This window comes from Balaenoptera physalus, assembly GCF_965194825.1.
Source record: "Balaenoptera physalus genome assembly, chromosome: 9".
In the NCBI taxonomy this organism is placed as follows: Eukaryota; Metazoa; Chordata; class Mammalia; order Artiodactyla; family Balaenopteridae; genus Balaenoptera; species Balaenoptera physalus.
Genome location: NC_138888.1, coordinates 35,135,465 through 35,279,643, shown reverse-complemented (window position 1 = coordinate 35,279,643; position 144,179 = coordinate 35,135,465). Strand labels below are relative to the sequence as shown.

At 37.8% G+C, this 144,179-nt stretch overlaps 3 protein-coding genes across 8 annotated transcripts in view; 1 reads left to right on the top strand and 2 right to left on the bottom strand.

Annotated features, from left to right (window-relative positions):
* Nucleotides 1-35,614: 35,614 nt before the first annotated feature.
* On the bottom strand, nt 35,615-71,159 carry KIAA0408. 5 transcript variants are annotated; one of them, XM_082474651.1, is made up of 6 exons: nt 71,033-71,159; nt 51,865-52,119; nt 41,660-42,022; nt 41,492-41,571; nt 38,352-39,684; nt 35,615-36,204 (listed from the first exon to the last, which is right to left on the bottom strand). In XM_082474651.1, exons 2-6 carry the CDS (start codon nt 51,997-51,999, stop codon nt 36,031-36,033), a joined length of 2,085 nt encoding a protein of 694 aa, XP_082330777.1. In that variant the 5' UTR covers nt 52,000-52,119; nt 71,033-71,159; the 3' UTR covers nt 35,615-36,030. The 5 variants fall into 5 exon arrangements, with proteins under 5 accessions (XP_082330777.1, XP_082330774.1, XP_082330775.1 ...); XM_082474648.1 differs by lacking the exon at nt 71,033-71,159 and adding an exon at nt 69,295-69,420; XM_082474649.1 differs by lacking the exon at nt 71,033-71,159 and adding an exon at nt 54,485-57,364.
* MTCL3 (MTCL family member 3) lies at nt 69,470-123,357 on the bottom strand. 2 transcript variants are annotated; one of them, XM_082474549.1, is made up of 7 exons: nt 112,368-123,357; nt 109,246-110,453; nt 108,550-108,774; nt 106,588-106,746; nt 77,459-77,530; nt 71,033-72,208; nt 69,470-69,600 (listed from the first exon to the last, which is right to left on the bottom strand). In XM_082474549.1, exons 2-7 carry the CDS (start codon nt 110,356-110,358, stop codon nt 69,490-69,492), a joined length of 2,856 nt encoding a protein of 951 aa, XP_082330675.1. In that variant the 5' UTR covers nt 110,359-110,453; nt 112,368-123,357; the 3' UTR covers nt 69,470-69,489. The 2 variants fall into 2 exon arrangements, with proteins under 2 accessions (XP_082330675.1, XP_082330676.1); XM_082474550.1 differs by having other exon boundaries at nt 71,042-72,208.
* A 16,145-nt stretch (nt 123,358-139,502) lies between these two features.
* Nucleotides 139,503-144,179, top strand: part of LOC309666826 (protein LEG1 homolog) — a 22,567-nt gene continuing 17,890 nt past the window's right edge. Inside the window, exon 1 of the mRNA XM_082474886.1 lies at nt 139,503-144,179. This exon is cut by the window's right edge and continues 877 nt beyond it. The gene's annotated coding sequence lies outside the window, so the exon portion shown is untranslated.

Below are 144,179 nucleotides of genomic sequence, written 5' to 3'. Positions count from 1 at the left end.
CATCCTAATTTATTTAATATTTCCATTACATAAAAATGTCCTAATAACACTTCCCTTAGAATTTAATTCAGCATATCAGACAGATTTTGATATTCTATTCTCTACTAGAACTAATAAAATAAATGAACTCAAAGTATCTTTTGTGAGAAGAGGACAGAGACAAGCCAGAAATTGTGTCTGGATGAGAACACACAGTTTATAAGGCCGAGAAATCTCTGGGCACTTTAACGTGACTGAATAAGATCAGATGGCACTAACTATAGTGTGGGGTAGAGAGTATCACGCATTTTTGCAATGCTGTAGCTATTTCCATGACTAAGAATACAATGTCTTGGAGTCATCGTGCACTTGGCAGGACAAGTGTGCACTGCATTGCAGTGGCTGCCTGATGTAAGCTAAGTGAAAACTTCATAGCAATAGGGTATGTATAAACAATGCAACCGGCTCAGACAACCCATTCACCACCCTGTCTCCCAAAGCTCATAATTTTCTGAGTGGTTCAGCTCTGACAAAGCCTGAGGCCACATCTGTGTAATGTCAAGAATGATCTGTGTAGATTTGTAACATTCCATCAAATTATAAGCTATTTTGCCTGTATAACATCAAGCTGAGAGGCATTCATTCATTTTCCCATTCATTTATCACACAAAGATTGCTTTTCTTATTTGGATGCTTGATATCATTTAAATATGATCCAGGACTTATTCAGGAATTAAAAACATTCTTCTCTTATACAGCTAAAATGACCAACATGATATTACTGCCCGGCTATAAATAACGGGCATATCAATTATCCTGTTGCCTCCCTCAGGCCAGGTGGATGATAAACTCCTACCCCTTCTCTCCAGTGGAAGCATGTGTTTTGGTATTTACAGTTTATGGTTTATAAAAGACCTAATACACAATGTTCTTCTATTTTTACATCTACAAAAACAGAGCCTAGGAGACCCAGGAGCTATTTAGGATTTTTAGCTCTGCTCGCCACGTGGACTCAAGGACATCTGAGAGGCTAGTCTTCTGTAGGTAAAGCTCAGCACCCTGTTGGTGACGCGGCTGCCTACCTAGGCCAGGTGGCTCACTAGGAGGGTGGCTTCTCTCAGCTCAACCACTGCAAAAGTCTCCTTGAGTTATTATGTCACTCTCAACCTCAAAGCCTTCATCCATGGGATGGACTAGTGATTTTCAGCTGGCAACCTACCAGATAACCTGTGTTTCTAGTATAACCTGATATTATCATTAGAATCACACAATTTTAGACCTAGAAGGAAGCTTCTGGACTATTAGAGTTCCTTTCCCTTATTTGGATAGGAGGAAGCTGAGGCCAGGCCAGGTGTTGGTGAGTTACAAGGCTATCCCATGAACCAAGGTGAAGTCGTAGGGTTTTATACAGAACAAGGCCATGTAGTTCTTAGGTACATGACTCAGAGTAGTAGACAAAGAATGATAAAGACAGAGAGATGACTTGCACCATAAAAATGCATGAAGACTAAGAATCGTCACAGGCCGAAAGACAGCTCACAGCGATTTGCTGTGCAAGAGGGGTGTCATCTTTGAGCGGAAGGCCTTTCCTGCTCCTGCCCGGACATGATTGGCAGATTTCACCTTGTCGTGAACCAAGACTCTCAGGCCTTTTTTCTGCCATTGCTTTGAGTCATTTCCAAGTTTGATCTAAGGACTCTTCTTTTGGACCCCAGAGAACTTCCATTCAAAAAACTGCAATATACATATGACCAGACACATATGTATATTGATATTCTGTAAATTTCAAATGGCTGAACATTCCTAGCTCTTTATTTCCTAAAAAGTCTTACCTCTTCCCTGCTTCCCCCAGAGATGTTAGCTTTTTAATTTCATGCTGTTGTTATTCATCCATTTGTTTTTTATTTATTCTTACATTCATTCATTCATTCCACATTTATTGAATACTTGCTTTTTATGATGCACATTCCACATCCTGAATGAGATATAAAGATGTATAAGAGATGTTCCTTATTCTGAAGGATTTCATAGTCTCTGGTGTCAGACAGGCCTGTAAACAGATAAATTAAAATACCAGAATACCACAAAAATGATAGAATTGCTACTGGAGCACAGGGGAGGGTGTTGCTTAGTATGCTTGGGGACATTTGAGACAGAACACGAAGGATGAGAAAAGTTGGCCAGACAGAAAGAACAATACTTCCTTGCAAGTAACAGCATGTACAAAAGCACAAAGTTCTAACAGGAACTTGTGATGTTTGGGAAATGATGAACAGTTTCATGTGGGCAGAATAAAGAGATACATCTGCTGTAACCAAGAGGTTTGACTGGATGGATGTTGGAAAAAGAAGCTCCAAGTTTTCTAGCTCAGGAAATAGAATAAATACTGCATATAGTAGAAATGCATTAAACAAGTCTAAGAATATAGCATAGAGTTCAGTTTCGGACATCTGAGACTGTATAAAACCCTGAGGTCACTTGTAGAACAATTATTATTCTGCCTTTCCAGTAGTTAAAAAAAGTTTTCACTAGTATAGATGGTCTTGCTTTGTTCTCAATAATCAGGAAATAAAACAATAGGTAAATATAGTGACAGCTACTAGCTTAAAAAAAAAAAAGACTTTATTTCCTGCTATTGATAATAATACTGGAAAACTGGACCATATTTCTACGGCACTTATTTAATTAACCCAGGGGGCTTAAATAGAAGTGTGGTCCAGCATTCTGGTATTATCCATTTTTTAATTAATTGAAACAGTAACACAAATAACTTGCAATGCTAGTTACTAAAATAATTGAAATTAGAATGGATACAGATGGATAGGGCCAGAACAAAGTTGTAACGCACATACTGAAAATGAATTAGACCCTCTTGCACTGTTGGTGGGAATGTAAATTGATACAGCCACTATGGAGAACAGTATGGAGGTTCCTTAAAAAACTAAAAATAGAACTACCATATGGCCCAGCAATCCCACTGCTGGGCATATACCCTGAGAAAACCATAATTCAAAGAGTCATGTACCACAATGTTCATTGCAGCACTATTTAGAATAGCCAGGACATGGAAGCAACCTAAGTGTCCATCGACAGATGAATGGATAAAGAAGATGTGGCACATTATAAAATGGAATATTAGCCATAAAAAGAAATGGAATCGAGTTATTTGTAGTGAGGTGGATGGATCTAGAGTCTGTCATACAGAATGAAGTAAGTCATAAAGAGAAAAACAAATACCGTATGCTAACACATATATATGTAATCTAAAAAAAAAAAAATGGTTCTGAAGAATCTAGGATCAGGACAGAAATAAAGACAGAGGTAGAGAATGGACTTGAGGACACGGGGAGGGGGAAGGGTAAGCTGGGACGAAGTGAGAGAGTAGCATTGACATATATACACTACCAATGTAAAATAGATAGCTAATGGGAAGCAGCTGCATGGCACAGGGAGCTCAGCTCGGTGCTGTGTGACCACCTAGAGGGGTGGGATAGGGAGGGTGGGAGGGAGATGCAAGAGGGAGGGGATATGGGGATATATGTATACATAAAGCTGATTCACTTTGTTATACAGCAGAAACTAACACACCATTGTAAAGCAATTATACTCCAATAAAGATGTTAAAAAAAATAAATTAGGGCTTCCCTGGTGGCACAGTGGTTGAGAATCTGCCTGCCAATGCAGGGGACACAGGTTCGAGCCCTGGTCTGGGAAGATCCCACATGCCGCAGAGCAACTGGGCCCATGAGCCACAACTACTGAGCCTGCGCGTCTGGAGCCTGTGCTCCGCAACAAGAGAGGCCACGATAGTGAGAGGTCCGCGCACCGCGATGAAGAGTGGCCCCCACTTGCCACAACTAGAGAAAGCCCTCGCACAGAAACGAAGACCCAACACAGCCAAAAATAAATAAACAAATAAATAAAATTATTTTAAAAAATAAATAAATAAATAAATAAATAAATAAATAAATTAGATCATGATGGGGGAGATAAATCCATCATATATATTAAAAAGTTAACTGATTTACATCACCAATTTGGTTTTCTGCTAATTTGGTGTAAATATGTTTGTTTTATGTATGTATCTACATGAAGTAATCTATTATAAAGTACTATGAACTATTGGAATAGAATAATATAACACATTTCTTATATGTTTTCTTTTTTTCCAAACTTTTTATTTTAAAATAGTTTCAAATTATAGGAAAGTTACAAGAAAAATTTGAATAACTTATACTACCACAATATCGCACTCAGTAAGTTTAGCATTGATACAATAGCTTTAACAAATCAACAATTTATATTACCATTTGGACAATTTTCTCATAATGTTTATGTAGTCTTTTTTTTCAGTATAAGACTAGTCTAGGCTCACACATTGCAGGAAGTTGTCACGTTTCTGTATTCTATCATCTGAAATAGTTCACCAGCCTATGAGGTTGATATTTTGGAGACTATGGTCAAGTTATTTCATAGAATATTCCTGAATATTTATTTGTCTGATTTTTTTTCATAGTTAGATACAGGTAGTGCCTTCCTGACCAGAATGCTACAAAAGTGATGTTGTGTTCTTTTTAGGGTGTCATATCTGGAGTCACATGATATCCACCAACCCCTTCCTGGTGATGTTAATTTTGATCACTGGTCAGTATGTTGCCTGGTTTCTCCACTGTATCCTTACTAACTTCCTCCTTGAAACTGATAAACAGTCTATGGGGTTGAAACAATTCTGCTATTCAACAAACTCATCGAACTTATCCCTAGCCCCTGCCTTCATATCCATCTATTATTCTATATTCTTCATATTCTATCTATTATTCTTGCCCAAATCAATATTTACTATAATGGAGGCAAAATAATTTCACAACTCCAGTGCTCGTTCCACGTGTATTAGTTGTCATTCTACTCTAAGGAAGGGCTTTTCCTCTCCTCTATTTATCTACCTCTAATGTGGACTCATGGATTCCTATTTTATTTGATGATATTACCATCTTTATGTATTTGAATAATTAAAATGTCTCAGATTGCCAAAGTGGAGACACTTCAGGGTGTTTTCTGTATTACTTATTTGTGCCCGCATTGTGGGTTTTCTTTGTTTTTTTTTTGTTTTGTTTTGTTTCCTTTCTCATGAGTACTTCCTTAATTTCTGGCACAACAATGGCTTCCAGGCTCATCTTGTACCTTCCTTGCCCCAACTCTGGAATCAGTCATCTTATTTTATCAGCTTTATGGAGCCATTTAAAACATTTTACTTTTTAACATTCAAAACATAAACCAAAGATTTACTCTGGCATTCTGGATCTATTCCTCATTATTGCTTGCTAGGAAAAATATTAAAAATGTTCTCTTTTTAATAAATGTACAGCTCATTTTTAAATATAATCACACTTCTGTGGATTAAAAATATCAACACTAAGAAATCTCTGATAGAACTTGTAAATCAGAGAATATCATGCTGGATTAGAATATTTTCCTTGGCCTCTAGGGCATGTTAACAAGGACTGAGGTGCTAACCACACAATTAAGTATTGCTCAAATGATGGGAGCAACTGTGGAATCTATGTTTGTCTGCCCGACATCTGTTGCTTGTTTGCTCGGTACATCTATAAGTTCTGGTGATGCAGCGCTTTGCATTCTGCCAAAATTGTCAGCAGTAAAAATTTGCTTTCATGACTAATTTTTAAACAATTTGAAGCACCACCTGTTATTTTTCTTAGTATGATCTTTTTATCACATGATCCAACAATGACTTTCTGCTTCTCAAAATGAAATACTGTATATTCATTGATCAAAAATATCTCAGTTAAGTAACATTAGAATACAAAGATGGGGTACGTTTGGGAATAGAGTAATAGACCCTGATTCTAAGACAAGTTATTGCACAATGAAATGAAATTGCAATCTGACCCATTTCATTTCTTTAGTGCATTATGCAAGTTATAGAAATCATACTGTAGTACTTTAAGTAATGTAACTTATATAATGTGGGATGCACATCTGAATAAAACCTTACAGCAGACAAAGGAAGAATTTTGAAATTGGTGTTCTTGGGCTTTTCTGTGAGTACTATTTTTCCTTCTAGAAGCTTTTTTATATTTCTGGACCTATGTGAGAGACAGCAAAGACAAAGAATTATCCTATCATTTTTTGTTGTTGTTTTTAGTATTTTAGCCAATATTTCTAAAGGGAAGAATATGGTATGGTATGATATTGTATGATACGAGAAATATTTGATAACCTCTGAAGACTTTTTCTAAGATTTTGATGTGGCATCAGCAACTTTGGGGATAGAAGACCCAAAGCTTCTGTTTCATCAGTTGAATTAAAAGTTGAGCAAGGCTTGACTGACTGCATATACAGTGGTTTTCAGCGTTGCCTTCCTGAAGATTACTCCCAACATGTGAGACACTTGTTCTGTGATAGCAGAGGGTATGCCAGCATGCAGTTGTCAGAAAGCATGAGACTGGGAGCCAAATGGGTCTCTATTTGAGTGGTGACCACTTCAAAGTTGTGTGGATTTACAAAGGACACTTATACTGACAGATTTCACTCTACAAATCTATTAAGTGGGTGATGATAATAACCATTTCATAGGAATATGTGAAGTTTAGGCGAGATAAACTAATAAAAGTGTTTTGAATATTTTGAATTGTTCCTTCTTCTTCTTCATGTTAACATTATCGGCTTGTCTTCATCTTCTCTGGATTGTCAATAAATAACTTTGGAAACAATGCACTTGGACAAATACTAAACATATGAAAACCATAATAAAACACCTCTACTGAGAATTTTTATTACATCAAGCACTATCAAAATACTTTTATAAATACTCATTTATTCTTAACAATCCTATAAATTATAACTTACTCCCATTTTGCAAATGAGAAAAGTGAAGAATGGAAATGTAAATAATGTGCCATAGGTCTTTAAGTGACAAAGGTGGTGTTTGAACTTAGATCTGCTGGACTTCTGTCTTCAATTTCTGTATTCAATATTAACTTTGTTATGTGTCTTGCTAATTTTCATTCACAATCAGAAGAAAGACGAGATGTTATAAGAGGAAAGAAATTTCCATGGGCTATAACGAACTGGGAGTGGGACTGGGAGTGCTCATCTGTGAAATTCATTGAAAACAACCAAGAATATCAGCAGAGAACATCACTATTAAAAGTGAAAGGCAAAGGAGAGCCAGAAAGAGAAAATTTGCTTTCTGTTTTTTCAGATGGTAGACTTCATCCAAGAAAGAACTGTGAGAAGAAGCTCTGGAAAATGTTGTTTTTTAAAGATCAACGAGGAAGAGAAGCTTCTTTTTTTTTTTAATTTTGTAAATTAAAACAAAAGAGACACATCAACCAACAACAAAACCTAGAATCAAACAGGTACGAGTTACTCTGAGAACAAAAGAATCAGAGTACCTGAAATCTAAGGTATGGCTCCTACTAAGGGAATGAATCAAAAACGGAGATTAAGAGGTTAATTCAGAATTGGCTTACTTTCACATACTATCTTGTCTTAAAGAACACTTATCGGATCAGACGAGGAAGAGAGACAACATACATGGTCATGGTTGAATTTGCTCGACTTGCTTTTTTCATTTTTATTTCTTATGCTTATAATGTTAATTTACCGATTATATATGTTGGATTTCGCTTCATGGCACACCACACCAAAACTTAACTCCATGAAGCAACAAACATTTATTTGGCTCATGAAATTTTGTTTGGGCTCCACTGGTCTGAGTCTGCAGGTCTTACTCATGTGTCTGCAGTCAGCCCAGGTTGGCTGGCGGTTGGTCTGGGAGGCCTCAGCTGGCATGGCTTGTGTCTTCTCTATGCAGTCTGTCATCCTTGTCTTGACTAGCCATGTGTGCTTGTTCATATGGTCAAGCTCCAATGTGCAACTGCTTGTCAAGCTTCTGCTGCTCGTGTCTCCCTTGCTAATGTCCAAATCAAAGGTGAAAAGATTCCACCTTTTTTTTTTTTTTAAACTTTAGTCTTTTTTTTTTAATGTATTTTTTTTAAACACATTGTTTACTTTGTTTATTCATTTATTTATTTTTGGCTGTGTTGGGTCTTCGTCTCTGTGCGAGGGCTTTCTCTAGTTGTGGCAAGCGGGGGCCACTCTTCATCGCGGTGCGCGGGCCTCTCACCATCGCGGCCTCTCTTGTTGCGGAGCACAGGCTCCAGACGCACAGGCTCAGTAATTGTGGCTCACGGGCCTAGCTGCTCCGTGGCATGTGGGATCTTCCCAGACCAGGGCTCGAACCCGTGTGCCCTGCATTGGCAGGCAGACTCAACCACTGCGCCACCAGGGAAGCCCAAGATTCCACCTATTAATGGGAGGACCTGTAAAGTCAAATTGTAAGGACATGGGTTCAGGGAAAGAAAGAGTTTGTGACCATTTTTAGAATTCATCACATTGGTCTACATTTTAATATGAATCATATAAAATTATAAATAAATTATTAATTATAAGTAATTATTCTTTTACATAAATATAGATAATAGTTCCATACTGTTCTAAGTTTTCAGGAACTGAAGCCTCTTTGTACCTATACCTTGTTGTCTATTATAGCATTTAATTAAAGGAAGAGACACTGCATCATGGTAAAGTGAACACAGTTGTTCTGCACTTTCTGTGGGGGATTGGTTCCAGGACCTACCACCCTCCTTCTGCACCCCACCCCCGGTCCACAGATACCAAAATTTGAGGATGCTCAAGTCCCCTATATAAAATGACATAGTATTTGCATATATCTCAGGTACATTCTCCTGTACACGTTAAATCATCTCTAGATTACTTATAATACAATGTAAGTGCTATTTAAACAGTTGCCAGCATGTGGGCAATTTCAAGTTTTGCTTTTGGAAATTATCCGGAATTTTTTTTCTGAATATTTTTGATCTGTGTTTGGTTGAATCAGAGGATGTGGAACCTGTGGATATGGAGGGTCAACTGTGTGTTGGACATCTGTTATTTATTGCAGATGTTCCCTTGTCAGCTGTTCTGGTGCCTGTTAATAGCACCTCACTTTTCCTTTTGGAAGTTGTCCCTCCCTCATCCCAGATTCAAAGGGGTAGAGGGCAAGCAATGCATGGATTCCAAACTGTGCTAATTGTCATCTCCTAAAAATCTCAATCTGAAGTGAAGTCACACAAACACAGAAGGCAGGGCCCTAAAAAGACCATCTGAGAGTTTCCATGGCTGAGATCCCCAGAGCTACCCTGGTTCCTATATTTCTTGGAATCTGATTGTTCAGCATTTCCTTTAAATCTGTGAGTTTGTACCTTTAAAAATGTTCTGCTTTGCATAAATATATATTTAATACATATGTATAATTTACTATATTATATATAAACTATATGTGAAGCAGGACATTTATGAAGATATCAACATATATATCTTAAACAAATATGTATATTTGCTGCATTTTGACAGAATTTTTTTTTTTCAGGCAAAGTAGGCTTAATAATAAATTAATATAACAATTCCAAAATGACTATTACAAATCCTGAATCCCAAAACCTTACTGAGGGCAGTACCTTCTTTCATTTAACAAATATTTACTGAGCACCACCTATGGCGAGGTCCTATTTGATGTGATAGGGATAGATCAGTGAAGACAACAGATAGTAGTAACACCTGTCCTCCTGAAGCTAATGTTCTGACAGGGAATGACAAGGCTGCAATGGCTCTAAGAATTCACAAAATTGTAAATCACTGAGCCCTGAAGTGCTCAAAGAAGGCTTCATGGAAGTAAAGGTGAGCTGTGCATTCAATGGTGTGGGATTTAGATAACCAGAAAGAAAAACCCAATAGTAATGTATTCTTGGAATTTAATATGCATTTTATGGGTCAAAGTAGTAGTGTTTTAGTTGGTGCTGGTAACAAAAAATCTGAAATCTACATTTAAAAACAATGCAAATAAGGCCAATCGATTTAAATCCTTCAGTGGCTTTCCATTGCTCCCGCAGGATAAGATCACAGGATAAGAGCAGGCTCCTCCAAGATCTGGTCCCAGCATATCTATGAAGTTCCTTCTTCACCCTTTCTTCTCCTTGGTCAATAAACTCTAGCCACACTGACCTACTTTCAATTTTCATAGCTTTCAAGTTTCATGCCAGACTTTATGATCACTTTGCCTAAAAGGCCCTTTCCCCATCAGTTTGTTTAACTAACTCCTACTTATCTTCCACTTCTCAATTAACTGACGTTTTCTCAGGGAAGGCTTTTCTAACGCCATAGTTTAGGTCCCCTGTTAAATACTCTCAACATCCTGTATCTTTCCTTCAGAGCATTTCATAGAATATAATTAATTAATGATCTGTGTAATTACTGGCTTAATATGTTTCCTCCCTCTTGACTGTAAACATTTTTGAGGACATTCGATATTTGTTAAATAAATTAAGGAATAACATGAAGGTATTGTACCTATTGAGACCCTTTCCTGATCCATTGACTGTTTACTGCAGGTACTACTCATGTCTGGGAACAGATGACCCTAGATTTCCTCACAGTTGGATTTGCTAACAATGAACTTTCCAGCAGAGAGTATAACCTCTATTGTCTCCCTTGTCAAGAACAGGTTAGAGACTGAAAGAGAGATTGTTTTTAGGGCACCAGGAGAAAGAGCCAACCTTTGAGAGGAGGAGGGAGTGATGGTGTGATGTAGAGAAAGGTAACACTGTTCTTGCAGAATGATTCCTATTTTTCTTTTTTTTTTTTTTTAAAGAAATAGTTGTATGTTTACTAACTTTTATTTATTTATTTATTTATTTATTTATTTATTTATATTTTTGGCTGTGTTGTGTCTTCGTTTCTGTGCGAGGGCTTTCTCTAGTTGCGGAGAGCAGGGGCCACTCTTCATTGCGGTGCGCGGGCCTCTCACTATCGCGGCCTCTCTTGTTGCGGAGCACAGGCTCCAGACGCGCAGGCTCAGTAGTTGTGGCTCACGGGCCCAGTTGCTCCGCGGCATGTGGGATCTTCCCAGACCAGGGCTCGAACCCGTGTCCCCTGCACTGGCAGGCAGATTCTCAACCACTGCACCACCAGAGAAGCCCCTATTTTCCTTTTCTTTCAGTTAAAAATAAGATAAACTGTTGAAAACAAGGAGGGAATATGAAATAGAGGGTTTTGGGAAAATGTAGGACTGAAATACCCATAAGGCAGTAGGAGAGAGATGGCTTGGGAAAAATAAAAGAGTGGCAGACACTGAGGCCCTGATAAGCTTGACGGTTGCCCCTTGTGGCGTACTCTCTCAGAGGTGTAGGATTTCCTCTAGCTTGCTCAGTAGATGAGAGAAAAAAACCAACAGGTTGATATAAATCGGAGATTTTCCTACGTGAATGTCATGGCTAGGTGCAAGAACCTTCCCATGCTCCTAATATGTGTTATTTAAATCATAGAAGAAAGTCTAAAATTTAGAAAGCAGAGGAATGAGGGAAGAACACACCTCATCACATGAACACACATACCAGTAGCACTTTAGTATAATTATTTGCGCCCTTCGAATACATGGTTTTATTATTTATATAATGAAAATCAATGAATCTATAAAAAGGTATATTTTTTTCACATGTAAGATAACCTTTACAATAATAAAACTATGTCTCAGGCATGTGGAAAATTTAGATTTACAATACTTTAGTGAAAATGATTGGTAGTGCCCCTGATCCCTTGCCTCCTTTTGATAATATGCAGAATGGCCTGTCTTCTTAATCTCATTCCTCTCTTGCAGCCAGTTTGATAATTATCAAGTATGTTTGGCCCAGATATGATCTTGTAAGTAAATGCTTTTAGCACAGTTTTCAAAATTGCTCTGTTGGACTGGGAGAAAAAGCAGAGTAAATATTCTCCATGTTCAAAGCTTACAACGTGCTCATTCAAATATCACCTCTTTGAGAAATGTTTAATTAGAAGAATTATTTTTAAATTATACCGTAAAAAAATAGGAGTCAAAAAATTAGAAAGTTTCCTGTTTTCGTTTTTCACTGTGATCTAACCAGAAGAAAAAGACCAGTGAATATTTGTCGAATAAATAATGAAAAAAGGTAAATATCAACATATATCTACGTATCTGCCGTCCAGAAAGAAGAGTCACAAACAGGCTACCTTTGGTGGTTACAGGCAGTAAAACATACATTTAAAAACATACAAAATTTCAGGGAGGAAGTTTGCCATGCCTTTCTCTAAGTTAACATCCATCTGAGCTCTGATATCAATATTAATGTTTTTGTTACATTTAACCCCAGTTTGGATGAGATTCTTCTGTCCTTCCTGATCTAATCCTTTTCCTCTCACTTGTCTTTCTACCTACCTAAAGCCAGCTACACATCAAATTTAACAGCTCAGGAAGGGGAGACCTGTACCCTACTTGTTTCTTTGTCCGTACTGTTTCTTTGTCTCGCACCAGGACAAACAATGTTCTCTTATAACAGTTGGTTAGTCACTGATTGTGAGTGTGAGGAGAGCCTCCTTAGGCAGCCATAGACCCCCTCTGTGACAGCACTCATCACTGAGCTTTCTTATTCCTAAATTCTTCCTACATTCCCTCTATTCTCTTCAATCTGTCCCCTTCAATGAAATAAATATTTATTGACTAAATAAATTCATGTGATGTTTTTATTTTGTAATCTATAAGGACTTTCACATATATCATCTAGTTGGCATATAACACACTATGTGAGGCAAATAAGGAAATGGGCTGAGGAAGTTTAAGAGACGGGGGTCAAAGTTTAATAGTTAGTCACCCAGGCTCCTCATTTTAAGTTTTTGCTCTTTCAACTTCATTTTGTAGCCTCATTTTGGATCAGGAGAAGTGGGAGTTAGGGAAGCTTTTCAGGCAGAGCAAATAACATGAGCAAAGGAGCAGAAAATGGCTGTTTGGTTTGGCTAACGCTCACTGTCTGTGTTCAGAAAAAATAGAAGATGGGAGGAAGAGCAGGGCTGCGGTGATGAGGTCTTGGATGTCAGGTCTGGGGTTTTGCATTTTACTCTGAGGATTGAGTGCTCTATATATATTTTCCGAGAAAGTAATTGAAGTAAAGAAACCTTATTTTTATCAGTAAAAATGCTGTTTATTTGCTCTTGAGATTAAGCTGATTTTCATCTTAGTAGGAACAGGAGGAGAGAGAGAAGTCGTTCACTTTGCACTTGCCAATGATAAGCTCCCCAGGCCCACGCCTTCCTTCATTCCCTGTGTGGGAGGAAGCACATAATCCTGGCCAGCTGGCTCCTCTGTGTGCGCTGGGCAGGAGCGTGACAGTATTAGACAGGGTGGAGGCATCAGCTCCAACTTTACCACCATTTTTCTGCCAAATGCCCAAACGAAGGAGCCACATCTTTGTACAAAGGACAAGGCATTTCTTTTTTCGATTGATAGATACTACTTCTATGGACTCCTTGTTTTCAAGGCAAAGGAGAATTGTTTGTTTAGATTTTTCTTTTAAATTCTCAACACAGCATCAGAGCCATGCCTTTAAAACATGTGTAAGATCATGTCGTTCCTTTGCTTAAAGCCCTGCCAGGGCTTTCTATTTTGCTTGGAGTGGAAGTGTAAGCCTTTAAAACATCTCAGCCGGCCTTACACAACCTGGCTTCCCATGACCCTTCCAGTCTCTTCTATTTTTCTCTCTCTTGCTCCCTCTTCTCCAGCCACACTGGCCTCTTTACTGGGTCTCTCACTCACCAGACACTCCACTGCCTCAGGACATTTGGTCTTGTTATTCCTTCTACCTAGAACACATTTCCCCCAGATACCTACAGAGTTCACTCCCTCACGTTCTTATGAGCCTGGCTCAAATATCCTCTTCCCAATGAGCCCTCATTAATCACTCTGTTTAAATTGAATCCCCATTCCAGCACATTCTGTCTTCTTTCCAGTTCATTTTCCAACATCCTACTTCCCACCTGGCGTCCAAAATCTTTTCTCTGTATGTTTTTTCTTGGTTTTTCTTCCTTCACTAAACTGTAAGCACCAAGGGACGGGATTTTATCAGCTTGTATTCACCCAGACCCACAACAATGCCTAATACGTAAAGGTGCTTGATAAATATTTGTTGAACGAAATAAATGAGATCTTTTATTCTCTGAATATCGTGCATAGCATTTCTTTGGGTCTTTTGGCTCATTAAAATGACCGCTAATCCTCTTATGGATTTCTATGAATCTAGAGGAATTTCTTCATCCCCCTGTGTATTTTGGGTTACAGTGTTAGAAGCTTCATTTTTGTTTTATATTCAGGACTGGCAATGTCATCAGGGTTTTAATCAGATGGAACAAAGATGACCTATTTTGTGTAGGTCATAGAATGGGGCTTGGCAAATCCTGGGAACTTGAAAATAAATCTCCATCTGCTGAGTGGGACAGAGGCACCATATGTGGTCAGAAATATTATTACTCAATCTGTCTAGTCTGTCAGAAATATTATTACTCAATCTGTCTAGTCTGTCATTTCCACATGTATGCATTTAATTTGTGCTATTACAGTATTGTTTTATGCTTACTGACTGCTAACTTTGGAAATGCTTCAAAGCATGTATGTTTTTCTCTATAACCATGTTTTAATACTTGAGGGCAAAGGCCCAGGTTACTATGATGTCTAAAATGGTGGTGTGTACAGAGGCTCAATAAAATATACGTTAACTCATATTTGTGGTTCAGTGATGACTGTCTTTTAATTCTGAGAGTCAAATAATGCCATAAAAATTATAATCATATTCCACAGGTATCAATTATACCAAGCTCTTCAAGATATACATAAGAACAAATAAATCTTGCATGATTTTAAAATATCAAGATATGTGGAATCAGAGAATAGACGAAAAGGAATAAGTGAAAGAATAACTTTCCATTATGTTGCTTCAACGTTTATCTCCAGTTATTTAAACATTGAGAACGTTTTCAGAATGCTAATTAATCTTATCCATCCTGGTGTGTCTTGTTTCCATATAGTGTTATAAAATTAACTGGCATAGTATTCATAAGAACAATTTTAGTGAATCCTTCAGACTCATAGATTCTCCCTATGCTTCACTGACAAAGAGTTTTAGAAGAGGGACAAAGTTGTGTTTGAGAAAGAACCAGTGCTATACACCTTTATTCTATTGCAAGATGGAAGCTAGTCAGCTCTGACCTGGAAGAGAAAGACAAAGAAGCAATGTCCCCTAACCCCAGACTGGAATCTATTGGCTGTCTTAAAGCCTCACCCAGTAGACTCCAAACCCATGTCACTGTTGTGCCATTCACTTCCTCTCTGCCTTGCCTCTTCCCAGTTTCCTGGAATCTCAAAGATTGAGAAACAACACTGCCTCAGAATATGTTCAAAGTCCCTGAAAACAAAGTCTATTTATTAAGATAACAATGACCTAAGTTTCTTAACCAGAAAAATGGTCCTCAGAATTTTGGGGCATTTCTACAAAGAAACAGTTGACATGAATGGATATCCTTTAGCTACTATCAAATACAATAGGAGCATCTGGGAAGGGATTTTGACAGTTGATACCTATAACATTTTTGCCAAGTTTAGTGGTCTGAAAATATATTCTGGCATAGTATGGCAGTCCTGAGTTCCTAGAAGTAATTTCTTAAAAATATAATGAACGTTTTTGACTCATATACTTTATTGAAGCCTACTGTCATTTTCTTCAAAGATAAAATGTCACTCGCTTGTTTCAAAATTTTCATTAGTACCCATTGGTTTCCGTAATAAAGTATAAACATTTTAGCCTTATCATTCCAGTCTCTCCTGAAGCCTCCCCTCCAGGCAACCTGGTCCACTCACTGTTCTCCAAATTCCAATGGAGGCCTCAGGAATTCCTATTTGTCATGCCTTTGTCAACAAAGTTGTCTTTCACTTAACATGACCTATGTGCCTAGGTCCAGTCAAATCCAGCATCTGTCATAAACGCTCCCCTCCAATTTTGATTTTCTAGACATTTAATTGCCTACAATACTCAGAATCATGAATTTGATGTCAGACTTTATCTCTTACTAGCAGTGAAATCTTGGGCAAGTTCCTGTCTCCCTAAATCCCAATTTCTTCATCCATTGTATGGTGGTAATAATACCAAATTCAGAGTTTTAGTGAAGGCCAAACTTTGTACACTTTAATAAATTATAGAAATATTGAGTATATCATAATTATTGTTTAATACCATGTATTGTTTTAGTTACAATTTTATGTATTGTATTTTATTGTATTTTTTCTCCATCTGCATCCCGAATTCTTGAGAATGCTGTATAGTTCTTATACCTTGTCTCCTCAATACGCCTGGCCAAGTACTTTTCTATTCTATACAAACAAAGATATTTGTCAACTAATGGGGTGGATTTGATACAGTGATAAAATGCTTCCAGAGTATCTCACGTTAAATATCTTATTAGTTGGTTAGCAATATGTGAAGATAGCGCTTAATTCTTTGTTGTTGTTAATTACAGGGGACGTGGGGTAATTTAAAACAGAATTGTGACAAAGAGGAGCTAAGTTCTGTATATTAATAAAAAAATTATATACCCCTCCATTTTATCTCTCTGCCTGAAAACCGATGCTGAACTTGATCAAATGTAACCTATTACTCACTGTTTTAGCTTTAAAAGCTAGAACACTGACTTGAATCTCTGACTACAGAATGACTTGTAATTCAACCTATTGGGCGCTGCCTGTGTATCAAAACACAGTGGCTTTAATTAGATCTTTCAAACAGCTGACAAAAGTGGATGGGGTAGGGAGAGAGAAAAGATGCTTTGTTTTAGGGACCTATTTTTTTTTAATCCATTGATCAAAGGACCTCAGTGGCTGCTTCAGAGACTCAAGTCAGTGGAGTCTCCAGGGTTTACTTTAGTCGGTCTCTAGGGTAAACAGGACAGCCTGCAGCAGAGCAAGAAAAATATGTACTGCAGCCAAATAGATTATTTCAAAGTCACCTTTCAGTTATTAATTTGAAGTTGAGCAATCTGTTTTTTCTATATGAGGATACAATTATCACAAGTGTTCATTAAGGCTTCAAAGCATGGTCAAAGGCAACGTGAGATTCATCCAGTATTCCTTCTCCTCTTATCTTTGGTAGCTGCTATTGACTTGTCAGTGATGGCTCACTGTCAAGTGATGGCTTCCAATGAGGGCAAAACGTGTGGGCTCTCCCTAAAAAGAGGGAAAAAAATAAATTATTTTTTTCATGATTCCCAATAGTTCTAAATGCTTTAGAGGATTTAATTGGATTAAGGAGAAGGAATTGTTCAAGTCACTTTAAAAATCAAAGGAACTGTGCAGTTGCTTGAAGAATGAGGGAGAGAAAAACTATTGGATAAAACATACTGTGTTATTTAGAAAAGTAACTTTTAGCAACTCAGCAACATCTATCAAAAGCTTTAAAAGGTTCATTCTTATTTACTTAGAAATCTTATTCCTGATAATCTTTCTTTTTAAAAAATATTTATTTACTTATTTATTTATTTAGGCTGTGCTGGGTGTTAGTTGTGGCACACAGGATCTTCGCTGCAGCATGTGGGATCTTTTAGTTGCAGCATGCAGACTTAGTTGGGGCATGCAGACTCTTAGTTGCAGCATGCATGCTGGATCTAGTTCCCTGACCAGGGATCGAACCCGGGCCCCCTGCATTGGGAGTGCAGAGTCTTACCCACTGGACCACCAGGGAAGTTCCTCTGATAATCTTTCAAAAGAAAATAATGTTAAATATGCAGGAATAAAAGCTTTATCCACCAAAATATTAACTGTTGTATAAAATGAACCATAATGCAACAATTAAAATATTACCATTAAAAGCGATATTTGTAATAACATAGGGTAATGTTAAGAGAAAAAAGTCAGACACAAAATTTTGTCTATATTGTACAATTAAAGCTATAGAAACAAAGTGACATATAAAATATTATAAAAGAAAATATACCAGAACGCTAAAGAGATTATATCTACGTATAGATAGTATCAAGATACCTCCTTAACTTTTCTTATAATATTTAAGGGAAAATACAATTTAAAAATAAGAGGCTTATTTCTTTTTGTTGAAAATAAGGGAAGAAATCTTCCTCTCTTCCTTTATTCTCAGAGCATTTACTTTAGAAAACTTGTAACTGTAATTTCTCCTCTTTTTGAAATATACGTAAATCCTTTTGGAGACTAGATAGTCCTTTGTCAGCTTTATGAACCAGGAACATTTTCTCTCAAAGATCTGGGGACCGTCTCTTTGAAATGTAAACATCAAACTTTCTGCCCTGTGAGGACACAGTGAACACAATGAACCTGGAAGTCTATGAACCAGGAAGGGTCCTCACGAGACACCAAACCTGTCCAATCTGTCGGCCGCCTTGATTTTGGACTTCCTAGCCTCCAGAGCTATGAGAAGTAAATGTTTAAGTCTTCCTGCCCCCTCCACCGCCCCCATCACACACAACAGGAAATGTAAACACTGAGGAAGACGGCATACCTATCTCCCAGTCTCTGTGGATGGGCAGGAGCCTAACTTCAGTGGGCACCTGGCTCCAAGTTGCAAAACTACCTTCTGTCATAAGAACGTGAGAAGTTTGCTTTCCCTCTGGATAGGTCAATTAGCTAACACAGATGGCCACCCCAATTACCAGGTGAATTTAGGATGAACTCTATATGCCAGACGGTGCTGCCCGGTCCTCCCTTTGAGGATTAGTTATTATTACCTTGAAAATAGATGTTCTAGAGTCTGTCATACAGAGTGAAGTAAGTCAGAAAGAGAAAAACAAATACCGTATGCTAACACATACATATGGAATCTAAAAAAAAAAATTGGTTCTGAAGAACCTAGGGGCAGGACAGGAATAAAGACGCAGACGTAGAGAATGGACTTAAGGACACGGGGAGGGGGAAGGGGAAGCTGGGACGAAGTGAGAGAGTGGCATGGACATGTATACACTACCAAATGTAATATCAATAGCTAGTGGGAAGCAGCCGCATAGCACAGGGAGATCAGTTCGGTGCTTTGTGACGACCTAGAGGGGTGGGATACGGAGGGTGGGAGGCAGACTCAAGAGGGAAGAGATACGGGGATATATGTATAGCTGATTCACTTTGTTATAAAGCAGAAACTAACACACCATTGTAAAGCAATTATACTCCAATAAAGATGTTAAAAAAAAGAAAAAGAAAATAGGTGTGCAATGGACTGTATCAGCTTGGCTATATAAGAGGGTAAGACTCCTTTCTGTCTTCGCAATCTCTTAGCCGGTTACCTGTGATGTGCATTATAGTCTGGTTTAACACCTCAAAAATAAAAGTGCTGTCTTTCTCTATTACTTTTTTTGGGTTGGGAAAACATAGTGTTTTTAATTATATTTCTCTAAAAATTTCAAATTTTATATAATAAGCATTATTATGAATACAATGGAAAAAATAGTTTATTTTGTAATTAGCTTCTATTTTGTAATTGATTTCTTAATCTTTTTATTAACAGTTTATAACTACTTTATTAGTTTCTCCTACTCTAAGCTATAAACTCCTTTTAGCTCCAGACTGACTTTTCCAAGTCAAAAGAATTCTTTTGATTGTTCCATGTTCTTCTGAGCTGCATGTTGTAGGGTTTTAAGCTTGAGAAATACATATCTTGCAGCAACTAGGAGCTCCACCGGTCTCCCATGGAGATCAACTTAAAACCTCCTCTGCTTTTCAAAGCAACCAGTTTATTGTTAGTCTGGTTAGCCCTTCCCTTGGTCTCTGCTTTCTGGTTTAAAAATATTTCTTTTTTCTTTCTTTCCTCTATTGAGAATCAGAAAACAACAAGAAATGTTTTAGCATGTGTGTCCCAAATATTGTGTTCTATCTACCTATCTATCTATCTATCTATCTATCTGTCTACCTATCTATCTATCTACCTACCATCATCATCCATCATCTATTTATCTATCTTTGTGTTAACAATCGGTTCAGAGTAGAATAAACCAATATGGTGATTATGAACCGATTGTTGTTTACCTGAAGTTCAAATTTAATTGGGCATTCTGTATTTATAATTGTCAAGTATAGCAACCCCACATGTATGGTCATCATAAATATGCTTATTGGAACAGTTTTCCTCAGGATGGTAATTTCTTAACCCAGGTCAGGGTCATTAGCTCAGTATTTTATAGTCTATTATTTAAAATAAGTTAATAGATTAAACACAATTAAGCTAACAGATAATGTTATATAATTTAAATGAATAGAAAGTGATTTATTTATAAGATAAAAAGATTTTTTCTTATTCTTTAGAGGAAAATTAAGTTAACTTTCTAATTAGGACACTAGAAGATCAAAGTCATTTGAAAGACTAAATAAAATAAATCATATTTTGTTTATATCTTTTAAAATTTGTTTTCTCTTTACACATATCTGTTTCTATAAAATTTTGAGTAGAAAATACAAAGGTATTTGCTATATATAAGTGAAATCCCATTACATTTTTCCATTCTACAGTATAACAACATTTTTTCCTACAGTCAAAAGATTAAGTGCCTATTTGCTACTAAGTCCTCTAAACTTCTCTAAATTCTTCTTTCTCTTTCCCTGGCTGCTACCGTTCACAAATATAAGGAGAGACACCTTGAGATGGCTGGTGTCAGTAGCTCATTTCCTCCCCCTTTTGGTAGCTAGCTAGACTCTGGTCTGAGTCAGCCTGATGAAAGAACAAGCTGACAGCAGTGCCTGAGCTCTGGGGCTCCCCCTTTCCAACAAGGCTGTTTTTAATGTCCCATGACATTATTAAAAGAAGCTCCCCTTGTTACACTTTCAAAGTCAAGTGGCCATTTCCTACTCCTCTTTCTCTATTAGTATGTAGAATAGTAGTATCTGGTGATGTCTTTCTCCTAGAGCCCTTTCTATGATGAGGGAGTACTGCTCTCCCCTCCTCAGCTTGCCTCTGTGAGCTATGCCGGGCATGCAGGTCAGTGGGATGGAGTGTGCCTTGCTGTTGTTGAGTGTGCCTGACTGTATGTTTCCCCAGGACAACCACTTTACTTTTATACCTCTGGCTGCTAATGTTGTGTGTGTCTGTGCCCCCATTGCATGACATGCACTGCCTGAATTTGGGGGCAGTAACAGTCATGTGATTTAGAACCAGATCTGTCTTTTCATTTAAATAATTATGGAAGTTTTGTTTAATAAGCCATGAACATTTTAGAGTGTAAATTACAGAGTTGGAGAAGAGATACCAAGTGAATGAATATATTTTCAGGTTTTGTAAATTAAATTAGGATGACCTGGGTAAGAGGTGCTTGCTTAGGGCACACAGGTGAAATGCAGTTTAAAGGATGATCCTCACTGATTTATTAATCTTCTCTTTTTTTGAATGGATTGAATACTTTTACGGTATTCAATACCATAAAAGAAGAGCAGACTTATTCCTTGCTCTTCTCCTTCACACAAACAAGTTAATATCCTGAGTACAATTTGGGAAAAAAAACCCCACAAACTTCTTTGTCCTCTTACTAGCAGTTTGAAATTTCTATGTAGTACTCTGTGCCAATTTAAGCCTATAAACCCTCTTTGTCACTTTTACTGAGATCTATAAGTAAATGATCCTGCTACATATTGGTGCTAATTTCATTTTGCTGTAAAATATTGGGGTAAAAAATAAAGTTTCCCAACAGGTGCCATGTTGTCGTCGTAATGGTAGTGGAGGTGAGGTGATTTCAGACTCGACAGTCCAAATGGAAGCTGCACTTTTCTATATGAAATGGTCCTTATTTAACATCCTAGAATCAGCCCTGTCAGAGCTTCCAACAGCGCAGCATAAAGTGTGTGCTCCAGGCCAGGAACATTAGCTGCTCCTAATCTCTAGGTATTACATCTTCTTCTTTCTTGCTCCTCTAGTTCCCAACATCAGTTTGTTCTTCCAGAAATGCCAGTACCTTTGTTATCAATTTCCTGTTCTTTTGTGTTTAGATTCCTACCATTGTTTCAGTTTTCCTGACTGGCCCCTGACTGATAAAGTACTGATACGAAGCCACTAGAAATCCTACACTACAAACAGGACACCAGAATGAAGAGGCACCTTAAGAATTATGCTCTTTTTATAGCAAGGTATATGGTTTTACAAAAGAATGATAAAGTACCTTCATGCTTTGGAAATGTAAATAGAAGTGGTTTTAATATTATAAACTCAACACAGCTTACTGGAATGTATATTTACTTTGAGATTTGTGTTTAAAAAGACAATATTTTCTTCACGCTTAAAAGTTTTGGGCAGAAAATTTTATTAGTGAATTCTACCAAACACTTGAAGAAAAATTAATACCAATCCTTCACAGACTCTCCAAAAAATAAAAGGAGGAGGAACACTTCACATCCCATTCTATGAGGCCAGTATGACCAATATTACCCTCATACCAAAACAATGTATAAAGATATCACAAAAACTCTTCAGACCGATATCCACTATGCATATAGATGCAAAAACCCTCATTGACAAAATACTGGCAAACTGAAGCCAGTGACATATAAAAGGGATTATACACCATGACCAAGTAGGACTTATTACAGGACTTCAAATTTGGTTTAGCATATCAACTCAATCAATGTAGTCCACCATATCAATTGAATAAAAGACAAAAATCACATGATTATTTCAACATATGCAGAAAAAACATTCAGCAAAAGCCAACCCCCTTTCATGATTAAAAAAAAAAACAAAAAACACTCACCTAACAACAACAAAAATACCCCACTCAACTAAGAGATAAAAGGAAATTTTTTCAAACTGATAATGAAGAACTGTGAAAAGCCTATAGCTATCATCATACTTAATAATGGAAGACTGATGCTTTCCCCCTAAGATTAGAATAAGACAAGGCTGTCCACTCTTGCTGCTTCTATTTAACATTGTTCTGGATATTCTATCCTGGTCAATTGGTGAAGAAAAAGAAATGAAAGACTTCCTGATTAGAATGGAGGAAGTATAACTATGTCTATTTGCAGACGCTATGATCTTGTATGTAGAAAATCCTAAGGAAACACCCCACCATACACACACAAATATTAGCACTAACAAATGAATTCAGCAAGATTGCCAGACACGGGATCAATATATAAAAGTAAATTGTATTTCTATACACTATTAATGAGCAATCTGAAAATAAAAAGAAACAATTCCATGTACAATAGCATCAGAAAGAATAAAATGATTAAAACTGATTTTAACAAAAAAAGTGCAAAACTCATACACTGGAAACTACAAAACATTATGGAAAGAAATTAAAGAAGATAGAAATAAATGAAAAGATATCACATGTTTGTGGATCAGAAGACATAATAAAGATAGCAATAGTCTCCATATTGATCTACAGATTGAATATAGTCCCTACCCAAAACCCGGCTGCATTCTTCTTTTGCAGAAAGTGATAAGCTGATCCTAAAATTTATATGGGAATGTAAGGAGCCCAGAAACTTACTCTAAAGCTACAGTAATCAAGACAATGTTGTACTTGCATCAAGATAGACATACAGATTAGTGGAATAAAACTGAGAGTCCAGAAATAAACCATTTATTTTTATCAGTTATGCTGGGGAAATTGGGTATCCACATCCAAAAGAATATAGTTAGAGCCTTGCTTCATGTCATATACAAAAATTGACTAAAAATGGATCATAAAACTAAAAGTAAGCTAAAAAGCAACATACTTATAGAAATATAGAAATGAATCTTTATAACCTTGCATTAGGCAATGGTTTTTTAGATATTACACCAAACGTGCAAGTGACAAAAGAAAAAATAGATAAATTGGACTTCATCAAAATTAAGAACTTTTGTGCTTCAAAGGACACCATTAAGAAAATTTTTAAAAAAAACAGAATAATAGAAAATATTTGCAAATCATGTATCTGATAAGGAACTTGTGTCCAGAATATGTAAAAAATTCCTAAAAGTCAACAAGACAACAAAGTTAAACATTGGGAAAGAATTTGAATAGATAGTTCTCCAATGAAGACAAACACATAGCCAATAAGCACACATAAAGATGCTTAACATCATTCATCATTAGGGAGATGCAAATCAAACACACCATTGAAGTGGAGATACCACTTCACATTCAGCAGGACAGCTAAAATAAAAAATCCTGACAATATAAAGTGTTACCAAGGGTGCGAAGATACTGGAACCCTTGTACATTGCTAATGAGGTTGTAAAATGGAGAAGCCACTTTGGAAAAATATTTGGTAGCTCCTCAAAATGTTAAACGTAGACTTACCATGTGAGTCAGAAATTCCATACGTAGCTATCTGGTCAAGAGAAATGAAGCATATATTCTCACAAAAACCTGTACCTGAATGTTTTGAGCAGCATTATTTATAATAGCCCACAAACTGAAACAACCCAAAAAGTTTATCAACTAATGAATGGGAAAAAATGTGTTCTAACCATACAGTGGAATATTACTGGGAAACAAAAGAAGAGAAGTACTTACACATGTTACAATTTGAAGGAACCTTGAGCAAATTATGCTAGGTAAAAGAAACCAGTTATAAAAAGCCATATATCATATGATTCCATTTATATGAAATTTCCAGAAAGCCAAATCCATAAAGAAAGTAGATTAGTAGTTGCCATGGGCTTGTGTGGGGCGGGGGAGGGTAAAGGGGAGTGTAGGGGGTGAAATGGAGAGTAACTATTATTAGTGCAGGATTTCTTTTTGGGGTGATGAAAATGTTCTACAATCAGATGGTGGTGATGGTTGTATAATTCTGATAATAAACTAAAACCCACTGTATTATGCACATTAAAATGATGAACTTTATGGTTTATGAATTACATCTCAATAAAGCTTTTACAAAAAGAAATTGCTTGGGGAAGACTTCTTGTTCTAGCCAATGTGAAGTAGCCCAATTCTTCCCAGGTCGTTTTTCTTTAAACACACTGGACATAACACAATAAACAAACATCAGAAGTCTCTGAAAGCTGGGATAAAGATGGAAGAGGGACCAGTTACCCCAGGATGTGAGGCACGGTGCGGGATTCAGTTCCTTGGTTTTTCTTTTGGCCTTTCATATAACTCAGACAGGGCACCGGGGAAGCCTGCAACCTGGACCAACAGGCACAGGCAAAACGAACTCTAAGCAAAGCCTATTTGTTCTGGTCAAAGGACCAGGAAAAAGGCAGCCTAACAGAACATAAAAGCTTCTTGACAATACCCACTGTACTCCAGCAAAATACCACTACAATACAATATGCTGTCCACCTCACTGACCGCACACCCTCCGTGGTTTTGGCAAAGATAAGTGGGGAGCCAAATCTACCTCTTACTCAGTCGAGGAAGGTGGCGATGCTCTGGTATTTCTTCCTGGGTAGTAGTGGTAGTGGAGTCCAGCTGGAAGCGGAGCCTCCACCCCACCACGGCATCAATGAAGTAGAATGAGGAGGTGCAAGCTGCGCTAGTCTTTAGTCTGCATACCTGTTGCCTCCAGGGCCAAGTGGAGAGCCAAGTCTCCATCCTTGTCTGGCATCAAGGTGGACAGGTGGTATGAAGTGGGCTGGATGGCACTCTGGTTTCCTCCACTCTGGTGGAGGAAAATGCAAACAAAAACCACAGGGACATGCAAACAAAAACCACAATGAGATATTACTGCCTATTAGAACATTTAAAATAAAAAATTATAATAATAACAAATATTGGGGAGGGTGAAGAGGAACTGGATTTCTAATACATTGTTTTTGGGAATGTAAAACGGTACATCCACTCTGGAAAATGGTTTTCCGGATTTTACAAAACTAAAAATACACTTATCGTACTACCCAGCAATTGTACTCTTTTTGGGCATTTACCCCAGTGAAATGAAAACTTATTTCACACAAAAACTTGTGAATGTTTAGAGCAGTTTATATAGTAAAATACTGAAAACTACTCAATGTCTTTAAGTGGATGCATGGTTGAACGAACTCTGGTACATCCATGCAATGGAATACTACTCAGCAATAAAAAGTAGTGAACTAATGATATACGCAACAAACCAAATGGACCCCCAAGGACATTACGTTTAGTGAAAGAAGTTAATTTCACAACATTTCATTGTATATGATTCCATTCGTATAGCATCTTTGAATTGATAAAACTAGAGAGATGGAGAACAGGTTAGTGGCTGCCAGGGCACAAGGATGGGTGTAGTGCAGGAAGGAGGGAGACACAAACACGCAGAGGCAGCAAAGGATGTTCTTTTGTGATGACAGAACAAGCAATTATTTTGATTGTGGTGGTAATTATACAAATTTGTACATGAAAACAAGTGCATAAAACTACACACTTACACACACACACACAAATGAATGCAGGTTTTAAAACGGTAATATCCTGATGTCAATTTCCTGGTTTTGATTTTATACTAGAGCTTTATAAGACGTCATCATCAGGGGAGGCTGGGTAAAAAAGGATGCATGGGATATTCTTTGTTCTATTTTCTCAACTTCCTATGAGTCTATTATTACTTCAAAATAAAAAGTGTAAAAAACTGTGTTTAGTACATGCCAATTCAATGAAAAGTAGATAATCTGATTTTCTTTATTGGTGAATATTTTGCTGCTTTTATGTAAGCCTAGAAAGCATAGCCTGCTTAGGCACGATTGTTGATTGGAAAATTTGGTACTCCCGTGCTGAGGGAATAAAGGGCTGACAACATTACCATCCCAAGAAATTAATCTGAACATGCTACTAGGGGAAGAACAGAGTGTGCTAAGGCTGCTCACGGCACTGGCTGCTAGAGCGGAAAAGCTGAAAAGCGAGATTTCGTCACGCGTCTTCAGAGACTTGCACAGCCAGTCTTTAGAGAAATTAATTAGTTACTGCAAGAGTCAGTGTTTTCAAACTTTAGATTACATGCCATGTAAAGTCATTGATTCCAAAATGGAGTTTAAGAATTTCTAACAATTACTGTCATTGTGTATTTTGTTTACAAGTGCTTGATTCCTTCTAAGTTCTACTTCCTGCCAATAGCAAATATATAGACTAAAAAAATCTGTACTGTGTGTGTTATCATTTTTTCACTTATACATTTAAAGTGTAGTAATTTAAAAATTGTATTTCCTACAGGAAATACACTTTGTGATTTAATACAGGAAGTCTGGATCACAAGCTGAATACTGAGTAAAATAAAACAGATGATTTAAAATTTTTAGTACATCCAGAAATCACCAAAGGTCAGAGAGATGAGTTTTTCCAGTGAAAATGATGGTGAAAAGGTCATAGACCATTCTCTTTACTGCTGAACTAGTACTAGGTAGCTGCCATCTAAAAATAGTAGGATGTACTTAGAGGCATATTTGAAATATGAGCTATAATATCGTGGACCTGCCAAAGGTCTAGTCCTTTATATCTTTCAGTGGATAAAACCCTGAGAATAAATGCATAAACCATCACTGTTCTTGTGGTTAATATTAAAATGAACTGTTCAAACAACCAGAAAATGTCGCACCAACAGAGAAAAAAAATATTAGGTAGGAATGCCCTGTTTGGGGCTTAAAAAGAAACTGACAAGGTGAAAAAGATACAATTATTAAATGATGTTCAATAGTTCTAACACACCAGAAGTATATCCTGGAATGACTGATTGAGACATGAACGTTAACTTTGCTCGTTATTTTAACTGAAAAGCATGGACACTGATAATTTGGCAATTTAATTAATCCTTGCCCATTAATTTTGTATGGATGATTTAGAGTAAAATAACAGTAAAAATAAATTTTAAACTATATATGAGATTTATTTTTAATGAATGAAAATACACATTGGTGAGTGTATGCAGAGAAACGAATCTATGATGTTGACATTGATGGGGAAGGTCACTTTTTATATCCTGCATGAATCAGCAGCCCTGAAGCAGTGCATCAAAAATACCTCCTTTCAAAGAGTTTGTTTTTTGCTTTTCTTTGTGTATTAGTGGGTTGGAAATAAATGCTGAATTTTGTTGAAAATTAGCAAAAATAATAATTTAGATGCTTATCTTTTAGATACATTTATAAGGAAATGGGAAATGAGTCTGAAAACTTGCTCTTTTACATGTATATGTGCTGGTTTAGACAGAGAAAAATGCTGATCAGATTTTCAATTTAGTAGAATTACTCTTTTTTAAATGGAGAATTAAAAACTTGTAAAAATGGCTAAAATATGGGTTAAAATGATGAATCACTGCTTTGGCTAATGATAAACAGCAGTCCTCAGAGTTGGCTTATTTAGCAAAAACTTGTTAAGATTAAATTCTTTGTGAAAGTGAAATTGTGAAAGCTTTCACTGGGCGTGATAAGACAGCAGCAGAATTAAAGCGTGAGAGTTGTAAAGAGTTGACCTTATCGACAATGAAATGTTGGAAATTTTAATTCAGTGACCTGTGATAAAAGTTAGTCCATATACTGTTATTTTTTTTCCTTCACAAAGGCCCTTCAACTGTTTTTCTCCTAAGACAATAAAAGAGACAGCCTTACAATATTTCATATAACATGTCAACTTTTCAGCTAAAAGATACTTAACAAAATTTCTACCAGCAGTCAATTCAAACACAGAGGAATACTATCTCTTTGGTAGTGATCTTGTATCTTGCCTCAGTGATTATACTTATAAAGTTTACAAAAGAGTGAAAAAAATGATCTCAATTTGTATGCACATTTTAAGTGCTAAAAATATGGTGACACTATGACAAGAAGAGAAATGACTATACAATGTAAATTCAGGTGGCTCAATTTTAGGAAATAAATAAATTCAGTCCAGTGGTAATTAAATAAGGAAGCAGACAGGAAAACCTATTTTGAAGTTCCTGATAGGAGGTGATTAAAACATTTCATTCTGTTATTGTTAAACACCTAACAAAAATTTTTTGTTAATTTATTCAACAAACATTTTATTGAGCTTACTCTCTGCTGGCACCTTCCTAAGTGCTTGGCAAAGGCAGTGAACAAAGCAAACAAAATTCCTGTTTGTTTAAGGACTGTAAAAATTTTCAAGTTACAACCCCCCCAAATTAAAGAATTTTAGACAACATCAGAGACCTTTGGGTAGCGATTTCTTTTCTCTGCTCTTAGAGAAAAACTTCCTGGAAATAGTCAAAGAACACCAGTCTAGATGCTGTCTTACTTCTCTCAATATCTAGGTCGTTAATTTGAGAATCAGAAGGGTGCTTGAGTTAGTGTGGAAAAAGTGAACTGATGGCATTGGGTGACCTCGTGGCACAGATCAGTGTGTGGGAACCTCTTCCTCCCGAGACAGAACCGAATAATCCTGTGGTCAGAAACTTCATGTTCTCAGACCTTGGCCTTTTTTTTTAACTGGACAACAGTGGATCAACACTTGATACTCTTGGTCTCAGATACCTTTTCCTCTGCTCCATGAAATCTACCTCCTTTCCATTCAGACAGAGCTCAGAGAAGTTGATTAAGTTTCACCTTCTTTAGTTATAATAACATTGCATTTCTTTTTCTCTAAGACTGTATTCTATTCTCAGATGAAATCTGGGTGTTACCTATGCTGATCCACTTCATATATACAGTAATTTTCTAAGTTCTTCTAAAAATGGTGTTACTCTTTGATGATGTGCCTATTTTTATTTTTTATTGAAGAAAAATGTCACTTTCAATCTCTGGGGTATCTAGTTTTGCTCTTATGGTCTATTATGTGAAGATATAGATGACTTATTTTATTTATGAGATTATCTAGATAAAATTTTAAATTCTGGCAGCAGAGTCACAGGAAAATGACAATAAAAGGAAGATGAAAAGAAGAGAACATCAGTCCATACCTCATCGCCTTCACTTGTCTTTCAAAATCAGAACTCAAGTTGCACTGATCCTCCATTTATTTTAGTTTCTGGTGGTTACACTCTTAATTCCCTACAAATGGGTCCTTCACTTGCTATGCAAGTCTTCTTGGCTCCCAACTTCGGTAAAGATCTGGTACGCTGGTGAAAACCTCTCCGTTCCTATTTCCAATGGAAATTTCCCTCCCAACCTCTAGTTTTATCTCTTAAATTTCCTACATGCTGGTTCCCAGGACTAGGTTTCTTTTTTCTTTAAATTTATTTATTCATTTATTTATTTATTTATATTTGTATTTGGCTGTGTTGGGTCTTCGTTTCTGTGCGAGGGCTCTCTCCAGTTGCGGCAAGTGGGGGCCTCTCTTCATCGCGGTGCGCGGGCCTCTCACTGTCGTGGCCTCTCCCGTTGCGGAGCACAAGCTCCAGACGCACAAGCTCAGTAGTTGTGGCTCACTGGCTTGGTTGCTCCGCGGCATGTGGGATCTTCCCAGACCAGGGCTCGAACCCGCGTCCCCTGCATTGGCAGGCAGACTCTCAACCACTGCGCCACCAGGGAAGCCCTAGGTTTCTTGATCTAGTATCTTGCTCTTGCTCTTTGCCTTCTCTGGACACTTCATTCCTACCCTGGCCCTGGACTCAGTGTCAGGTCTCTGATGCTTTATGAGGAATCTCCATGAAGATGAACACCTGTCTGACTCCTGAGCACATCCACCATGGAGTCCTTGATATTGTACTTTTCCCAGGCCCTCAGTTTGCCTGGGAAAGCCTAGTGGTTGCTTTTGCTGTGTTGAAAATGTCATGAGTTCATTTAGCTTTGGCTCACTGGGCTACACCACCACCAGTATCCGTCATTATGAAATGGTGACAAGCCTGGTCTCAGCTCCTCTGTCCCTACCTGGGATTTCCCAGGAAGAAACTTTATTCTCAATGATTTACCTCCTGAATTTAAACATATAGAGATGGAATATTGTCCCCTTTTACTCCTTTATATAACTTCCTTTTAAAAATAAGTTTTTCTGGCTTTCATTGCAAATTAACTATTTCACTCTAGGTATCATTAACTCAGAGAATCCTTTACTGGGTTAATTTTAACACAAAATTTCTTGCAAAGACTGAAATAAAAAATTTTATAGTTCAAGTTGTATAATTTGGTGCTACTTTGAGGCTGAATAGCATTATGTGGAAAAAAAATATGCAGATCCCAAATAGCTGGATTAAATTTGTTCAGTGATTTTTATAAAATTACATGAGTAAATAATTTAACTGGAGAATAAAGCCTCAAAAAGAAATTGATGGGACACAACTAATTTTAGAGTGAAATTATAAATTGGAAATAACTGCATGCTCCAAGGGAAATGTGTGCATTTATTCTGGAGTACACATAAGTCACACAGAGTGAACATTTTCTGTGATTCTTTTGAAGATTGAAGAGGTCAGGATTCAATTGCTGCTATAGATGAGAATTGCTTTGGATACTTATTGGGATACTTATTGGTTTTTACCTTTAACATTTTGACTTACATACAAAAGTTATACAATATCAGAGCATAAGCATCAAAAGTTAAATTATTTTCATAAAGTGAGACTTCATGACCTCTTGAATAATATCTCTTGGAAGAACTGAAATCATACATATCATGAATGATGAATTTTGGTTAAGATCACTGGAATACAAAATTAAGAGAGATTCTCGGTCAACATTAAAATCCAAAAGGAGGGATTTCAGAGAGCTTCCAGATTGGTGACGCAGAATGCCTCCACGGGCCACAGAATAAAGGCGCAAACATAGAGAATAGGACACGGGGAGGGGGAAGGGTAAGCTGGGACAACGTGAGAGAGGGGCATGGAAATATATACACTACCAAATATAAAATAGATAGCTAGTGGGAAGCAGCCGCATAGCACAGGGAGATCAGCTCGGTGCTTTATGACCACCTAGACGGGTGGGATAGGGATGGTGGGAGGGAAACGCAAGAAGGAGGAGATATGGGTATATATGTATATGTATAGCTGATTCACTTTGTTATAAAGCCGAAACTAACAGACCCTTGTAAAGCAATTATACTCCGATAAAGATGTTAATAAAAAAATTAAGAGAAATTCTCAATGAAAGCAAAATAAACAATTCCATTGTCATGCATAAAACATAATTGAAAAGGAACTATTCACTCTTTGCCTTCCTCTTCTCTTCTTTGGGAAAAGAACCTGAACTAAGAGTCGAAGAGCCACCTATTTATTTCTAAACATTATCTTGGGAAATATTTATTCTCTTATCTTGGCTATTTAATTTTTCCTTCTGTAATGAGAAATCACAATGGCTGCCTTGAAGCTTGTTGTTAAGAAGTAAACAAGTCAAGGCATATGAATGTGTTTTGCAAACCATCAAGTCCCAGATGCACATGGGTGTACAAGGAGGCAAACCACTGGTGTTTGAATCTGGCTGGGTTCCTGGCCCTATAACCTTGGCAGCCATGCAGACCTCTCCAAGTTTTGAGTTTCTCTCCTCTAGATGAGATTGCTCTGGGTGGTTTCTAAGGTCCTTCCTATTCTAGATTCTTCTCTCATTTCTAGACTCCATCACAGCTTCATATAAGCAGAATTTTTTTTTTCAGAATTTGCCAGTCTTACCTGTTGGATTCATGAGATCATTGTAATATATGTCAGGTTTTAAGTCTTATGATTTTTTTCCTACTGAGACAAAGATTTAAAAATGTTGAGTAGACACTTGCCTTAAAACTCCTCCCCCAACTTTTTTTTCTTTGTTTTGATTTTTTTGCTTTATGAAGCTCATTTTTTGAAGGAGCATATTTTCTGAGCTATAGTAAAATGAGTAAGTTATGGTTCTAGATTCTGATAAAGGTACCTGTTATTTAAGAAGAAATGTGCAGAATTTGAAGTAAAATCGTACTATATTAGAAATTGTAATATGCCTAAAAATAATTTAACTAATTTCATCATGTAAAAGCAAATTTCAGAGGAGTACTCCTTTTTCAAACAAAACTTAATCGGACTCAATAAGTAGAAAAATGGGCACAAAATGGTGTCAGTACATGAGAAGCTAGATGTGTTGGCATACGGCCGGGTGTAGGGATCAGCCAGGCTTGGTCTTTAGACTCTACTATCTAGAGACGTTTTAGGAGAAGCTAGGTTGAACTGTGTACATATTTGAGTTTAGACTTTAAAAAACTCTCAGCTGGAGTTTCACCAGAAAAGGAGGAAAATAAAAATGTTCCTCACGTATACCGATGCCACAGCAAGTGTTTCCCCACCTATTTTACTTGATAGCTTCCAATGACTGAAGAGATTTCATTATCAAGTTGTTGTTTGTCAGCAAGTGTGCCTAAAAATAATTTTAAAAATCTTTGTAGGAAAGCAGATTCTCCTTTTTAGGTCCAGATGTTTTCTCAGGATGATATGGAGTCTGGCTAAATCCTCTATGTAGAGGTAAATCATGTTTTGTGCATGTTAATATCTCGTCATCTTCATTGTCTATGTAAAAATAAATGAAAGTTATGGATAATTTTTGATAAAATGAATTATGCAACATCATTTATATTTGGCTTCGGGCATAAGGGAATATGGAGAACTCGGGCAAGGGTTGTGCACGTGTGTGCACACACGCACACCCACAGAAACTCAAGCACTCTTCTCTGCCTCATTCTTATTCCTTTCTGAGATCAACCCATAATATCAATAACCCTCTATTGAAATAATATAAGATTTCCCCTCCCAAAGTCTGACAGGGAAAACTTCTAATCAAGTGCTTCTGAAATGTTTACAAATCCCTTGAATCCAGCAATGATGGCATAATAAAGGGTATGTTGTTGGGAAGAAAATGCCCATCCAAAGTAGAAAAACTACTGGTTAAAAATCACGATACATCAAACATGTATTTTCAAGGATAATTTCCATTTAACTCGTAGGTTTTTCCATAAAAATTGTAAAATATTTAAAAAGAGAAAACAGAACATTCAAATAATCTTTGTTTTAGTTTTTCCGTCTTTACAATCAAGGAGTTGGACTAGATGCTAAGTTTTTTTTTCAGCTCTAATATTCTATGATTTTTGTCAAAATAAGATGTTAAAACGTATCCCCCTGTTTCATTCAAATGGTTAGAACAAGTGGCATAAAATTGTGATGCCTGACAATATTATCCTTTTAATTTATAGATAACAAAGGCAAGTTCCAGAGAAGTAACATGATTACCCAATGGTGCCCATCCACTGGGGTATGAATCAATGTCACTGCTTCCAAATCTCCCTAATCAAATATTTTGCTTTGTTTCATTAAGGACTCAAGATTCCCTCCCCACCCTTGGAAATTCTGCTTTAGTAATTATGGGGTGAGGTCAGGAATCTAATTTAAAAAACAATCTTCAATATTCTGACTTGTAATTCAAGTTAGGAACCACAGATCCACATCAGACTACCTGGAATGCAGTGAAGGAGAGGAGCAGCTATGTCACACAGCCCTTGGGCAGGCTCTCCAGTGTTACACAGCAGAATCTTCCTACCAGGTCCATCATTTTATGCCATAGGCTACCACCTCCCCAGTGTTTTCTCCCTTCTAGATGAAAAGCATATTAAATGAGTGACATCATTTGATGTCTAGGTTACTTTTCTCTGATAGTCTTCCTATGGAAAAGGATATTCCTGAAAGAAACAAGAATTAAAAGACTGGATCTATAGCCTTTACTTATCATCTGCTCCAACCTCACATTCTAGAAGTTTAATTCTGCTCAACTCCTGGAAGCTCTCCTATTGGTAAGTATAAATCTGTCCATCACCATGCAACAGTCTTGAGCCTTTAAGGCAGTCTGGGATTTGAAAATTAATTACTTTACCTCAAATCATGGTATAATGAAGTGAATTTCTCTAAATTGTTAGAATGTATCACAAGGAGAAGGTTCTTTGAATACTTTTGTCATAAGAATTCCTTAACCTTTTTGCTAGTAAAAGAAAAGCTTAAATAGAATTACTATCTAATAACGTAGCTGGTTTTATATAGAGACAATGGAGAGCAAAGTTGCTTCTAAGATCTTTCACGTAGAATTCCAAGCACCTCAACACTCATATTTCTGTCAGTTCTCAATATAGATATAATATGCTCACTGTTCATGAACTGTGGCCCAAAAAAATTTTCTGCCCCTTATGCTGCCCATGGATGCCAAAGGTTAGTTTAAGGCTTTTTTAATGTAGTACACTATAAGAAATATAATTCAGCTCTCAATGAAATATCATTCCTGATTTTCTTTGTTAATAAAAAATTGAATTAGTCTCTTATCTACTAATTTTAGGGAAAAGGTTAGAAAAAGGAAAAAGTGAATAACTTACCTCTCAATATGTATGACTCCAAATAAAGTAGCTGAACAAAAATTTACTATAATTTTACCAAAGAGCAGAATTCAGCATAACTGAATTTCTTTTTATATCCTATTTAAGGTATTTTGTTACTGAAGTTGCCAAAATGAATTCATGGTTTAGTCACATCGTTTATAAAGCAGTCTTAGGATGCTGGCTCTGAGGATCAAGTATACAGGGAAAGCTGCAATAGACTGCTGAATGATATATCAAAGCTTTTGTGAACATTTTACATTTGCTTTAGAAGGCTAATCTGTTTAAACCTGTGACACTTTAATTTATTTAAAAGAGTAAACAAGGAGATCAATGGTATTAGTCTATCTTTATATGGGTTAAAGAACTATGAGTTGTCTGTAGAAATCTACTAACGTTAGATATATGTATAATTAGTTTTGTATGTAGTTGGGACCAAGGAAGTGGTTAGTTACTATAGGTACCTCAAGAGCCTTAAGTGGATACCTATTAAAAGGTATAAAAAATATAAATAATACTGTATATTTTTAAAAATTTTAAATAAACACAAAGAATATATAGGTATACATGTTATAATTTCAAAGTCAACACTAGCACGTAAGTTTTTCTTATCTAAATACATACTGATACTTCCTATATCAACACATGCACCTACAAAACACACGGCCATGCAAATAACCTTGCTTTCTGCCACTTGCAAGAAAGCTGGAATATACAATATAGTACATTGTTTCAACTTAAATCATTTGGCAAATTAATGAGGATGGCATTAAAAAATTCTGATCTAAAAAATCAAAATACAGGAAGATAATTGTTCCACAGATTAAAAACACTGAAGACTGATGGGAAGTTAAGATTTCAATTGTCCCAGTAATCTTGAAAGACACAGAAGAGACAGAATTGGTTGTAAACACTCAGAATACTCTGTTTGGCAATTGGGACTTTTGTAATCTAGCAATCCAGGCCAGAGACTCAGACCATCGATGCTTCTGATCGCAGAGAAATGGGAAAGTTGTGGACAGTTCTCTGCAAGGCAGGGGGTGCCGATGGAGATCTGGATGCCCACCTGGACGGGAGACGGCGATTTGCTGGTCTAGCAGGTCGGGAAAATCCTTTTCCATGTGAGGATTTCACTGCCATGGATTCCTTAAGACACAAATGAAGACATTCATCTCACTATTCAGGCACAAACAATGAGCTTAATATATTATGGATCCCAACTATAGGATTAATGTATTGAATTACCATGTTTATAAGCAAGAAAAAGCATTGAAAATTTAAGAAGCTATTCCTGGTCTTGAATGTTTTAATCAAAACAATTCACTTTTAATATGAATATGGCATTTGATAATCTTGTAGATCTCCACACTGACAAGTTTTAATACAACTGATTTCTTTTTAGAACTAAATATGAGTTAATGTTATGTTAGAACTCAAAAGTTCATGTTAGATAAAATTGATATGATAGAACTAAAGATTTTTCTTAGTGGAGTGTTAGGATATTTTAGTGTTTTTTTTTTTTTAAAGATAATAATTTAAAGAAGAATTAATTTATGTCCAGTTATTTTATGTCAAGTTATTGACACTTTTAGAGATCATAAGCAAAAGGCACACAAACCACCAAATGATTTGTCTGATGCTATCTTTTCTTTTCCACTAAGAACCACTGTTACTATCTCTACAAAGTTTCAAAATTGTCATTAAAATACTTTAAAATATAACTTCATTCTATTTGCTAAGAAAGAGTTGCGATCTATCTTGGGTATCTTCCGAAGACTGAAAACCTTTCCCTTCTCTTTCTTTCATTTCTTCCTACTTCTCTTTCTTTTTATTTTAATGGAAGAAAAGCATTCTAGGGCTCTTGCCATTAAGAAACAGTTAAAAAGCTTTCATGACACATTTTGTACCTTTGATTCTTATTGACCTTTTTAACAAAGCCTGTGCTCTTTCACCTGAGACAGGCAGTAAGGGCAGCCTTTATTTCTATGAGAGTAACCTGCATTTGCTTTTTCTCTCCTTGGAGTCTTATTTTTTTAAACCTGTTCCTGGGGGGGAGGGATGGGGAACTACTCTTAACGATCGACAGCAGAGGACCCTTCCCAAACCTCCAATCAGTACAAAAATGGGAGATATTTAGTAATATTTGTTCATGAGAATTTTGGCTGATTATTGTATATGTGCTTTCATTTCCCATCTGAAGCCACAGGACCTTACAGGTATTTATGGGCTCAACTAAAAAAAACAAAAACAGAAAAGCAGGATAATTATTTGTACTTTGGGCAAACAGGCAACGTTTCTGATAAACTACATGTAAACTGATACTTTTGTAGGGCTTGAAAGCCTCATAAAAATAATTTCTTACACCAGAAGGAGGCAACCTACCTTGTTTAAAACAATGGTGCATATACATTGCACTATGTAAAACCAGGATTTTCAAAGCATTGGCTAATTATAACAATATGTCACCTTGTAACTTTTTATAAATTATGCATAAAAGGTGCTGATGGATAGCTCTTCATTGTAAATACAAATCTCCTCAACCTCTTTTTATCCTCTAAGATTATACTCTTTTGCAAGCAAACTGGAATAAAGAAAGGGTAACAGTTTATTTAAATACCCAATTTTTGGGGGGGCGGGCAATTTCCACACAAAGAATTTATACAAATAATAATGATCTTAAATTTTTTTACATTATACTATCATTTCTATTTTCATATACTGCCTTTTAGTTCCACAATAAGAGAACTGCACAAGGCACTATTTTAAATGATTTTTTTTCACCCAAACTCATATTCATGTGACTAATCCCCTGAGGAAGAACATGAATCAAATTCTGGGAATGACTGAACCAACCATAGCTAATAACCGAAAAGTGCGAGTTATTTATAAATACTTCCCATATACTTTTAAAAATATAAACACTTTAAAAGGATAAGATTCTATACATGAACAGATGCACATTCAGAATATTTTTTCAAGAAAGAAACACACCAAACATTTGATCTTTTTGAGGTTCTTAAGAATTTAATTTATTACATTGTGTTGTGCCATTTCAGAATTTAAATAAAAGTTATAATGTGCTAAACCCAGACTTAAAAACTATGCTTTTAAAAGTTCATGTTGAGTTACAATTCTAAGGTTTATATTTATTCACAAATGAAGGGTCAAGGAACGAAGAAGATGTCAAAACATGTGCCTACATTCTATTTATATGAATGGGCAACTGACTGAACTCTGAGCCATTGCTAAATATGGATGCAGTTCTACCAAAATATGTTAAATTTCTTTCTCACCTCAGTTACCTCTTTCCGATCTGCTCCTTGCTTCACTTGCTGCGCTCCACACATAGCTGGCTTTTGCTGAAGCTCTTGTTCTATTTGGAACTTTTTAAAATGCTGACTTAATGTGGCTCCACCACTGACATCAGAATTACACTTGGTCCAATTAGCCTGGAAGCATTTAGAATTTTGCAATGCGGACCCCGCTGATGTCTCATAGGTTTTCAGCAGCTTTTCCACCACACCATAATTTGACCTGGGATCAGCTGACCTTGGTCGGCCAGACAAATTACTTGGTCTCCAGTCATGCTCGTGGAGCATATTCCGGTAACTGCTAGGGCTTAAGTGTTCCTGCATTTGTCCGAATAGGCCTGTTGTGGGTTTTTTGGTGGAATTATCATGCACATTTTCCCTGGGCACAGGCATGGGGGCACTGGTTTTCAGAATGTCGGAAACACTGTCACTTTCTGAGATGTTACCTGTGCAAGAAATTAAAGTATCACAGGGCTGAAGATCCTCAGATGGTTCTGAGTAGCTTTGACTTTGCTGTACTGCATGACAATTTCTATTTGTTCTAAATACGATTCTGTTAAATTCATCAGTCTTTGCTGCCAGCTTTTCATTCTTAGTAGTCCTTTCAAAGCCACAACTGAAACTTCTCAGTGGGCCACTGCTCTGAGTCAGCAAGGAGCTACAGACATTGCTTGTGTGAAGATCAGGATGAGATTTAGCAGGGTGATCTGGAATCACCTTTTCATATTTTGGCTTATTGGGAATAGAACAGGTTTTCTGAAACCATGGTGTAGAGGGGCTATTTTTTGCACCAATCCCAGTGTCACATGACCACATGGTAAGTCCAACATTTTCATTACATGAAGGCTTTTTATCTATTTTGGTTTCTGGTGCCAAAGAAGAAAATGTGATACCATCTTTCAAAGTCTTCCCTTCATTTAGACACAGTATAGGCATCTCGTCTTGCCTCCAGAGGAAATGAGGGTTGCAGTTCTTTTCGCCTTGACCTTCTTGGGCCACCCAGCCGTTGTGGTCTGAACTTTCCTTCAAACTTTCATGGGCTTGTGCAGAACATGAGCTGGGAAAATTTCGAGATGTACTTCTTGGAGGAGGAACTGGTGGGGTTTCACTTCTTTGCAGATCAGTTGTATCAATTCCACCTTTTTTCTTAGAATTGTTTTGGAAAACATCAGTACAGCTCAGATTCTTTCTATTTTTCTTTTTCTCTTTTTCTAAATTGGCTGAAGTAATGCACTGGTTGTTGTTGATCATGTGATCTCCATAAGGCATATTAATTACAACTGGTGTTTCCTGGAGAAAAGAATCTGACTTCATCCTAGACAATTATAAAACATGGTATATTAGTGATGACTTTATTTATGATAAGCTCGTAAAAGACACTGGGGCTAAAGCAACGGATTCTGTTATAGGAAAAGGAGTCACAACTTCCTTAAACATTATTTTTATATAAATCCCACAGTACAAAACTTCAAGTCCCTTTTACTGCAGGATGAAGGCCACCTCTCAGTGTTGTATTCAACTCCATATACATAGTCTGACCCAAACTATCTTTTTAACTGTGTCTCTCATTTTTTTCTATTCCCTAAAACTTCACCTACACTCAGACTCGACCGTGTGTAGTCTCTTGGGTGCCTGCTATTGGCATTCCCATTTCTATAGGTTTTCTCTTGCCATTTCCTTATATCCGCTTTGCCTACTGAATTCCGATTTATAACATCTTCTGAGCTCAAACTCCTCCCCTTGAATTTGAAATAACATTCTAAGTAGTGTGACAGAAATCTGAATCAAAGCGCAAACAGACATGAGCAATACCAAATGGAAGGTGTTATTTGGGCATGAAAGAAAAGTGATCATCTTTTGTTTTTTTTTATGAGTAAAGGACATATAAGCAAAAGAGAGCTGCAGTACAAATAGTGTGGCTATTCAAGGAACAGTGAGTACTTTGGTGTGGATGGAATATAAAAAAGTGGGAAGGATGACGGCAAATAAAAGAGAAATATTAGGTCAAACTGTAATGACTTTGAATTACATACTAAGGATTTTGAGCTTTTCTCGAAAGGCCATAAGTGGCATTGAGAACTTTATACCAGGTGTGGTTTGTAAAAAAAAATTGGCAAGTAAGAATTATTGAAATAGAAACCTAAATATAGCAAGAATGTGGGTTCACAAATTAACATTAATTAATCATATTGATACATATAATCATATTTATATCTCTTCAACTTTTATTACGAGATAGCTTACAATAAAGTGCAGAAAAATACCCATTAGCAGAGAGTAGTAGACAAAAGCTAAATGGAAAAGTGGAAGGCAAAATTATGTAAAAAACATGGCTGGGTAAGAAAATCTATTGTAAGTCAGTACAAAAATTCTCTCTGAGCTTCAAAAAAGCTAAAGAAAAATAAGGGTCCACATTCCTATAGCTTCTAAGAGAAGTATACTGCCCCACTAGGAGATAAATAGTGATCCTAGAACAATCCATCTTTACTTAACTTGTAGAGAATTCCAATTTATTTTTCAATTTGGCTAAAACTTACCCTTATGGTTATAAGGGTGCCTCTGAACTGAAAGAGCATGTTTTACAGCACTGTATAAATATGTATGTGTGTACATATTTACAATGTTATTCTGAAAATTATGAATGCTTCCATTATATATATAATAAATGTAGAAAAATAAATGGCTCAAAATGTTTCAGTAGAACATCATTATATAATTAAAACACCACATTGTTAAACTTGACATAGTTTAAAGATGTATTTAACTAGATTAACCCAGTATACTCTTCCACTGGCCAAATACTCAAAATAAAAAAGAACTCCATTGGAGTTTACTTGTTAATTTATTATTTATTATGGTTAGTATAACTTCACTAAACACCAAAAAAGTAAAGTACGCCTAAGAGTCAAACTACAAAGAGAACTAGAAGATTTGCTTTAAGAATTAGTGAACAGAGAAACATACAATTTAAGTTTTTATCTCCTAAGATAACGTATTTTAACAGCATTATTAATTCTCACTAACAAAGTGTTAGATGCTAAAGGAAGTTTGGATTCATTAACTAAAAACAACATTCTTTTTGATTTTCCAACATAAAAATCATCATAGATGTACCAGCCTACCTTCTGTGGTTAGAACGCTTTCGAATTTCCTCTTGAAAGCTGCATAATTCTTCACTAACTTTGGCAAGTTCTTCAAGAGCCTTTATACATATAAACAATAGTATGTTAGCCCTTTGAAATGTAAATATGTCTTTAGAAACAGTCCTAGGCCAATCCTGGCTTACTTACTGTGTTGAGGGCGCCAGAGCAGCTCTTGTTCTCTTCCTCAGAAGTCCTCAGAAGTCCAGGCGGGGTCTCACATTCCTTTTGGTTGTCTGTGGCCATAGAATCCATTAACCCTACTTTTGATTTTTTGATTGTTTTTTGTTCCTTACGCATTTGATTTCTTTCACTGAGTAAGCTCTGCTCTGTTTTACCTTTTTTTCCCAGACCATCCCTGTGATTCATCCCTGTAAATTCACATTGTCTTGAATTGGGACAATTTGGAGAAGATTCCATCATTTCGTCTTGAATGGCCTTTTCACGATCAAGATCAATGATCGCACGTTCACTCATGTTGATTTTCCTCCGAAGCTTTACTTCATGGCAGAGCTGTAAGGAAAACAAAGATAAAGATTTCCCCCTAATCCACTCTCTCAATATTTTTGATACTATGCATACTGTTCTGAGTTTTCTTTGCCATATTACTATATACTACCCCACAGTATTAACGCTTATGCTTCCAAATAACACTCTGAAGTCTGGATTAGCTGGAACAACTTTGAGGAGCCATAAAGACTACTTTTAGTAGGTCAAAGCATGGATGGTAATTTCTATTCTTCTGAGTAGAAATCAACCCATTCAAAAATGAAACAAACCTGTGTTTATATATAGATAACATGATGATACAGAAGCACTGTTAACAAAATTGGAATGACTCGAATCAATTACTGGCAATGCTCTCTAACTGCTTTCAGAGAGAAGCAAGAGTTTAACTAACATTAAGGTCATATTTTAAAAATATATGATCCTATATGCCAACATTTAACTGTCTAAATAGTTGACAATCTCATATAGTAACTCAGCTAATTATGTCCCTAAGTAGACATTTTGCAATCAAAATATGTTACTTTTGGAAGTTACATTGGTGAGGGATAGGTAATTCTGAGACTTTTTTTTTTTTTTTTTTACTTCCAAGGCTACATACATTCAAAAAATGTTTCCTGTCCTAATTAAAACAAATGTGACCCTGTCTTAGGTAATACAATAGAACTCTAAGGTGTTGATCATCTATTAGTCTATGCTAAAGTGGGCCCCAAATTACTTCTTGAGAGTTCAGTTTAACCTGCAGGCTATTACTGGCTTTCTCTTCAGGCTTGTGTTCTGGGAAAGCTTGTCAAATTCCAAAGACAGTCAGAGAACTATTAAAGCAAATGACTCTACATTTTACAGTCACAACCTATATCTGCACTACATCTATTATTCAAAGAATAACAGAGAACTTCTGCTCCCAGATCCTTGTCCCAGCTGTTGAGCCCCAGCCGTCCCCCGCCTCTGCAGGAGACCCTCCAGCACTAGCAGCCGAGTGGCTTACAGGGTCCCGGTGCTCTGGCCAGATGTCAGGCCTGAACCTCTGAGGTGGGAGAGCTGAGTTCAGGGCATTGGTCCACCAGAGACCTCCCAGCTCCACGAAATATCAAACAGTGAAAGCTCTCCCAGAGATCTCCATCTCAACACTAAGACCCAGCTCCACTCAACAACCAGCAAGCTACTGTGCTGGACACTCCATTCCAAACAACTAGCAAGACAGGAACACAACCCCACTCATTAGCAGAGAGGCTGCCTAAAATCATACTAAGTTCACAGACACCCCAAAACACACCACCAGATGTGGTTCTGCCCACCAGAAAGACAAGATCCAGCATCATCCACCAAAACACAGGCACCAGTCGCCTCCACCAGGAAGCCTACACAACCCACTGAACCAAACTTACCCACTGGGGGCAGACACAATACACAACGCGAACTACGAACCTGCAGCCTGTGAAAAGGAGACTCCAAACACAGTAAATTAAGCAAAATGAGAAGACAGAGAAATACACAGCAGATGAAGGAGCAAGGTAAAAACCCACCACAACAAACAAATGAAGAGGAAAGAGGCAGTCTACCTGAAAAAGAATTCAGAGTAATGATAGTAAAGACAATCCAAAATCTTGGAAATAGAATGGAGAAAATATAAGAAACGTTTAACAAGGGACTAGAAGAAATAAAGAGCAAACAAACAATGATGAACAACACAATAAATGAAATTAAAAATTCTCTATAAGGAACCAATAGCAGAATAACTGAGGCAGAAGAACGGATAAGTGACCTGGAAGGTAAAATAGTGGAGATAACTACCACAGAGCAGAATAAAGAAAAAAGAATGAAAAGAATTGAGGACAGTCTCAGAGACCTCTGAGACAACATTAAACGCACCAACATAAGAATTGTAGAGGCCCCAGAAGAAAAAGAGAAAAAGAAAGGGACTGAGAAAATATTTGAAGAGATTATTTCCTATATTCCTTCCCTAATATAGGAAAGGAAATAGTCAAGTCCAGGAAGGGAGGAGGGTCCCATACAGGGTAAATCCAAGGAGAAACATGCCAAGACACATATTAATCAAACTATCAAAAAAAATTAAATACAAAGAAAAAATATTAAAAGCAGCAAGGAAAAAACAACAAATAACACACAAGGGAATCCCCATAAGGTTAACAGCTCATCTTTCAGCAGAAACTCTGCAAGCCAGAAGGGAGTGGCAGGACATATTTAAAGTGATAAAAGGGAAAAACCTACAATCAAGATTACCCAGCAACGGGGCTTCCCTGGTGGCGCAGTGGTTGAGAATCTGCCTGCCAATGCAGGGGACACGGGTTCGAGCCCTGGTCTGGGAAGATCCCACATGCCACGGAGCAACTGGGCCCGTGAGCCACAATTACTGAGCCTGCGCGTCTGGAGCCTGTGCTCCGCAACAAGAGAGGCCGCGATGGTGAGAGGCCCGCGCACCGCGATGAAGAGTGGTCCCCACTTGCCACAACTAGAGAAAGCCCTCGCACAGAAACGAAGACTCAACACAGTCATAAATTAATAAATAAATAAATAAATAAATAAATAAAAGAACGTGAATTTCTTTAAAAAAAAAAAGATTACCCAGCAAGGATGTCATTCAGGTTCCACGGAGAAATTAAAACCTCTACAGACAAGCAAAAGCTAAGAGAATTCAGCACCACCAAACCAGCTTTACAACAAATGCTAAAGGAACTTCTTTAGGCAGGAAACACAAGAGAAGGAAAAGACCTACAATAACAAACCCAAAACAATTAAGAAAATGGTAATAGGAACATACATATCGATAACTACCTTAAATGTAAATGGATTAAATGCTCCCACGAAAACACATAGAATGGTAGAATGGATACAAAAACAAGACCCGTATATATGCTGTTTACAAGAGACTCACTTTAGACCTAGGGACACATACAGACTGAAAGTGAGGGGATGGAAAAAGATATTCCATGTAAATGGAAATCAAAAGATAGCTAGAGTGGCAATTCTCATATCAGACAAAATAGACTTTAAAATAAAGACTATTACAAGAGACAAAGAAGGACACTACATAATGATCAAAGGATCAATCCAAGAAGAAGATATAGCAATTGTAAATATTTATGCACCCAAAATAGGAGCACCTCAGTACATAAGGCAAATGTTAACAGCCATAAAAGGGGAAATCGACAGTAACACAATCATAGAAGGGGACTTTAACACCCCACTTTCACCAATGGACAGATCATCCAAAATGAAAATAAATAAGGAAACACAAGCTTTAAATGATACATTAAACAAGATGGACTTAATTGATATTTATAGGACATTCCATCCAAAAACAACAGAATACACTTTCTTCTTAAGTGCTCGAGGAACATTGTCCAGGATAGATCATATCTTGGGTCACAAATCAAGCCTTGGTAAATTTAAGAAAATTGAAATCATATCAAGTATCTTTTCTGACAACAACACTATGAGCCTAGATATCAATTACAGGAAAAAATTTGGAAAAAATACAAACACAGGGAGGCTAAACAATACACTACTAAATAACCAAGAGATCACTGAAGAAATCAAAGAGAAAATTTTAAAATACCTAGAAACAAATGACAATGAAAACACGATGAAGTTTGTAGCAATACAATCCTACCTCAAGAAACAAGAGAAATCTCAAATAAAAATCCTAACCTTACACCTAAAGCAATTAGAGAAAGAAGAACAAAAAAACTCCAAAGTTAGCAGAAGGAAAGAAATCATAAAGATCAGATCAGAAATAGATGAAAAAGAAATGAAGGAAATGATAGAAAAGATCAATAAAACTAAAAGCTGGTTCTTTGAGAAGACAAACAAAATTGATAAACCATTAGCCAGACTCATCAAGAAAAAAAGGGGAAGACTCAAATCAATAGAACTAGAAATGAAAAAGGAGAAGCAACCACTGACACTGCAGAAATACGAAGGATCATGAGAGATTACTACAAGCAACTATATGCCAATAAAATGGACAACCTGGAAGAAATGGACAAATTCTTAGAAAAGCACAACCTTCCGAGACTGAACCAGGAAGAAATAGAAAATATAAACAGACCAATCACAAGCACTGAAATTGAAACTGTGATTAAAAATCTTCCAACAAACAAAAGCCCAGGATCAGATGGCTTCACAGGTGAATTCTATCAAACATCTAGAGACGAGCTAGCACCTATCCTTCTCAAACTCTTCCAAAATATAGCAGAGGGAGGAACACTCCCAAACTCATTCTACGAGGCCACCATCACCCTGATACCAAAACCAGACAAAGATGTCACACAGAAAGAAAACTACAGGTCAATATCACTGATGAAATAGATGCAAAAATCCTCAACAAAATACTAGCAAACAGAATCCAACAGCACATTAAAAGGATCATACACCATGATCAAGTGGGGTTTATCCCAGGAATGCAAGGATTCTTCAATATACACAAATCAATCAATGTGATACATCATATTAACAAACTGAAGAATAAAAACCATATGATCATCTCAATAGATGTAGAAAAAGCTTTCGACAAAATTCATCACCCATTTATGATAAAAGCCCTGCAGAAAGTAGGCATAGAGGGAACTCACCTCAACATAATAAAGGCCATATATGACAAACCCACAGCCAACATTGTTCTCAATGGTAAAAAACTGAAACCATTTCCACTAAGATCAGGAACAAAACAAGGTTGCCCACTCTCACTACTATTATTCAACATAGTTTTGGAACTTTTAGCCACAGCAATCAGAGAAGAAAAAAAAAACAAAAGGAGTCCAAATCGGAAAAGAAGAGTAAAACTGTCACTGTTTGCAGATGACATGATACTATACATAGGGAGTCCTAAAGATGCTACCAGAAAACTACCAGAGCTAATCAATGAATTTGGTAGTGTAGCAGGATACAAAATTAATGCACAGAAATCTCTTGCATTCCTACACACTAATGATGAAAAATCTGAAAGAGAAATTAAGGAAACACTCTCATTTACCACTGCAACAAAAAGAATAAAATACCTAGAAATAAACCTACCTAAGGAGACAAAAGACTTGTATGCAGAAAACTATAAGACACTGATGAAAGAAATTAAAGATGATGCAAACAGATGGAGAGATATACCATGTACTTGGATTGGAACAATTAACATTGTGAAAATGACTATACTACCCAAAGCAATCTACAGATTCAATGCAATCAAACTACTCTCAAACTACCAATGGTATTTTTCATGGAACTAGAACAAAAAATTTCACAATTTGTATGGAAACACAAAAGACCCCGAATAGCCAAAGCAATCTTGAGAAAGAAAAATGGAGCTGGAGGAATCAGGCTCCCTGACTTCAGACTATATTACAAAGCTACAGTAATCAAGACAGTTTGGTACTGGCACAAAAACAGAAATATAAATCAATGGAACAGGATAGAAAGCCCAGAGGTAAACCCACACACATATGGTCACGTTATGTTTGATAAAGGAGGCAAGAATATACAATGGAGAAAAGACAGCCTCTTCAATAAGTGGTGCTGGGAAAACTGGACAGCTACATGTAAAAGGATGAAATTAGAACACTCCCTAACACTGTACACAAAAATAAACTCAAAATGGATTAAAGACCTAAATGTAAGGCCAGACACTATCAAACTCTTAGAGGAAAACATAGGCAGAACACTCTATGACATAAATCACAGCCAGATCCTTTTTGACCCACCTCCTAGAGAAATGGAAATAAAAACAAAAATAAACAAATGGGACCTAATGAAACTAAAATCTTTTGCACAGCAAAGGAAACCATAAAAGACACGAGAAGACAACCCTCAGAATGGTAGAAAATATTTGCAAACAAAGCAACTAGCAAAGGACTAATCTCCAAAATTTACAAGCAGCTCATGCAGCTCAATATCAAAAAAACAAACAACCCAATCCACAAACGGGCAGAAGACCTAAATAGACATTTCTCCAAAGAAGATACACAGATTGCCAACAAAGACATGAAAGGATGCTCAAAATCACTAATCATTAGAGAAATGCAAATCAAAACTACAATGAGGTTATCACCTCACACCAGTCAGAATGGCCATCATCAAAAAATCTACAAACAATAAATGCTGGAGAGGGTGTGGAGAAAAGGGAACCCTCTTGCACTGTTGGTGGGAATGTAAATTAATTCAGCCACTATGGAGAACAGTATGGAGTCTCCTTAAAAAACTAAAAATAGAAGTATCATACGACCCAGCAATCCCACTACTGTGCATATACCCTGAGAAAACCATAATTCAAAAAGAGTCATGCCCCACAATGTTCATTGCAGCTCTATTTACAATAGCCAGGACATGGAAGCAACCTAAGGGTCCATCAACAGATGAATGGATAAAGAATATGTGGCACATATATACAATGGAATATTACTCAGCCATAAAAAGAAATGAAATTGAGTCTTTTGTAGTGAGGTGTATGGACCAAGAGACTGTCATACAGAGTGAAGTAAGTCAGAAAGAGAAAAACAAATACCGTAGACTAACAGATATATATGGAATCTAAAAAAAAAAAAATTGTTCTGGAGAACCTAGGGGCAGGACCAGAATAAAGACACAGACGTAGAGAATGGACTTGAGGACACAGGGAGGGGGAAGGGTAAGCTGGGACAAAGTGATAGAGTGGCATGGACACATATACACTACCAAATGTAAAATAGATAGCTAGTGGGAAGCAGCCGCGTAGCATAGGGAGATCAGCTCGGTGCTTTGTGTCCACCTAGAGGGGTGGGATAGGGAGAGTGGGAGGGAGATACAAGAGGGAGGAGATATGGGGATATATGTATACGTATAGCTGATTCACTTTGTTATACAGGAGAAACTAACATACCACTGTGAAGCAATTATACTCCAGTAAAGATGTTAAAAAAAAAAAAAAAGAATAACAGATTTACTGCTGCCCAATATTTACCCAAATCTCAGATGAGTGAAGCACTATAACATAGTTAATGCCTGAAGGATATGCCATGCATTTATGCCCTAAATACTTGTAAATCTGTAGTTGGATGAAGTCAGGATAGCATCAAATTGCAGCCATGAATCAACTGTTTTGGCCCCTGTAAAATTATCTGTACTGAACAGTTGTGGCCATTATAATTTTGGCTGACTTTGAGGGACATTATAAGAAGCAACCCTCAAAACACCATGCTAAATCTAAGGATGCTATTGGTAGCACTGTCTTCTGTTAGAGGAGTCATGGGTGGAAACAAAATTGCTTTAGTTGCAAAATCAGGGACGAAAGTACTATTTCTGGGAAATAGGTTTGCTTTTGTTTTCTGAATACTGAGAAATATACATTTGATCATTTTTTGTTACTTACTAGTAAGATAGATTTGCTGCATGCATTTCACAAAGGATCCTTCCTCTTGTCTTCATCTCATCTTTCTCTTCTAGTTTTGGAATACTTTACCTTACATATAATTTTATTTGACATCTTAAATTCTCTGGGGGACTTAGGTGAAGTATGAATAAACAAATATCATTATATTATTGATGGAAAACCATTTATTTTGTAAAAGGAAATCTGTGTTACTTGGTACCCAGCTCTTTTCAATGGTTATCTGATCATTCAAACAAAGGAGACAATCAGGAAAGATGGCAATGTGATAAAAAAAAATGGCCAGGCATCTATTAACTCTATTAAGGGTATCTATCTGGATTAGTCCAGGTTTCAAAGATCCAAGTACGTACATCTTCGTTTTGTAATAGCAAATGCAATGATTGCGGATAGTCGCTGAACAAAGAATCATTAGCATCTTAATACTCAACACTGATCCTCTCACTAATGACATTTTTACTTGGAATCACAGAAGTTATATGCATGCAATAATAATAAATGTATTATTTTCTAATATATGGCTTAATAAGTTGTGTCTGATTTAATACACAGAGCTTAGTGATAAATATGAAAGAAATACAGTCTATTATGCTTGTGTCATGTTACATTTTTTCCAAGTGTTGATTTTTAATTTTAGTTAAAAATATTGTCTTGATTTTCTGTGACATGTGAGGACAATTTCCTCCTGTTTTCTACTCCCAGCTTTGTAGCCTCTAAGAAGGTACATTCTTACAGGTACAAAGCTGGGAGTGGGAAAAAATACATACATACATATAAAATACATGTGTATAAAATACATCCATTTTATATAAGGAACTTGAGAGCATCCATGAATTTTGGTATCCACGGGGGCTCCTGGAACCAATCTCCCACGTATACTGAGGGACAACTATATTAGTATGAAAAGGGGAGCATGAATGCCAGTATTCAGTATCATCTCTGGGTGGGTAGTTTGGGTAAGCACATTATCTAAACATATTCCCAGGTATGGTGTTGTATACTGCAGGCAGAATGACATAAATAGCACCACAGCCACTATCCAAGATAAAGAAAAAATATTCCAGTCAGTATTTTTATGGACTGTAAGTATTTTTATGGACTATCACCTCTGTTTAAAGTATTTTTAATGCCTGCTAATTGATAAGGCTAATATTTTCCATAGATGGAATCTACAGAGCTGTCAGAATAATTATTTGACAATAACAAATTTAACCAGACAGCAGAATATCTTAGCTACATGGCTTAAACAACTGGCTAGACTAATCCTGATTCCCTTAATTATTTTGCTTGGATGCTAGAATTATCTGAGATTGTTACTAACTGGACCTTTCAAACCTTTGGAAGCCAATGAGTTCAGGTTTCGAATTGGAGTGGTGGATTTTGATTTGACCTAGCCATCTCCCTGTTGATCCAATCTGAGCCTCTGGGTGGAGAAGTTAAGAGAGCAAGCAAAACGCATTTTCCAAACTATAGAAGGATGAGAAGTAAATTCTCCTTTCAATCTGTAATCGTATACTACATGCCTGCCTTCTCAGCTCTATTTTAGAATAGTCACATGGTTATTCTTTTTTATTTTTCCTTTTAGCATGCCAATTTGTATTTTATTCATAACCAATTATAGGGTTGTTAATAAGAAAAATATTTGCACTATAAACACATAAAGCACCAGCTTTGATTGTCTGTGAATAAAGGCCAAGGAGTCTGTTAAAATAACTGCCTTGGCAATGTGCACAAAACCATATAAGTCAACAGCAGGGAATGTTACAAGAAAGCAAGATAAGTATAAATAATTTTCAGTTGGAACAAGCTTGACTATACATCAATGCAGATACTTAAAGGAAATATTCTGGGCCAAACAGGGTGAAGGAATAAAATTATTATTTGTATCAGTCTCGGCATGTCATTTTTTATAAACTCTTTCCAAATAAATGTGCCAATAAATGGGCCACACCTTGCCAGGATAAATACCATGTCCACCTCCATTTTCTTTTTGATATATGACACTCTTTTTGATTATACTGAATTATCTAATACATAACTGCCTTTAGTAGACATTATTCATAAGTCATCTCAGAAAAGATCTGTATTTTAATGCCCAATTATAATTTTACTAAAATATGTTCCACTAATTATGTTTTTCTTCTGTTTTCATCCTGTGCCTGGAATTTGAAAACTCATGCAAAATACATACCTCACTTTCGATACCACGGCACTCTACTCAGAAAATAATAAATTGATACACTTTAGAAAGACATTTCAAGTTCTAATTTGCATGCAAAGCTATAAAATGAGCATAGTCTCTACGGTACCATTGGGTTAGGTTATGCTATTTTGGGTCTAGTAAATATCACTGAGACATGCATCTTTTAGGTGGAATTGGAAAGTAAAAATAGTTTCCAATACAAAACAAACCAACAGAATTTTCATTCTGAGTTTTAAGTTTCCAGTGCATTCAAAACAAATCAACTTGTACCTCTTCTATCTTCTTCTGCATGATCTTCCATTGACTTTCCCATTCCTTTCTTTCATTGTCAAACTGGTCCAGTAATTCCATCTTTTCCTTGCGCCAGTTAGTCTCTGTGTTCTCCCACTGCTTATGTAGGTCCATGGCAACCGTATGAGTGTTCGTGAAGGGGTGTTTCTGCCCGTCTCTGCCTTCTCTTAACTGTTTCTTGGAAGCTTGGAGTTGTTTTATTTGAAGCAGTCTCACTTGCCTTTAAAATAAAGCCTAATATAAACATAACAAGAGAGAGTTCCAAATCCATGTGCTTTCTGGAAACATTTTATCAGTTTGTCAAGAGCCATTGACATAAACAAACTTTAGGAAAATTGGACTCAAAAGAAGAGATGACAAAAATATCTGCCTAAGGAGAAACTAACACAAAGAAAAAAGTATCATCCAAACTTTTTTTCTTCCCCTTTCTGAGACCAGACAGTAACATTACAGTGGGCAGGATGGTTAAATGCATGTGTGAGATATAAGTATTCCTTTAACTAACCACCTAATCTAAACATAGAATTTTTCATGAATATCTAAGAGTGGAAGTATGAAATTCAACTGTGTGGTCACATCTACACAACTGTGGTAGATTCTGCTGCAATAGAATTACTCCTTCTGTTCTGATGCAACCAGATTATACATTTCTGTGACTTAAAGTCCTGAGACGGTATTGGGCTACAATCTCAATTTTACACTCAGAGTTCAAGCTTGTGGCAAACGTGATTACTGTATCAATAAGACCCCAATGTTGGTAGTAAGTCTGGGACTGATGTATCAGCAAGAAACCAAACTAAAGCATAAAAAAATATTGTCATTATTTTATTTCATCAAGTAAAATGTAAAAGCAGCAAAATTATCCTGAAAGCCGTATGTTAAAACTTATCCATGCTCTTTTTTCCTTCTAATAGACTATATATCAGAACCTATGTTCTGATACTGAATACAGAGAAATGAAAAAAAATGGTTTCATCAGTTTGCAGGGAAATTCTTGATCATATTAAGGAGTGACTGAAATAAGTAGATTTCTAGCATTTAGGGCATGTGTATTCAGGATCTGAAGATGAACTTTAAAATACCTGATTGGTAACTCTGTTATAAACCACCTAAAATTTCTGAGATTTAGTTTATTTATATTAAAATGGGGGATATCCACAGGGTTATTACGAAGATTAAATGACATATGGACTGCAAATTGGTTTGAGAAATATAAAATTTCCCCTATTTTTTGCTTTAAAAAAATCTTGTGCTGACTTCCACTGAGAATATTTTTATTACTAAAGTCAGATACATTTTTTAATGGGTAGAAAAGCACATTTAAAATGTTTGGATCTCCTTCTAAGATAATCACGCCTATAAGAAGTCTTAACTCTTCAGCTTTTAAAAAGCTAAAGAGTTGGCCAAAAAAAAGCTAATTTGGCCATGACCAAAATGCCTTAACTTACCAGGTGGCAGCTGATGCTAATTTTGAGCAAAGTTCTCGAGACTCAGTAGCTGCCTGGGTGCTAGCATTGTCTAATGAAGCCCACATAACCAGGAAGCAAGCCCCATTCTGCAGTCATAGAAGACGGCCGCATATTTTATATCCCAAATATAAGATAAACATTGAAGACATTCGATTTCTGTCAGACTGCTCTGAACATGCATATCCAAGTGGTAAACTGTTCCAAACATGTATTTTTGAGCTGCAATCTATTAATGAATTATAATAGACTAATAAGGATTTTAAAATGTCAGTGCTATATGCAGGGCTCCACCCTCAAAAACACCCTAATAATATTGGGATCTATATAGTTACTCTTCTCTCAAAAATTTTGCTACAGATACTTTGATCATTCTTACCTATTTCTTTGGCACTCACAAAACTATGACTAATTCAGCCAAGAAAAACAAGTAATTTCAGATTTAGCCATTAAAAACACTATCACGTCTCATTTTATCCACTCAGCCATGCCCTTTTTCTAATCTCACTTTCCATCCTCTCTGTCATCCTTCCTTCCTTTTGCTACCCTCCAATCCTGTGAGACAGTGACCACAAGTACCTGCCACAGCAAATGCAAGTTGCCCCAAAATAAATCTGTTGATGGAGACATAACAAAATGAAGATAGTAAAGAATGTACAGAATTTTGTGTTTTGGTGAATCTGTTATTGATCTTGATTACCTATTAATTTCTAGGTTCATCTAATAACTATTCACAGGAAATGCAGACAGTGCTAATTTTCAGAGACTGCAGACTGCTTTAAACTATATGTAATTAACTGTGAGCTGAAACTATCTTGCTGACTAGCAGGTATTTAACATTGAAACTTCTTAGGAAGAGTGAAGTGGTTTAAGACATCAAGAGGTAGTTGCAGATTTAACCAAGGGTGTTACAGAAAGAGAGCAGACTAATTTCAAGCTACCTGGAGAAGAGTTCCTATGATACTCCATGTTTCATTCCGTCTTTAAACACTGTAAATGTTCAGAAATCATCATGAAGTTTCTCCTACAATTATGTAGCAAATGGCTCCAATTTTTCTTTTTATTTCTAGCTCTTCTTGAACCGCTTCCAGGTCAGGGTGAAAGGGCACCAGACCCTTTTCTTTTTTACCTACCTGAAGAAGATCATCCAGGAAAACCCTCAATCAGGCTTGCTCCTGGTAACAGGACTATACATGAACCCAGGTAATGTTCCCGAAGCAGACAGAATCCTGCACTTAATTGCAAAGAGCCAAATTCATCACTTAATACGGAGAAGGGCCAATCTACAGAGCTTCCCCTTTCCAGGACCAGAGCACTATCTAGTGCCTTAAAATGTAATGGTTATGGATAAAAAACAAGCCTTGGAAAGAAAATTCCTGTAGGGCAATATCTGTGCCAATTTCTGTGGGAGGGTTTATTTCCCCTTCCTAGTATTTATGTCTTGTCATAAATGTCAAATGTAATACGGCTGACTATACTGCTTTCTCCTCTAAAAATAAAGTGGGGTCCATAGAGTTTTGGGAGAATTAAATGTGCATGAAAGAGAATGCTTAATCAAAGTGACTAACACTGTTTTGGATCATAATGGACGCTCAATAAATGCCTGTTTCTTGGTTTCTTCCTTCTGTCCTTGTCTCCCTCCCGTTTTGTGTTCCCCCTACCCGCCTTCCTTTTATTTATCTTCCTCTAGAATAAAACTGATTTTGATTTTGATTTAATTAGAAAATTCATAGAAGCAAGTGTAATTGTGTGAACTCATATTTTTAACAGTTTTCCTTTGCCCTCAGTATTTTTCAAGTATTTTAAGAATACAAGGCAGGTTAAATATTTAGGAAATTTTTTTATTGTTAGCAAAAATTTGAATAGACAAATCTTATATGAAACTTCTTTTGTTATAATTCTCCCTAAATGTTAAAAAAAATCCAACTAATAGAGCAATTTTGTAGGGACATAACGTTCTGTAATGAAAAGTTATGGGGTAAAATGGCTCAGCCGATTCAAAAACTCAATTTCAGTGCTTTCTGCTGAGGCAAATATAAAAGTTCTCTTTGTTCCTAGTTGTCACTTGTTTTCGCCCACAGATATTGGTATCTCTGTGGGAGATAAGGAAGAATTTCTGCGATCTGCACCCTTCACTCTCCATTTCATTTCACTCCCTCCAGAATTTCATTCAGAATAAAATTTGATTAGAGCAAATGTAGAAGGACAGAGGGAGCTGCACTACTTAGTCATGCACACGTTCTTCCCCCAACAACTCTAAGCAAGCATTACATAATCCATTTTAACCTACTTCCCCCTCCCCAAGGCCGGAAGCCAGAATTGTGGAAGGGTTGTGAGTGGGTTGCGTAAGTATGGTGATGGGAGGAAAATAGGTCTGCTAACCTTCCGGCCCTACTAGGAAGCAAAATTTAAGAGTAACACAGCAGTTTCACAAAAAATCATTTCTATTTCCCATGTTAGCCTCAAGTAGGTCATGGTAACACTTCTTCGTCTGAGAGGTGCTCCCTTCTTACTACACCTTGGTTGTTACCATTGCAACCTTCATCTCCCCTATTGAAAACTGGACTTTAGCCAAACAAATGAAACAGCGTTAGGGGAGTTGACTCGATTGCAACTTCTCTCTTCTGAGAGTTTTGTTCAGAGTGTTTGTTTCTTGCTCTCTGATTTCCTTTTGATAAACATACTGCTTTTCATATAATTGAAAAATTTTCATTTGTAGGAGGTTACCTATTCCAATAGGAATGCCACACACAGTAGGTACTGTCAATCTTACAATTTCTAGAACCATCATTTGCCTTGGAGATGCTTTGCTTCCTCTTAACTTTGAAGAATTAGGAATTCCCACGTCTATAACCATCAAAGTTATGCACCATTTGCCTCCAAGATTCTCTAGCCCTTTCTCTAGGCTATCATGAATCACTTGCATCATTTCAACTGATTATAAGACCTTATTCCTCCCCTACTGTTCACTGGTGAATGCATTTTTCCAAAGAAAACTATGACTTGATTTTGTTACAAAGCAAAAGGGAATTTTAAAAAATTGCTATTTCTTGCTATTTCAGCATCGTTCCTCATGTTCCAATAGGGTCAAAGGGATACTACCACGTGCAATTCTGAAGAAATCAATTTTGCCTTTTCATTTTATTATCTTCTCCTTGTTTTCTCTCCAGTTATATATTCAAACTAGAAAATATCCAACATACAGGAGCACTGATTTTACTTCTCTTAGCTCATAAAAGCTTTGAAAGACGCATTTGGCTTGGATAAACAAACACCTAAACTTAACCAGCTTAAACAGTAGAAGCTGTAGTGGTAAGGTTCCCTCCTAATTGCAGATTAACCCATTATGAATGGCATGCACTTCAACTCAAATCACAGAAACACTTATCATGCAGTGAGCAAACCATCATCTTGGATGAAATTTCACTGATTTATTTTTCACTGCAATTTTCAAATACCAGCAATTTCAATGGTTGTGAACTTTACTCTGCAAATGTTAAAAAGTCTTCATCCTAATGAAAATAGTGTTCTAAAAAATAAATTTAGTGAAATCTTATGGTAGGGAAAGTGGTGTTCAAAGTACTGAGAAGCAGTGTTTCAAAAACACAGTCTCAGAGAGCAGATGGTACCATCAGTCCGGAGTCAGGAAATCCACTCACAGCAGCTGGACCTTCTCTTCCCTGGGAGTCAGTAAAATCCGTTACGCACCCTGCCCCACTGTTTTTAAGCCAAGGCACAGACACTGAATCAGGCAGATGTTGAAATCACCCTCCACTTAAACAGTATCTACAGTTTCAAATATGTCAACAGCGGCCCCTCTATGTTTTACCACAATTAGTCACTTGCTTTCAAACTGCCAGAAAGAAACATACCTTTTTGCTCTGGGGAGAAATCCTATGGATGTCCGACCACTGGTCAATCTAGCAATGGGAGGACAGCCGGTTGTTTTAAAGAGAAAAGTCTCAGCACGGTGAATCTTGCTTCTTTGCACAAAATGGGAATGCAAAATAAGTCCAACCATTCAACAGAGAGATACTGACAAGTCCCTTTGAAACCTCCACCATTTCACAAATCAAAAAGCTGCTCCGCTCATGTCACAGCAGCAGCTGAGGCTAGTGTGACGTCAGTTTCTCGGAGGCGGCCTTCAAGCTATCTCTTCCAACCAGAGCTCTGTAACTTTAGAGCAGCTCCCACTCTGGGTAAACAACTCCAGGTCCAGGACATTTTTAACTTTTATAAGGGAGCCCAGTATTTCCAAACTTGCCAAAAGAGCTGGTGTTAATATCACACAATGACAATGGCCAATTTTACATTCCATTTATTTGGAAAAGTTAACTCCTTTTTTACAGCCAAGAATCATCTCTTTGCCTACCTCTCTCCCCTTTTCAAAATGTACTTTTCGGTGCCTTTGGAAGTTGGTGTCTGGATGTGGCAGAACAATATGTGCAGAAATTTTATGTATATAATCTCAAAAGATTTGTGAAAAGGTATCAAACTTCTGTCTTGAAATAAAGTAGAAATGGCATATATGAAGACCAGCCTTCTAGTTCTTTGTGATCCTATGGCAGCTTGCTGCTTATATCTATAGTGATGGTGATGTCTTTCTGCTAGAGGAAATCAGAGCCCATGGGAAAGGATGATACTTATTGTGGTAAGGAAAAAACCAATGAGATACCCATGTACTTGTTTTCAATGAAGGTGTGCTGCAGCCTAATTCAGCAAATAAGCTACATAAAAGTTTAAATAATAAGGGCTTATCCTCAAGTCTCAAGTCTGTGTGGTCATTAAAGCATTACATAATCCCTCTCACATTATTTTTGCCTGCTTCCAGATTCCAGATAAATATTTCATGGGGAGTTAAAAAGTTTACTAAGAATAACCTACTCATAGTAGGACTTTAGTACATGTAGGACAATTGAATGAAATCGTACTCTGTGTTTTGAAAGCCTGGCATCAAAATCTCAAAAGCCAAAAAAAAAAAAAAAAAGCAACCCACCCCCTCTGCCCCCAAATCTCAAAAGCAATAACAACAACAATAATAGTTAGAGTAATAATAGTGATGACTCATGGAGAGACTGCTCTCTGCAAGGCTCTGTGCTAAGTACTTCTAACATCTAATGTATCTTTATCTTCGCTCACTCTCACAGAAAATGTGTCTGTAGATATTAACCCAAGTTTACTGATAAAACCAAGGTTCAAAGAGGCAGAGTATCTTGCCATAATTCACAGGAACTTGACCACGCAGAGAAGTAGGTCTTGGAACCGGTTTCTCTAACTGAAGACCTTGGAATTTTGTCACAGAGATATTGGTTTCAAATTACTGCCACTACTTATCTGTGTGAACTTCGAGTTTGTTACTTCTGTAAGCGGATAATTATATTTACTTTGTAAGGATGTTGTACGAGTATGAGGGGGTACTTACAGTGCCAGGCACTTAAGAAATGTTAGTTCATTCTGCCTTTGCCCTTATCAGGACACTCCGGACCTCTCTTCCACTCCAGACCTCTTAATTTCCACGTGTCATTGGTAAATCAAATTGAGACTGTTTCCTACACCCTATCAGAACTTCAGATAATCTGTAGCTAATTGCAGTAGGAATTATGTTGTGCTATCCTCTATATTATCCCTCAATAGCACCTGTTTCAATGCCCTTTTTCATGGATGTCCCAGTAATTATTTATTGCAGGTGCTTCATCTGCTTCTTGTCATGGTAAACTTGACCTTAAATTATATCAAACATAGAATAAAAAACTAGGGACGAAAAACTCTGACAGAATTTCACCCAAGTCTACCATTAATTGTAGTACTTACCAACCCTTTCTGTTGAATAATTTTTTATGTATATTAGCTTAAATTTCCATGCTATATTTCATACCCCAGAGAAATAAAGCAATGCAATTAGATGACAGCATACAAAGGCAATAAATACTCAGCTCAGGTATTTCTGAACCTTTCCACTAAAAACTTCTAAGAAAGCTTTGTTTTAAGAAAAGTTCCTGCTGTTATGTACATAAAACGAATGGATTTTGAAAACAGATGCTGGTATACCCAGCCCTATAGTGATATTCAGACATCTTGAAGCGCCTGACATTTTCAAGCAGGTGTCAAATGGCTGAAAACCTTATGGAAAAAAATGCAATTTGTTGCACAATCCAGGTCACTTTTAATCCATTTAAATATTTAAACTTTCAAATATGAAAGTGACTCAAATTATTGCTCTATATATTAGAGAGAATTTGGACGAATCATTCATATCTGATGTCATACTAATCCTATTTCAGTGTATAACAAATATGTAAAGAAATGCATGTAACAATTCTTAATGTAAAGTAAATGTAGAAACATGAGCTGCTATCAAGAAACAAAAAAAGAAAATCTTGGAAAGGGTTTGAAAAGATCTATATAAATGATGCTATCAAGCCACAAACTAAAACATTTTGCAAAGGGGGAAAGAGCAATGAGTGCATAAATGTCACTAGCAGGTGTTTCCAGACTTACAGAATTTTAGAGCCAGAAAGAACCCCTGAAATCATCTAGCCAAGCTTCTCATTTTACAGCTGAGGAAAGAGGCCCTGATGTTAAGCCATTTGCTCAAGGTCACAAAGGCACTAACTAGCAATGCCAGGAATAGAATCCAGGTCTTCTAATTCCTGAAGGAGTGCCTTAAAGTTTAAAATTCCAAGGGGCTCAAGGAAGGGAATAGAACCCAGGGATAAGAGTTTGGGGCGTGAGACATTTATTTCTGGCTTTATCAAATCTTAAATTCAGTTCTCTTCTAAGTCCCAAATGAGGGAGCTAATACTTCATCTTCCAAGTATAACATAGGAGTCATATAACAAGAGTATTTATCTTCATGGCTATTTATTTAAAGAGGTTTGTATCCTTCAATAATGTAAATCCTCAGTCAGAATACGAAGACAAAAGAATTTTAACTTAGTGATGGAAGAAAATCTAGGGATAAATGCACCAACTTTGCCTTTACTATACCACTGCACATTTAATTTCCAGTTTTCTGTCTGAAGGATGATCTTGAAGCACCACGAAGCAGTTACTTATTTAATCTCTTTATACTGGGTGGCTTCTGATTTCTTGCTTGTATAGTTTTTCAGCCCCTTCTTCTTTTACTCTTTAAACATATTTACCAGTTAAAGGGGTATCGTATTTCTATTTTCATTATAAACGATATGGAAAAAATTGGAAAAGAGGTGACTTTGAAAAACTTAACTCATTCTTATAGCATATTATAATTTAGAAGCTAGGGGACTTCGCTGGTGGCACAGTGGTTAAGAATCGCCTGCCACTGCAGGGGACACGGGTTTGATCCCTGGTCCGGGAAGATCCCACATGCCGCGGAGCAACTAAGCCCGTGTGCCACAACTACTGAGCCTGCGCTCTAGAGCCCGTGAGCCACAACTACTGAGCCTGCACACCACAACTACTGAAGCCTGCGCGTTCTGGGGCCCGTGCTCCACAACGAGAAGCCACTGCAGAGAAGCCCGCGCACCGCAACAAAGAGTAGCCCCTGCTCGCTGCAACTAGAGAAAGCCCGTGCAGCAACGAAGACCCAACACAGCCAAAAAAAAGAAGCTATTACATGTGGCATTTAAAATAATCCTTCCTTCTAGAATAATGTCTGCCCTTTACACTTTTCAAAGAGCTTTACAATACATCTCAGTTGTTTAGCAGAACTCTCTTGAGCATTAAACGATCTTCCATTCTTAGGGAGAGGTCTTGGGCATTCCAATTAACATTCCACTTAACAAATATTTGTGAGCACCAGCTCTGGGCCAGGTGTAGTGTTAGATCCTGAGGACTGGAAGAAAAAGACAAATCTTTGTCCTCAAGAAGTTCCACCAACTCTGAAGATCCCTGAAATGTGACCTGCAGCATGACTGTCCACTTCCCGAGTATTCCTTGAAACAAATTTATAAACAAATGCGGAGTGCTTCTCCTGGTAGTCTCCATAGCATTGCACCAAGGGGACCACAGTTCTGTGTTGTGTTACTCTCAGGCCTTGCTGCACACTGCAATCACTCAAAGAATTATTTAAAAGTTCCTAAAGCTGGGGCTTCCCTGGTGGCGCAGTGGTTGAGAATCTGCCTGCCAATGCAGGGGACACGGGTTCGAGCCCTGGTCTGGGAAGATCCCACATGCCGCGGAGCAACTAGGCCCGTGAGCCACAACTACTGAGCCTGCGCTTCTGGAGCTTGTGCTCCGCAACGGGAGAGGCCGCGACAGTGAGAGGCCTGCGCACCGCGATGAAGAGTGGCCCCCGCTTGCCGCAACTAGAGAAAGCCCTTGCACAGAAACCCAACTCGCACAGAAGACCCAACACAGCCAAAAATAAATAAATAAATATTAAAAAAAAAAAAAAAGTTCCTAAAGCTGGAACTTTCCTCCACTTTCTGAACTAGACCATCCAGTGGTGAGGCCCAGTTTTCTTAATTTTTATGAAGTTCTACAGCTGAGTCTGTCAAATTTGGTCCTGTGTTATTTGAGTCCTAGAATGACAGAGTTCGGACTCTGTGTTAGTAAAAGAAATATGTTTACACTTATTAGAATCTGTTTTAGATTATAAAATTAAGAGAGTCACACACAAAGTATTTATTATCCATGGAAGTTACATGCTTAGGTTGTTGTGTTTCAGCTAATGTGCTGTTTTCCCACTGCTGGATGTTTTTCCCTAGAATCATGGGATGCTGGCTGTCTCTTCTATTCTGAGGGATGGTGACATGTCAACAGATTTTTTAGCCAAGCAAATCTGTCATGGGGCTTATGTACAGGCATTTCCAGATGACAGAAATATTCAAAAGAAACAGTTTCAAACTATCTGTTTTATTTTATTTTTTAAAGTACTGGTCTATAGTTTGAAGAAACAAAACAATAAAACATTTTAAAAACGTGAGCTATTTAAGACTAGAGACAGATCTTCCCTATGGTTTTCAAATTTGTTTTTAGCATCTCACTATATTATTTCCAGATTCTTTACTTGGGAGATGTTGATAATGATGACAACAAAAGCTAAGTAATACAGGAACCATTCTAGGGCTACCTCTGATTTCATTCCAGAAAAGGGCCTTGGGAATGCCTGTCCACCACAAGAGGGCCACCCTGAGTCACTTCTGTTAGGAAGTTCTAGCAGGAAAGCAGGGCTAAGAGAGGCCATTTAGGGAGTATAATTTGAAGGACAAAGAAACTGATCTGTATTCTCCCCGTCCTGCCCCATCCCAGGGTGTTGCTACCCCACCTATATCTTCTACCAGAAATGTTAGATTTATCACCTTCAGGAGACAGCGTTATATTTTTAGTAACTGTCTAATCAAATGCCATTGACAAAGGAAGCGATTACTGGCTAGTCACAACTTTGCTCAGAAAAGGAGAGCTGCTACTCCCAATTAAAAGAACAAGAGAAATCCCCTGAAAGAACAAGCAATGAAACAGATCTCTCCAGACTACTAGACCCCTAGTTCAAAAAGGAGGTAACAAAAACGCTAAAGGAGTAAGAAAGATGATTGATAGAAGTGCAGAGCACTGTAACAAGGAACTAGAAACTCTAAAGAGGAACCAATTGAAGTTTAGATAACTCAATTGCTGTGATTACAAACCCATCTAAAAGAAAAAAAGGAACAGCTAACACACAAAAGGGCTGGAAGGAACAGTCAATATAGGTAAGCTTTGATCGGAGCCCGGGGAAAGTAGTCTTTTTCATTCGTGGGCCGTGGAGCAAGGAGAGAGACGGAAGATCAAAAAGAGGAACTGTATGAGTGGTGCTAGATTTTGAGGGGCTAATGTGAGAGGTCTTGGTGCCCAGGTGCAAAGAAATGTGGCATCATGATGTGAGAAGCCTACGGTAAAGGATCTGGAGATGAGGGTCCAGGAAGGGAGGCCCACAGCCACACTTCAGTGTAGTCTTGGATCCACTCCAATCAGAGGACTTCTGCAGAGACAGCTGGACCCACTCTCTACACCAAGATCTCTTAGTCAAGCCCACAGAGACTCTAACAATGCCTTGACGCCTATGCTTGGCCCTTACACTATATTCTTTTGTTGTCGTTGCCACTGAAGTATTTTGCACAGTAAGATTCCTTCATTCTTTCTTTTCCAAGTATTTTGCATCTACCCTACTATTTTTAATCCATCTACTTTCCACAAATATGAGTACTTCAAACAAATAGCTACTTGGGAATAAATCACATTCCCTCGAAAGTGACAAGTGTGACCAGAGGCATGAGTTTCACTTCCTGGAGAGCTTTCTCACTCCAAGATTTGAAGGTCCATTGCTGGGGGATCCTCATTTTCCTTCAACTACCTCCTCCGGCTGCTTTCCTGGGGCTTTTTCCACTACATGGAGTCTCAGCAGGTAGAATAATGCTAAGACCTTCCATACGGTGGTTCTGGTGCCTCTGCAGATACACATTTCCTTTCAGGTAAAGGAGCTCAGGTTCCAAAATCCAGAATAAATTAATTTTGCTGACTCATTATGTTAACCACCATCCCCTCCCCCCTTCAAAGTTCTAAACGACTGATCTAGGCTGACACATAGGATGTCTATTTAAATAGTCTAAGTCTGTTTTATCTGTCCAGGAGTTAATAATACAGAGGGAATGACAAAGGGAATGGATTGTACAAAAATTGCACATGTTCATGAAAAAGAAAGGGAATTACAAACTAGATGCTAAACTCAGTTTTCTGACATTAACAAATAAAAGACACTATAAGGTATTTTTTTTAAAAAGCTCTTAAATTCTCTTTCCTTACTAAGCCATTTGAGGCAAGTGGACAAACTGATGAGCTTCTCTCTGCCCCTCAGACTCTTTAAATTTTCAAACACATTGGTTAAGGCAGGAACTTTCAACATGAACTCAAACAGCTGACTTGCTGCCTTCACAGGTACATTATGTTGAACAATCTCAGAAAGGAACAAATGTTTGTCAGCCTTCGATGATCACTTATGCCTCTTGCTTGTTAACACAGATTTTATAAGCAGCTCAACTCAAAACACTCAGAAGAGACTACAGAAAATAAACATGTAAAGCACACTTTTTCAGAATCAATGATTTCCAGAGTTCCATCTTTGGAGTCGGCAGTATAACAAAGCTCCTGAAATAGTCGTATCATTCCTGAATACTTCAGGGTCCCTTCCCATTTTGTGAAATGAGTAACTCTTCTAAACGTTTCTGAAAGGCTCTAGTTTTTCAATTAGTGCAATCCTCCAACATACTGTTTATTTAATATCTATCTTGGTACAAGATAAAACTTTTAAATTATTTACCTAATCTGCCTAAAAATGTTCTGATAATTTAAAAGAAAAAGAATCAAAACAAAAGCAAAATATTATGAACTGAACTTGAAATACCCTAAACAGAAATTTTGGTTTAGACAACATACAAAGAAGCATTCTCATCCACAAGTCCAAACAGTTACATGAATATTTTTTGAAAGGCTGAAAAACTGCTAACCACCACTGATTATATACTCTTATAGTAAATTTTATGCATTTATAAAATCTTACAATTTTATTTTCAGATGTTGGATTTTCATGGTATTTGATTTAGCTGTAGGAAAACTCAGATAACTATGAACTAAAAAAACCTTTTATAACTGTAACAATGAAATTGAATAATCAAGAAATGTCAATACATTTAAGCTTAGTAAACATAACCACCTGAGTCATAAGATAAGACGAGGTTCTTTGAGACATCACAGCCTGGTTTGACAGTGGGAAGTGTAAGGTGGAGATTTTTCCTTCTTTTTAACAGGCAATTGTTGCCTTTGCTGCTCCTATTCTCTGATCAAGCGAGATTATAACAGCACTCTACTTGAAAGTCGTTCCTAAAAGTGCTGTCAACTTTTCCCACTATCTGATATTATCCTCTACCACTTTCTCTTCAATCCTTATATTGAATTAGGGCATCTCACCCAAAGCATGACTCTACCAGAGGAAAGTGGGCTGTGGTTCTATAATAATATAGCCACCAACACCGCATGAATATTTAGAGTTAAGGCTTAGCTACCAAATTGACATTCCAAACTTCATTGGCAGCTGATGAAATAACCGTATCCCACTCTACCACACAGATTGAAATGAAGGCTGGAGAATGCAAGCCAATACACATTCCAGGCTGAGCATTGAATTTTCCCTTGTTTTATGAGTTTGAGCCTGTTCTGCTTAAAAGTAGCCAATTGAATTCTTTTTTTTCTTAAATCTAGGCCAAATTACCAGACACTCCTTCCTACACCTAAGAATGTGCACACAAAGGAATTTTTTGTTTGTTTGAACTTATTTTCAGCGTGATGTTTAAATAGCACAGATACAAAGGTACAAACATGAGAAGATTCCTTGGCTCAATAATTGGAGGATTTTGTTTTCTTCATGAACAAAGAAGCCTGGGTGTTCCTCTTTTAGGGCTAGCTTTATACAACAAAGACAATGCAAGGAACAGGATCAAAGGGGAGGGGAAGGAGATATTGGGGACTCTCTTTCTGAGGTCTTGGGTGCCATCTTTGTTAACTTTTCTTCCCATGACTATGCCCTGTGGTGTAAGGGAGAGATGCACCCTAGATCCTTGGTGCTCATAGAACAGCCTGAAGTTCCAGGGAGAAGAAGGCAAGGGACAAGGTCACCTTGTGCCTGCTGGCAGTTTGCTGAGACCACCTTCCAACTACCGGCCCCCAGCAGTCCCCTAAGATAGATGCAGGTCTGAATTCTCTGACACTAGGTGCATTTCCTATTGCACACCACAGTGTGTAGAGGTGTGTGCATACACACAGGCACAAACTGAGAAGCCGGCTATGCAGTGGGTAGAGCACAGTTGGAAAGAGCCTCCAAGTCTGTCCTGTTTCCCCTCATCATTATCTTACTGGGGGTTGCATATATGAAGAGCCTGGATGGAGTTCAAAATTGTCATGAAATTCTTCTATAAAGTCAATGTCTTAGGAAGCCATAGGTAAGATTAATACCCTTGCTGCCAGGATGACTTTAATTCCTCACAAGAGATCTGAGGGCAAGGCTGGTGTCTTGGTTAGCCCAGCCATCCCTTGGTTAGCATCTCCTTTCTTGTTCAGGTCACAAGATATTGTTGAGGTATATGTACCACCCCTGCATTGATTTATGGTATTATTCCATCCAAGAATGCCTGGGGATTTTATTGTGTTCTCTTAGGGAAATCTAACATGCTCTCAGGTATGGAATGAACAATAAATTGCAACCACAAACCTTTTTTTGCACTTCAATAAGAGTACATGTCAGAGTTAGCTGTTTACATGTCTGTCCTGGTCAATCAATCAATTGAAAGCTGTGAAAAAGTAGAAACTGAACCTCAATTTCCTCTATACCTAACATAGGGACACTTCAAAATGTTTGTTAAGTAGACAAAGGATCCATGCTCTATCTTTTTGCTCCATTCTCACATCTCTTTGTGTATGCTTTCTCATCTGGGTTTGGAGGGTAGAATCAGTTGGCATCCATCATTCTTGCTGGGACACCATATCCTCTCTGTGGATCACATGGGGAAGCTTTGTGGCAGAGATGACTGTATAATGACAAAGTGGTGGTTTGTTAGGGTGTGTGTGTGAGATCATCTTGAGGCTTTAATTCAGCATTCACGTGTGTCTGTATCTCCAAGTGTGTGTGTGACCCTGCACACACACAATATTGACCTCAGTTCTCCTTTCTGTCATGTATTATTCCTATCGTCTTCTCTGATATTGCTTGCTTTAAACACCTTTATGAATGAAAGGGGAGTTTTCTAACACTATCATCAGTGTGGAAAGAGAACTGCTTTGTCATTAGAGGACTTGTGGCAAAGGCCGTATGACAAAGGTGGAAATGCCCTAGAGAGGATACAGATATCCACTGAATGCCTGGAACTTTAAGGTCTACTAAAACCTAGACAACTGATGATTCTATACAGCTATTATCACAGGGTTTACTATAACCTTGGTATAAGCTGTATCTACATATTTTTGATAATTCAAACATCTGAAGAATTGGTTCTTGGGAGTTTAAAAAAATATATATAAATGCCTGGGCTCACACATTCAGTTTCAATTAGTGTGAAGTAGGGTCTCAACTCTAAAAGCATGCCAGGAATTCTGATGCGTGGCTAAGGTTGAAAACCACTGATCTAGATATTTAGTTCTTGATTCTCCTTGTGGTAAAGAAAGTTTCAATTCTAAAGCCAGTTTCTTAAAGCCACACAGGGTACTGAATATCCACGATCCTTCTGAGGTGAACAAGCGCACTGCATGCCCTGCTTCCCCACAGGGATAATGTTAGGAATCTGGGCCGGACAGTTATTTGAAATTCTGACCCCTTTCCTCTAAATGCCAATGAGCTTCCAGTCATTGTTACTGGAACCTGGAACCGGCAACACCTCCATAAACTACCAAATGCTCCATAGGTAGCTGAGAGTCATTGCTTAGCTGGCTGTATCTGGCTCCCAAGGCAATAAATATTTCAGATAAATTTCAGCCTCAAACATTTACCTTCAGTTCCACTTCCATTGCCAAAATGGTTCCTCTGAGATGGTGGTCTAGGGGTTGACCAAGGATCTAACAGACAAATTTTGATTTTTAAAGTGGTTGCTTTTCCTGAGATGAAAATTTTTTAAAAGTAACACTTGAATAATTAAGTATAGCATTTATGTTATTTCATTTGTTCTTGTCATGAAGTTCTATCTAGCCATTTGAATCGCTAAGACAAAAAGCTGCAAGTATGTAGTGACAGATTCGAACTGCTGGTCAACCACTCCTCACTCCCAGTCTCTCCTCCCCTCAAAACAAAACCAAATGAAAACCAAAATTAAATTGAAAACCATGGAGATTAAGAGCAGGTATTATAAACTAAATTTTAGACTATTATGTAGTTTTTCTTTTTATTAAATTAATACTCAAAGGGAAACTGACGTGCTGGGGGATGAGGACTCAAAAGTCTGTTGCCAGTGCCAAATGTTGTATTAGAGCAAAGATTTTCCATATATTATTTTTTATGCTGAGGGCAAGATACTTCACTTTACTACAGATTTTCATATCCACCAACCAACATGCAAGTATTTCTACATCTGTGATGTCAACGAGTGCTAGTATTTCTGAATCTTGGTGGCAGTAGTGCAGTCCAGCTTTCCACTCTGTAAATTGCCAATGAGGTGGACAGAATAGGACCTTTTGGGTACAGGAAACCTATCCAGGCCACTTTAGGTAGGAGGAGAAAGGGTAATGTTGGGGTTCACCAAAGTAAGTTTGTCTAGAGAGCAACTCCCACTGGAACTATGCTACTGGCTTTGGACTGTGATTTAATGAAATTCTACAGAATGACTATTCTTTTCCCTACTCAAAATATTTAATATACTGTATTTCTAGCATATTTCCTGCTCCAGAAGCAGTTCTGTGTGGTAACCTATTATAGAGGACAGGACTCCAGGCAAAAAACTTGATTAGCAATATATGGCTCCAAGTATAACAGGTAAATGCAGAAATGGTTGGTTTGGTTGGAATGGTTGAAGCTGATCAAATCTAGTAGGATGAAGATAATTACTTTCTTAATGAACTAAGGCCTAATCCACTCTCATGCTTCCAAACACATCTTTTTAGACAGAACACCATCAGTATCACAATAAATAGTTTAGTTCCCATGATGGTCACATTTCATTTGTTCACCATAATTTTCATTGATATTTACTGGTTATCAAAATTATGTTGTTAGTCTGATGCAACCTAGCAAAAGTACTTTATAAATCTATATATTTTCTAAGATGTGACCAACTTGTGAATGTCCAGCTTTTGAATTATCATAATAGTCAAATACTGAGAAACAATTGAGAGACCTAGGCAATTTTTACAGTCATTCTTACAGTGATTTAAGAAGAGTGCAAATCAAGATGTAAAAGAAAGAAGTAAAAATTAAAATGATTTATAAAAAGAGAAGTCATACTTACTCCCTTACCTGAAACATTTAATGCTCAGGCTTCTTATTGAATTTAGTAGTGGTAAGATGTGTCTTTTTAAAGAAATAAGCAGTCTTCAGTGTTTTTATAGCATTGGTTACTACAGAAATTATACTTCTTTTACTTCTTGTCTTGAAGGGTGAACAAAACAAACAAACTGAAAATACTACAATGAATGGTAAATGATGAAAGATTTACAGTACAAAAAACAGTGTAAAAAGGAAGACAAGTTTAAATATTGTTGTGTAAGAAAGTGATGAAAATAATACAAGAATGAGAATAAGTAAAATGATAGGCTGGAACATCTGGGAAGGTAAATGCAAAGACAAAAAGAAGAATTCATTAATAATAATTTTTAAAACTTAAGTTTATATCAATTAATCTAAGCATTCATTCAACTTACGATAGAGAACCCTCCCTTATATATATTTACAAAGTCTGAAAACCTACTATTATGTACAGTACTTTCTCTCACTCTGATTTCTATCTCTTCACCCTGAGAGTATAATTGAAAAACCACATGCTCAAAGTATTCAAAAATCTGAAACTAGGAAATTAAAAACCAACTATGTGATATAATACATAGAGGAAAAAAATCTTTAACATTTCGAAATTCAACAAGTTTTATTATAAAAGTTTTTTTTTTTTTTAAATAGCAAAGCAAAGCGGCATGCAAGATAAATAAGCGATGGGGTTGCAATTTTTCTAGTTGTGACTAACAGGCAGTTAATCTAATATCATGCTTCTGTGTATAAACTGATTTTTAAGTTTAACCCTCTTGCGTGTCTTAAAAGCCATGCATGCTGCTGTTCTTCCGTGGGTTCTCCAATGGATACAAGATACCAGCCTTGCTAGAGGAGTAGCACTGCCTGTTAAACTCTCTTCCGTGCTTAACCCTGACAAAATGCATCAGTCTTTGGCCACCATACCTGGCTAGAGCAGATCAGTCCAACTCATCGGGTGTGCCTCTACAATTAGGATGAAGGAAAAATGCTGGTTTTCCCTGTTCGGGAATAGTTATTACTATTTCTCTGAATTAGTGTTGCCTTAAAGCTAAGGTATAACACTCCTTCCCCAGTCCTGAGATTCTCCGTTATAGAGCAGACAGTGATTTTCTCTAGAAATAAAGATCATGTTACTTCGATGTGTGGCAGGTACATCAACGGCTCCTATTTGCTCCTCTTGGTAGGGATCCAGACACAATACCATCTCTCTTTACCTCTGGTTTCTACATTCTTTCCAGGAGTTATGCATCAATCCTGGTCATTTAGTGATTTGAAAATATTTTAAGCTTATTTTGAATCTCGGCTCGAAAACCACCTATCAGTAATTGAAGATTTCTATTCGGAATCTTCTTGCAGCTCAGTCTGTTAGAATCAGTAGAGTAATATTGAAAATGTCGACCTTCAATAATAATATATTTTAGAAATCCTTTCATCTTTACACAAAAACTGGGGGTGGGGGGATGGGGAGAGGGGGAGGCGGGTAAATTTCCCTTTTAAGCAAAACAGAGGGAGAACAGTTACTAAGTGATTGGATTACGAAAACCTCAGGCCTGAAGAAGGACAGTGTGAAAGAACAAGTGCGCCATGGGGCTTCCAAGCCCAGAGAGGCTCTGAGCTGGGACTTCCCTAAAGCGGGGCTTGGAGGTCGGTGCGCGGAGTCGCCCCCTCCAGGGACCGCGGCTCCGCGGACCAGCCTCGCCATCGCCGTGGCTCGCAATAGGCAGAACTGTACCTGACTCACGGATATGGGCTCCTCGGCGCCGGCGTCGTCCGCGGACTTGGGCACCTCGAGGCGGTCGATGAAGGTCTGCAGCTCCTTGCGGAAGGCCTTCATCTGCGCGTTGATGCGGTACAGCAGCTCGTGCTCGCGGATGCGGCTGCCATCGTCCTCCTCGTCCATCAGTCCGAACAGGTCCCCGTTGGCCACGTAGATGCGCGCCTCGGTGATGATGGTGCTGGTGTCGGCGATGAGCCGGTCGATGGTCTTGCCCAGGCGCTCGGCCTCCGAGCGGATGTCCTTCATCTGCTGCCGGTCAGAGAAGCTCTTGGGCCACGGCCCGGGCGCCGGGTAGAAGGAGCGGGTGGGCGTGAGGCAGCGGATGTTGCGCACCTCCTCCGAGTCGCTTTCGCCGCCGATGGGCCCTTCGCGCTTGCGGTGCGGCGGCCGCGAGTCGTCGTCGCTCTCCTTCTTGCCCGCATCGCTCTCGGCGTCGCTGTCGCGGGGGCTGCCGCGGATGCCCAGGTGCGAGGCCAGGTCGTAGCGCTGCATGTTGGACATGAGCACGCGGTTCTCGTACTGCAGCTGCATGACCTTGCCGCTGAGCTCGTTGATCTGCAGGCGAGCCGCCTTCAGCTCCTCCTGCAGGGCCTCGGTCTTGGCGCTGTCGTGGTGCCGCGCGCTCTCGTGGCCGCCCGACTTGTACTTGTACTTGTTGAGCTCCGCCGTGATGCGCTTGTTCTGCTCCTCCAGGTCGGCCACGTTCCTCCGCAGCAGCTCCGTCTCGTCTTCCACCAGCTGCAGGTGCTGCCGCAGCTCCGACAGGGATTCGCTCTGCTCCCTCAGGAGGGGGTTGGCCGAGCCGTTAAAGTCGTCGCCCTTCAGGTCGTCCAGTTCCGCCTTCAGGCCTCTGTTCTCCACCTCCAGTTCGACGATTTTTCTGCCCAGGATGTTGGCTTCTTCCTCCACCAGCCTCAGCCGCAGCTTGAGCTCAGCCTCTCTGGTGCTGGGAGGCCCCCCGGCTTCTCCTTTAGGCAGAGGACTGTCCAGATCCCCATAAAAGGATCTGTACTTCTGGAGCTCATGTTCGAATCTGTCCTTTTCCTTATCAATCTTGGCCATTTTCTTTCTCATCAAAGCAGCTTCTTCCTTCACGAACTGCAGCTGGCATTTCAGATCTTCTTTGTCCTCCTCATTTGGGGAAAAAAAAAGGGAAGCGGACAGGAGATCATTTTTATGTAAATAAGACCACCAAAAAGGGACACCTGCAAAAATAACCCCTTTTTCTTGTAAATAAGATTTAATGAGACAGAGAGACAGAGAAGTAGATGCTGTACAATTTTTCCAAATCATTTAAATTCTTTGGCAGAGAAAAGATTAGGACAATATTACATCCTGGAAACAAAAAGAGAAGGGAATATAAAAAGAGAGAAACTGTGGTCATCACTATTCAGAGAATTATACGTTCTCACTGCAGACAACTGTTTGGCTGTCATTTTCAACAATGTTCATTTTGTTTGTTTTGTTTTTCTCATGCTTTGAGTTCCCCTGACTGTAGTAAATATGAAACCTCTTCCCTGGAAGGAGCATGTGCTTAATATGTACTCACTGCCATTTATTGAGCTCTGACTCTCAGCCAGATACTGTAAAGTTCACATGTATGACCTAATTTAATGTGCAGAGTAAGCTTATGAGTAGGTATTAAAATTCCTGGTTTAAAGATGTTCAATAGCTTGTTCAAGGTTACATAGCTCATAAGTGGCAAAGGACAAAGATGAAATTGGAATTCGGTTCTGACACTAAAGCTTAGTTTGGCACATGATCACTCGGCCATACAGCAAGTTATCTGTCCTCCATCTTTATTCAAGGGAGAATTGTTCTGAAAGGGCTTTAAAGTAGGGAAAGTTTAACACTGGAATGGTCCATCCAAGAAGAAATTGGTAAGTGTTCCATCTAGATCACTTTTAAAATTGGATTTATTTCCATCAGTCTGAAATGGATAGAACTAGTTCTGCCTGGTAAAAGGATGATGGAGTAGACCCTGTAGAAGTTCTTCTCACACATTCTTAGGACAACCTTCAAACCCTAATCATTAACTAAATGGAAAACTGCAAACAGAAAAATGGAAATCAACTCTTTCTCAGAGAGCTAATATAAAAACACATTATTATGTCCAAGGACATATTTCCCAAGGACAATTTCCCAAAACTCTCTTTTAAGTATGCACTTTGGGCATACCATGTAACTTCTGTGGGCTTTGGCTTCCTCATTTTAAAAAATGGGAAGGAGTAAAAATGCCTTTCTTTTCCAGAACTGAGTCAGCTGTGTTTGAAATGAATTCTGGTAAAAAAGTAGCAACCACTGATGGTGAAGGTGAGGGGAATAATGAGCTCCTGCCAGAGATGCTCAATAAATATGGCCCAGAGCTTTTGCGAGAGAAGAGATGGAGAGCAGGGCACTGGGCTCCTATGCTCCCATCCACTAATAAGAATTAGTATGAGAGTTGCTGAGTGTGCAGAGCCTGAATAACACATTCCTTATATCATTATACCCTCACATCAGCCCCACGAGGAAGATGATATACTATGTCTACTTTGCAGATAAGGCAGCTACATGGTAGAGCGCAAATTGATGTGACAGAGCACATCTGTATTCAGACTGATTCCAAAAATCATATTTTTTCCACTGCACATGTTGCGTCTAGAAAAGATGCATGAGAGGAAAAAAGTAGGGCAATGAGGTAAAATAACAAAATCAGATGTGCTGGCTTGTATGCTTCCCTTTAGAAGGGGTTTAGAAGAAAAGAGAGAAGCACAGAGAACTGAGAGAACTCCAGGAGCATAGTGAAAAAGAAGGATAAGAATATATGTCACAGAAAGATTCGATGTGAGAATCCATTTCACAAGGGAAGAAAGAAGCTGCCCTGCGAGAGACTATGTGTTCGGGCCCCTGAACTAATTCAGTGAGGATGAAACCAAGGACGTATTACAATGTCTAACATCACATCAGCAGAAGAGTCAAAGATAACCCCAATGTTTTGAGCTTGGGTGTCTTGATGGACTGTGTTGCCAATAATAGGGACAGAGACTCAACAAAGAGGATCAAGTTTTACGGGAAGAATATGGATTTAAGTACATTAAAATGCTGCCTTTGAGGTGTGTCAGTGGAGGGATACCCAGTGGAAACATCTATCAACAGGCATGTGGAATCTCAGGCCCAAGATTACCAAGATTACAGTGCTGGACCTAGAGGACAGCTCAGGCCCAGAGGGGAGGACATGAGGATGAGATGCATAGAGGTGATGGTTGAAGCTATTGCAATGGCTTCAGAGGCAATCAAAGAGGAGAAAAAAAGAAAGGGAGACTGAGAAGAAATGATTAGAAGTTGGAGCAGGGAGCAGGAGAGTCAAAGGTCATTAAAGCCAGAATTAGAAATAATGTTTGAATAGAAAGTTGACCAACAATATGCATATCAAACATGCTTTTATCTAGACTAGGCTCTGTTGGGAAGTAGAGCAGGTGAGATTGGGAAGCTAGCTGGGTTGCATGTTCTATCAAAGTCCTTGATTGCAAGGCAAGGCCTTTATTTGCTAGTAAGAAAATAAAATGTTATAATACTGCACTTTGAATCTAACCAAAACAGCAATGGATGTGATATAAATCACAGACTGGAACAGAATAACACTTCGCTGGACTATGTAAAGCAAATATAAAAGAGGAGGATATTTGATTTGTGTACGTGTAAGCTCTCCTGCCCAAAGGGATGAAAACATGAAAAGTATTTTAAGAGTTGGACATATATTGCATGTAACAAAGTCATGATGAAGGAAGGGGAATGATGGGCATGATAATTATTTTATTTATTTTAAGAGAAGTCTTTTCAAGATACCAAGTATGGTAGTTTCTGCAATGACAAAGTTTAAGAATCCTGTATGCCAATGTGCCTTGCATCCTCATCCTATAACCTAACTATTGTAGGCTCTGTTTGGAACTGGGCAGGGAAATCCCATATATAAATGTGAAATCATTAAAATCAGAGATTGTATGGAAAGTGCCTGGTTGAAATGTAACTGATCAGAAACGCTTGCTCCTGTTTTTCACAGTGAATGCCAGCCAAGAAACATTACAATGCTTTAAGATGTGAAGCAAGCTGTCTCCTATTTTTGTGTATGTTAAAGACTCAGTCTGAAGAAGATACAGATGACATAAGAGGAAGGGGAACATAAAGATGATGAGGGCCCAAAGAAAGTGAACTGAGCTTGGCTTTAACCTAGCCACTACTGGAAGCTAAGTTGCACTCTGATAAATTACATACATTAACTCATTTAATCTGTACAACTCTCCATTATGACCCCATTTTAAGGATGAGGAAACAACTTGTCTAAGGCCATGTAGCTGGTATGTGGCAGAGATTTCCATGTAGGCAACCTGACTCTAAAGTTACTGTTTTTAACTGCTATGCAATACCATTTCTCAGTATATAAAGTCACTGTGCTGCTGGAGGAACATGTGAGGAATACATAGAAGAAACTGAACAAAATGAAATAAAAAGCTATATAAATAATAGCAGGTTGAACCATATGAAATTGCCATTTGTGTAGGTCAGAACCAGCAGCATGTTGGCAATTTCATATGGCTCATCTAGAAAAGGGGGACATGGGAGTATTCAAAAGCACATATTGATCCCGCTGCAGAGTGCCAGACACTAGACACTGATGAGTGCAAGCTGAATAAGATAGCCCCTGCCTACAATATGCCCTGGCTAAGTACGGGAGATGAATATGTAAATATGAATTACAACAATATGGGATGCTTGCCCTAACATAAGTATGTGACTCAATGGTCCTCAACCTTGACTGAGCAATAGAATCATCTATGGACTATTTTATAATTGAGATCTCCCATCTGAGACAGTCCGATCAATCTTCTGGGGTGGGTTTTTGAAAAAAGACAGGTAATAACCTCTGAAAATAAATGAATTGGAAATGATAGCAGGGACTTCAAAGGCCATAATAGTGTCCTTGTAAATTTCCCAGGACATTTATGTGCGTGAAATAAAAACTGGTGGATTGCAACATGTCTTGACTGTTGTAAGGTCCCAGGTCCCACTGAGAAGTTGATGAAAGCTGCGTATGTCTTTTGCAGAAAAGTGCCCCTGTGCACACGGAGTGGGGGTCCACAGAGCCAGGAACAAACAGTTAAGAATTCCTGGATTAGAGAATGTTGTTGAAAACAATAAATAAGCTTTACCATGGGAAGTATAAGAATAGGACAAACATGAGTTAAAAAAAATAAGCTGTTGATTAAAGCTGACTTAAGAGTTTTAGAACGGGGAGCATATAGCACCTCTCCCTCAGTGAGGTGGGGAAGAGAACTGATGCATAAAATTATGGCAAAGACACAGTGGGAGAGTTGTGGTGACAGAGCATATATGAACTTATTAAGGGGATGATGAGAAAGGTGCAAAAAGGAGATGATTTTGGTAGGAGACTCTGGGATTCTAGAACTGCCGAGGCCTATAAATGTTCATGTCCAGCACCAGGGGAAAAAGCAAGGACAGAGCAGGGAGAGTGAGGAAGAGGAAAATTAACAATTAATATGTTATGCTTTTAAAAAAGTGAGATCAACTTTTTCAAATTTTGAATATTTAAGTATTGCTTTAGTTAAAATTATTATCTAATGAGAAAACCCCTTGTAAGAATAAAAAAAAGTACATATGCTACAGTCCTATAGATCCCAACTTACACATTTAAAAATCAATATCTAGCCAAGTATTTTTAACGAGCCATAATATCATAGCTGTCCCTAAATAGTTCCTCTTCTGTTTTAAAATCTCCTTTATTACATCCACCAGCATCTCTGCTCACCCTAAAAGTAGACCTAGTCTTTACTGTGGCTGTGTTTCTAAGTTTCTTAACAAGCCCATGTTGAAGACATGTTTTAAGTTTTATTTTTATTCCTTAATTTCCTTTCTTTTGCTTCCCCAGTCATTGGTAGAGAGAACTACTTCATTCTAGGACTCTCCAAAGCCATCAGGAGTCTCTCTCTCCCCTCTGCCACCCTTCCTACAACATTCCTTTCTTTACTCTCTCTTGATACTATAGGAATAGCTATTCTACTGTCCTTATTAATTATGAGTGAACAAGATTAGCACCATGGGTACAGTTCTTAAATGTAGCAACACATAAAGTACTAATGACATTCTGCTGTGTGCTTACAATGCAAAAGCAGTAATAACAGGGATGTTAGTGCTAGCTTTTAAAGAAAAGATACTGAATGCTTTATATTGTCTCCTGCATCTACAGCTACATAATTGATATGCATAATTTAACTCTGTTTTACACGAGTGTATCTGGTTACTATGTCTACTTATAGATGTAGCTTATTATTATATACATTTAGAGATGTTTGATGTACTAGCTGAAATTTTATTTCCACATACCTCTGTGGGAGTCTGTTGAGCCTTCTTTTCAGATTTTGGCAAATCTTTGCTTCCTCTTCTCTTTAAAGATAGCTGAAATAAAGCATGAATAGATTTAGTGTGGTAAACTAAAATTTTAATTCAATTTTATATTTTTAAGTGTCCTAATTTCCTATGATAAAACCAAGCCAAATGAAAAAACCAAGCCAAATGAAAAGTGTTAGTTTAATAGCCATAAGGGAGGGAAAAAAACCCAAACCAGATAGATTTAGATATATTTTACTCTGGAAGGGGATATATATCACAATAGAAGAGTAGCTGACAATTATCAAGTTGATTTGAGAAATACAGGAAACCTACTATAAAAATGCAGAAAAGCAATTTGGAGAAAATTTAGATCGATAACTCAATATATTATATTATTCAAATGAAAGAAATCCTTGTTAGCATTCTACATCATTAAAGAAAAAAAAAGGAATATGGTATTATTTGCAGTTGGACTTAGGTTGTTATAAGCTTATAAAGACAAACTTTCAGTGGATTTATGTAGAATTTGAAGAATTTCATTCTTTCCTCACCACACATGCATGTAGACAAACATAATACACATGTTCATATACAATCTTCCACACACATGTAATACAGTAGGGAATAGTAGGGGTTATAGTAAAATGGAGATGGCATGCTCCATCTAAAGGAGCCGGCTGAGAGGGAATTAGGAATGTAGGCTTTTTCAAAAGAAGCAGGAGATCTGGATTGTTATGTAAAATCTCCCCCATTTTATTGGCTGGCTCTAATTGAAATTCAAACAAATAACACTTTGTAGGTCAAAAAATACACATCTAGTGTCAAATCCTTTCATGGACCAGCAGTATTGATCTCTGGTGCTCAGTTCCATTTCTCACCACCATTAAAATAAAGTTCCTCTGTATGAATAGTAACTGTATGTATGAATATCTACCATATACCAAATACTGAGCTGGATACACAATTAAATAATGTACCTACCATTAGTAAGCTCACAATTTAGCGTGGGAGACAGGGATGCAAACAAAGTACAAGTTGGCAAATGCCATGCTTTAGGTTCTGTAAAGAAGCGACTTTGTCCTAGTGTGGCATCACCACCATGAGAATAATAGTTGCCACACAGCAGATGTTGAAAAAAATATTCGCTGAACTAAGGAGTGAATATGAAATATGAGATTCTGAGGTCAAAGAGGAGGATGGCGGTACAGGCTGACAGTAAAAGGAGGCACGGTTTCTCTCAAGAGCAGGCTTCATGAATTTGCCAAGAACTGCAAATTAAATTCTTCACATGTTAATTTCTAACCCAGTTCCAGTGTTAAATGCTGGCATACGTTCATGCTGCAACTGCTTTCATTCAGTATAAAAAGGAAACTACAGAGCCAAATGAATAGTCTACGTGGTTATTTATTTCTAGTTCACAGACATTCTCCATGTTGCTTGTATAATTTTCTTAGAAACAGAAGCTGTGGGGACTGATTCACCATAACCAAAAGTGATTTAGGAACCAAGCAGCAAAAACAGTCTCAAGAAAACCAAGAATATAGTGAGCTGAACTAGGGAATCCTGGAACGTTCTGTAGAGGGGCTACCTACAAAGAACCACCTGAGTTTATTTTGTTAAATATTTATGGAATGCTCTTACTTTGAATTTACTCCAATATATGTTTATTTAGCACTTACTAATGCACTTCATAAGGTACCATAATAAAAACAGCACAGTCTCTGCTCATTATGAGGTTCTTGATTTACTTGGCAAATGGTCAGTTCAGTCTGCAATTTAATACAGTGTGATGAAAGCAATGATAATGCAGAAGCAATATTAACTGGCATTGATTGAGGACTAATTCATGTCAAACACTTTATATACATTACCCCAACTAATTCTTAAAACACCCGTTTAGTCTCATGTTGCAGATGGTAACACTAAAGCTTAGAGAGGTTAACTAGATTATTTAAAGCAGTGGTTCTCAAAGTACGATCCCCAGAACAACATCATCAGTGTCACTTGGTAACTTGTGATAAATGCAAATTCTCGGGACCCATCCTAAAACTACTGAATCAGAAACTCTGGAGATGGGGCCCAGTGAGCCACAGTTTAACCAGCTCTCCAGGTGATTCTGATGCATGATAAACTGTGAGAAGCACTGGTCTAGAGTCACTGCTTGGTAAGTAGCAAAATCAGATCTTGACCCAAGTCTTTCTGATCTTTTATTATTTACTAGAAAACAAAGAAGAAAGGCTTAATCCAGTCTAGGACTGGAGACGGTATGGGGAACTAGAGATGATTTCCAGAAAGAAGTAACAGCTTATCTTGAATCTGGTAGATGAGGACTAACACAGCTGAAGATGGAGAGGAGGGCGAAGGGAAGAACAAAGCATTCCATGGAGAAAGACCATTTCTGGAACACAAAGATATTTGGGATGGCTGCAACAAAGTGTGAGGAGAGGGTGACATGGGATTTACTATCAGATCTTGAAGGACATTGAATAAAGTTTGGATTTTACCTCATCAAGTCAAATTATTGTCCTAAGGTCAATTAGAAGTATTAAGAGGTTTAATTACTAAATTATTAATTTACTAAATTTAATTATCCAATTAATTAGAATAAATAATTAAATCATAATGATTAAATTACATTATTAGATTAGTTAAATTTAATCATTAAAGGAGTATCTATAATCATATTGTCATAGAAGAAATACAAAGACACAAAGGTGGCAGTCCAAATGACCATGAGGTAAAGGGATGACATGCAAGTGAAATGAGGGAAAGTATGCTCTGGTTCTGAGAACTTTTTGGGAGGTTTTTGTTTTTCATTCACTCCATATATATTTGTTGGGTTCTGGCATATATACGGTACAGTATGGTTATACAAATATGAGAAATATTTTACTCTCCTCCCAAAGAGCTAACTGTTTATGATGGTAAAAAGAATGCAGATAATTAGCTAAAACAGTAGACAGAATTAACTGCATTTATGAATAAAGAACAAACAAACGAGAGAGCAAAGAAACAGCTCTGATTCCAGATGTGGAGAAATCAGAGAAAATCATCCAAGAGCGCTGACCTTTGAAGGATGTGCAACATTTCAACAGACATAAAACCAAGTAAACAGCAAGGGCAAAGGTGTGGAGGAATAAGCGTGCCTTACAGATGAATGGAGACAGAGACACTATAGAGATGGGGTAGAAGAAGACGCTTCAGGGACTGAGGTCAGCTTGCCGAGATGAGAAATTTAGATTTTATCCTGTGGGCAATGTTAAAATGAGCCCTCTAAGTTAATACAGGAGAAATGCTGAAACTAGGCCATCCTTTCTTAAGAGGCATTTTCTATTTTACTTTTATTTAAACATCACTCAAGTGGTGTGTCAAACTCAAATAAAGCTCTGAGAGAAGGTTTCCCCCTAAATAAAAATATATTGCCTTTAAGGAACCCCCAGGACTACCTGTACCTTTAAGTATCACATTTAAATTTTCAATAAATATTTAATCATCTTTTCGTATTCCTGTAAGTTTTTATTAACTTTCTGACTCCAATGAAACAAAGATGAGAGATTCATTTGGGAAGAGAAAGCTGGAGAAATAAGGTAAGTCTAAACAGTCTCTTTCCCATGAGGATAAAATTTTGTCACCTCCCCCCAATCATCCCATCCCACGTTCATGCACTAAATCTAGGAACCTCTATAAGGGGACCAGTTTAGGAGGCTAGAGCTAAATCTCACATTTTCATCTTTGTTCTCAAAGTAGGCACTTCAGGTGGCTCTCTAGATAAATATGTTGAAAACATGACTTGTCCACATCTTAATCCTTTGCATTCCCATCCTCAGCTATCCAAAAGAGACTGCTGTTCTTTTTATCCACGTGAAGGCCAGGAATTAGAGTTTTACCAAAAATTGTTTGCACAGCAATTATATAAATTGGATTTGTGTTCTAAAATGTTTTGAGACTGACTTTCTTCCTCGATTAAAATTTGGTACACTTCTTAATATGTGATCTCTTTGTGTTTTTAGCAATTAAACAACAGAGACGAACCTGTCTAAAATGTTATTTTTATACATATTATTTGTACAAAAATCTCCTGTTTTTGTTTTTCGTTTTTCAATATATCTATTTATTTATTTATTATGGCTGTGTTGGGTCTTAGTTTCTGTGCGAGGGCTTTCTCCAGTTGCGGCAAGCGGGGGCCACTCTTCATCGCGGTGCGCGGGCCTCTCACTATCGCGGCCTCTCTCGTTGAGGAGCACAGGCTCCAGACGTGCAGGCTCAGTAGTTGTGGCTCACGGGCCTAGTTGCTCCGCGGCATGTGGGATCTTCCCAGACCAGGGCTCGAACCCGTGTCCCCTGCATTGGCAGGCAGATTCTCAACCACTGCGCCACCAGGGAAGCCCCTCTCCTATGTTATTAATAAAATTAAAGAGGGATCCATTTATACAGTGATTAAATCAAGAAGGAAACTGTAACTGTATTAATATAGGATTTATGGAGCACTAAATGTGTGCCATGTACTTCCCTAAGTACTTAATATGTATCCATTCATTTAATCTTACCAGTCTTAGGAGTTTGCCACCATTATCCAAAGCACACAAAGGATAAACCACTTAGCTAGCAAGTGTTAGAGCCAGGATGTAAGTTATCCAGTTTCACAGCTTTTGCTCTAAACAATTACATCCCACTGCTACTCCAAAAGAAGTAAAGTAGAGGGTTATATTATTTCTGGGCATATCCTTCTGTATGCTATTACATCATAGCTGCATGGGTTTGAGGCAGTAGTTTACATATATTACACACGAGCAATGTATTTTTCTATTGTCAACACAAAAGTCAGCAGAAGTGACATATACACTCACTGGTTCTCACAGTCATCCTGTGAATGCTTGCGACTTCAGGGTGACATTGGAAGTGAGGCATGGGGATTTCTGACTGAAGGCTGGAGGTAAACTGAAAGAGCCAGGAACTCTGGCTCTGCTACTGTATGAATGTTTGTGTCTCCTCAAAATTAATATGTTGAAATCCTAATGCCTAAGATGGTGGTAACAGGAGGTAGGACCTTTGGGAGGTGCTTAGATCATGAGAGTGGAGCCCTTAAGAATGGGATTAGCGCCCTTTTAAAAGAGACCCCACGGAGCTCTCGAGCCTCTTCCGCCATATGAGTATACAAGTTTGTGACCTGGAAGAGGGCTCTCACTTGGCCATGCTGGCACGCTGAGCTGGGACTTCACAAACTGTGAGAAATAAATTTCTGTTGTTTATAAGCCAACCAGTCGGTGGGATTTTGTTATAGCAACCCATTTTGAAAGGGAACAGGAGAGGCTCTTCTCCCTAGAAGTCCTCCTCCTTGCCTTGTGTTACATCCTTGACACCTGGCAGAGGAGGGGCAGGTAAGAGCACCCAGAGATCCTGCCCATGACCACATTCTCCACCCTCTCCCCTACACGTATGAGGCAGGGTCCCAAGCTTTATACAAGACATGATCTTGAGGAGCAAAGGGAACGTGGGTGAAGGAGGCATGCTAGGATGATCAGGTCTTGTTACTCTTCTCTGGCAAACCTTCCAGTGGTTTTCCATCTCGCTCAGTCTGAGCCATGCTTTACTAAGGCACAGGAGACCTTGACTACACACTGGATTTGTCCTGGTAACATTTTAAAAAGACATGACCAGGCTTCAACCCAGACAAATTTCAATAGATTCTGGGGTTGGGCTCAGGAATTTTTTCCTAGCTCCCACAGTGGGTAAAATGTACAGCTGGCTCTGAACCACAAGCCTGCTCTATGTGGTCAGCCCTGCCCCCCACCCCAAACAAGCTCTCCAACCTCATCCCCACCTCACTCCTCCTCTGCTTTCCCGGCTCCAGTGTCACCAACATCCTTGTGGTTCCTCAAACATGCCAAGCATGCTCCAGATGGGGCCTTTCCTCTGCCTGCAACACTCTTCCTTCATACACTCTCACCACCCACTCCCACAGCTCATTCAGGGTCCCTAATTAGAGAGACCTTCCCAGACCACTCTGTATAAAAAAACAGGTAAAAGTCCCTACAAAATACCTCCTCTACTCTCTTGCTCCACACACTCCTTGTCTTCCTAACCCCGCTTTACTTTTCTCCAGACCTCCTCTCACCCTCTGACTTGTGTATCTGTTTCATGTCTGTCTCATTCTGGAATGTGAGCTCCACCCATGCAGGACCTTTGTAACGTTCTGTGATAGCTCTGGCTCTTAGAAATATACCTGGCACAAAGTAGTTACTCTGACAATGTCAGTTGGATGAGAAAATAGCTACTTCAACCTTATTTTTTACCTAGATTTGTTTTTGAAGCATCCTAATCCAAGAAATTGGTAGGTTAAAACAAACAAGTCCATTTTAAAAGTTCCATTTAAAGCTTAAAAAAACAAAGTGTCTCAACCTTTTCAACAAAAAGACTAAAGAGTAAAAAATGTATGAGCTGAAAAGTATTTAAAATGGGACATAGGATACACCTTTGTTCTGTTCTAATACTTTTTTTGATTTTTACCAATTCACCTTCCCAGCGTGATAAATTAAGATTCTAGGTCTCAAAACCATTTTGTAAAGGATATTTGGTACCAACACTCTTTGATGGCCTATCTGCCTTTGTGGCTTCTTCGCATCAGCACCTCTCCAACAGTTTCTCTTCTGTCCCTGGCCCTGGAAGTCTACAGAGTCTCTGCTTCTCTTCCTGCCCTCAAGCCCGGATCAAGACACTCTTCTCCAAAGTGCATTCTTAAGTGACCTCTTCTTAGCTCTCAGTCGTGGAAGGAACCAAGTCAATGACTCTCCATGCTCTTTCACTTTCCCTAGCCTTGGGGAAACATCAATGTGATAATTCTTATGTGAACTAAGTTACTTTCCATGTAATATAATTCACCAAGGATCTACAAAACATAATCTGGAAATTATGGGCATAAAGGAACCTAACCTTTGGGTTCCTACCAGTGTCTCTTATACATTAGACTTAAGACTTTATTAGTGATAAAGGCTTTCCACAGTGAAACCGTTTACAAAACTGGCTGTATTTTTCCCCTCCCAGTAAATAGTCCATTTACAATGTGCCCCATTAAGAGGCAGAGTCTTTTTCTGCACCTCTTCAAACTGGGCTGGCCTTGTGACCCGCTTTGACCAATAAAATACAGTAGGAGTAAAATGTGGTAGGAAAGATGACATGCTAGTTCTGACTCTACCCTCAAGAGATCGTGCACATTTCTGCTCATTCTCTCTTGGAAACATGCTCCCCCCCCCCCGCCATGTGACAAGTCTGGGATAGCCTGCTGGATGAAAAGAGTCACATGGCCTAGTTATTCCCATTGTCCTAGCCAACAGCCAGCCAACTCCCAGAAGTAGAGCCTCCCAACTGACTGTCAGCAAACCACAAATATATTTGGGGACCCAAATGAGACCAGAATAATCCATACAGAGGGCAAAAGAATTAGGCAAATAAATGACTGTTTCATGCCACTAAGTTTTGTGATAGTTTGTTGCACATAAAAAGCTATTACATTTACCAAATATTTTTCATCATTGAGTTTGAAAAATATTCAGTTGATATTTATTAAAAAGAATCCTTTATTCAAATCCCAGAAAAGCAAAAGACATACATAAAAGGCCAGGAAAAAGAGCTGAAGGAAGGATCAGAAAACATAGGAAAAAAAGAAAGTCAATGTACTTTCTTTGTTTTTATTTTTCCCCTATTTTTGTCAATATTTTGATTCCATAAAATATTTTTTTAATAAAACTGAGCTTTAAATAAGTTATCATAAAAGCTTACCTTTCAGTTCTAAAATGCAGATGCTTCTCTTAAGATGCTTCTTTTAATAGAAGAAGGTGTTTAATTAGCACTGAAGGCGTGATACAAGTTAAATGCTAATAAAGTTCATCCTAACAGTCAAGCTTAATACAGGGTCTGGCTCAGCACATTTTTGAAGTACTTCTTCTATTTGAACTTAGCTTTTATCCTTCCTTTTTCAGAAGAAGTGATGTACACATCTTTACAGTGCTTCCCTCAATCTAGGTTTCTAATTTATATCTGTCAATTTTATTTGTCCTTTTGTTTCTATAGTTTTCTTAGGCAAGGGAAGAAAAATAATTTTACAAAACTTCCTAATTAAGTCAATTTACAGAGTTGAAACATAAAAAAATCAAAGAAAGCTGTATTGAGAAAATTCTCAATTGCATTTTGAGGACTAGATTTCCCAAACTCCTACTGATTGTTAGTTTAAAAGGCCAGAATTTAGAAAAGAATAGAATAGAGAAGAGAGGAAAAGAAAGTTGTCATTAATAAATCTATTCCAAGAAACAACTTTGGAAGATTTGGGGAAGAAAATTAATCAACTGTTTAAATCTGGGATTTGTTCCCAGAAAATACTAATAAATAAAAACTGAATTTTTCATTCTTGGGTAAGATGAATATTATCTTCTGAATATTATCACAGAGGTACATGTCACACATGGAGAGGTGTATCTGGCATACAGAAGTGTGTGTCATGGAGGTGGAGACCCACATCTGCAAGAATAAATCAACCGTCTTCTGCCAGAAGGTTATCTTTTCCTTCTGTCCCATAAGCCCAGGCCCCTTCTGAGTTATGAGGCTTCAAAACTTATTTTTTCTTACCTACAGTGAATGCCTAAGTAAACACTTTTAAAAGCTGGAAAAGCTAGTTTTCTGCTCTACTTCGAACCAATGCCAAATTGAAATAGCTGGGATCATGTTCTTTGTTATTTAAAGGGTTTTTTTTAAAATAAAAGAATCCAATGAATTTTCCTTTTCTTGGCTCCTTCATCCTTCTCCCTTTGTGCTGATGCAGATATCCACAGCAGAGGTCAGACTGACTATAGAGTTGTATAAATTCTTTATTGCTAAAGAATATTAATGCGTGAATTTTGTAGAGCATGCTATCAAACCAAGCCACCAATGAAAGAGAAAACATTAGAACTTTTGCCTATGTGGGAGTCAGGATTATCTCCTCAGGGCCACATGGCTTTGAGTGGCTCTAGAGTTGCATAGTGTCTTTCCTTTTTAAAAGTCATTCTTGGGTGCCAATCATTATTTTAGATCTCTTCTGCTCTCTTCCTAGAATATTGCTTGTTACTAGTGCTTAAATGTTGTTAGATTGGAACTCACTTTCCATAATTAGTACAGTGAAATTTAGGTAAGCCAGAAACTTGAAAAGCAAAATATTGAACTTAACTCCAGAAAATCCAAAAGGTCTGAAGGACCATGTGATGTCAGAAGGGAAAAAAATGAAGGTTTCTCTCATTAATGGGATGTGGTTGCTATAGAACTAGAGGAAATGAAATTGGGAGGAAACTGGAGATAATACTATAGTAGTTGGGGCTTATAAAATCTTTGTAAAAAACAGCCCTTTTAAAAGTTAGGTTTGGACCCAATAATTGCCTGCCTTCCATTGTGTGCCTTATACTATATGACCAAACACCTCCGGTTCCTTAGACAGAATTAGTCTCTGTATTCTCTAAGCTACTTGAAGATATTCAAAGGGTTCAAGGCTACTGGTGAGAGAGTTTCTGATACTAGAATCTCTTACATCATTTTAGAAATCCTCTATTGGAGTAGGGTGTAGGTTGTTAGAAGGTCTTCCAAATTATCAATAATAAACTGATCCCCAAACAAGACCACCTTGTTTTAAAAAAGCAAAGGCAACATGATAAGAGTGCTTCTCTGATATTCATATCACATATTACACTTGGATAGGTATATCCTGAAAAGGCCTCAGAAAGTCCTGCACAAATGAATAGATACAGGACTGGAAGCTTTCTCATTTGAGACTATTTTTTTTAAACCTGAGAGCCTGGTTAATGACTTTTGAAGTAATAATCACTAAAAAATTATTTTATGTCTTAGATACTTGCTCCACAGTAAATGTATGCTTACTAAGCGATGAATGTCATCAGCAAATGCGGAGATTTATATTCCCTTCTAATTTGCTCTAGTTAATGAATTGAGTTCTAAGCACCACTGCACTTAGTAATTAAAATGCATTTAGAAAATTACGGCTGGGCAGTGAAAGCAGTTTCTTATGGCTTTTCTCTATAATAAGGCAAAGAAAAAAATCGTGGCCAGCATTTGTACGTTAAAATAATGATTTGTCCAGTTTTTATATTGTGTATCGACCAGCTTCTACTTAATTAATGCAGTGATATTAACATCATTTTTGTATCAACTTTAGAATCTTGTAAGAAATATGTTTGAAGTGCCATTAAAGATGACAGGATGCTAAGGGGTAGGTATTACACAGGTGCTTTAAAATTATTCTTTACACAATCACACATTTAGATATTTAGTGATAAAATTTCAAAGGTCAGAGTATTCAGTAATTCCCAAAATGCACTTTGGAGGCGGGGGAGTAGAAGCAAGTTTCTGGGATAATTCCTAAACTAAGTTAAAAAGTGATAGCCCATAATTGTGCTTTAAAATTTTTGGAATTAGTTGCTAAATTTTAAAATGTGGACAGTTTACATTTTAAAAATTAAGATTTCTAGTTTCAGTTGAAAAATTGGAAGACCTGGTAAAGTTGGGTCCTGATTATGGCGTGGCAACCTTGGATTGGAACTGACTACTGAGACATACATACAATATCCATTTAGCCCCATCACTCAGCACAGATAGCCTCACTCATTCATATAACCTGTCTGACCCCCGAGTGACCGCGGAATGATCAAACTCTGCTCTGGACTGCTAAGGTCACATATGTGGAAGGAGCCCAAGAAACTCAATCTTCCATTCAGTACCTTACAGGAATGCTTTCTATACCACCTAGACCCTGCCTGTGCTCTTCCAGGAGCTCGCTTCAATAGGTGGCAGGCAATACAATCCCTTTACAAATGGCTCTAAAGGATAAAATGTCTTTATTTTCATCTCAAATCCACTTAAAGTAGAAATCACTTAAAGTGATTCAAAGAATAAATCTACCTTATCTTCTATATTAAATCCTTTCATTTAGAACGGAGTGATCACATCTCAAGTATTTTCTTCTCCAGTCTGTATATAATCCCCAGTACTTCTAAGCATTCATCATATGACATGGTTTCATGTCTAGCTTATAGTCAGCTTAACTCCCTAAGCCTTTTTTGTGTAAATGGCTATGAATATATTTCTCTCCTTTTTGTATTGGTGTAAATTTTAAAAAATCAAATTGTAAGATATCACATTTATTCATATTAAATTTCATTATTAATTTGGGTTTACTGGTCTAGTATGCTAACAATTTTTTTTGTTCTGTCCTTGCCTGTATTTTTCTTGATTGCTACAAAAGAGGATTCTGCCTACATATTCTTTTATTAGAGTATAATAGGTATGTACTAGACATGTAGTTGAAATAACATGAAAACATTTATAAATACAGCATGCCAATCACAATCTCTGTAACTTCAATCCATGCACCAAGTAAAAATCATGAATAAAGTATAATCATAGAATATTTTCTCTACAAGTCTTAAATGGACTGGAAAAAAATCTTGTTTCCATGGTTGAATTCAATGATAATCAACTTATTCCTGGGAAATTGGCCTTTTACCATTTTTAAAGATAGAGAAAGTAGAGGCAGAAGTAATTGGTTTTAAAAAAATTCACAGAGTGTATTTAAAAGCAAAGAACCAAATCCAAACTTTTAAAAGCAAATAATACATCCACAGACTGTGTTTTGTTTGCATGTATACATGCACATTCATAGAGAAAGTGACTATGAGTGTGGGTGTATGTCTATGTGCATATATGCATATGTAAATATCTGTGTGTATGCATCGGACCATGTGAGAGTATGTGCACGTGTACACATGTATGTGTTTTAGGTCCTGGAAAGAATTTCAGCACATCTTAAAAATTGCTCAGTGAACTCTAAAACACAAAGATAGAATCTCTGTAACCTCTATCCATATACCAAACACATAGTTTGAAATCTATTAGAGATATGAGAACACATGCTCACTGAAATAAGTTATAATCTTATTTTACTTTATATTAAGGGATATCTTGATATCCTTTGGAAGTGTACTGTTTTTGATCAAATCAGCTCATTTCAAAGTTACTTTGGAATAAATGGAAAATCACTAAATTTCTGAAATTTTAATTTGAACAAAAACAAGTACCATATTTTAGGCTAAATAAATTTACTTAATTCCTTAATACAGTGTTACAAGAATGCACACATATTCACACACATCTTCTTTAGACATGAGAGCAACTTAACAGCTACACACACATTAGTCCCTTTATAAATAATAAATAAGTACCTGGAAGATACATGCATGAACATAGAGCATGAGCTATCACCGGAATAGGAATAAAATATTCCATATATTAAGGAAGTTATGGAAAGTAATCACAGATGAACCAGATTCATTTCCTAACGTATTATTTTTTAAAGAAAATTTATACCCTGTTCACTGTTACTCTAATTAAAAGAATTTGGGATAACATGACATGAAGCTATCTCTTTCTTCCTATTAAAATATACTTGAAGGCAAAGACTAAAATGTACATGCAGTAAGACTGGAAACTAAGATTAATGGTCAAGCATTTGTCAGAATCTGAGAAAATTTTCCTTCAATGATAGCATCAGTGGAATTCAACAAAGAAATACTGTATCTTATATGTAGCCTTTATGGTCTGAAACAAAAGAATTGGAGCTGCAAATCAATCAGGACTAGGCATCCCTGTTTCTTAAAAGTTAAACACAAATTTGCCATATGACTCAGCAATTCCACTCTTAAGTATATACCCAAGAAAAATGAAAACTTATATTCACCAAGGACTTGCACAAGAATATTGTTAAGCATTATTCATAATAGCTCAAATGGGAACAACCTAAATGTCCACTTACTGATAAGTAGATACATAAAGTGTAGTATCCATGTAATAGAATACTATTCAGCAATAAAAAATGAACTACTGATACATGATATGACACAGATGAGCCTCAAAAACATTATGTTAAGTGAAAGAAGCCAGGCAGAAATCATACATTGTATGATTTCGTTTATATGAATGTCTAGAAAAGGGAAGTCAATAGATATAGTTAGTAGATTAGCGGTTGGGGATTAACAGTAAATGGGCATGAGGGATCTTACAGAGGTGATAAAACTGTTCTAACACCGATTTATTGTAATAATTGTGCAACTTGGAAAATTTGCTGAAGAAAAAAACATTGAATCGTACAGCTGGAATGGGTTAACTATATCAGGGGTCCCCAATCCCCGGGCCACAGACTGATACAGGTCTGTAGCCTGTTAGGAACCGGGCTGCACAGCAGGAGGTGAGCAGCCGAGTGAGCGAAGCTTCATCTGTATTTACAGCCGCTCCCCCATCGCTCACATTACCGCCTGAGCTCCACCTCCTGTCAGATCAGTGGCGGCATTAGATTCTCATAGGAGCGTGAACCCTACTGTGAACTGTGCATGCGAGGGATCTAGGTTGCACGCTCCTTAAGAGAATCTAATGCCTGATGATCTGAGGTGGAGCTGAGGCAGTGATGCTAGCGCTGGGGAGCAGATGCAAATACAGGTTATCATTAGCAGAGAGGTTTCACTGCACAGAGACCATAATAAATCAGTTGTTTGCAGACTCATATCAAAGCCCTATCAGTGAGTGGCAAGTGACAATTAAGCTGCATCTTACGGAGTAGACTGGACATAAGCAACACACTTCGGGTGTCACTGTCTCCCATCACCCCCAGACGGGACCATCTAGTTGCAGGAAAACAAGCTCAGGGTTCCCACTGATTCTGCATTATGATGAGTTATATAATTATTTCATTATATATTACAAGGTAATAATAATAGAAATAAAGTGCACAATAAATGTAATGTGCTTGAATCATCCCGAAACCATACCCCCCTACCCTGGTCCATGGAAAAATTGTCCTCCACGAAACCAGTCCCTGGTGCCAAAAAGGTTGGGGACTGCTGAACTATATGATATATAAAACATACCTCAATAAAGTTATTAAAAAAAAACCCAAACAACTAGGCAGCCAACACTTCTACATCCCTACTTTCCCCAATACATGCAAAAATATTGCACAAGCTCTACTTTACCATGTATCTGGAGAAATGGCCTGGCCCCTTTGCGATCAGCAGCTCTCTGGTTATTAAAACTCCAAAACAAGTAGGAACCAAGTAGGGAAGGAGCTAGATAATTAATTGTGCAATGAATCAAGAGAATCATGGGTAGAAGCATAGACAGAAAAGCCTTCGGGGCACCTATATTGGGGTTTATTGTTTTTCTTACACTAAAGTAGGCAAAGAACAACTACAAGCTGCTTCAAATGTTTCTAAGATTCAAATTTTCCTCATAGTCAGTGTGCCTGAGTGCTGCAGTAGTAGACTTTCCTATGTTCTTTCAGAATAGGCCAAAAAGATGAATGTCTACTAGCCAACAGAAATTGGGCTGGAGTTGTGCATATCAAGTTGCACCGCAGCTTTGGATCTGAGAACCGGCACTGAGGGGGACTAAGAAAAAGTTACACAGTGAGTGTCTTGAGCCAAGATTGAATTTAAAAAGAAAATCTGACATTCAATGATAACAGTTTCTAAAAAGAAACGAAAATTAGAAAAAGAGACAAAAGTGCATTGGACAAAGACACTTCAATAGGGAAAGGATAGTCTTTTTCACAAATGGTGCTGGGGCAACTGGAACTCCACATGCAAAAAGATGAATTTAGAAACCTAACTCACACCATACACATAAGTTAATTCAAAATTGATCATAGACCTGAGTGTAATTTCTAAAACTAGGAAACTCTTAGAAAAGAAAACCAAACAATAGAATGATTTTCCTGTGGGTTAGGTGAAGATGTCTTAGATGTGACACCAAAAGCACAAGTGATAAAAGAAAAAACATTTATAAATCGGACTTCATCAAAATTTAAAACTTTTGCATTTTAAAAAGCACCATTAAAAAAGTGAAGACAAGCCACAGAAGAAAACATTGCAAATCATACATCTGATAAAAGGCTTGTATCCAGAATATATAAAGAGCTTAAATTTGAACTCAAGAATATGTAGACTAATAATCCAATTCAAAATAAACAGAAAACTGAAAAGACATTGCACAAAAGATATATGAATGGAAAATAAGCACATGAAAAGATGTTCAGTATCATTGGGGAAACACAAATTTAAACCACAAAGGTATCCCACTTAACATTTAATAAAATAGCTATAATAAAAAAGGTAGGTAATAAGTGTTGACAAGGATGTTGATAAATTGGAACCCTCCTCCATTGCTGGTGAGAATGTAAAGTGGTTGGTACAGCCATTTTGAAAAGAAGTTTGGCAGTTTCTTTAAAAAGTTAAACATAAATACATCATATGACCCATAAATTCTACTCTTAGATATCTATTTAAAGATACTGAAACACAGGCCCACACAAAAACTTATATGTGAAGGCTCATAGCAGCATTATTAATAAAAATGGAAAAAAATCCAATGTCCATCAACTAATGAATGGGTAAACAATGTGATGTATACATACATACATATATATATATATACACACACACACACAATGGAGTATTATTTGGAAATAAAAAGGAATGAAGTATTGATACACGCTACAACAAGAATCAAGCTCAAAAACATTAGGCTAATTTGCAGCAACATGGATGGACCTAGAGATTAGCATACTATGTGAAGTAAGTCAGAAAGACAAAGACAAATGCCGTATGATATCACATATGTGGAATATAAAATATGATACAAATGAACTATTTAAGAAACAGAAACAGACTTAGGGTTACCAAAGAGAAAAGGGGTGGGGGAGGGATAAATTAGGAGTTTGGGATTAGCAGATACAAACTACTATAGATAAACAACAAGGTCCTACTGTATAGCACAGGGAACTATATTCAATATCCTGTAATAAACCAGAATGGAAAAGAATATGTATATATATGTATAACTGAATCACTTTGCTGTACAGCAGAAACTAACACATTGTAAATAAACTATACTTTAATAAAAAATAAAACAAAACAAATCAAAACATTAGGCTAAGTGAAAGGAGCCAGTTGCAAAGGCCATATATGGTATGATTACAATTACATGAAATATTCAGAAAATACAAAGCTATAGATGTAGAAAACCTATTAGTGCTCGACTGAGGTCAGGGGTGAGAACAGAAGGTGACTGTAAATGGCCACTAGGAATCTCTGTGCAGTAACAGAAATGTTCAAAAATTGATTATGGAGATGGTTGCACAATTCTGCACATTTACTAAAAAACATTAAATTGTACACTTAAAACAAGTGAATTTATGATATGTAAATTACACCTTAATAAAGCTGTTAAAATAAAATGTATTGGGTCAATTTTAAACAACTATTCAGGGAATTCCCTGGCGGTCCAGTGGTTAAGACTCAGTGCTTTCACTGCTGTGGGCCTGGGTTCCATCCCTGGTGGGGAACTAAGATCCTGGAAGCCATGCGGCACGGCCAAAAAGAAAGAAAGAAAGAAAGAAAGAAAGAAAGAAAGAAAGAAAGAAAAGAAAAGAAAAAGTTCAGATAAAAAGAAAGGAAAAAAACAAAAAAAAGTCTGAATATTATTTTGAAATAATTTTCAAAGTACAGAAAGCAGCTTTGAAAACTGCTTAATATGATAATAAATTCTTAATAATCTTACTCTTAATAAGATAATAAATATAGCCCCTATGAACTAAAAATAGAACGTCTAGAAGAGATTAATCTCTGAAATAGGGAGCTGTTGGGAATAAGAAAATTCACAAAGGACACTAAAATTCAATGCAAAAATTAAATTTTGCACCGGAATCTTTAAAGAGCATGACAGACACAGCAATTAACTCGGTGATATTAAGAACAAACTTGAGAAATCGTCCAACACAGGTGAAAAGGATAAAAAAGGTGAAAGGATGAGAAAAATAGGTATAAGAAGTACAAAGTGAAGAAGATCCTAGGGAAAAAATAGAGCATATGTGATTATCAAGCCTAGACTACAAGAAAGTTCCTCTGAGATAATTAATAAATAGATGTTAATTTTCCAATTAAAGGGTCTATACATTTTGGGTATATTACAAAGACCATCACCTAGATATGCCCTGGCAGTGTTTTTAAACTGGTTATTCTCCTTCAGCTGTCCAGATTCATTCTTGCCCCTTCTCTGCCCTGCTCTGTACTTTGAGAAGCTGACCTTTGGAGACCGTTTTATCCAGGCTCCCTCCCCTATCAGTTACCTTCTACTTGGGTTTGGCCAATTGAAGGCACTGGCAGAAATGCTGAGGGAGAGAGGGCAGGAAGAGAGAGAGTTCAGGGGGATTCTCCTTGCTCCCTCACTTTTTTCAACACCACATCTTAGTAGTAGCTAAGACCCCTCCAGATGACAGCTCCCACTAGGTGGATCCTCTCCACAGTTCCAGCTTTCACTGGCCCCTGTAACACGATGGCCTCAGCAACGTCCTCGTCTCTAGAGGTGTTGATGGCTTCCAAGTGTTGTTGCTAGTCTTCTCTGAATGCCTCACCAGCTCAAATTAAGAGTTTGTTCCCTTAATCCTACCTACACCACTGTGAGTAATCCTGTTCATTTGAGCCATCTAGGGTGAATTTTATTTCCTACTAAAGGACACTGATTTATATACAAAGGGTAAAGAAAAATATCCATAAACATGCAGAGAGAAAATAATTTGATATACAAAGGAATCAAAGTCAGACCAATCACACGCTTCTCCACTGCAAAACAAATGCCAGAAGCTAATGGAAAAAAATATATAATATGAGAAGAAAAAATTTTGACTCAAAAATTTCATTCTGCATTCCTATGGGAAGTCAACCAAATGCTAACTGGTTGTATTAAAGCTGTTTGCTATATATTAAAAAAAAAAAAAAAAAAACTCAAAGTTAACACTAGTAGAATTAAAAATATCTTTAAAATATCTTTAGAACTTTTTAAAAATTTATCTTCTGAATCATTGTAGAACATAATTATTCTAATTTAGCCATATCTCTAAGTAAATGAATTTGATAATTGCATTTTATCCTTGAAGGACAATACTTTCCATATAACAGATCCTCCTAAATACAAACAGATGGCTACCGTTTCATAAAGTTCTATGAAAACCCTTTCTTCCATGTGCAAGGAGGCAGTGGATATAATCACACACCAACATATTAGTCACTCATTATGCACTTGAATGCAATAATCACTTGGGCTGTCTAATTATTTCTACTATTATTCAAGGCTCTTGGCCAATGTAAGAATGCTTACTTTGTGAAGGAAAGAAAAAATAATGTACTTAATTTTATTTACCACTATGATTGATTGGCTAGACAAATTAGAAATAACTGAGCTAGCCAGAAGATGAATATAGAACACTTTGAATTTTAATTTTAAGCGCTTCTGAGTTGTCATGTTTAATATAGATGGCTCCATTAAGTAAAATATATAAGTATAAAATGGAAAATGTCAGGAGAGTAGCTAAATGACATCTTTAAATGTCATCTTCAAATGTCATTTATCATCTGGATAAAGATCACTTTAACTGACCCTGAAATGTAAAAATGGAATCAGAACAGACATTAAATAAGTGACTGTATTTCCATTAAAATGCAATCAAGTATAAAATATTCAATATATGACTGAATTTTAAATTTGGAAAATACTTCCTAATATACAGTGAAATTGCATGTTATATTTACTCAAACGTAATACAAGTATTGGAAAACAGAGGAACCAAGTAAATTCTAATTTTAGGAGCTAAAGCTGGGCTCCTCTGACAGCAATCATGTCTTCTTAAACACTGCTTCTCTTGCCTGTGCATTTATTGATAGTTTTTGTATGTATTAACGGTGTGTGTGTGTGAATTAAATGAAATATGGTTCTTAAATTCAGAGAGCATAGAATTTAGCTGTGGAGTCAACAAAAGCTACAGAACAATCTAAAGTATCTCGTGCTTGAATACAAGAGCCCTCTTCTCCCTGCTAAGATGTTTCTTTTTAAGAAGCATGTTTATAGGGCAGCAAAGGTAGGAGAGAAACATTTATCCAGACAAATTAGCGCTGTTAGCGCTGTCGATGGATGCAGGGGCAGACAGTGCAGCCTCGTTGTAAGCACGTCCCCAAAACCATTGCAAATGTGAGCTAATGGATGGTGAAGCAGCAAGGACTAAGGACAGGCCCCATGCCTCATGCCTCAGGACAGACAGAAGTTAGAATGCTTCCACAGTGAAGCTAGGTGTAAGGGTGAACTTCAGAAAGTAGCAGACATTCATGGGAAAAGAGAAAGCAAAAGTGTTTCAAAGGCCTGTATAAAAGAACAAGTGCCCTAAATAGATCTAAAGTTTCAATCTCATGGACTTAAAATTTCTTTCTAGGAGTTGTCTTAATCAGCTAATCTAGAGCTATGTGATAATAATAATATTATCACATATTATATTATTATACTAACAACAACAAAATCTGATGTCTATGTCATACCTTACAGTTTTTCAAGCACTTTTACCCATGTTACCTCCTGTTATCCTTGTGAATAGACTGGATAGGGAAAATATTTATTTTCCTTTAAGAGGTGATTAAATTGAGAATCAGCCATTAAATAACCTATCTGAAGTAACACAGGTATTAAATCTGTAAAACGAAGAGCCAGGATCAACAGACCTGAAAACATTTTTCTAGCTTTATGTTCTTAGTTGTTTTTGTTTTTGTTTTCTTTTCCTCCAAAGAGTCCCTTTTTGTGAGGTAAAATAGATTTTTCCTGTAGACACACCTTGGAAGTATTCTCTCAAAGCCTGCCCAGAACAGTCCCTAAATGTGTGCTAGAGGTATAGAACTTAAAGATTCTAGGAGTACTGAGGTCCCTACCGAGGGCAGGTCATGTGTGGGTCAGGAAGAAGACGGAAGGGGAAGCCTGAGTCCCTGCAGTGAGGCCAATCTGGCTAGTGGAGACCGTGGGCTTGGAGGCAGATGGACTAGGGTGGACCTGGCCTGCTTTCTGAGCATTGAGTGTTCATCTCTAAGATGAAACTATTAACAACACAATGATACATAAAGTGACTGGCTTATAATTAGTACTCAACACTGGTAGCTATTGAACAACTGCAGCCCTGGGGTAATTTTCCACATCTCCCCAGCCAAATTAACTGCTGAATTGACTGTCCCAAACATTGAAAATTTAAAGCAACTTTAGATAGTTTTGGGGAGTGAAAGGATCTGCAGCCTTCTCCCATTCTCTAAACATGCAGTTCACACTTTCTCACCAAAGAACACAGAAGTTAAACTGCAGAACTGATACCCAGGATATCAGAGTTGTCCTCTTGTTTTTGAACTCCCGTCCTCATTCTCCCTCCCAAGAAGCCTATGAGATCTTGTTTCAGGGAAGAGTTGCTGCTACTGGAGAATAACTGGGGTTTGCAAGAAGCAAGGTAAAAGCCTGGAAATTTCTAGGAGGTAGTAAAATCTCAAGAGACCTCTAATTCTGGAAGTGGGGTGAGGCTGGAGTTAGTCATCTGCTTCCTTCTCATCTTATTTGTATAGCCTCAGCACCATGGAAAGAGCCCTGATTCTGAGTCACGTGTTTTGTTCTCCCTGCAAAATAGGGCCTGAAACACCTCTCCTAATTTCCATTCACTCTGTCATTCAAAATTATTTATTGTTTGTCAAATTTTGTCAGCAACTTCCGGCTGTTGTGGATACAATGATGAATAAGACAGACTTAGTCCTTAACCTCAGGGAATTTACACTCTAGTGTAGGAAAAAGTTCTAGACAAATTAAATATGAAACAGAAGTTGTTATAATATTACAGAATATATGGTCTGACTACAAGCCAGGCACTGAACTGGATGCTGAAGGTGCCACAGTGATCAAAATAGGTAGGGCCCTGTCTTCATAGTGTTCACCACACTGAGACAATGAACATCAAAGTATTCAGTACAGTAATGCAAATACTTTGCTGTCAAATACAACCTCTACAAGGTTGTCTTTTCTATCAGAAAGCAATTAACTTTCTGATAGGAAAGACTACTACTCTCATGGCAACATTAACTGTTATTCCCTTATACACACTCTACACATATTTAGTAAATGTTTGTTTAAAAATATTTGCTAAATTAAAGTCAGATCAAAGTCTTGGGATTTTAGCCTCATGGAAAAGGCTGAGACAGAGAGTAGATGCTATTTTCTGCCACTGCTAGAGGCAGGGCCGTTCTCAGGCAGCCAAGGGTGGCCATGGGTAGAGGGCAGTGGTAGAGAACAGTGTTGATAATTACTGCCCCAAAGCCTAAAAGCACCACAGGGACAAGTTAGGTCATAACTACACCCCTGAGTAAGGAAGGGACTAGGTTGTTTAATGGGGGTTGGTTCTACACGAGGTTTTTGTCTGTCACACACACACAACAAAGGCCAAAGGACCTCAAAAAGATTCTTATTATGCTCTTGGAAACATAAAGACTCTCACCTTCAAAAAACATCAGAGAAGTCTCATATTATTTTAATAATAGCTAAAGACAAATGTTTGGATGTTTAACTGATGACCAGCACTCATTAACTTGTGCCACACACCATAGGGTGAGAACCTGGCAGCCTTCCGGGGGCAGATTTCACTGCAGAGAATTATACGTTTAAAGAACTCACCTCAGAGACTTTCCGCACAACTTAGAATGTCTAGGTACCATCATTCAATACTCTGGTTTATTTCTTATTGGAAAAGATGGTGAACTATTTGGTTACCATGATGTCTTATTGGCCTCCTGGGTTGGAGAACTAAGACTACATACAAAGTGGGGCTCAGATTATTCAGAAAGCTTCACTTATTCTCAGCCCTGCACATCGGGTCTTCAGTTCTGATTTCTACACTAAACCAGATCCTTGAATGCTGAATAGTAGCAACAACCAGAGACAGTGTTGTAGGTCTTGGTCTCTGTGGTTGAAAACCCTTCAGCAGAGCCCTCAGTGAGTGCAAACTCTCAGTTTAATGCAACATTCTGATATCTCTGTGTGTGCGTGTGTGTGTGTGTATACACTGCCCAGTGTACATATTCTGCCCAGTGTATATATTCCACTGCAGTGGAAATGCAGAGTCTTAACCACTGGACCACCAGGGAAGTCCTCTGATATCTGTATATTTGTAGCCTCCATGGTATCCATATGGCCACATTCTAGCAGATAATACATTACTGTTCAATAAATACCTGTTGATTGAATGTACAAAAAATTGCAGTAATAAAATAATAGAGATATGAAGTGGCATCCTGACTATGAAAAGAACTTTCAGGAAGCACAGAGATGGATAACTGATAATGTCGAAAATGGCATTTTTATAGAGACCTTTGAGAGCATTTAGTTTAATTTCTGCATTTATGGATAAAGAAACTGAGGCCTAAAAATTTCAAATTATTTGCTCAACATAACAGGGAATGAGAGGTGAGACTTCAAAGCCAGTTTCTAGACTCCATGACATATGTGATTTTTAATAAGTCACCCTCAAATTCACAGCTAATGACAAAATGTCTTAACTTTATTTTCTGCAAAATTTAAATTCCTAATTTATTAAGTGTATAGGTGAGAACTGACAATTTTTACAAAGGCTCATCCATCCATTGGTTGCCACCCATCATCACATAAAGTCTGTTTATAATTGTCAACATTCTGCTGTACTATAATTGATTTTCTTCATGGTTATTCTGGAGACCTCTCATGAAACCTGGTGTTACCTCCATATTAGGTCACAGCTAGGTAAGAATTTCATTCAATATTTCTCTCCCTGACTTGACTGCTACTAAACTTAGATTAACAGTGTACATCCCCTAGACTAAGTTTTCCTTTATGTTCCCAGAATTCTTCTGTGACCAAAGTTTTAAACCCTTATTTCAATGGTTATGATTTACCAAGAACCATTTCAAACCCCTTTTTAAAGTAAGTTGGATAGAGAAGTCGGAGAAGTAAACAACTCTTCAATAACTACGTGGTAACATGCTTCCATGAAGATACCGAAACACAGGTCAGCTGCTCAGTTTTCAGGGGCAGATCACTCAAAGTTCAGCCTAAAGCCCCAAGTCCTCTGTTATACTGGCAGAGTCCAGGGTGAGAGACTTAGCTCCCATGGATATGGTTTACCAGCAAGTGCAACAACCATTTCAACATACATTTATCATTTATTAAACAATTTCTATGAAGCCATGGTAACTGCACGTGTACTCAATGGGAGGTGCTTAGTCCATTATTGTAAGAATTCATTATTTGTACAGTGCCTTACTGTTTCAAGAATATAAAGTTTGAAATTCCAGCCAAGAAAAGAAGTGAAATCTGATCCATTGTACAGGGTGTGTAACACTGATGTGTACTTTTATGTAAAAAAAAACCCCAGAAATTTGAGGTTTATAATAAAAAGTCAATATTTTTCACAAAATAAGCCACCAACAGGGATTTTCTGATCTGTGTACTACTTCACTTTTACTGGGAACTTGGCATCAGGGTAAAAGAAAAGTGCCATTTACCCAAATGAGTCTTGGGAATAACTTCAGAGTGCATATAATTGCATATGTAATTTCATTTAAAAAATCCAATAAAGGGGCTTCCCTGGTGGCGCAGTGGTTGAGAATCTGCCTGCCAATGCAGGGGACACGGGTTCGAGCCCTGGTCTGGGAAGATCCCACGTGCCGCAGAGCAGCTGGGCCCGTGAGCCACAACTACTGAGCCTGAGCGTCTGGAGCCTGTGCTCCGCAACAAGAGAGGCCGCGACAGTGAGAGGCCCGTGCACCGCGATGAAGAGTGGCCCCCACTCGTCGCAACTGGAGAAAGCCCTCACACAGAAACGAAGACCCAACACAGCCAAAAATAAAAAAAATAATAATAAATAAATAATAAATTTAAAAATTAAAAAAAAAATCCAATAAGGTTTATAATTCCGAAATCATTATATCTTTAAAAATTCAACAATTGGTAACCTGGAAGACAAGCTTTTCTATGCTTACCTGGCACATTATTCTTTGCTTTTAATTTAGTTTCTTTTATTCCTGCCTATGTTATTCAATAAACTACTGCCTCTGAGAAGATGTGACTAAAGTCATAGTGTTTAATTGATGCATTTCAAAATATTTATGGTAATTTCATCAAAAATATCAACGATTACTGTCCCATTTTTCAAATTATAAGTTAACTTACCAGAACCAGGGGAAAATACTTGAATGCCAAAGAAATTCCCCATTTAAACTGTCTTTTGGGCTGCTTCTTTGCTGATTTATCACGCAGTATTTCTTTTTGCACTTTATAACTTAAACATGCCCTATCAAAACCAAGTATGGTTACAATCAGTTCTTTATTTTATATAAGAAAATAAGTAGGTAGTTGTAAACAGTCAGGACAAGCATTTGTTTATTAAAGTGTTCTGCCTGTACAGAGAGTCTGAGGAAACAGATATATTCTCTATGTACTCCATAAAATTTTTTTAAAAAAACAGAGGCACTACTGTTGAAATTTATAGTACTAATTATTTTGGTGTTCTAGAATGAAAGTTCATTGTAATAGATAGGCTATATTAACCAAGTGCACAGAAAATAGAAGTCCCAAGATAGATGGTGCTATTGCAGTAGGCCAGTTAACAGCCCCCTAGAGCAAAGGCCAGTAAAAGCTAAGAAAATTATTTTCTTTTAAGATTCTTGGGTCGGGGTGAGGGATGAGACAACACAAAGAGATTCTGAACTGAAAAAGATCTAACAAACAGTTCTTATCATCATCATCTCAGTTACTGTTACTCTTTTTTCCTTTTCCATCTTTAAAGATCCTCTGTTGGTTCATTCTTTCCTCAAATATCTGTCAGCAGTGCTTCTCCAAGTACCAGACTTTAAAGGTGACATGAGAAGACGCCTTCCTCCTGAAGAGCACAGGGCTTTCAAAGCTTTGAAAATAAAGGTTGTTCCCACAGCGGTAGGACTTCAGAAAGGGCAGTGATCCTCAATTAACTGTAGCAGAGACTCACCCCTCATAGAACCTCCTCCATACTGTACATAGCCTACTCTATATTCTCACTATGTGTGCATTAACCCATCCTGGCATTCAAAGAGCTAGTTGTAGTTTCCATAAAATAACTTTTACAAAAACCTCTGTCTCACTGACTGACTGTGATGCTGAAAGATAGAAAAGCATTTTTCCCAGGTTACATAAAGGTAAAGGCATTTTTCTACTGCAAGAAAGCATAATGCCAGTAGTAATCAATGTTTTATAAGTGGGATGAGAATGCCATTAAGATTCTAAGGCGGGCTTCCCTGGTGGCGCAGTGGTTAAGAATCCGCCTGCCAATGCAGGAGACACAGGTTCGAGCCCTGGCCCGGGCAGATCCCACATGCTGCAGAGCAACTAAGCCCGTGCACCACAACTACTGAAGCCCGCGTGCCGTGCTCCGCAATAAGAGAAGCCACTGCAGTGAGAAGCCCGCGCACAGCAACGAAGACCCAACGCAGCCAAAAGTAAAAATAAATAAAATAAATTTATATATAAAAAAAAAGATTCTAAGGCAGCATCCTAAGAGATCCCTCTTGTTTACAGATGGCAAAACATCAGCTGTTTCAACACAAGCAATGAGTAGCAGTAGAGTCAACTAACTACCTCCATCCTGCCTCTACTCAACTCTTCTTCCCCCCAGTACCGACTCCCTACTCTCAGGGGGAGAAGATAAGCAGATGGATGTGAGCAGGTGCACAGGACCTTGTGCAGCCACCAGCCCTGAGAGCAACTGGTCAACACCCTTGAAGCCAGTTAAACTCTTAGAAAATGGTTTCCAAACTCCAGCAGATGGCCTACTGGTCCCAGTTGTGCTGTTCTACATCTATATGACTCCACATAAGAAACTAAAATCTGCGAGTTGGAGGATTGCTTCTCTCTAGTATATTCTATTGGGCATTTTATGATTTTACTCCATAACTAGTGCATTTTCTTCAAAATGGAAAGCTTGGCCTGGTTCTGTTTTCTCCACTGGTAGAACGCCTCAAAGTGATAAAAGTTGTGCGGTTAACACTCACCAAGGACTTGAATATGTTTTCATTTTACAAACAAGAAAGCAGATGATTAGCTGAAATTGTTGCAGTTAGATGGGGACAAGTCAGGCTTCAAACTCACAACCTCTACCGCACAAAGTAAGCCAGTTATGATTGCAATTCAGTTTTTATATTTATTTTTTTGGAGGATAACAAAATCACCATTACAAAAATCTTAATTTTAATGAAGCATTTCTGATTTCTAAGCTATTTTTAAACTACTTTTTCTATTTCTGACACTTCTGAACACTATGAAGGTCAACCTCTAGTAAATGATTATGGAACTTTTCTGCCAGAATATATTTCATTTTCTCTTTATTGCACCATTTAGAATCCTTCAGATATTTAACTTCTGCTTTCTTTCCCTTCTTCTCTATTTCCATTTCTTTTCCCTATCACCACTCACCTACTCAAACTGTGAATGCTATTTTAGAGCCCATTTTAAAAATAAAAGGTTACTTTAAAAGCCTATGTCCTGCATACCTGCTCCTAAATTTTTTACACTTTTATTGTTGTAGTCTCTAATTAGGGATTGGAGTTTGGCTTTTATAAGTCCAAGGAGGATGAGAATTTCTTCTTTGGTATGAACATATACCCACACTGCCTAATGCAGCAAGAGTATTTTCCTAATTCAGAGTTAGAACCCTGATGGAGGAAACAGTTATAAGAAAAAGTGTGGAGAACAAAAGGAAATGCATTTTTACAATGATTCTCCTGAGGACATCCCCAGATTCCAGTCATTTTTTTCTGGTAGCCAGATTATCTTGGCTTTTATTTTAAGATGGGAAAAGTCTCATCTCTCTGGCTAATGGACAGCCAGTCTACAGGAATTTCCCCCTTTCCTGGACACAGGATGAAAATCAGAAAGCTCTTATGCCATTCTTAAATCCAACTTTCCAGATATCCACTTGAAAAACATTGATATAATGCCAAATCACGAGGCATTTCTTTTTTATCCCTTATGATCAGTGAAGTTTGTTTTGACTTGAATATTTTTAATTGGATAAACAAAGAGTATGGAAGAAGGCAAGTGAGGTCTGAATATGGAATGGAGCCTTATGGAACTGACAATGAGCTTTCTTTTTGCTTGTCCATAAGAAGGTATTTAAGAGCTATTCTTAAAGGTTGAATTGTGCCCCTGCCCCAATTTACATGTTGAAGTCCTAACACCAAGCAAGTACCTCAGAATGTGACCATATTTGGAGATAGGGTCTTTACTGAGACAATCAAGCTACAATAAAGCTATTACAGCGGGTCCTAATCTAATATGACTGGTGTCTTATAAGAAGGGGAAATTTGGTCATAGACAGCTACAGGGAGAATGCCATGTGAGTGTGAAGATGCCTATATATAAGCCAAGGAGAGAGGCCTGGAATAGATCCTTCCTTCACAGCCCTCAGAAGAAACCAACCCTGCCAACACCTTGATTTTGGACTTTTAGCCTCCAGAACTGTGAGAAAATAAACTTCTATTGTTTAAGCCACTCAGTTTGTAGTACTTTCTTATGACAGCCCCACCAAATAACAGCTACCTACTTAATTTTTTCAAACTTTCAATTTTTCACAAACTTCAACTGTACATTATTATCAAAGAAACCTATCCTTATATTTATATTAATTTAATATTTGATCTCTCAATTTTAGAAAAAAATCTATGCTGTTCTTTAATGGTAATGTCCTGGACTTCACGATAAGAGTCATGATAGCTGCAAGAGGTGCGGAGATTCACTGAAAATAACATTTTATGACTGAATACACTGAGGCAAGCAGAAGTTAGAGGACTTTTAAGTCACCCGATTAGTTACTGGTGAAGATAGTCCCAAGGCTCCCAGTCGCCATGTTTTTCTGCTGTAGCACACAGCCACCCTTAGGTATCAGCTAAGAATCACATATCAGTACAATGATTTTGCCCTAATTTGTCACGTTAAAAATGTTTAAATTCAGGATAATATAAGAATAAGTAGAAACTTAGATCACAAAACAGTTTACCCCACTGAAACAGTGTTCTACAAATTCCTGCCACACATTCTTAATTGACAACTGATATTTTCACTGTTACATGGTAGTTATATTTTTATACCATTTCGAGAAAAACACAGCAGTGGAACGTGCCAATATCTCAGTTAGTCTATGGGAAGATTAGGATTTTCATTTAAATTCTTCATATTTAAGCAGAGGAAATGTTCAGAGGACCATGTGTGTTATTTGCTAATTCTCAATAGTGGTTTTCACAAGTTGCACTGTACATTTTCAGGCAGTTTTCAAGGAAGAATATTATTTTAATTCAAACTGTTACTTATCACAAAGCTATTTTTTTTTAAACATCTTTATTGGAGAATAATTGCTCTACAATGGTGTGTTAGTTCTAATCATTTCTTGATACATCTGTTTCTTTTATTCTCGTTATTTTCTTTGATACTGATTTTGCTCTTTGAGAAGATTCAGGGGAAACATGGTAGGAATCTTCTAATAGCTGACGTGGAAAAGAACTCTGACTCTTGTACCCGAAAGGGTAGGACTGAGATGAATTTATTAAGGTTACAAGTGGATAGATTGCAACTGAAAACAAAGAAAACCTTAAACAGAGCTATGCTGTGATAAAATTGGCTGCTGGAGACGATCTTAAGGGCTAGTCACTGGTGAAGTTCTAAGTATTAGACCATTTGGGGGCTTTGTTATAAGGAGGAATCAAGCAATGATTAGATTAGACTGAATGGCCTCTATGGTCTTTTTCATCCTAAAAGTCTGTGGTTCTATGAACTCAGTAGTAATCTCACAGGATTAGTGCTTCCCCTCAACTAACAGAAGGCTTATTCCTTCATACTCTTGATATCCTTTGTGTTTGGTATAGCTGTGTAATTTATTTAATTAACATCCATTTAGATGTCACACACGAAGCATCTGTCACAGCTCATATATGTCAAGTCAGAGGTAGGGTGGAGGTCAGAATTTCTTCTTTGCTACTTATTTATTAGTATGAAATCATGTATTTGTTACTATATTGGGTGAGAAAAACAAACTGTCCTATCATCATAAAAAATGGAATTATTTTAACAGTCATATTAGTCTTTGGTACTCTCTATGAAGAGCTAAATATATATAGCACACCGTGAGATAATCGATTACTAACCTCCTTCATTTTTTCCAGTTCATTCTGCAGAGCTTGCTTTGCTATCTCAACTTCTATAAGCTGTTGCCTCAGTTTCTCATTTTCATCTTCTGTTGTTGTTCGCTTTTCTTCCACATTTTCCAATTCATGGTGAAGTCTCACAGATACATCCTTTGCTACCTAAATTAAAGTGTTTTTAACACTAAAATGTAATTAAAGACAATACAGTAAATGGGCTAAAGTTATATTAAAAGTACTAGAACCAATATGTATATAGTGTCTACCATATGCCAGCCATCATTCCAGATGCATTACATATAAGCCATTTCACATACATAAACCATTTAACTCTCTCAACAATCCCATGAAATAGATCCTATTATTATTCCTGTTTTATAGATGAGGAAAACTGAGTCTCACGGAGGTAAAGTAATATGCTCAAGGTGACACAGCTAACAAGTGGCCAGGTAGTCTGGCTCTCCACTCTGTTCCCTTAATGTCTACGTGACATCATGGTTATAAATGTTCAGCTGTGTTTTATCATGTGTAGAGATTTCACAAATCTCTAATTCCACAACAAAACTATGAGGTAGATGCCTCCATTATCACTTATTTTAAAGACTAGAAAATAAAATATTCCCAGGTGGGGTCTGAGGCTTGAATTTTGATCCTATCATTCCAGGTGCTTAGTTTTAAGAAATATTTTAGTCTTTGAGACTTTGTTTAAATTAGTGTGTGCATTTTTGCCTCCTGTTTTAAGATTGCCTCAGAAATTTTAGGGTTTGGAAGAAAAGTGGGGCAGTGTGGTGCTGTAGCTCAGGACACAGGCTGTGGTTTTGGACTGAGTGGGGAGCCAGCCTGAACAACTACTAGCCAAGTTCCAGGGCTAGGGGCTGGGCACTTAACTTCCGTAAAAGGTTCATCGTGGGCACCTGTAAAATGATGCTATTCATAATCCCTTCCTTACAGGCTTGTTTCCTTGAGAACTAAATGAAATAATAATATGAGTAACAATGGTTGCCACAGTGCCTGTTGCCTAGTCAACACTCGACAAATGTCAGAAAAAGGAAAAAAAGAGAAATGATACAACGGCTTTCATAAAATGTTTTCCCATGGCTTCCTTTTAAAGAAAATACAAGATAATTACACTCGGCTTTTAAATCTTCATGAAATTGATACAATTAAAATTATATTTCGTTTGTTGTCCCAGACCATGAAGATAACATCTGATTTGCGTTGTCAGTGAATCTGCCTACAGTGAAACCGAACGAACAGACCACACCTATCTAAAAAACGCACTTCAAAGTTGAAATTTATCCACTGGGTGAGACTCTGAAGAAGCAACCTCACTAAGAACATGGTTCTTTCATTTAGCGCACTCTCCCTTTACTTTTCCAAAAGGGACCACAAGCTGGACAGTTTTCCTTTCTGGGAGTTATCTAAGTGGTAATTACAGAAAGGAAGGAGTTCGGGAAGAAGGCGTTGGGGACGGGGGCGGCTTTCAGAGAGAAATCTTAACTCTAATATCTTCGCAGTGCTGTTCCTATTCTGGGCTCCAACTCCACTAAAGGGGTCTTCACCGCGCTGCTCCTGAGTGCCTGACTCCATCTGGCCTGCGCTTGGAGGACAGTCTCTGGAAGTCAGATCAAGGACTGCGCTCTGCCACGCCCTTGTTTCCGCCGCGGAAGGAGGCGCCCTCCTCCCACCACCTCTGTAATCCACCTCTCCTCTCCCAGGAGAGCCCACAGAGCTCGCTCTCTGCAAGACCCTCCCCCCCCCACCACACGATTCTTCAGACCCACCTGTCTGTTCTTCCTCTTCCCCTTTCGGGACCTTGATATTCTGTGATTGGCGCTGTGAAACTCCGTGTCCCTAGAGCTCTTTGCCAATCACCACTGAAGGCCTTTCAACGCAAAGCGCCCTTGACCGGAGTCCCCACCCACCGCCCCTGCCGCGCGCCCCCCGAGCCCCGGCGCCGCGCACCTTGAGGTCCTGCTCCAGGCTGCGCAACAGCTCCCCGTCGATTTCGCCGGTCTGCGCGTAGCGGAGCCGTTTGCGCTCGGCTTTGCGGAGGCGGTACTGCAGGATCCGGCAGTTTTTGTTGGCTCTCTCCAACTCGTGGCGCATTTCCTGCAGTTGACAGGCATCCTCTTCGAAGAAAGTGTCCCTCATCTCGTCCATCTCGGTCCTCAGTTCATCGATCTCGTTCTGAGGCGGTGACAGGCCGCGGGTCAAAATTAGCTTCGCCTCCCACCCCTCGGACATACACCGTCTACACCCCATCCCAGCTCCAAATTCTCAGCTTTACTGCTCCCTCTCCATGAGACAGGAATGACCCGGAGCTGAATGAACGAGAAGAAACTAGAAAAAATGAGCCCTCTTTAGGCCTTCCCTCGCTCTCCTACTCCAGCTCTGTCCGTGAAAAAGTGACCCAAACCATAATGATCGGAGAAACGAAGGCCCAGATTTGGATCTAAATAAAAACCTAACGCTGCAGATCGCAAGCCCTTTTAGATCTGGAAAGGGCCTCGGGACCCCCTCCCCTCATTTCCTGTTCCCCTCCCTCTTGAAGGTTCCCTAACAGGTTAGCAGCCTCTCACTCCCGCCAGGACACGCCCTAATGCTCCGAGGCCCACACCTCCCCTCCTCCAACCCGTCCCCCCCCCCCCACCTCCTCACCTTGAGAGTCTCGTTTTCCTCCCTCAGCTTCTCCATCTCCTCCTGCATTTCCTCCTGCTCCTGGAGCTGCTGCGGGTGCGGCTGCGACGAAGGGGGCGCCGCTGCCTGCATGCCGCCGCCGCCGCTCGCGCTGCCCTCTGCGCCCTGTTGGGGGCCCTCTGCTGCCGCCGCCATTGGGGAGGTGGGAGGGACTGCGAGGGGCTCAAAAATGGCAGGGGCGCCAGCGACCGGAGAGCTGCGGTTGCTGCCGCCGCCGCCGTTCTTAGTGTGCATCTGAGCCGCGGCCGCCGCCGCCGCCGCCCGCTCTCTCCTGAGATGGAACTGGATGAGCTCAGACTGCAGACATCCTTCCTTCCAGTAGCTCCCTCCGCCACCGCTGCCAGGCCCCACAACGCCAATCCCGGAGTTTCTGCTGCCGGAGCCTGGGGTTTTGCCCGCAGAGGAGGTGGATGGCGAGGTGGAGGCCCCCTCCGCGCCACTGCCGCCCCTCGGCTGAGCGCGTACGCTTTTCCCTCGCCAGCCCCTGGGCGGCGGCGGCGGCGGCGGCGGCTGCGGAGCGCCCCCCTCCCTTTCCCCAGAGCCGCTGCCGGCTCCTCCTCCTTCCCCACCCCCTCCTCCTCCTTCTCCGAGCGGAGGGGGTTCCCCGAGTTTAGAGGACGCGGGCTCTAGCTCCCGGGGCGGCTCCGCCGACGCGCCAGGCCTCCTGACACCCACCGGGGCCAGGGTCGCCACGGGGGCCGCTTCAGCACCAGCCAAGGACTGGACAGCTCCCGGCGCGGCCCCCTTGGGCGCCAGGGGCGCGGCCTTCTCCGCCCCTCCTCCGCTTCCTCGGGCGCTGGCCGGAGGCGCCGTGCGGCTCCCGGTCTTGTTGCCCTGCTGCTGCTGCTGCAGCTGCTGCTGTCGAATAGAATTGAGTTTAGTGCCAGCCCCTACCGGGGACCGGGTGGCCGCGGTGGTCTGTCGCGCCGAATTGTCCCTCGGTCTAGCGGGTGACTGAGCACGATGCTGCTTTCTGCTGCTGCCCTCCGGGTGCAGGCGAGCCTCAGTGGCAGCTGTGGCGGCAGAAGCTGCGGCTGTGGCAGGGGCAGCGCCCCCCGTCGGTGGCTGACTCATTGCGGTCTAGGAAGAATCTATCAGAGGCGATTTACAATAGTCCATCACCAGATCACTCTCTTCCCTCCTCACTGCCAGCAACCTTCCTTTCTAATCTGGGGCAGAAACAAAAGAAGGAAAGCACACAGCGTGTCTGCATTGTTACAGAGCAAAGAGTGATTTTCTGTAACAAGAGAAGCCCTAGAAAATGAGATTTGGATGGCGCTTAATAGAAGACCAGACTTTAGAACTAGGATGTAGAAGTGTCTATTCTCATTTTGCCCAGGGAGGCGCTATCTCCATCTCACGCCACCTCAGTAAAATGAAGATCTGAAAGCTGCTGAACCTCCCATTCTCACGGTAGCAGGTTATGGCAAGGATGGAGTCAGAAAGGAATTGATGGGAAGGGAGTTTGTTTGTTTGTTTCAGAAGATAAGGTCAAGAAGCTTCAGAAGGAAAAGAAGTCCATATGCTAGAACTGTCAATACCCTGATTTTTCAGCTTTGGTTTCCTCACTATCACATCTGCGTTTCAAAGCCTAATTTCATGGAGAAAGTTTTAATTGATATTCCCAAGTGTCAATTAGATGAAAAGGGTTATGAAAGGGTTTTTCTTAGAGAACACTTGTTATGGATAAATGATACTCTTCTCAAACAGCTCTAACCCTTAATGTTGCACTTTGTGAGAGAAACACACCCAATTTCCTTTAGACTAGAACTAAAAGAAAATATAAATAATGAATGACTTTAAGCCGACTTCAGTTTCAAGAAAATATGGCATTAAAAATCATCTATGTGGTTTAGTCATTAGCAGCGCTGAAGGGATTTTTCTTTTTCTTTTAATTTATTTATTTTTTAGTTTTGAGAAATAAATTAAAAATCATTTGGAAAAACTTATTGGTGGCTCTGCACGATTTCTTAAATTACAGGTGATAACTTTTTCTACACTTATCTAAATTTCATTGTTCTTGTGAATTGCTTTAGTTTTAAGTGTAATTGCTAAACAGAAAGTATTTTCATTATTAAGCATCTTCTCAGATGGTACATAACAGGCAAAGGTGTACTTTTAAAGTGCCCAGTCCTTTCCATGAAGCCAAATTCTAAGACAGAATGACCCTGCACCTAAGAAGGCTGGTGCATCCTCACTCATGGTGGTAAGATCAACTTCTGTTTTGTATTTTTTCCATGATAAATCCATCATTGGCTTTTAAAATCTGGAAAATAGCAACTCAAAACCCACTGCCTCCTGGTTTCTTCTCCCTAGTGATCCAGCTGCTTAGTCAGCTACTCAGTTAGGTGCCTTTTCCTTAGAAATATAATTTCTCTCTAAAGCACTGAAAAGGGCATGACTAGGCAGAAAGTTCTGCTTAAAAAAAAATTCTCCTATTAGGGGAGGAGATACTTGCTAGTTACTTTACTAGCATTATTCCTGTTATTGTCTAAGTATCATAGCTTAGTCAATGTGTAGTAATCCCTCATTTTATAAAGAAATATTACTGGAAGACTCCTCCACCTCCCTTTCTCTTTCTGGGATCTCCTTCCAACTCAATTTGGAAAATAATAGTGAACAAAGAAGACATGGGGAGGGGGAGGGAGGAGTCATCCATCAACTTATTTTCTACATGTTCTCCCAGAGCAACATGCTCCTAGAATATCTGGCTAGTTCATTGGCAGGTCACACTAACCAGGATCACCCAAACAAGTTATATTGCCAATGCAAACTTATTTTTGTTTTGAATTAGGCAGAACCACTCAAGCTGAGAGCCACCAGAGAACGCTTAATTCGGCCCCCATACAGCTCTATCGTAGGAGAAAGCTCGAGTTCCAGGAACTGGGCTCCCACAGTCAAAGGTACCTGCCTGCTGTCACGTGGTTCTCACAAAGTACCAGGATGCTGTGTCTCTTTGAGGCTTCTCCTATGAAATTCGCCAACCAAGCAACCCCAGCACGGCCTAAACCAACACTTTTAATCTCAAGTTTTATCTGCCCACTCACCCTCCCCATCCCTTTAGAAAATCCAGAACTGCTCACTTCTTGGCAGAGGCGATGTTTTGAAGCTGAAGCAAATCAACAGCGCTTTCCTTCTGATCTTCCGGGGACCTCAGGGTTCTTACTGTGTCTTTTCGGAGACGAGGAAAGTTTAACTTCGTAGTATTATATATGCAACTATCTGGCTGAGCACTTTTGACTTTGGACCGGTTCGCCCCAGTTCCACACCCACTCTGTTTCTCCAGACAATGGCGTTAACGTGGAGGCTCAGCGGCCGGGAGAGCGCATTACTCTCTGGCGGCCCGCGGCTGGGCTGGAGCTGCGGCTCTGAGCAGGCGAACGCGCGAGGTACCAAGCCGTGCCAGACGCTCCCCGGAAAGTGCACTGATATTTGTGAGCTGGCCTCACCGGACTGGGCAGGGGAGGGGGCGGGATTGCAAGGGAGGACGGCGTAGAAGTAACCAAAGAGAGGCTACTTTCAAAAGGGAAGAGAAGAAGGCGGAGTGCGGAGGCGGAGGGTCGGGTGGCAAGAAGACAAAAAGGCCAGAGCCGCGCCCGCGATGGAAGACCCGTAGCCAAGCTCACAGTCCTCGCGGCACTCCCAGACCGCTTACTCGGCAGAAGATTCCCAAACCGCTCGAAATCGGATGCACTGGCTTTCCTTAAAGCTTTGTCCTGGACCGCATCAATCGCCATCAATTATTTACTTGAGCTTTTCTCAGGGAGGCGGATTCCAACAGCCTTCCGGGCTTGACTGACGTCTCCTGATGCAGCGGCAAGGCGCTAGCGGGCGGCTGCTGGGAGTTCTCTTTGTTCGCTCACTTTAACTCTCAGTCGAGCTCTCCACGCGGTGCGCCTTCCCCACCCCCAGCACGGGCGGAGTCTTCAGACGTCTTTTCCACGGATAGATAATGGTTGCCAGACCAACGGTCCCACAGACAAAGGGTTCTTGTCATGCCACGACTAATTTAGTACAAACCGAATAAATACCCGTTTACAGCAATCCTTCACAGATGGGTTTGCCTTCGGTACATTTTCTTCTCTCCTTTATTAAGTTCCAGTTTCCACTGTGAATACAAGGAGCAATTACTAGGATCCATAATCTTTATAGTAGTGCATGCGGGTAACAGGAATCATCTAATGTATTTATTATAAGATAGGCATTTAAAGGAAATTCAGGGAAAAAAGGGAATTCAGAATATTTGCCTTTACGATGTACAATAATCCATACTGCTTCACAGTAATACTATTTTGAAATGACCGGAAAATTCTCTTTTCCCTTCTAGTTTTGTTTATTTTTATTTTTTGGTGGTGATGGGAGGGGGAGTGGTGTGGAGGGAAGTATGAAGTTCTCCTTACAGAATTCCTTGGTGAACTTGAAGATAAGAATGAAAATAAACACTGCTTTAGAAAGGGTATTTTATTTATTTTAAATTTCTCTTACGTTAATATTGTGGTTTTGTATGTAAAATGAGGTCAATATCTTGAATAATTTTTATATTAATATGAATTTTAGTGTAACAGATTTTATTTTCCAAGTGTAATACCTTGCATTAAAAATGAAATAACACAATTTAGGAGTGTTTTGCATACAAACAATATCATTACAGCAAAATAAAAAGATGTTCAAGCCCTGGTGATTAGTATCTCCAGCAATATATAAGACAAATATAGCAGCAGGACAAAATCATTCATGTACTCATCTGCTCCAAAACAGATAAATGCCTAGTTTATGCCTGGCACTGTCCAAGGTCCTGGGTGTGCAAAGATAAGAAATAGTTCCTGTCTGGGAAGGCTTAAGCATATTGATGAGAATTGGGATAATTTCTATATAATCCTTTAAATACTTTTAGAAGGTGGAAATGTGATGTCTGTGACATCTATAATGAATAGCTCAGACTTTGACTAGCATACCAAAAATACAGAGAAAAAGGCAAAGTAAAATGTAATCACAGTTTACTTGGAATTTATGCTAAATAATAAATTGTCATTATGTACTCAAATTTGAGTTGCAATTTCCTTAAGAAATACTAAGATTCATTTAACCAAAATGGATAAAATATTTTTCAGGTTAATCTTTACAAATCAAATAATATTATAAACGTAGTCTGTGGACAGAAAACCTACCTGGTCCTGCTTCTTTAAGAACTTGTACTCTGTTCAGGCATCTATGTTTCAATTTTTCCTAAGGCAGTATTATTTATTTCAATGCAATTAGTAACTTTAAGTATAATAAAAATCAAGAATTCGTTATCATGCATCTTAAATCAAACAGTCAATGTGCTTAAGTGTGTCATTTTATAATATAGTATTATGCAATTTCAAGGTTGAAAACTTTTTAATAAAAAGATTAAGTATGAGCAATATTTAGGATGCTTCTTTACTCATGTAAATTGCCATAACAAGAACTTTTGAATTGGAAATTTATCTGATTTTTTTATTTGCTAGTTAAAATTATATTTCTCCAATTAAGCAAGCACCAAAGATGATTATTCAAAGATTTTGTCAGAATTTAGAAAGGCTTAGGTATTATTTTTACTGTGTTTCAAAAGCAGACTGGCCAACTGACCTTTTAATGTGTGTAATAATAAATCATCCACTCTATAGCACAGTAATGTGGATCTTTGATCAGGGGAAGGCTAAGGTCTCAACTTCGAAGCCCTTAAGAAATACATAGCTTAAGATATCTACCCTTTGATTCTCATGACTTTAACTGTATAACAGCTCTTTACCTACATAGCTTTACAGTTTGCAAGGGCCTTTCACTTTGTATGCTCAAAATACTGTGAAGTAAATACTATTTTCTCCATTTAAAACATGGAGTAACTGAGTTTCAGTGATGTTAAGTGACTTACTCAAGTTCAGTTTCACAATCAGACTTGAACTTAGGTCCTCTTTTCCGTTTAGTCTCCTTTTTTTGTATTTTTCCCACATGTTTTTCATACCATAACTTAAAAATCTTAATCTCTAAGCCTGATTTTTCACCAGTATCCTAGTCTGATCTTTTCACATATGCACAGGCTCTCTACATGTGGAAATAATACTATCACCTCAAATGCCATGTGAATTTTTCCTCTTTCCTCTAACTAGCATCTATTTCTATTCTATTTTTCTTTTAGTTGAGAAAAACTGTATTCTACATCTTTTTTTCTTTTAGTGAAATCTTCATTTTATATACTTTCCCACTAAACACTGGGTTCTTCATTGCTTAATACTTTTCCTTTGCTTCTATATCCATTTTTTTTCTTTCAAAATATTTCCTAGGCTTATCTTTTTAAAAAAATTTCCTGTGCAATCACTATCAAAACCCAGATCCTAAACTACTGCAAATACTTTCTATATTAGATAGATTCTTTCTGCTAAATCCACACTGTCCAATGCTGCCAGTTTACACCTTTATTAAACAAAATTTTCTTCATGTCACTCTTACAGTCACTGCATCATGTTCAAACTCTTCTTCCTAGACTTTAAGGAGCTGCACTGTCCCCATCCTATGCCAAAATGTATTCCCTAATACATATTCTCTGTCTTCTTAGACTTACTGTCTCCTTTCCCCATAAGTATGTGGTCTTGTTTTGCTTGTGTACTTTTCCTCTTGTCATTTTCCATACTTGGTACGTCTGTCTTCCTTTCCTGTCCAAAAGCTACCCATATTTTAAGGTTTAGTTTAAGTTTCAAATCCTTCTGTCACATGAATTTAGGCAAGTTATTTAAAATTTCTGAACCTCAGCTTTTTTCACACTAACTCATTCATTCATCTATTTATAAATTTAACATATATTATTGAATTTATGTTAACAGTACCTAATTTATGTGATAATTATTATACAATGGTGAAAGTAATTCATATTGCAGTGCATGAAACATGCACTAATTATAACTAATGATCAGTGATAATTACTATGTGCCTGGCACTGTAAGCTATCAATAAATGTTAGCTATTATTGTCAATTAATACTTTAGGAATATAATTATATTACACCAAATTCTACTATTCTTGAATTTCCACAGAACTAATAAACAATGTGACACTGTTAGAAACGCTTGGTTAATCTTGGATTATTTTATAATTGTCCACTCAGATAGTAAATATCTTAAAATAATACTCTTGTTTCCCTCATTGTCTTCAGCAGAGAGCTGGGCACATTGAGGCTGGTAAGTATAGAGATTGGATTGGTTGGTAAATTGGTTGATTAGTGACAGAGAAAAGCTGATATTTTCAGATCCATCCTCTGTTTTTGGAGAGTAATTTAGCTTGGATATGTGCCATTGTCTTGACTTTTACTGACATAGGTATGCAGTCACCTACCACATTTGTTATCTGGATTACAATTTAGATAATAATTTAAGAATCATAGACTCTTTGGGTTGTAAACACCATGATTTATCTTTTTATCTCTAAGCAGGCTACCCAAACCATATAATACTTTGGGTTTACCCTAATTTCAGCCCTCTCAATAAAGTCTATTATACAATCTCTTGGACTAAATGTACACATATTTTAATTTAACATTAGGACCAAAACCCTATGGTTTAATTCATATACTGGATTAAGATTGCTACTTGTGAATGGCAGAAATTGCTACTCTACCACAGATGTTTTATTCACTCTTGCTTTTGCTGTTGTGGAAGTTTGCAATTGGGTATTGCGTATCCAAACTTCTGTTGCATTACTTCTATAAATGTTCATGAATATCAACCCTTGATAATTCAATTTAATGTCTAGCCACTCATTATAGCCAAAATATTATCAGGCATCTGATTTCAATCCCATTCCATATTCAATCTTAATCTTAGTGGAGATTTTTAATGAGTCTAGTAGTTATTATGTAAATGTTATACACATTTAAGTTTGTTATTAAATTTCCCCTAATTCTACTAGTTTAATAGCTCAGAATTTGTCAAATTTCATATAGCAGTGCTTTAATAATTTTTTATCTTCTTACCCTAAATCCTCCTTCATCAATAATTAAATTTCCCTAATATGAGTATCGTAGGCATCCTAAGTTACTCCATACTTCACTGGGAAATCTTAGTACAACTTTTTCTATATTCTATTTGTAAATATTGTCTGCAGAATGTCTTTTGCCTTTTGACTTTATGGTGTTTTGCACAAAATTTTTAATTAATATGTGGATATATTTTTCAATCATTATATTTATAGCTGTTAGTCTTTCTTTTTTTTTAAATTAATTTATTTATTTGGCTGTGTTGGGTCTTCGTTTCTGTGCGAGGGCTTCCTCTAGCTGCGGCAAGCGGGGGCCACTCTTCATCGCGGTGCGCGGGCCTCTCACTATCGTGGCCTCTCTTGTTGCAGAGCACAGGCTCCAGACGCGCAGGCTCAGTAGTTGTGGCTCACGGGCCTAGTTACTCCGCGGCATGTAGGATCTTCCCAAACCAGGGCTCGAACCCGTGTCCCCTGCATTAGCAGGCAGATTCTCAACCACTGCACCACCAGGGAAGCCCAGCTGTCAGTCTTTATATCTAGCTTAGAAAGGTCTTCCCATTACAAAAATTATAATTATATTTTCATGCATAGCTTTAATTCAGATATAATTTTTAAAATTTAAAAATTAGTTGTTTCAAATAAATCAGGAAATTATTTTTGTGAATGATGTGATGTAGTAATTTAAGTCTGGTTTAAGTAAACGAATAATCAGTTGTCCTTTCTCCTCTGATAATCGTAGTAGTTGTTGTTGTTCTTTGTCTTACTGTGATGATGAATGTTATAAATAACATCATTTGATTGCTGATGAAGGTAGTCCAACCTTTCAAGTATTTTATATGATTTATAAATTTAATCCTAAAAATAGGTAGGTACTGTTACTACCCCCATTTTATACATTAGGATATCAAGGTTCAGTGAGATTAAATACTTTTCCCAAGGTGACAGTTTAGTGTCAGACTCAGACTTGAAATGAGCCATGCTAGCTCCAGAATGCATGCTGTTAATTATCATACTATTTTTATAATATTCTATATTCCGATAATAATGTTGTCTTTTCTGCATACCCAGTCTGTTCACTGATCTATTCCTATACTGATATATGCTACTTTAATTATAATAAATTCATAAACCATGTCACTTTCTGGTAGGGCTTGTCCCCTCGTATTCGTTTAAATCTTTTCTTGTTTCCTTATTTCCATTTTCTCTCTCATTTGAACTTTAGAATTAGCTTATCAAGTTTTATGGAAATTCTGCTGTGATTATCTAGCTTTATACATTTACTTGGGAAAATTCATGTCTTTATAATATTAGAGTATTTTTGCTAGGAACATAATCTACCTGTTGATTTTGATTATTTTAAATGGTCCTTAATAATGTTTCTTTTTTGTCGTCGTTATAGTCTTGCACTTATGTTTTGGCCTTATTTTCAGGTATTTCAAAATATCTGTTTCAATTGTAAACAGCATATTTCTCAACTATATTTTCCAATTATTTGTTGCTATTTATGAAAACTATAATTAGTTGATTTTTGTCTCTGCCATGTAGCTGAATGATGTTGTAAATTTCGTTTTTCATTCACTATTTTAAATTTTTTGTAGAAATGAAGAATATGAAAACCTTTTGAATTGCCTTTAGAAATGAAGAATATAAAATCGTTACACAAACGAATAAACATTCCCTGAATCTACCCACTAAAAGTCAGTAAATTTTATGGATTTTGAGCTAGTTGATGTGTGTGTGAACAAATTTTCTTCACTTGAATGATTTTTTCTTTGCTGTCTTTTTTTTCACTTTTTCTTTTTCTTTTGCATAAAGAAATCTAAGAAAAAACGATATGCCTGTTTACATTATTATGATAACCTCAAATCTTACTTAACCAACTACAGAGTGCCTGACAAAGTGAAAGGATCAGTATTGTGCAGTGATTTTTTTCACTACGTTTTGTCAATGTCAGCACTTTTAAAAGGCAAAAACTTCATACTATGAATGTCATTGATGGTCTGAGACAACCTGAAGAATATTTTGTTTAAAGAACACACACACACACACACACACACACACACACACACACCACATAAAAGTATACAACTCTGAAGTGTAAAAAAATCATCAACGCAACAAACTAGTGTCAACCATTCTAGATGAAACTCCCCATTTTGACCAAAAGCATCTTGCCAGGGATGGACAGAACTAGCATAAGAGCAGGTTTTAGTAGTTTAGAAAAATACGCTACCTTTACAGAATGCTTCAAACTCTATAGTGTTTCCAGACATTATTTCTTTTAATCTTTATCACAAAGTAATAGTGCTTTAAATCAGAAATATTTCAGAGGAAGTTAAAATAACATGCAATGCCTGATGAAAGGAACCTTTAAATCACACATCTCATGATTGATAGCAATTGTACAGAATATGTGGAAATAGTACAGTTGCTTGATTTAAAGTCTAAGAACTAAAATTAGGGAACAAGCATTGTACTAAGTCTTTCAACATTTAGTGGATTCCTGTTTGGGATGAGATATATGCATATATATATATATCTCATATATATATTTGTATATATAGACAAATATATATATATACTCAAAAGGTGGAAGTTTTCTGGACTTTTGGGAAGACTCTCCTACCCTTCCACACTCCTTTTCCAAAAGCATTTTAAAGCAATATAAGACATTTTATAATATTCAGGTATATTTTATAATGTTTTTACAATATTTAGTGTTTACAAAGTTCAAAGGAAACTAAATAAGATAAAGTTCCTGCTTTCATGTTTACATTCCAGAGTATAACTTATGGATACTTCTAAGAAAATATAAACCTAAGCAAAAATCAGATGAGTGCTGATTTTATGTAGGTGTTAAGGAAACTTACTGGAGAGACATTTAGTTAGGGAAAACCTCATGGAAGGATAAAACTCAAGCTGGCCTTGAGAGAACTGCAGGTTTGACCCATTTATTGAATTCCCCTGGCTGACAGTGATCTATTTCTGCCTTAATTCTGTTTCATTCTTTCCATATTTTTCATTGAACTTTCACTGAACTTTCAGCATATGTTATAAGCTTCTTGAGAACAGGGGCCATGTCTTGCTCATAGTTACATCCCTACTGCATATGTACCTATTCACTGTTCTTTGCTCACAAAAGTTTATTTATCCATAAAAATGTGCATATTTGAATTATATTGCTGTATTATCACAAATGCATGTAATATTCCTCTCATATAGATTGGGATGTGTGAGGCCACATCTTGCATGTTTTATATCCTTCCCAGCTTTTAGAACAGGGTTTTGCCAATTATGAGTGCTTCATAAATATTCTCAATTGAATGGGAATATTGTGAAAGGGAAGAGGAACCTAAGCAAAGGAAATGAAAGATATAGACTAAGGCAAGGAAGGAGGCCAAGGTGAAAGATGTAGAATCTTTCTGTTAATGACTACTCAGGTATCTTCAGCAGTTTTCCAACATCCATAATAACTCCACCTTTCCAGTTATTTAATTCAAAATTCTTGACTCCTTTCTTCTTCCCTACACACCCCCTTAAGCAATCAGGTAGTCTCGTCAGCTGTAAATACAAAATAATTTCCATATAGACTCATTTCTCACTACTCTCACTGCTACCACCAGGGTCCAAAGGAAAATGATCATTTCCCTGAGAGCATCTCCCTGTTTCTACACTTGCTCTCTTTCCTATGTGAGTAATGTCCACAGGGTGACCAGAGTGATATTTTCAACTGCAAGTCAGAACATGTTGCTCTCCTGCTCAAACCTTAAAACGGCTTGCCATCTCTCCCAGGGCAAAACCCACGGTACACGGATGGCTCACGGAGGCCAGGGGGTCTGGCTCCCTCACTCTCTCTGCCCTGCTCCTGTCCCACTCTCCCCTTTCACACTGGACTCCTTGCTTTTTCCTCAAACACTACACGCACACTCATGACTCAGGATTTTTGAAGCATTGTTTCCCTTCCGTTAAGAATGCTTTTCTCTAGAATAGTCACTTGCCTCACCTCCACACCTCCTCTGGTCTTTTTTCAAATGTCACCTTCTCTGTCCCAATACCTTAATTTCTTTGTACAAACTTGTGCCCATTCAACAGTCTCTATCCTCCTTACCGTGCTTTTTTCCCCCTTCATAGCACTTATCTCCATCTAACATACTCATTTAACATATTTAACATAGTAATTGATTTTTCCTGTCTAAAATGGGAGCTACAAGATGGTAGAGCTTTGGGTTTTTTCACTGCTCTATCTCTAGGGTCCAAAACACAGGACCTTAGTAAGCACTCAAAAATGTTTTTATTTATTTGAACAAATGAACGAATAAATACAAAGTCAGTGCATAAGTAAATAAGAATTCATGGAGGTTTCAAATGTCAAAACAGAGTTTTGCTTTGATATACAAAGAAACAGAGATATACTATGGATACTAGAAGAAAAGATTAAAGATTACTTGCAGTCAGAGAGAGAATAAATCTCAGGAAGACAAAGAGAGTAAGGAAGAGATTACTGTAATCCAATCTGAGATCACCGGAATCTGGTTTAGGAATGGTTATATAGAACTGGAGCAAAAGTAATGAATTCAAAAGGGACAAAAAGTGAATTGGCTGAAATAACTACAGTGGGTGGAGGGAAGTGGCATTTCACAGATATTCTTAATAATACTGTGATCTTCAAGAGCTGGAAACTGTTGGGCCACTTTCAACAAGAAAGAAGGTGGGAAGGTTTGGAAGAATGACACTGCTGTTACGGAGGAAGAGTGATGGTTTATTGAGTTTTTTTTTTTTAATCGTTTTGAACCCACAGTGTTCTTTATTGCAATGATGTAGAGGATGAATGAAAACAAACTTTTTAAAGTCATAAAACACTTTTTTAAAGCATGTTTTTACTTTTTATGTTTTATATTGCTCCTCCACACATCAGACGGCTGTATTTGACCTGCATACTAATCAACAGAGGAGCGATTCTGTACTGCTCCAAGTTAATTTAGGGTATGTTCCTGCTGGGTCTGAAAAAGTCATGAAGCAATAGATGAGTCCCCAGGTTCTTTCTGATCCTGTCCCCCAGCAGTGTCCCCATCTTAAGACTCTGCTTTCAAAGGTATTAATAGATCACAGGATACTACATTTTTCTGCTGAGACAGAGAGTGCTGGAGAAAAAGGGAGAGGGAGAGGAAAGAGAGAGAGAGAAAGAGAGAGAGATCTACATTGGTTTATTACTTTGAGGTTCTGCACCAGAACCCTAGTATCTTCTACTATTTCCTTTAGTCTTGAACTTCTGAGAATGTAAGTACTGTGAAATATATATTTATCCCATTAGTTTTTAAGAGTAGAATCAGGACCACTCTAAGTTAACAGAATAAAGTTATGCCACTTACCTACCCTCCAAAACTATTGATCTTCCCAGTAGCAGAATATTTGGGAAAGCTGAGCCATCCAGACTTTTAGGACTGAAGTGATGGTTGTAAGAGGTAACATCCATTTGCAAAGTGCTTGGCATTTCTGGGGAGGCACTTCCTTTCAAGGTTCTACTCATATCTAATGGGTCACAAGCTTGGAACTTATTCTCCTTATTTTGCCTTTTGCCGTCTTTGCACTTTTTCTCTTTTGGTATTATTAAATACAATGGGAGTTAGACTTGAATAGATTACGGGGTAAGGACTTAAACTGCTCGCTATCCTTTTGAATGAACAGAATGAGTGACCACCTGGATTAGTAAGAATTACTCTGGCTAAAGCGATGATAATCCAAATCAAACTGGGGCAAAAAGGGATATTTATTGGAGGGACACCCTGTTTTCAAATGCGATAAAACAAGTGTGACTAATCAACCCTTGGGACCTGAACACTGCCAGGACTCTCTTGGCCTCTTGTCTCTGTGTCTCTACTTTTCAGCTTCATTTTTTTCTACTCAAGGCCAGTTCCTGCTCTGCTTCCCCAGCACCTGCATCCCACATCTTGGTGATCCCACTTCCAAGGAGGCACTGGCTGGCTTTTCCTAATTCTAGTTTGAAAAAAACCCAGGGAAGGATTCTGAGTCACTCTTTTTAGGTCATAGGCTCACCCTTGGTGTACTCTGCCAAGACCAAGAGGCCATGACAGAGTGGGGTCCTGCATGAGGAAAGACTGTTCTGCTCATTTCATGGATGAGGAAACTGAGGCACAGGGAGGATAACTGACTTGTCCAAGGTCATTCAACTAGTACAGTGCCATTTGATCACTATCTACAGAAGTCGTTAAATAAATATTAGTTAAAATTGGACTTGCAATCATTAAAAAGCCATCTGGAAGGAGCCTGAAACAGACGGCGGTGAAAACAAGGTGGTAGGCTATATTTAATAGGTTATATAGCACCATCTAGTGGTTATCTACAGAATTTCATAATTCATATTTCACTGTAATAACTGAGGAAGTTTTGTTTACTGTCATCTTTAAAAAGGGATCATAAATTAGAAGTATATTTATGTTCACAAATTTACATATTTTATGGGCCTAGTCATAAAACAGTGCACATTTAAAGGATCATTCCAATTAATATTTAAGAAACCAGTCTTGTAAGGCTGATGTTAACAATAACTTTGAATTGAAAAAAAAATTAGAATGAATTCTCTTGCAGAAAATAGTCATTTGTTATCAAATGCGGTATAAAATGAGTCAGATTTCAAGGTTGGCAACCAGCAGTCTAGTAAAACAGATAGTCTTCTTTCTGGGAAACAAACAGTTGCTACTACGAATGAAGTTAAAAATTAAGTGCTAGAGGCCTTTCCGGAGATTTGCTTGCTTATCCTAGAGGCGAGCACTGGCCCTGCTCTGCAGTTTGCTGCTAGGATAGGAGAGAAGGAGCTGCAGGGTGCAGAGCTGGCCAGTCAGCCTGGTTCTGAATCCACGTATCCACTCTGGTGCTACCAAATGTGTGATTTACAACAGCAGGATTCTAGCATTTATCATTTCTACATAGTACAGCACAATTTTTAGGTAAGGGAAAAGTGATTTCCTTACACAAAAATACTGACCACTTGACTATTTTTAAGGTTATATTTAATTCAACATCATTTGATAATTTTTTAGTATAAACTTACATTTCTATTGCAGAAATATTTCATAGTGTTGCCGAAATACTGGCTTCCCTGTGCACCAAGACCGAACAGAAACACGGAGACAGGGATTTCGGAGGGAGAGAGAGATGGCTTTATTTTTCTGCCTGGCAGAAGGGAAGACACAGCAGGCTAGCACCTCAAGAACTGTGCCCTCCCATCTTGGGAATCAGGGAAGATTTCACATGTGGGGATCGCAATCCGGGTGGGGTATATGATAATGATCAAAGCAGTGAAGGTCTTGCATTCTTCCTTTCCTTTGCATTATTTCAAAACAGTCATCGCTGGCGTCAGGGCACCCGGTAATTGGGGTCCGGCAGTCTGGTTAATTGCATCCGTTTGCCTCTGGTTTATCGGCTGGTGACCTTGTTTCTGAAATGCAAAAACTATAGGGGGTGATTTGTTACGAGGGGCTTATAGAATGTAAGTGCAGGGACATAATAAGGTTAGGGAGTGAGAGACACGGGATGTAACTCACACAGAGTTAGGGGTGATGGGTGCCGAATGTAAATTACATAGTGTCAGGGAGTGAGGTTAGCTTTGTAAAGGACAAATCTAGTTACTACAAATTAGTGACAGTTAAAGTAAAACAAGGAGTCATTAACTCTTTCAGGCCAGGTTATGTTTCTTCTCTAGCCTGTTTGCTGTTTCCTTTGTTTTCCTTGCTCTCAGGAGAAGAAAGAAAACTCTCACTTCTATTTACATTGCAACATGATTAACTTTTTCAGGCCAGGTTACGTTTCTTCTCTAGCCTGTTCACTGTTCCCTTTATTTTCCTTGTTCTCAGGGGAGGGAAAACTTCATTTCTATTTTTGCTGCAACAATAGTACATGTGATCAATAAATTTGTTCCTGGAGCACTAGATGTGTAATAAGAGATTTTATATATCTTTAGAGGATTCACCATACCATGCTCTATAAGACTGGAATCAGGCTAATATTTATAACCCTCCAGTTATTTGATGAGGTCATTCAAATTATGATATGATCCACAAAGGGAAAAGAAAAAATCATGAGTAAGAGGTAACTTGAACGTGATATTTTCTTCCCTTGAGGCAACTAGATTTCATGATGTGTGGAAATATCATTCCATCCTTCCCTTAGGTAAAACAAGAGCTGCTATTCCAGCTTGTTAATTAGTCTAATTTTCAATTTCTGTATCTACTGCCATCATGGGAGCAGTTTCCAGGGCCCTGGTGTACTAAGGTTTGGGCAAATGCAAGGAATTGAGGAGTAAGATATAAAACTAGATACATTTTGCATATAGATCTCTTTTATGTGGAAGCAAAGTTGTCTTTCCTTTTTAATGGAGTCTTACAATAATAAAATATATATCTGTAGTCATTACTATATTTTATTTGGAATTAATGAGTGGGTAATATATTTTACTAAGTATATCTGGAATATTTATTGAAACCATCTGGATTCCTAGTAGTTATTTTAAGTATCATGTTAACCACAATTTAAAAAATGTTTTACAAGGCTATAGAAAGCAGCATGTCCTGCAGTATCTCCCCCTCTACCTCATTCCTTCCTTGTAGAGAAATTTGGAGGTGACATAGGAATTGCCTGGGATTCCTCCGGAATCAACACTGGTATACACACTCAGGGCTCAGAATCTCGGGGATCGGCATTCGGTCATGTTCCCCAGACTGGGAAAGTGTACTGGAAAGCACTTCTGTATCCAAGCAGGATGCAGGATTCCTGGCCATCCTCTAGGCATGGTCCACAGCCTTGCACATTAAAACGAAGTGAACGCTATTAATCACCAATTCTCCATGATAAGACATAACTTAGCCTGTTCTTGGCAGTGACCAGGAACAGTTTTGCAAATTATTCAGTGACACTAAGAGACAAGTCAGCAATGGGATCCAGGCAGGTGTGTTTAAGGGCTAGGGAGTGTCTGCGTATCTTCAGCACACTGTCGGAGGTCCTTCTCCAAGGCCTAGTGCAGTGGACTTGTCCTTGCCTGGGTCAGCTGGGCCTGGCCCTGCCTCTAACCTGACCTAAGGATTTAGAAGCACAACTGCCTCCATGACTCTTCCTAAGGTCAGTCTCTAAAAGGAGAGGTTCGATGGGCCCATCACTAATGCTGACAGGACTCCAGGCTTTAGCTGAGTTGGTTTATGATGGAAACCAGATGAAACAAGAAGTCTCTTCCCTGGAGCCTCTGAAGGATGATTCAAAGAGGGGGAATGGGGCTCCAAAGACAGTGTGCTTTAATCAATTTTGTGACCAAGTCTCTGGTTCCATGTGGTCTTTTTAGACCCTCCAGGTAGGACCATCCCAAGCGAGTTGATTCTCAAAATGGGTCCCTTCCAATGAGGGTCCTAATATTGATGAAATCCTTCCCCTTCCTTCCATGGGCCTTGAATGAGAATCAACTCCAAATTGCTATGTTCTCTACAAATATTTCCCACATTTTCCTCAGTCCTCAGTTTCCTGCTGGAAACTCACAGGTCCAAAACCCCCAGGAGAACTTGCAAATATTCTTTTGCCTACCTCCGCCATGTTTCCTGCAGGCCCACAATTTTCTGTCCCACCTCACTACTCCTTTCCCCTCTTCCCTCATATTAGGCACCTGGGTGCCTTTCTAAGCGTACCATTTACCAAGGGGTGGGAGACTTTTCCTCACCCAGGGGGTGTGCAATAGGGTGACCAGCCTCTCTACTAGACTGTTGTTCTCACTCCCTGAGCCTGAGATTGGGGCTTTTGCAACCGTTGGCGACCATGGTTCCTATACCTACCCTTCTTTCCAGGACCAAGTATGAGGCAAATCTTGGATACAAAGTCACCTTTCGGATATGCAATGTAAAGTAAGGGAAGGGGCAGAGACAAATTTAGCAAAATAACCCTAAGGAGACATGCAAGAAAGGGACCCTTCTTGGTTCTTAAATGCTTCCCACTGCTCCACTCATTACTCCAGGTCCTTAGAAATGGATGAAACGGAGCACGTGACAACTGTACCAGGGCAGGATGAAGAGAAGAGGCATGAACCTGGGTGAGAGCAAAAGGATCCTCCCTCCTCCCTTCTTCCTTCTTTTATTTCCTTCTTCCTTCTTTTCTGTCCTTCCTTTCTTTCTCCCTTCCTCCTTCCTTCCTTCCTTCCCCCTTTCCTTTGTTGGTTTGAACTTTCTAAACAATGCTGAACAACAGTAAGCAATGGTACAGTCTCATTTTTATTACATTCTTCTTGATTTTAATGCGAATAGCTAGATTTGTTTTTGCTTTGTTTTTCAATCAAGTATAACCTTTCTGTTGGATTCACTTACAGGTATACCATCCGCACCAGGTGCAAGGCAGGAGTGATAGCCTATGAACCAGCTTCCATGTGTTTCCATGAGGGTGTGTAGGGTAAGGTTGAGAACTCCCTTTCCCCTTCCTCACTCATCATCGGCCCTGCTTCAGGCTAGACTTGCCTAAATTCCCTGCTCCTTGGAGCTTGATTGTGTTTTCAGATCTTTCTGAAAACTGTCCATCAACTCTCCAGGTAGGCTAGAGAACTGCTGGGTGGTTTGTCTTCACCAAGTTCAATCTCACTGTAATCATGTCTTCCAGAAATTGCTGGAAGTTATTTTTCTCTGATTGCTCTTAATTTTAAAAAAATATTTCTTTACAGTGTCCATGGGTATAATGTAAAAAAATCAGCTCAGCCAATAAACTTGAAATGGTAAATGGCTCTTTCAAAAGTAAAATCTACTATTTTCAATTCTTAAGTGTCAAAATGTAAGTGAATCTTCCTTTAAGTATTAAAGACGGATGGAAATAATATATTAAAACTCAGCTCCAACCATACACCAGTGGTGGTAGCTCTCTAAAAAGTGTTATCCTGATTAACTTAATTAACACTGGATTAAGAACTGTGGTTCCAAAGTGAAAATATGAATATAAATAGGTGTCTCTTTCCAAAAGAAGTGAAAACTAAGCACATGTGTTGAAAAAATGTTTTTTATTTAAATTATTCTATGAAATATTTTCCTATTTTATATTGGCAAAGAACCTTCATAGGAAATAATGTTGAATTTTAGATCAACACTGTGTACTAATTAGGGAAACAAAAACCCTCTCTTATTATTCTCTCTGAATAACAAGTATTTTTCCAGTGGGGCCACTATAGGTTTGAGCATATCAATGCCTGATTTTTCAAAAGACTTAACTACTCCGATCGGTTGATCGATGTTTCTTGCAGTGGTAGGTTTTATTGCGTCTTTCACAGTGAAATGTCGTCATTGTTTGAATCACACTTTTTGGCAGGATGGTGTTCTGTTACTGTCCATGGGAACCAGGGGAGGCTGAGAAAGGAGGGAGACAAATCTTATCTATAGAGCGTATGCTTGAATTTTTGTTTTGGTGTATGGAAATTTGCCCCTGTGTATGACAGGGACATAAAAAAAACTTCTGTGGTATATATATATATATATATATATACAATGGAAGATAACTCAGCCATAAAAAAAGAATGAAAGAATGCCATTTGCAGCAACATTGATGGACCTAGAGGTTATCATACTAAGGGAAGTAAGTCAGAAGACAAATACCATAGGATATCACTTATGTGTGGAATCTAAACTACAACACAAATGAACCTATCTACAAACGGAAATGGACTCACAGACATAGAGAACAGAATTGTGGTTGTCAAGGGGGAGGGGGGTGGGGGAGGGAAAGACTGGAAGTTTGGGATTAGCAGATGCAAACTATTATATACAGAATGGATAGAAAACAAGGTCCTACTGTATAGCACAGGGAACTATATTCAATGTCCTGGGATAAACCACAATGGAAAAAAATATGATAAAGAGTATATATGTGTAACTGAACCACTTTGCTGTACAGCAGAAATTAACACAACATTGTAAATCACCTATACTTCAATTAAAAAAAAAAAACTTCTGTAATGCTTGATTTAAAAAATTAGTTTCTTGCAACAAAGGGACGACACTTAACACCAAAGCTCTTTTCTCAGTTGTTTGTGTGCTTTTAAACTTAGTTCACAATTCAAAATGAATGTTAGTGTCACCTCCAGTCTATGCCACTGTACCTCACCTTCATTCTCATACCCAGACATCTTCAGACAATTAACATCCTCATTTTATTTCTTCAGTGGAAAACAGCACTTTGGTCCCAAATCAAACCTGTTCTCTCTGTCCGCACTCCATGCTTGGAATCTCTTCTGTTTCTTTATTTAACTCAACTAGATCTCTGACGTCTATAATCCAGTTCGCTGGCTGATCTGTCAAACTAATTCTAAATCTAGCCGTAGTTGTCTTCATTTTCTCTAAGATGTAATCTCATATTAACTCATTATTGCGACTCTATTAAAGATACCATAGAATCAAGGGCTTGTGTTACTTTTTCAGGGACTGAATACTTGGTTTGACAACTCTCTGCCCTCAGCCTGGATATTTACAATAATTCCCATGCTTTCAATCATACTGAAGCTGATCCATAACTAAGGTGTCCTTAAAAAAAAAGTCATCTCCCTCTTCTATAGCTGTCAAACTGAAGTAAGTTAACATCTCAAAATTCTACAAAGTCCCGAAACAAGTTGTCTTCAATGACACAAACTGTGGATGGTAAGATTTATCTTTTTGGTAACTTCTTAGGATGATTGAAAATTTTTTCAAGAAGGTAGCTGTGCGCCCCCTGCTGGCAGGCTGTCTCATTGGTATGGTAACCCTGCGGAAACGCTCCCCTGTTCCCTAGAACTCTTTGTTCTTCCATGTGGCCAGAATCATCTCCAGCTCACTCTCTTGACTGGTCCATTGTTACAGCCTTCTAAATGTAGGGCACATCTCTTGCAAATAAATGTGCCAGATGGAAGAATCGTAATAGTTGGGTTGTAGGCCTGTTTCTATTCCTGATGCAATATGTGATTTGGGACAAATCAATGTCTCTGGACTGGACCTCAGTTCCTTAGGACATAAAAGGAGTGTTTTGGATTATATGATTTTTCATGTTTCTTCCTGTTCTAAAGTTTAAAACTCTCACTCATCTCAAGGTGCCGTCCCTGTTTATTTATTGCTTACTATCATGGTCCACTGGCCCCTGAGAGGGGGAATGAGGCAGGTATGGTAATTGTTAACTCAAAATTGCTAGGAAATTAAATCCTAGCCCATATATATGTTTTATTTGTCTCTTCTGTAGACCTTATAATTTATCGCCACATGGTAGTTAAAAGTTAAAATAGAGATCCATCCTTCCTTCAAGAGGATTTTATTAATCAAACCCAAATGATAAATTTCCTTAAGAGAAACGATACACAATCTATGCCTTGTTTCCTAACATCAAATTCTGGATGGTGGTTAGCATGTTTGAACCGTAGGACCATCCTCTTCTTATTGATCCTGCATGGGAACAAGGCCTGGAGTTACCAGTGAACCTGTTGGCTTTCCTTCATCTAGATCAGGGTTTCTCAACCTTGGCATTAATTTACATTTCTGGCCACATAATTATTGAAGTGGCTGGCATGTGTGTTGTGGGATTCGTAGCAGCATGTCTGGCCTCTGCCCACTAGATGTCAGTAGCATGCTCTCTTCCAGGTATGACAACCAAAAATGTTTCCAGATGTGCCAAATGTCCCCCAGTTGGCAAAATCGCCCCTAGTTGAGAACCACTGGTTTAGATCAACACAGGGCCTGAAGTGCTCGTGGTCGGATCTCTTGAGTCTATGTTCCTGGGGAACACAGTGGTGAGTAACTATGACAGCAGAGTATTTAATGCTCTTACTGATTTTTGGTTTGTGTCCTGGCCAGCAATCTTCTGTGAGTGGCACATAATGCCACTATGCTGTGACTTTAGAGTTTGTTGATGGAACGCCCATCGTTGGTTTATGGTCTGTTTGTCCATTAAATTTCTACAAGGAGAAGTGTTTGTCACCAGGATTTGGAATACATCATTAGTGCCTCGTCTATTTACTCTGTATTTTCTCCCTATCTCCTTCACCATATGGACCATCATTAGCCAAAACATCAACCATAACTCTGTTGCTCTGTGTCATTCCTTGTATATTACTGTTGTTATATTTTGCTACTCTCCTCTTGATTCTGTTAAACAGGGGCTCCCTGAGTTTGAGAGTCAACAATCCCTTGAAGGAAATCCCAGTTCCTAACAGCAATATGTATTGTCATTTTAATTTCTGTGCTGATTGATACATAATGACTAAGGCATTGCTAAAATCATTTTGAAAAAGGGCAATTGAAGGATTTCTAGAGAAAATATTATTCCCAATTTTAAAATGTCGATTCCTTAAGAAAAAGCTTTTCTGCTAAAATTTATCATACAAATAAAAGGACTTTAACTTTGAATCAAGTTAATGGCCATGCTTACAATGTTACTATATAAGAATTTATATCACAAATTGATATATAACAGAACTATAGGTCTTTAAACAATGTAAAAGTAAATGGGATAAAATGTAAAAATAGTTCAAGTAATATCCTAAAATTTGATAAATCCTTAGAACCTTAGACTGGGTTGATACTATCTTCTGGATTTTATCGTAGTTTTACAATAATGCTAACATAATACTATTCTTTTTAGGTTACAGTTTTACAGACATAAAGTTATATTTTTATAGACAGCTGACCATCAAAGGCTAACATTACTTCAGCAAAATCTTAGGATTACAAACATATAAACATATATGTTCAAGGAAATTGAATTGTAATAGCTGTGGTTGATTCTTGTAATTTTTTTTTAATATGTTAAAAAATAGCAATTATTCTGTTATCCTCTGACCATCTTAATTCTAAAAGAAACTCTTTATACACTCAACTCATATATTAGATCCAATAAAGACATAATTGTATCAGAAAAATTAATAATCTTTGTATTTATTTAAGCCAACATAATCAGAGTTGGAATATACATCTCACATTACAGAAAAAAATTAATATCCAGTCCATATTATATAATTAGATTATATAAATCATTAAGAAAAAGAAATATCCCAACACAAAAATAGATAAGAAAGTGAAGAGGCAATTAATTCAAGAGGGAGGAACTGGTTAAAAATTATTTGCAAAGCTTCTTGATCTTACAAAAAAAAAAGAAAAAGAAAAGAATTAAAATTTTATTTTATCAGTTATATTGGCAAAAATTACAGCAATTTATAATAGCATTGCTGAGAGTTGTTGGGATGTGCACATTAATAAGATTAATAGCGTAAATTAATATTATATATCCTTCCTGAAGTTCCATATGATAACATCTTTCAAAATTTAAATTTATGTATATTTTGACCTACAGGAAAAGGTTTCCTACTGCAGGTATACTTTAAAAATATTTTTTTATTGAAATATAGTTGATTTACAGTGTTGTGTTAGTTTCAGGTGTACAGCAAAGTGATTCAGTTGTACATATACATATATATATTGTTTTTTAGATTCTTTTCCATTATAGGTTATTACAAGATATTGTAAGTATAGTTCCCTGTGCTATACAGTAGGTCCTTGTTGGTTATCTATTTTATATATAGTAGCGTGTATATATTAATCCCAAACTCCTAATTTATCCCTCCCCCATTCCCTTTCTTCTTTGGTAACCATAAGTTTGTTTCCTATGTCTGTGAGTCTATTTCTGTTTTTTAAATAAGTTCATTTATATCATTTTTTAAGATTCCACATACAAGTGATATCATATAATATTTGTCTTTGTCTGACTTACTTCTCTTAGTATGATAATCTCTAGGTCCATCCATGTTGCTGCAAATGTCATTATTCCATTCTTTTTTATGACTGAGTAATATTCCATTGTGTATATACACCACATCTTCTTTATTCACTCACCTGTTGATGGACACTTAGGTTGCTTCTATGTCTTGACTATTGTAAGTAGTGCTTCCATAAACATTGAGGTGCATGTACCTTTTTGAATTATAGTTTTCTCTGGATACATGCCCAGGAGTGGGATCACTGGATCATATGGTACTCTATTTTTAGCTTTTTAAGGACCCTCCATACAGTTCTCCATAATGGTTGTACCAATTTACATTCCCACCAAGAGTGTAGGAGGGTTCCTTTTTCTCCACACCCTTTCCAGCATTTATTATTTGTAGACTTTTTGAAGATGGCCGTTCTGACTGGTATGAGGTGATACCTCAGTGTAGTTTTGATTTGCGTTTCTCTAATAATTAGCGATGTTGAGCATCTTTTCATGTGCCCATTGGCCATCTGTATGCTTCTTTGGAGAAATGTCTATTTAGATCTTCTGCCCATTTTTTTTAAATTTGTTGTTTGTTTTTTTGATGTTGAGTTGTATGTGCTGTTTGTATATTTTGGAGATTAATCCTTTGTTGGTAGCATTGTTTGCAAATATTTTCTCCCATTCTGCAGGCTGTCTTTTCATTTTGTTTATGGTTTCCTTTGCTTTGCAAAAGCTTTTAAGTTTAATTAGGTTCCATTTGTTTATTTTTATTTTTATTTCCATTACTCTAGGAGACAGATCTAAAACATTTCTGCTGCAATTTATGTCAGAGTGTTCTGCCTATGTTTTCCTCTAGGAGTTTAATAGTATCTGGTCTTACATTTAGGTTTTCAATCCATTTTGAATTTATTTTTGTATATAGTGTTAGAGAATGTTCTAATTTCATTCTTTTACATGTGTCGAGTTTTCCCAGCACCACTTGTTGAAGAGACTACCTTTTCTCCATTGTGTATTCTTGCCTCCTTTGCCTGGATCATGTGGTAAGTCTACTGTAACATTTTGAAGAAACTCCATATCGTTTTCCATAGTGGCTGCACCACTTACATTCTGGTGGGTGTCTCATATGGGAGTGAGTTTACTGCCTCTCTCCAGCAGCAGTGGTCCTTTCCTTGGTATCAGTACAGCATCTTGGATATGAGGAGGCTTCTGCCCCTTGCAGTAGCAGATGTCCTTTACTTCTGTTTCTCCCTCAGCAGCAAGTAACCTTTACCTGGGACCAGGAAACAATAGGGTTTTCTGTCCTCCTGAAGCATCAGAGAGCTTTTTGTTTCATATGAGAGAATGGTCCAAATATTGCACCTGTCTCTTAGCAGCAATCATCTATGGAGGGAACTCCTGCAGGTCTCCTGACCTGTACCAAATCTTTTTCATGAGCCATATGATGCAGCTCAGGAAAAAGAGCTGCTGAGTAAATCTGTATTCCTATCATGTCTTGGGATCTCAGGGATTCTAAACTGTCATATTAGTCCATACACAGCTTCTAAGAATTTGTTAGAATTTCAGTTGCTTTCCTCTTACCCATATTATGGCTACCACCTCTTTCCCTATGCTCTGCCAAAAGCAAAACTTCTTAGGTCTCATCTGTCCTTGGAAGGGCTTGATGTTCTCTAGAATTCAGCTCACCTTTTTGCCTTTGATTGCATTTCTCCAATGGACTGAAATAAATTTATGATTTTGAATATTACATGACTTTTTTTCTCAGTATGAGAGTGATATTCTCCCATGGCTTCTACTAAAGCAGAACTCCTTCATTTTTATATACGAAGTGCCTTGATCACCTCTGTTCATTGAGTTGCTGAGTAGTGTAAAAAGGACACCTCTTTTGCCATGTTATCTAGGATATAACAGCACACAATATAGAAAAAGTAAAAATCCTGTAGCCTTTTTTTTACTTACCGCAATGTGTGTTTGGAAAAGAAAAGCATAGCAATAGGAAGTCACATGCCATAATTCTTGTTTTCCCTAACTTTTATGTTTTTAAGGTCTATTGAAACATTCAGATAGACCTGGACAACCAAAGAAACTCAGAAGGAGAGCCCTCTCTAACACTTCAGGAAAACTGACTGCAAGTTCTGGAGGAAACCTCATCAAGGGCCCTTCCAACATGGTGTGGTGTGAACGAGGCTAAGGAGATGAGCCTGAGGCAGCAGTCATGCTTCCCACTGGGAACAGAAAGAATGATTACTGGATGAGGAGACATCCAGCAATAAGATAAATCATCCATAGTATGGAATTACGTAACTCATAAAGGTCAGACAGCTTCTTGGCATTCACCGATATGGAAAGGAAGGCCTCCTGGCTACTCTGGCAGAACCAATGACTATCTCTGGGCAAGTAGGGAGGTGAGGACCCTTTGCCATCCTACTTCTTTCAAGAAAGAAAAGTTTAATTTCAAATAGATGCTAACAGCTTATTTCTCTACAAAATAATTTATTTTCTGACTCATAGGTAGGTGTAGTAAGGTTCAATCACAGCTGTAATAATTTTAAAATAAAGGCATTCTTACTTAGGCCTTATGCATGAAAAAGGCATTTTGGGCAGGATTTAGTTGAAATAAGTACCCTCTGCAGATGGAGTAATTTGAAACTATTTTGAGATCTTGGGTAATTCAGAGCAAATAGCATACTCTTTTACTGATGCAAAAGCTGAAAAATAATCACTTCTAAAATAAGGTTATGCACGTATTCAGACCTCTACCAGACATCAATGACATTGTGCTCTCAATATTATTTATGACCCACCATATAGTCTTCTGAGTTTGAGCAGTAATGACAGTAGGAAAAATGAGAAAATAAACCAAAGGTTGTAGAGAAATTACTGAACCAGAAACAAAGATGGCTCTTTTTTGCAGATTTTATATAAAAACTGAGACCCACTGAAGCTGAAGAACAGGTGGGATGACTTTAAAAAAGGAAACCATCAACACAATAAAGAAACAAACATAGAGTGGTATATTTTAAAATGAGAGTTTAAGTGTAGTGCCAGCTTATAGTAGAAGTGACAAAAAAATTAAAAGTAATAAATACAATACAGCTGGGAAAGGACAGCTGATAATCAGAGGTGATAGAAACTGGGGTCTGAGAATGCAGAAAGGATAAGGACTCAGAGTAACATAGCAGCCTGGGTGTAATCAGTGAAAGATCTGAAAAGTTTGTCATTTTATATTTAACATTTAAATAATCCTGGTCTGAAAATGTGCCATGCACTACCCTATGCTTGAGGCACCAGTAAACAAGCAGAATAAATTGTTCTCCATATAATAGTTCCTCACATCAACAAGATATTTCAGGTAGTGCAGGCTATGAAACTGTGAACACTACAACAGGCCATGGAAGCATTTCCTGTGACACAAGGAAAAGCTAGGGCAAAATACAGTGAGGCACTGTTGCCTGGGCAGTAGGGTGTATAGAAAATGATGGAACATAATAATGTAAGGTAAAGTTACAATTAATTTAAGCAAGAGAAAAAAAAAATCTATGCTTAATTTCAAAGTCAAGCAGAGAATATTTCCAACGGGTCAATTCATATATATTTTATAAATTAAGACTTAATAGGGTAATTGGTAAAATCTATTTATAGAACATGAACAAATGTTTTAAAAAGTGAAAATATTAAAAAACATTAAAAAATATGTTTCTATTTAAGATGAAGGACATTTCAAAATATTAGACATTCTCGATGTTGCCATATGTATTTTGTTGATAGAGAGTTGTAGAGATAAATCTGAAGAAGCAGAGAAATTATCAAGTAATATTACTACTTTTAAATTTATTAATTAGAAATTAATATTAATTAATTCATAAATTAATACTATTAATTCAATAAGAAAAAGGTATTACACCTAAAGAAAAAGTGGGCAAAAGATGTGATGGGAAAATGCAATAATAAAGAAATACAGATGTCTAATAAATTTATAAAAATATTTATCATCACAAGGAAATGCTTAAAATTAAAACTATGACTTATCAAATCAGAAAAAAAAAATGTAGATACTATCAGTCCAGTGTTAGCCCTAGACTGGGAAAATAGACTCTCATTAGCAGCTATATCGTAAATTATTGTAAATTTTTCATCGCAATTTGTCAGTATGTATCAAAAGCCTTAAAAATGTTCATATCCTTGGATCCAGAAATCCCAATTATAAAAATATATTTAAGAAACATAATTGAGCAAGAGTGGTAATATAGAATGACATGGAGGAAAACTGGAGAAAGTTCTAATTGGATTTCAGTTTTGTTTCCTCTTTCTATCAAAATGCCAGTTTAGAATAATTCCTGATTCCCTCCTCCAAGATTAGCCCATAGGAAAAGCACCAAGAAAAAAATAGAAAATTAGAGAAATCCCTGAAGTGACTGTGTGAAGGTGGGGGTGGCTTTCACCTGGAACAGGATGCAGCCAGGCAGTGAGAAAAAAAAAACAATAAAACGACCACATTTCCTGCTGCTTTTTAAGGAAGAAAATCAGGGCAGTATAAAAGGCCCCTGTTTAGAAGTAGCTAAGGAAAACAGGAGATGAATTAACTTCTGGAGGTCACATCCTCACCTTTCCTCTTCCAGACTACCAGGGTTGATGAACTACAATTGCCCATTTGGAAGGTTGGTGTCCCAACCAGTCTTAACCAACTCAAGCTCAAACTGGACACAGCTGATTCCAAGTTCCTGAAAAACAGCTCAGATAAACATCTTATTGTTTAGGCTGTGTGATGCTTGGAGGACGTCTAAGTTTTTGTAAAAACAAAAAAGAGTGAGCTTGATCAGTGAAAGCAAGTTACAGTTCATTACCTATTAAGCAAGTCATAGTTGAATGGATCTAACTGATGACTACCCTCGATTTTACAATACATGTACTTTACATTTGGTATTTTTCTAAGACAAAAAGAAATTTTATCAAGGTGTTTAGTTTTATTCATTTGACTGCATAAACTTCATAGATCTCTTGCAAGATCTCTTAGACTTCTTTCTCTTGTTTAGAATACTTCATTCAAAACTCATTCAGTCTTCTGAAATCTAAGGCCTCAGGTTGCATTGAATAAACTTTAATGTGTTTGATTATGGGATTTGGCTCAGACTCTACTTGAGGTTATTTAATGCATATATTTTCTTATGTCCTGAAATGTAAATGACAGTTTGATAGGATATAAAATCCTCAGATCTAAGGTTTTTTTCCTTCAATGCTTTGAAAATTCTACTCCATTGTCTTTTTGCAGTTACTGGTGGAATATCTAAGTCATTCGATTATTATGTTTCTCTCTGCAAGTTTTTAGAATGTATCATGATTTTTTATATTCTTAAACTTACTTACCTTTCTAAAACCTGAAAAACTTTTGCATTCTAAATTACTAGTGTATTTGTATCATTTGTCTATTGCTATGCTACAAATCACCCCCAAATTTAGCAGCTTATAACAACATTCATGCATGAACTCACCGTCTATGGGTCAGCAGTTTGGGTTAGGCTCTGCTGGCAGATTTTCTGTTGCTCTTGCCTTGGCTCACTAATGTGATTTTTTAGTAATCTCGGGGCTGGATTGAAGCTGTATGATATAGAACAACCTCAACTTTGGTGATTGGCTTCCTGTCATCTGGTTCTCTACCATGTACCTCTTCGGCAAACTAGATGGAGCTTGTTCACATGGAGTGTGCTTTCTAAAAGGGCAAGAGCAGAAACAGCAAGGCATCTTAATGTCTAGGCTGGCAAGTTGCTCAGCATCACTTTCACTACATTCTGTGGGCAAAGCAAATCACCAATCATCTCAGTTGACGTGGAGAAATACACTCTATCCCTTCATGGGTGGAATTGCACAGATTTTGTGGCCATTATATCTAACACAGTGATATTATCCATACAGGATTATGGACCTGCTTTATCACAAGAGGGTGAGTGTCAAAACTATCAAGGAAAATATTCCTGTTTCTACTGGAGTGTCTAATTCTGAGAATTCATTTTGACATAATGAATGATAGAAAATAAGGAGAAACACAACAGGTAAGGTTTTAAATAGAACATTTAAACAAGGAAGAATTATTGTTAAAAATCCACAGCAATCACCAAAAGAATGGAGAAATGGAAGTGAAAGTAAATGAAATGATGATGTTATAGGAACGTGTCAATACGGTGTTCAGTGGGGTAGTTTCCATCTTGGTGAGTCTGCCTGGTAGTTACGAGCTGTAAGTGAATAAGGATGCCCAGGAACTATTCTCCATGGAAGACAAGTGTTGAAGGAAAGACAAGTGTCAGTAAAGACAAAGCAATGGAAATGGAGGGAATGTCTATGAAGAGGGTGAGGATTATATTTGTCAATTATTTAAAGTGGAGCAACTACCAAATGTAAAATAGCTAGCTAGTGGGAAGCAGCTGCATAGCACAGGGAGATCAGCTCTGTGCTTTGTGACCACCTAGAGGGGTGGGATAGGGAGGGTGGGAGGGAGACGCAAGAGGGAGGGGATATGGGATATATGCATACCTATAGCTGGTTCACTTTGTTATACAGCAGCAACTAACACAACAATGTAAAGCAATTATACTCCAATAAAGATATTAAAAAATAAATAAATAAAATAAAATAAAATGGAGCAGAGGACACAATGGAAAAAGCTCAGAGAGGATTCAGTGTAGCAAAAGAAAGGTGAATCTAGGTTCAAGTATTTTGAAGGAAACTATTTGTGCTTGAGAATATTTGCTACAGCTATCCCCCCAAAATCTCATTTTTCCGACAGAATGACATGTCTCTAGCTGTTGATTGTGATCAACCAAGGATGTGAAGACCTTGGGAAAAATTTTTGCTTGGATAATAAAGAAAGGACAGTCAAAGCATCACTGTACATAAATAACTCAACTCAATGACCTGGCAACTTAGAACTGGCAACATATCAAAAAGGCATAATAAATATTAATCTACCTTTGTACAAAGATGAGTTGCATTGAATTCTGAGTTATTGTGGTTTAGGTAATTTCAAGGCAAGAACACACTGAAGCTGGAAAAAGACTTAAGTTCAAGTCTTCCATTCCAAGGATGACTCTGGAAAGAGTTAAATCTCTCGCCTAAGACTGGATGGATATATAGTGGCCTTGGGGATTCTACCTGTACGTGTCTCAGGCCAAGCCAAATATCTGGGAGTCACCTTTCAGATTCCTCTTTCCTTTCACCTCCCATGCACTTCAGCAAAAAACAATATTATTTCTTACAAGGAAGACCGCAGAGAGTCTTGAGAAAGATTCCTCCATGTGCAAGCAGAGAGGGGGAGTAGCTGCTTCTGGAGGAGGGACAAAAAACTCCTTTTGGCCCCTTCTCTCTTATTCTTTTATGGAACAAAAGCCCTAATCTCTGTGTGTGGGAATAATACGGCAACAAACTGTCACTCTCAGGACACTGGGAGAAGGTAAGATAAAAACTGTGTAAACATGGGGAAAAGGAAATACATGGCAGAAGGCCTAAAACTAGAACAAGAGGAGGGTGAATAGCACTTTTGCACCTAGATGACCTAAGTTCCAATAGCTCAGAATTCAATGTAGCCTGTCTTTGTACAAAAAAAATATTAATATTTATTATTCCTTTTTGGTACGTTGCCACGTTCAAAATTTTTTTTGAAGCATATGAAGTCAAAGAAATGAATGTACTTCCAAGCTGGAAAGAAATTAGCACCAGACTCAGATATCGAAGATTGATATGTTAAAGTCCCTAATGGAAGAGGTGGTCAACATACAAGATCATACAGCTAATTTCAGCAAAAGGATAGAAACCTTAAGAAATAAGAAATGGAAATGTTAACAGAGATGAGGAATGTCTATGAAAGGTATATCAATATCTCATTAATATACTTTGCTGAGGCAAAAAAAAATTGGTGAACTTGAAAATAGGTGAATAGAAATTACCAAAACATAAATGAATAAAAGATAGGGAAAAATAGAACAGAAAAAAGAGAATGGGGCAGAAGAAATATTTGAAATATTAATGACTCAGAATTTTCCAAAGTTAATGACACACATAAAACTACAAACCCATGAAGTACAGAAAACACCAAACAGGATGCATAAATTAAAAAAAATCATTAGCATATTATATGCAAACTGCTGAAAACAAAGAAAACTCCTGAAAGTATCCAGAGGAAAAAAAGAAACATTACGTACTGTACTCTTCAGAGTAACTGAACTCTTTTTACATTGGCCTATTCAGAATATATTCAGAATACATCTCATTTCTTAAAGGCAAATGAAATTAAGTCCACTGAAAGTGTATCTATTGCATGCAAAGCAATGTGCTGAATCATGGAAGATTTTTGAGAATAGAACTTGAGCTGATTGAAAAAAGTACAATAGGGTAAAGTGGAGATGAGAAAGAGAAAGCTACAATCAAACATAAAGTGTGAAAACCACAAATGGATTATTCAAAGGGACAGTGGATGAGGTATTTCTGTGTAACAAAGATAGTTGGATAAGGTTGAAAAGCTGACAGGTGATCAAAACATTGTAGTCTGGACTTGGTTAAGTGGAGAGCAGTGTTTATAGTAATATCTTGAATGGTGTCATAACAAGATCAAAACAGTGCCATGAGATCTTATTCTGAATGCACTGCATAAGATGGATTGGATCAGGAGGGACAAGAATTCGGGACAGCAGTACCCTAACTTTGCAGTGTTCCAGAAATGGAGTGATAGCTCTTAGAATTAGGTAATTTTTTAAAAATGGAAAATTTAAAGAGATAACCAATAAGTCTTGTAGAAAGCTGGTGGAGATTGTAGGGACAGTGCCCTCAATTAAAGGGTAAGAGTTAGGTAATCAAAATCATGTGTAGATGTGATTTATCTCGCACTTTCTTCTCTTCTGGGGTTTCAAACAGGGTGTCTAGTGATATTCTCCTCTTGTGGCTCTAGATCTCCCAAAAAGTTAATGTTTAACCTGCATACCAGGTCAAGGAGTTCAGGGTACATCTTTGTTTTAAATATGTTTCTAGTGTATAATTTTCAAGTATATCCATGTCCTTGTTCCAATGAAGATGCAGTTTTGGTGTTTTGCTTTTTTTTTATTTTGGTTTTGGTTTTTGCTTCTTTCCCTTTATATTTCATTCCATAGTAGAGGGAATAAAGATAATTTTACAAAGGAGTTAATAATAACCCATTTCAGACAAAAAAGTATAACCAAGGAATATTTAATCAGGAAAAATATAGCCTATCTGCTGTACTATTACACTTATATAAATATATCACGTGTAATTAAAATATTAACTTTAAAAATATTTTACATGCTCTTAAGTATAAACCAATTAAATATTTAGGGATACCTTATTTTATTTTATTTGTTTTTTAAAATTAATTTTTATTGGAGTAGGGATACTTTATTTTAGAAACATTGACTATACCTTCTGTTTCTGACAGTTCAAAAAATTTTATTGATTACTAGGACTCTTCATGTGTGAGCATAAAGCCATGTGCTTTGCATACAAAACACTCTAAATCTTTCTACTCTTCGACCAAGGGTGGGGAATAGAAGAAGGATGAAAGTATGGCTCCATAGTTCTCGGGGATCTAGCTTTGCATTCTACCATTCCCAAGATAGTATCATTGTCCTTAAGTGTCGAGATGGAATTATAGCCATTACTTTCACAATCCAAACTACAACACAGATGAAGGGATAAGGAAGTGGCATGTCCTCTTCTTTTAAGGGACATGTGGGCACCATTTCCATTTATGTTCCAGTGGCCAGCAATTAGTAACGTGGTTGCTTGAGCCAGGGATACTGGAAATGTAGTCTTAATTCTGGTTGTCCATGTTCCTAACTAAAATTCTAAGGAAGAAGGAAAATTGGAAATTAACTAGGAATTTTTGCCAACAAACTGGCTTGGCCTATTGGATACACAGGCACACTTCAAGCTTCTCCCTTGCAACAGAAACTTCTATTAAGTGGATCTTTCATATATTTTCATAAATCCTAGTATATCAACATTCATATTTACTGTGCAATATATTAAAGCTTCTTTTTGAGACGGAAGTACTCTAATATCATATGTGATATATTTTTAAATCATAATTTAGGCTCGGGAACTCCTGGAAGGTGTCTGTAGTTTTATCTATAATATTATAGGCCATCCTAGCCTAAGCTATTCTTTAGGTTCTGATGCAGGAGTTCCAAAATTCAACTATTTTATATGTTAGCCAATATATCAATTTCATGTACATTACCCCCCCAAACACTGTTGAATAGCTTTTGCATGGAGAAAACTCAGCCCTTTTAGAGGATTCCATTCCTTTATAATGAAATTGTAATCACCAGGAATTTTTTTTTATATTAGTTGAAAATTACACCTGAAATTAGAATCGGTTAGACTTTGTCTTTCCCTCTGGAATCTAGAGATATGTGATTCAGTATGGGATCTAGCAGTTTTCATATTCAATAAATATGCTAACTAAATGTATAAAAAGTTTTTTCTTAGTCTTTGGTGAGAGATAAACTAATGGGCATCTGAAGGTTTTCCATCAGGGACCTATGATCAAACATTCTCTAGAAGTACTCACAGGACTCAGCATGTAGTTATACTCATGGATAAGATTCTCTACAGTGATGTAGTAGGATATGCAGCTGAACCCTAAGGGAAAAGACACAGGCAGAGTCTAGAGGAATGCATGTGTCGGTTTCCAGGTATGCTCTCTCCCTCCCGTGAGAGGTCACACAGGGCACACTTTCACCACAGCAACAAACGTGCAGCAACATATGTGTGATGTTTCCACCCAGGGATGCCCATTAAAAGCTCAGTGCCCAAGATGTTTATGGGGGGGCTAGTCACATAGGCATCCTCTGATTTACTAGGGGGCTGGTCACATATGAAAATTCCAGACTCTACAAGGAAGCAGGTGTTTCACACATACCTTATTGTTTGCACAGTCTAGGTACAGTTAATCACCTTGTCACTTAGCTGTAGATTGGGAACTTTGAGAGCCAAGTACACAAATGCCAGCCAAGGGTCAACCTTGCCAGCAGGTTTTTCTTATAATAGCAATCTCAGGTTTGCTATGTAAACTCTTTTCTGCAAAGATAAGTAAATTCCATGTCTTTATATTTCTAGATGAATAAGGTCAAGACAGATGTGTAGGAGTGTGCTTAACTTCATAGGCATTAAAGGACAAT

What these genes read in the sequence shown, in the direction of transcription:
- MTCL3 (XM_082474549.1), bottom strand. Translation starts at nt 110,358, where the DNA reads ATGAGTCAGCCACCGACGGGGGGCGCTGCCCCTGCCACAGCCGCAGCT. An exon ending in AGGAAAACGAGACTCTCAAG is followed by an intron (nt 108,775 to 109,245) that starts GTGAGGAGGTGG and finishes TCACCGCCTCAG; the next exon opens with AACGAGATCGATGAACTGAG. An exon ending in AGCCCATATCCGTGAGTCAG is followed by an intron (nt 69,601 to 71,032) that starts GTACAGTTCTGC and finishes TTACCTTCCCAG; the next exon opens with ATGTTCCAGCCTATCATTTT.
- KIAA0408 (XM_082474651.1), bottom strand. Translation starts at nt 51,999, where the DNA reads ATGGACCTACATAAGCAGTGGGAGAACACAGAGACTAACTGGCGCAAG. An exon ending in TGCAGAAGAAGATAGAAGAG is followed by an intron (nt 42,023 to 51,864) that starts GTACAAGTTGAT and finishes TTTTCCTTACAG; the next exon opens with CTCTGCCATGAAGTAAAGCT. An exon ending in GCTCTGGCGCCCTCAACACA is followed by an intron (nt 41,572 to 41,659) that starts GTAAGTAAGCCA and finishes ATATGTATAAAG; the next exon opens with GCTCTTGAAGAACTTGCCAA.